This window comes from Desmodus rotundus, chromosome 1, assembly GCF_022682495.2.
Source record: "Desmodus rotundus isolate HL8 chromosome 1, HLdesRot8A.1, whole genome shotgun sequence".
Taxonomy (NCBI): domain Eukaryota; kingdom Metazoa; phylum Chordata; class Mammalia; order Chiroptera; family Phyllostomidae; genus Desmodus; species Desmodus rotundus.
Window position 1 is genome coordinate 80,443,704 of NC_071387.1, and position 144,179 is coordinate 80,587,882.

Sequence of the window (144,179 nt, forward strand, 5' to 3'; positions counted from 1 at the left end):
CTACATGTCTTTTGGAAATAAAAAGCATCCTTCAAACTTATATGAAAGAACCCTTCCTTGCTAATAGGTCCCAGGATTGCCATTACTTTATCTTGTCACCTATACCCCAGATAAGATAACTGCCAATATGTATTATATAAACCACAGGGGAATTGGATTCTGTACTAGATAGATGCAAAGAATCCTTTCCAGTCCTTGAATAAGATTCTATGGATCATTTCATAGTGGCTGCATTTCTCATCTCCCACCTGTTACTAGATGGTTGCTTCTTAGGATCTTTGAAGAAAGCAGCTCATCAAGAGAAAATAGGTCTGTGTCTCTGGGCTTCCCAGTTCTATTTACAGCTTGCTACTGCACCTTGACAGCCTTCAGAAGAGCATGCCAGAGAGCTATCCTCGAGGCTTGCCCAGTTACCTCAATCACGTGGGATGGGCAACTTTCCTTAAAGGTCCTGGGCCAGCTCTGATATCAGGGAGCTACAGCTCTTAAGAGATAGATAAACAGGCTTTCTGCAGGGAGAAAAGAAGGATTTGAAAAATTACCTGCCACAATGACAGACAGAAGCCCCTTCGAAACGGACGTGGTCACCCTGACCCGCTATGTTATGGAAAAGGGGCGTCAGGCAAAAGGGACTGGAGAGCTCACGCAGCTGCTAAACTCCATGCTGACGGCCATCAAAGCCATTTCCTCAGCTGTGCGCAAGGCGGGCCTGGCCAACCTGTGAGTCCGGGGAGCAGGTGCGAGTGCACAGAGCCGCCCTGACATGCGGGGATAGGGCCCAGGTGGGGTGTGGGCAAAACTAGGCACTTGTCAGAAAATCTGGTCAAAGCTCTTTGCCTAGGTGCCCCGGACAGAAGTTGCCTTTTAAGTTTCTGTCACGTGTGCTTTGATAAAGGGGACTTTGACTTGTTTTAAGAAAGGAACAAAATACTTGGAGACATGTTATAGAGAAAAAAATATAATTTTTTCAGTTGCCAAGTATTATAATGATAATAAGCTCAGTGGTTTGTTACATTAACACATATTGAATGATGGCGACTTTTGTATTTGCATTCTCACTGGCACAAAGAAACAGCCGGGAGGCTGGAGAGGTCTCTTTATGCCTTTTGTAGGAAGGAGCATTTTATTGTCCTGACGTTTGCCAATACATTAGGAGCTAGGAACCATTTACAAATGTAGGCCCCAACCTACGAAACAACTCTTTAATTTCTCCTCTGTGACTCTTTTTTTTATCTTCTCCACTTGGTGGGCAGGAAGCTAGGAAAACAAAATGCACAGCGTTCTGCACTTTGTTCCTTTGGTGCTTCATACAAGCACAGGAAGCCAAGTTCGGGCTATGGCTACTGATCAACAAGGCAAGTGTCCAGTTTAAGTTTGTAATTAAAAAAAGGCAGTCTTCTTTGGGCTTCCTTTTTCATTGCAGTAATTCCAGTGGAGTTCCTTTCAGAAGTTTAAAGGACTTATTATTATTATTACTCCAAAATGAAGAAATAACAAAGTTCAATGTTTAAAATTTTTATTATTAACAAATTAGTGCTTTTAACACAAAAATGTGATAGCATTATATGACAAGATATAATTATCACAAGATAATTACAGAATTATTTGTGCAAGGTTTTGTGACCCAGTAATGGGATCCAGGTTAAGATGCCTTATGTTTAGCTTCTTCCCACTCTGTGTATTGCTATCATTTGGAGATAATGGCCAAGCTCTACACTTAAGGATGCTCATGAATGTGAGGTGCAGCCATTTGCCTCTGCCCTGCTTCTGCCAGATGATGAGGCTTGCTGAGTGACACTAAATAGTGACTTTGTCTCTGCCTGTAGGTGGGCCCTGCTTGGCTCAGTGTCCTTTCCTGCTGACACCTCAGTATTATTGGCCTGTCCTTTGGGCTCCTGCTCTGGGCAGGACGCTTGGCTGGGCAGCAGTTGCTGTGGTAGGGTTGTATCAATCAGCTGCAGAATGGACCCAGTGGCCACTCATTATCCAGATGAAGTGGACTCAGTCAGGAATTGGATAAGTAAGGTGCTCATCTGACTTGGCTTTTCTGTCCATGTGATCATGGGCAATGACCTATTCTCACTAAGACCTCAGTTTGTAAAATGGAGAGGATCCTAAGAGCCCCTAACTTGCAGGGTTGTTGTAAGTGTTAGCAAGTCCATGTGATGATGATTTCGACAGTGGCAACCTAAATGTTCAGTACATGTTCTTTATTACCACAGTTTAAAGCCCCATTCCAGGGAAATTTGCCAGTTGGCTGATTGATGCTGCAGACTGACCATTAGGTGGCAGGTGCAGCCTGTGGAAACAAGACGTCAGGATTCCACATTTTCTAGGGCCTGAATCTTCCTCGGTCTGGCAGGGGATCCACATACTGCCCACTTAGACAGCCTTCTTTCCCCATCTCTTCTCTAAAAGACACCCTGAGTAGCAGCAGGAGAAGCCCATGGGTTGGAAATCCTTTCTACCAAGATGCTGAGATTGTTTTAAGAGGCCCTTGGTATTGCTTCTCAGAGATCTAAACGGTAGCACTCTGTCCCAGAGGAATTCTGCTGAGGAGAATGGGACTTTCACAAGTACCTGCCACTTCCCAGTTAGGGAGCCTCAAGTCCCTCACTCTACCTCTTCTTTTTGCAAAGACATTTCTAGGCACACACTCTATTAATGTAACTTAAAAGTGATGAGAAATTTTCATGTTTTCCTTCTTTTTTTCTCTACTCCTTGCTGAAAGGAATGCTAGAATGCCTCCCCCGAAAACCTCTCCATGACTTTTATTGTCAAAATGTCTGAACATCCAGCTTGAAAATGGTCAGGAAAGCTTCATTGTAGTTAAAATGCTAGAAGGTATTGTCCTGTGGGTAAAATGCCCCTCACCCATGCTCTAACTTGGAGTGGTAGGCAATCAGGCCTCCTTGGGAACGTGCCTCCATTCTTTCTGGAAGTTGGAGTGTGGCTGTGGGTTTTTCACAGCAGGATGCCCAGTACCGGGAGGGAGGGTGAGGGGGCCTGTTGAGGGGGAGGTAAGGATGTAGTTTGTGGGGTCCTGGGGGCGGTTTGCAAGCACAGGATAGACCTATTTCTCAACTCTGCCCACCACAGGGCTTGGGAACTCCAGCTCTTCATTCTCCAGCAGCATCCACTTCTAGAATCCACATTAAACAAGAGGTTGGGTTTGTGGTGCCTTTAAACTCCAATGCACAATAACCCAGCTTTGTTGTTGCTGTTGTTTGTTTATTTGCTTTCGTTTTGAACCAGAAACTACATTCTTTGGGGCCAGGCTACCAGTATTGTTTTACAGGGCAGCTGGCTCAGTACATCACATCACAACAGACATCAAGTGATGGGGCAGGGCTGTGGGGGAGGGAAGAGGCTGTCAGTCAGGGAAGAGAGTGGGAAATGACTTGTCCCCACTGAGCGTAAATCTGAGGTTCTCAACCCGGGCCACCAGTTAGACCACCTGAGGATTCCTTCAACAAATAAATGGTGTTAAAAAGGGAAAAGATTACTGTTCTGCTCTCCTTTTTTGTCATTCAATGAACATATATTAAGCACCTCCCATGTCTCTAGATACTATGGAAATAAATATGGTAGCTCCACTGCTTGCCTCAGTGAGTAGATAATCTAGCAGGAAAAACATTCCCATGAACAGATTGTGAGCCAATGTGGATGGGATAGCAGGGGTGTGCCTGGTGTGTGGTGGGAACATGAAGGGGGACAAGGGAAGCTTCCAGAGTGGGTTAGGGGGCCCAATAAGGAAAAGCTGATGGTGTGCAGGCAGTACGTCTGTGGGGAGAGGGCCATGTGTGAAGGTGAAAAGGACAGGAGCAGCTTGCTGGGTATCAGTGGCCACAGGACCTTTGCAGCTGTTGGACTGCAGAAGGCTTAAGTGGTGGTGGGGGGGTGGTCAAGTGGTTCTTGGAGAGAAGAGCATGGGGGTGGGGCAGTAAACCCAGGGGATGATCCTAAGGCAAGTGTGTGCCCTGTGGGTGGGTAAGTACAGAAGCTGAGACTGGCTAAGTGAGGGTGAGAAGCACAAGAGAAAGTGCCAGTGTGGGAACAGGTATTGCCAGTGGGTCCTGTGTGGTTCCCCTCCCACTGTGGGGATGGGAGTGCTGGGTAGACAGTGATCTTCCATCAGGGTGGAAGATGTGAGACCTTTGCAAATTAATACTCTAAAACACAAAGACTCTAGATATAACTTTATAGTAATGCTCTTTCTGATATTGCTTGAAAAGACATAGTGAAAAACTATATTAAATTAGTTAAGTCTGTCTCCAAATATCCTTTTTATTCAAGTAACACCACCCTAAAGCAGGGCAATTTTTAATTTAGCCAAGCAGGCCACTATTTGAGGATAAATAACAAATATTGAAACTCTAGGGCTAGAAAGTCTTAGTTCTTTATGTTTTTGGAGTCATTAATTATAGCACTGTGTGCATCAGGCAGGTTTGTAATTTACAATAGTAAGACTGAATTCTGGTTAGCATGTTGGAGGAGAGCGGACTAGGATAATATCCTGGAGGTGTAAAGGAAGCAAGGATGAGAATCACTGCTGTGAGACAGGGCATACTTGGGCTGTTATTATAACTTAGAGACTCAGGAGCCATGAAGGGAAAGGAGATACACTGGTGTTGTGTTAGTGTCTGGACTTATTTGTTGGAGTTCAGGATCTTTTGGTGATGTCTAGTGATATCACTGAAATTTTTGGGTTTTTTTTTTTCTTTTGTCTTCTTAGGTATGGAATCGCGGGAAGCGTGAATGTGACAGGGGATGAGGTGAAGAAACTGGACGTGTTATCCAATTCCCTGGTAATCAACATGCTCCAGTCCTCCTACAGCACATGTGTACTGGTCTCAGAAGAGAATAAAGAGGCCGTTATCACCGCCAAGGACAAGAGGGTGCGTAAGGGAGGCGGGGTGCAGTTTTGCCCATCACCACTAGATGGCGACACTGAGTTGAGAAGATGGTTGCCTTGCATTTCTTTTGTTTCTGCCATTTTCCTCTACTGCTTAATTTCGTTTTCCGGAAACAACTGCATACTTCTTTACTTAGAAGTCTTACGCTGTCAGGTAAAAAAAGACTCCATATCTAGCAGGGCAGTGATTCACTCAGGAAATAAATCAGAGTGATTTACCAAAATGCCTCAGTGGGTAGGGTACATGGATTTTCGTTTAACCTGCAAGTCTGGAACAAGTGCTGGCATTTTGGGGAGACTTGAAAATCAGTAAGTTCAGTAAAGAGTTGAGTTCCTGGAAACAGTCGTACTATATAGCCTGTTACTTTCCCCTCCCCACTTCTATTCACAACATGCTCCCCCTGCAACACACACACACACACACACACACACACACACACACACACACACACTTCCTCTCAAGGAGATTATGGTTCCAGCAGAGGTTTCTTTATTCCAGACACATTGTCAGACTAATATAGAAAAGATAGTGGCTCTCTTGCATTAATACAATGGTCAACTTGGTTAGTGCAGGGCATGGCTGGCAGGGCATATTCACTCTGGTTTCATGAACAGTTTACTAAAGAAAGAGGTTTTTTGGTGGTCAAAACATTCGATCATGTTCTTCTGCTGATACAATAATACAAAATACATACTGGGACTATTGTCCCTTGATTTATATATCAGGTGTTGGAGACAAAGTGCCATTTCTTTATGATGAGTTGGTAGTGCAGAAAAGGTAAAGCCAAATTTATTAAGTGCCTACCATATGCCAGGGACTGTGCAAAGCACTTTACTCCTGTTGTCTCACATAATTGAAGCTAAATCACACCTATTCTTTTCAACTTTCAATTTCCACTGATATGATCCTCAAGTCTCTCTCCAATATGATCTATCATTTTCTTTCCCAGCTGGCCTGAGCTACACAGGTCTTCATGCTAGTTCTTGAATACTCCATGCCTACTCCCATGTAAGTTCCTTAAACACTTTCCAACTTATGCTAGATATCCAACAAGTCTGTTGAATGAATACATGAATTAAAGAACAGGCTAAGTTGGATTATCTGCAAGGAGAATGGGAAATATCCAAGTGTATTAATTACCCCACTCATTTGTGCACTTTCCTTCCATCCTTGCCTACCCCAGTTGAACAAGGTATTAAAAAAGGAAATAAAATTCAACTTAAGCTAGGAAAAAGTAATTTTAGTGACAATAGAAGTGACTCCCATTTTACTTCAAGGTTTTTTTTTTAACCATATTTAATTAGCTAGGATATTCCAATCCCCATCACTAAGGCTCTCACAGGGCCTTGCACAAAGGAGGCCTGTAAAAGTATCTGGTGATTTCTCCCCATGAAGTGTTGGCTGGAGTTGTCTGTGACAGCCAACCCACAGCAATGTGGGGGGATGTGAGGGACATGTTATCCCAAGACCCCACCTGCTCTGTCTTCTGGTCTTCATGTCAGACATGTGGGTTGGATACAGCAAAATGCAGAAGAGTATTTTTTGTTTTATCTATGCATACCAGATATTTATACATACCAGCTGTCTTAATAAGATGGACCCAAAGGCCCTGGGACATTGCTCTGAGATTTTCTTTTCTTTTCTTCTTCTTTTTTTTTTTTTTGTGCAAAAATGCCCCAAAATGAAAAAAAAAAAAAAAGCCTACCTGGGGAGAGGGTCAAAAAGAATTATCAATAAATCCATAACTGACATTACTAAGAATGTGGGTGGAATGAGTCCGAGTTTATCTTCAGTTTCCCCACCTCTTCCCTGAAAAATGCCCTTTTCAGACCTTGTTTCCTTTCACCCCCTCAGCAGCTCCAAGTCCCCATGGACCCAAATAGGAAGGGATGGTGAAGCCAGAGGAGGTAGGAAGAAAGCTATTTGAAGGTGGAAAGAAGTCCATTGCCCTGTATGGCCATAAATAATCTGTTGTCAGCAGATAGATAGGCGTTGACCTGCACAATTCATATATGCTGATACACTTCACCCACCTTAAGTAATTGCATTTTTTGATAAGAATATCTCTTTGTTCTCAGTCACTTTTTGGTGTTGTATTATCTATCCATCACAGTTACATAGACTGTGTTGATCTGAAGTGGTTCTTTCCTCTGTGCATTTAGGGGAAATATGTGGTCTGCTTTGACCCACTGGATGGATCTTCCAACATCGACTGTCTGGCCTCTATTGGAACCATATTTGCCATCTACAGAAAGGTGAGTAGACAGTCTGATCTTTAATGTTTTGTTTCTCTGATGGTTTCTGGAAGGTTTCTGGACTAGGAGCCACAAGTCTGGAGTTCTAATCTCTATCCTCCCACTAAGCAGGCAGGCCACTATAGGCAAATCGTGAACCTCACTTTGCCTCAGACTCCTTACTGGGGGAACTGAATTGATAATTTTACCTCTGCCTTCTTCCCTGCATTCGTGGGAAGGTAAAGTGACAGGACAGATGGGGCCTTGTACTGAAAACCATTGTATGAGATAAAATGTCAGACATGGTATTAGGTTCCAGGTGGCATCTGTTTCTTTTTTAAGGATCTTAAATCTGACTGCATTACTTTTCTATCACTGCTATAACAATTTACACACATTTAGAGCTTAAAATGACACCCACTGATGATCTCCTAGTTCTATAGGTCAGAAGTCTGGCAGGCGTGGCTAGGTTCTCTGCTCACAGTCTCCTAAGGCCAAAATCTGGGTGTCGGCCAGCCTTGCCTCCTATTGAGAGGTGGTGCTATGTGTGTAGAATTAACTTCTAGGCTTATTTAGGTTTTTGGCAGATTTCAGTTCTAGTCTATTGTAGGACGGAAGTTCTTGTTTCCTGGTTGGCTGATGCTGGGGGTCATTCTCAGTTTCTAGAGGCTTCCTGCATTCTCTGGCTTATGACTGCTATATTATTAAGTCCAACAAAGGCAAAATAAGTCTTTCTCACACATCCAGTCTCTTTGACACCCCCACTTTGCCTCATTGCTTTGCCTCCAGCCACATAAAGAGTTCTCTGCTTTCAAGGGTTCATTCATCTCATTAGATTTGGGCTCACTGAATAATCCAGGATAAGCTACCTATTTTAAATAGGTAACTCTAGTTATATCAGCCAAGTCCCTTTTGCCATGTAATGCAAGATAGTCACAGATTCTGGGAATTAGGACATCTTTGGGGCCATTCCATCTACCCCACATACCTAACAATATAGACAGGATCATGTGGGTTGGTTTGTGATTATTGGGAAACTTCACAACCAAACACATAATCCACACTCTTCCTCAACCTGAGGATCAGGCCTTGCTCCAGTCAGAAAGACTGGCCTTTGCCCTTGTGGCTTTAGGGTAGAAGGAGGCCAGGATTGTTCAGTTGGTTAACTTGCCCTCTGACTGGTTTTCGAGGCCCATCTCTCTGACTCCACAGTATGTGTTCTTTCCACTGAACTACTTATGCTCAAACAAATATGAGGGAGGATTGGGTATGCCTTGTGTTATCTAATGTGCTGTCTGTACGTGTTGATAATGCAACAGATATTTCTGCTTGTCTGATTGTTGTCCAAAAAAGGGGGGCAATAATTTGATCAGGATGTTCACAGAAATGGTTGAGTATGGTCGCAAAATATAGGAAAAAGTGAATACTGTGGAAATTGAAATATAGGAAAGTGTACAGGGAACCAACAGTGACAGGAAGGAAACCAGAACTCAAATGAATGGTTTGGAGCAGAAGGAAAAAATAAACATTCAACCAGAACAGAATAAAGAAACAAGGATTCAAAAAAATGAGGAGAGATTTAGGAACTTCTGGGACAACTTTAAACATTCCAACATCTGAATCATAGGGGTGCCAGAAGCAGAAAAGGAAGAGCAAGAAATGGAAAACTTATTTGAAAACATAATGAAGGAGAACTTTCCTAATCTAGCAGAAGAAACAAACTTTCAGGAAGTCCAGGAAGCTCAGAGAGTCGGAAAAAAGTTGGACCCAAGGAGCCCATACCAAGGCACATCATAATCACATTACCCAAGATTGAATATATGGAGAGAATCTTAAAACTAGCAAGAGAAAAGGAGAGAGTTACCTACAAAGGAGTTCCCACAAGACTGTCAGCTGATTTCTCAAAACAAACTTTGCAGGCAAGAAGGGGCTGCAAAGAAGTATTCCAAGTCATGAAAAGTAAGCACCTATATCCAAGATTACTGTATCCAGGAAAGCCATCCTTTAGATGGAAGGGCAGGTAAAGTGCTTCCCAGATAAGGTCAAGTTCAAGGAGTTCATCATCACTAAGTCCTTATTATATGAAGTGTTAAAGGGACTTATCTAAGAAAAAAAAGAAGATCAAAAATATGAATAGTAAAATGACAACAAACTCAGAACTATCAAAAACTAGACCTTAAAAAAACAAAAAACAAAAATGAACTAAGCAAACAACTAGAACAGGAACAGATTCACAGGAATAGAGATCATATGGAGAGTTACCAGCAGGGAAGTAGAAGGGGGAGAATGGGGAAAAAGATACAGGGAATAAGAAGCATAAATGGTAGGTACAAAATAGACAGGGGGAGGTTAAGAATAGTATGGAAATGTAGAAGCCAAAGAACTTATATGTATGACCCATGGACATGAACTAAGGTGGGGGAATGATGGTGGGAGGAGGGTACAGGGCAGAGGGGAATAAAAGGGGAAAAAATGGGACAACTGTAATAGCATAATTAATAAAATGTCTTATGAAAAATGAGAATGAAAAGGCAACCACAGACTTGTAGAAAATATTTGTAATACATATATCCAAAAAAGATGCAGACACATAGATGCAGAATAAATGAAGAACTTGTATAATTCAATAAAAAGTACTGTCAATTTAATTAAAGGAATGAGCTAAAGACTTTAACAGGCACTTCAAAAAAGAGATTTTCCACCCACCTAGTTAATAAGCACTTTTAATAAGCACTAGTTAATAATTCACTTTTGATGTTGAGAAATACTTATCATTGTTTGTCAGGGAAATGGACAGTAAAATGACAGTGAAACATCATTCATCCCTCCAGAATGGCCAAAAGACTAACAATGCCAAGTGTTGATGAAGGAACTAGAATTCTTATACATTGTTAGTGGGAGTAGAATATGATACAAACACTTTAAAAAACTTTTGATAGCACCTGTTAGTGCTAAACATATATTTATACACTATGGTCCAGCAAGTAGGCACCCAGGATAGATGCATGCTTGTGTCTGTCAAAAGATGCATGCAAGTTATTCATAATAGCCCCAAACCTAAAAATTCAAATACATATCAACATTAAAATGACTAAACAAATTGTGATATATTCATACAACAGAAAACCACATAGCAACGAAAAAGAACAAACTCCCAAGAAAGGCCTCTGACTTCCAGTCAACATGGAAGTATAGATAAATATGGCTTGCCTCCTCAAACAACCACATCAAAACTACAACTAAATTATAGAAAAAAACATCAACCAGAGCCATCTGAAATCAACTTGAATGGAAATCCAACAACTCTGGAATTAAAGATACCTCTTTAATCCAGACTGGTAGGAGGGATGGAGATGCTGAATGGGCTGGTCCCACACCCACAGGTGGTGGATAAAAATTCAGGAGAGATATCTTGGGAGTGAGGAGTCCCAGCCCCATACCAGGACCCCCAGCCAAGGGTTCCAGTGCCAAGATGATAAGTCCCCATAACTTCTGGCTGCAAAAACCAGTGGGGATTGAGTCTGTGGAAGAATCCTTGGGAGTCCTAAGCAGTTCCTCTTAAGGAACCTGTACACAAACATACTCAGGATACTCCCTCTGAGCTCCAGCAGTGCGGTAGAAGCATAAAGTGGCATACAGGGAGGAACTGAAGTGTATGGAATCAAGGCAAGAACTGGGGAACAGCTTTCTCCTGACAGAAAAATGAGCAGAGGCCGTTGTTCCTTTTCTGAACTCTCCTCATACAGATGCACAGAGCTGTCAGGTGGGTGCCATATCTGAGACTCCATCAACCTGACTAACGTTGTTTGCGCAGCCCTGGAGATCCCCTGAGGCTTTGCCTCACCCAACTTATGGGTCCACACAAGCTATGAACAGTGACTTTTACATATTAATGGCTGGACTTGGCTCATGCTTCATAATTCCAAAAATTTCTAAAACAAGCAACAGCCAGCGTCAGTTGAGTCCCCAACCCCAAACCTCTTCCTAAGTGGTCCTGGGCCTGGCTTCACCTGAGAACTTCCAAACCTAGCATAAGTAGCAGCCATCTTCAGATTACTTTGTAGCTCATGCAGGGTGGCTCTGGGCAGAACACAGGTTGGGGCTGACCTCAGCCTGCACACCCAGTGGACAGCTATAGACCACATCGGAACACCACCATACTGCCCCTGCACAGCTGATCCTCCATGGAAGGCAGAGGTTGGTAGTCAGTGGTCATAGGCAGTCCTTGTAGCTGACTGGCCTGGGTAAAACTCTTCCATTGGTCTGCCAACAGCAACCAAGGCTCAACTACAAGAGGAGAATGTACTCAACCCACACAGAGGGTGCACCTCGAGGACCCAGCTTGGGTGAAAGGGGAAGCAGTATTACTGGACCCTATAAGACATCCACTACATTAGGTCATGCTACTAAGACAGAGAGTCATAGACCTCTACCTAATACATAGAAACAAACACAAGGAGGCTGCCAAAATGACAAGACAAAGAAACATGGCCCAAATGAAAGATCAGGTCAAAATTCCGGAAAAAGAACTAAACAAAATGGACATAAGCAATCTATTAGATGTAGACTTCAAAACAATGATTATAAGGATGCTCAAAGAACTTAGTGAGGACTTCAACAACATAGAAAAGAACTAGTCAGAAATGAAGGATACATCAATTGAAATAAAGAACAATTTACAGGGAAACAACAGTGGAATGGATGAAGCTGAGAATCAAATCAATGATTTGGAACATAAGGAAGCAAAAAACACCTAATCAGAACAAGAAGAAGAAAAGAGAATCCAAAAAAAAAAAAAAAAAAGAGGATAGTGTAAGGAGCCTCAGGGACAACTTCAAGTGTTCCAAAATTCACATCATAGGGATGCCAGGAGGAGAAGAGAAAGTGCAAGAATGTGAAAACTTATTTGAAAAAATAATGAAAGAAAACTTCCCTAATTTGGTGAAAGAAGTAGACATGCAAGTCCAGGAAACACAGAGTCCAAAACAAGATGGATGCAAGGAGGCCCACTCCAAGACACATCATAATTAAAATGCCAAAGTTAAAATAAAGAGAGAATCTTAAAAGCAGCAAGAGAATAGCAGTTAATTAGCTACAGGGTAGTTTCCATAAGACTGTCAGGTGATTTATCAAAAGAAACTTTGCAGGCTAAAAGGGATTAACAAGAAATACTCAAAGTCATGGAAAGTGAGGTCCTACATTCCCTGGCTGGTGTAGCTCAGTAGATTGAGCGCGGGCCTGTGAACCAAAGGGTTGCCGGTTTGATTCCCAGTCAGAGTACATGCCTGGGGTGCGAGTCAGGTCCCCAGTAGGGGCGTACAAGAGGCAACCACACATTGATGTTTCTCTCCCACATTGATGTTTCTCTCCCTCTCTTTCTCATTCCCTTCCCTTTCACTAAAAATAACTAATATTACAGCCAAGATTGCTCTACCCAGGAAAGCTATCATTTAGAATCAAAGGGCAGATAAAGAGCTTCCTAGACAAGGAAAAACTAACGAGTTAATCACCACCAAATCATTATTATATGAAATGTTAAAGGTAATTACTTAAGAAAGTGAAGATCAAAACTGGGAGCAATAAAATGGCAATAAACTCATATCTGTCAACAACTGAATCTAAAAAACAAACTAAGAAAATAAGAACAGAGTCTGAATCACAAATACAGAGAGCATTTTGATGGTTGCCATATGGGAGGGGTGTGTAGCAGAATGAGTGAAGAGGTGAGGGGATTAAGAAGTACAAATAGGTAATTACAGAATAACCATGGTGATGTAAAGTACACTATAGGAAATGAAGTAGCCAAAGAACTTATATGCATGACCAATGGACATGAACAAAGGTGTGGGTGTTGCTGAGGGAATGGGCAACACTGGGTGGAAGGGGACGCTGGGTGAAGGGGGGCCAAGGGATAACATTGGGACAACTATAATAGCACAAACAATACAATATAATTTTAAAAAAGAACAAACTCGTGCTATGTGCAAAAATATAAATATAATCATGTAGCTATGTGCAAAAATATAAATATAATCATGTAATGTTGGAAAACATAGTCAGAGACAAAAGAACACTTGCTTTGTAATTTCATTTATATGATATTCCAAAACAGGCAAAACTAATTATCCTTTTGGTGTACAGTTGATAAAGGCCAGAATAGATGGAGGCTACCTTTGGGGGAGGGGATAGTGACTGAAAGAGGGCATGAGCAAATCTACTGGGTTGCTGGAAATGTTCTACAAATTGAGGTTGATAGTTACATGAATATATACTATATGTATGTAAAAATCCATTGAGCTCTACAATTAAGATTTGTGTGCTTTGCCAGATGTAAGTTACACATAAATGAAAGTAAAATAGTCTACTTTCCCATATCCTCTACCACCAAACTAATTAAGCCTTGGCAATTGTCACTAACTTTTTTGATAAGTGGATAGGAAGCACTTCTTCCTTTACATAGGACAGATTTAGATATTTTATTGGTGTAGGGAAAAAATAAAAAAGGCCTGAGAAAGATAACACTAAATTCTTTACTAACTACCCTGAGATTTTCTGAGCAGTGTTGTAGCAAAGGAGATTACTAATTTGAAGTGGAGTTTTGATATCCTAGGACCATACTGGAGGAAAAACATAGTTTAGCCTTCTTTTTATACACTGAAACAAATTACAGATGTATTAATGAGTTTGGTGGAGAGGTGGGAGATGAAATCAGAAAGAAATGGAAGACCACTTGTCTTGTCTTGATGTAGGAGAAATGCTGTCTAAACACAAAGACAACAGAATAGAATAATAAGGGTTGTAATGAATCATTTTAATTACCAAAAATCTGTACTGCAATTAAAAATGCTATAAATAAAATGAAAAGGCAGATGACAACCAAGGAACATATTTGTAACATATGTAAGACATTAATATCTTTTGTATGTAAAGAGCTATTCAATCAACAATAAGAAGGTAAATAACTTGATAGAAAAACAGGCAAAGACATGAAAGAAGCAAGTTAAAAAATAAGAAATAAAAATGGTCAATAAGCATTAAAAGTTTAGCTTGTTAGTTACAAGATAAAAATTAAAACAAAGGAGACATCATATTTTAACCTATCAAATTGGCCAAGTTGAAAAGACAATAGTAGCTTATGTTTATTTATTTGCACATTGAATTAAAATGAACACTCTTAGCTGTGGTATGTGTGCTGACAAGGCTCCCTAACACAGGTAAGTAGCAGTCAATCAAAACAACAGGGCAAGCCATGAATATGCACAGCAGAGAGCCCTGCCTGGAATAAGAGGAAGTGGCAGAGTGTTTCATCATGCATGTTCACAGGGTTCCCCAGCCCAGCCCAGGTTCCTGAAGCAGTTAATCAAACACAGACTTTCAGTTGCCCTCCCCATCTCTGGTGTGGCTATGAACAGCCAGAACTGGGCATGGGCAGCCAGAATAGGGAAGTACATACAAGTGTGCACACTAGGTCCTACTAGCTTAAACTAATTCCTTCTTGCCAGGTGGCACTTGAGGTACCACATGCAACTCCCCTGACTTCAGCCAGACTACCAAAACCACCTAGCTCACAGACTACACAGAGGCCACTTCTAAACAAGGCCACTTTTTCAAAATTGGGGTACAGAGCTATTTCATCTCACTCATAGGAAAAAACCCATAGATTCAAACAAAATGGGGAGACAGAAGAACATGCCTCAAATGAAGGAACCAAAGAAAACAACAACAACAAAAACAGAAAAAAAGCTCTAATAAAACAGACATAAGTAATTTCCCTGGTGAAGAATTCAAATAAATGGTCATAAGGATGCTCAACAGACTTGAAAGTAGAAATAGAGAAACTCAGAGAACTTCAGCAAAGATTTAGAAAATATAATAAAGAACCAATCAGAAATAAAGAATATAATAAATAAAATGAAAAGCACACTAGAAGAAATAAACTGCAAATTAGTTAATATGGAGGAACAAATTAGCAACCTGAAAGACAGAATAGTGGAAATCATTCAATCAGGGCAGTAAAAAGATAAGAGAATTTTAAAAAAGAGGATAATATAAGGGAACTATGGGACAACATTAAGCACATTAATATTCACAGTGCGGGAATATCAGAAGGAGAAGAGAGAGAAAGGGGTAGAAAGTATATTTGAAGAAATAATGGTTGAAAACTTTTTAAATCTGAGGAAGTAAAAAGGCAATCAGATACAGGAAGCCCAGAGAGTTCCAAAAAAGATGAACTCAAAGAGGCTACATCAAGATATCTTGTAATTAAAATGGCAAATATTAAGGATAAAGAGACAATCTCAAAGGCAGAAAGAGAGAAACAATGAGTTACAAACTAGGGAAATCCTATAAGGCCATCACTTGATTTTTCAGCAGCAACTCTACAGGCAAGAAAGGAATGGCAGGAAATGTTTAAAATGCTGAAAGAAAAGAACCTAAAACGTAGAATACTATACCTGGCAAGGTTATCATTTAGAATTGAAGGAGAGATAAAGAGTTTCCCAGACAACCAAAAACTAAAGGAGTTTAGCATCACTAAATCAGCTTTACAAGAAATGTTAAAGGATCTTCTTAATGAAGAAAAAGAAAAGCCATAATCAGAAATAAGAAAATACAGGAAAGAAAAAAATTCACTGATAAAGGCAAATATGTAATAAACACAGTGAATCAACCACTTAAAAGAAGGTTAAAAGACAAAGTAGCAAAATTAACTATAATGACCATAAATAAGGGATACACAAAACAAAAAGATATAAAATATATGGTGTCAAAAACATAAAGTGTGGAGGGAGTGGTGATTTTAGAATGCGTTATCAGCTTAAAATTAACTACTACAGATATGGATGGATATATATGAACCTCATGGTAACCACAAACCAAAAATCTACAAAAATACACAAAAAATAAAGAGAAAGGAACTCAAACAAAACACTGAAGAAGACCAGCAAGCCAAAAGAAAAGAGATCAAGAGAAGAAAGAAACAGAGAAGAACTAGCAACCCCCCCCAAAAGCCCCAAAACCAACTAACAAAAATGATAATATAAATATATTATCAATAATTACTTTAAATGTAAGTGGACTAAATATTCCAATCAAAAGACATGAGGTGGCTGAGTAGATTTTAAAAAAAAGACCCATTCATATGTTGCCTATTTCAAAATAAATTTTAGGTTTAAATACAAAACCTTAGAGCCTTTACAATAAAGCATAAGAGAAAAATCTCCAGGAGCTAGGGATTGGTGCAGAGTTCTTAGACATGACACCAAAAGCACAATACATAAAATCCGAATTGAACTTCATCAAAATTGAAAACCTTAGCTGTGTAAAGAACTGTTTTAAGAAGATGAGCTTACAAATACAAAATGAGAAAAATATTTTCAAGCCACAAGTCTGACAGAGGACATATATCAGGAATATAAAAAAACTCTCAGAAAGATGGCGGTGAGATAGGTGGGAGCAGAGTCCACTTCAGTAAAATACCTAGCTGATCTGAGGAGCAGAGTGCTTAAGGACAATAAGGTCCCTGGGACCAGCGCGGGGACCAGGACGGCTGAAGCCCCAGCCTGGGTGCAGGGTCTGCTGCAGGATTCGTGGGAGAGAGCCAGGCTGGGCAGTGTGAGCAGCCAGGAGTTTGTTTGGACCAGGGGGGCTTGAATAGGAAGAATTTCTCAAAAAGGAAAAGAAAATAGAGGCACATAGTAGCTAGTTAGAGAACTCTCTGCAGCAGCCGCAGCAGCCGTGGCCTCTGGCGCCCCGCCCCGCTCTGCCCCTGGACTCTGAACGCTGAAAAGCAGCCCTGGCACTCACTTAAAGCCCTGCTGGCCTGCGTCTAAGGGCCTAAACCTGAAACCCGGGGTGAGCAGGAGCCCTGATAAGCGGCCCAGCTGCCTGGGCGCCAGACCCAAAGTGCCCCAGTGGGCGCGTACCCCAATCAGTGGCCTGGGGCCCACACCTGAAACCCCTGGTGGGCGCGCGCCCTGATAAGCTGACTGGCTGCCTGGGCGCACAGACAAAAAGCGCCTGGGTGGGCGCGAAATCAGATCAGTGGCTGGTTGCCCCCATGCACGGACCCAAAGCAGGGAATCAGTAGCCAATCCAAGTCCCAAGAGGAGATCGGCCACACAACCTGATCAAGGGCCTGGCTGCCTGGAGGCGACCACACCCAAAAGCACTGGTTCTGAAAAACTCCTACCTAGCCCCTGCGCATAGAACTCTGCAGGGCCTACTGGCTCTCCAGGAGGAAGGCAGAACGCCCAGCAGAGAGGAGCTGCAGGGCTAGGGGAGACTGCATTCCCCGGACAGACTCGACCCAGTAGGGGGCTGAACTACCCCATAGCAGCACCGAAAGCCCCTAGCATCTAAGACAGCAAAGCGCAGGAAGGTGGAATGTGAGTTGCCCCTAATTGGTGCAACTCAAGGACAGCACAGCTGGTGAACTAAAGGCCTAGTGGGGAGGAGAAGGACCCTGAGGAACTGGACTGGAGGCTGAACAACAGCGAATAGTGTGGCTCAGGAAGGGAGAAAAGTGAAACCAATCCTTCCAAACCCCCCCCCACCCCCCCCATTCCACAGACAGGACAACCAGCAGAACTAACCTGACCAGTTTAAAGCCACCAGAAGACTCCTTTTTTTTTCTTTCCTCCTTTCCCCCTGAATTCCTTCTTCTTTTCTGTCCTTCTTTCTTTTTTTTATTCCTTCTTCCTTCCATCCTTTACCTTTTTAATCCTTCTTCCTGCCGTCTTTTATTTACTCTGTTGTTTTAATTTTTTAAAAAATTCCTCTTATCTTGCCTCCAAACTCTCTCTATTCTTCCTTCCTTCCTTTCCTTTTCTATTCCCTTTTTCCCTTCTTCCCTTCGTTTTTTTTTTTTTTTTTGCCCCATTCCTCTTTTTCCCACAGGTGAGACAAGAAAACCTGGAGTGCTGAAAAGACCAGAGTTAGACTGTGTTACACCCATAAATGTCAGCTCAAGACCAGTGAGCACAGGAGATTAAGGAGACAGCACCACTGAATCCCATTGGCATTCTACCATAGAAGTTCATACCATAAACCCAGGGAGTCAGAATAGATCAATTTAAGAAGCAGAGGCTAACAAGAAGAGTCTCACAAACAATGGGAAGACAAAGAAACAATTCCCAAATGAAAGGAAAGGAGGAAGCCTCAGAAGCAATGCTAACTGAAAAAGAGGCAAGTCAATTACCAGATACTGAGTTCAAAGCAATGGTCATCAGGAAGCTCACTGAGCTCTCTGAGCTATAAGAGAACTACCAGAAACTACAGGGAAACTACAATGAACTCACTGCAAACTATATCAACATGAAAAAGGAAATAGAAACTATCAACAAGGGCCAAGAGGAAATGAAGAATACAATTTCTGAATTGAAGAACACAGTAGAAGGAATGAAAAGCAGACTTGATGAAGCAGAGGATCGGATCAGCGAGCTGGAGGACAAAGTAGAAAAAAACACCCAGAAAGAGCAAGAAAAGGAAAAGAGGCTCAGAAAGAATGAAGAGGTAATAAGGGAAATGCAGGACAACATGAAACGTAACAATATCCGTATAATAGGAATACTAGAAGGAGAAGAAGAAGAGCAAGGGATAGAAAACCTCTTTGAAAAAGTAATGATGGAAAATTTCCCTAATATGAGGAGAGAAAAAGTCACCCAAATCCAGGAAACACAGAGAGTCCCAAGCAAGAGGAACCCAAAGAGGCCCACTGCAAGACACATCATAATTAAAATGGCAAATTTCCAAGACAAAGACAGGATCTTAAAGGCAGCAAGGGAGAAACAGGAAATAACATACAAGGGAGCCCCAATAAGGTGAGCAACTGACTTTTCAATGGAAATGCTCCAAGACAGAAGAGAATGGCAAAAAATATTCCAAGTAATAAGAACCAGAGGCCTGCAACCAAGACTACTTTGCCCAGCAAGGCTCTCAATCAAGATAGAAGGCCAAATAAAGAGTTTCCCAGACAAAAGAAGTCCAAAGGAACACACTTCCACCAAACCAGCTCTGCAAGAGATGCTAAAGGGACTGCTTTAAGGAAAGGAAGGCAAAGAGAAAGACAGAGGAACACAGGTAGGAAAAAATGGCAATGAATAACTACCTATTGATAATAACCTTAAATGTAAATGGATTAAATGCTCCAATCAAAAGACATAGAATGGCTGAATGGAGAAGAAAACATGACCCACACATATGCTGCCTAGAAGAGACTCATCTCAGGACAAAAGACTTACAGAGACTGAAAGTGAAGGGGTGGACACAAATTTTCCAAGCAAACAGACAGGAAAAAAAGCAGGTGTAGCAATACTCATATCAGACAAAATAGACTTCCAAAGAAGGGCCATAAAGAGGGACCCAGAAGGTCACTTCATAATACTCAAAGGAAGAATCCACCAAGAAGACATAAACATTGTAAATATATATGTACCCAACATAGGAGCACCCAAATACATAAAGAAAATCTTGGAGGATTTCAAGAAAGATATTGACAGCAACACAATTATAGCAGGGGACTTTAACACCCCACTATCAAAAATGGACAGGTCTTCCAAACAAAATATCAACAAAGATACTGTGTCACTTAACAACACCCTAGAGGAAATGGACTTAACTGATATATACAGAGCTTTTCATCCCAAAGAAGCAAAATACACATTCTTTTCAAGTGTCCAGGGAACTTTTTCACAGATAGACCACATGATAGGACACAAAGCAAGCCTCAACAAATTCAAGAAAATTGAAATCATATCAAGCATTTTCTCTGACCACAAGGGTCTGAAACTAGAAACCAGCCCCAAAGGAAAAAGCCCAAAACACTCAAAATCATGGAGACTGAATAGCATGCTATTAAACAATGAATGGGTCAAGAACAAGATTAGGGAAGAAATCAAAAACTTTCTGGAAACAAATGAAAATGAACTCACAACAACCCAAAACCTATGGGATGCAGCAAAGGTAGTCCTGAGAGGGAAGTACATAGCAATACAGGCCTACCTTAAAAAGATAGAAACATTTCAAACAAACAACCTAACCCTATGCCTACAAGAACTGGAGGAACAACAGCAAAGACAGCCCAGAGCAAGCAGAAGGAAGGAAATAACCAAGATCAGAGCAGAACTAAATGACATAGAGACTAAAAGCACAATTGTAAGGATCAATGAATCCAAGAGCTGGTTCTTTGAAAAGGTAAACAAAATCGACAAGCCTTTAAGTAGGCTCATCAAGAAGAAAAGAGAGAGGATCCAAATAAACACAATTAAAAATGAAAGAGGAGAGATTACAACTGATACCACAGAAATACAAAAGATTGTAAGAAATTACTACAAAGAACTGTATGCTAAGAAATTTGAAAACCAAGATGAAATGGACACATTTCTAGAAAAATATAATCTTCCAAAACTGAATGAAGAAGAAGCAGAAAACCTGAACAGACCAATAACAGCAGACGAAATTGAAGCAGTCATCAAAAAACTCCCAACACACAAAAGCCCCAGACCAGACGGTTTCACAGGAGAATTCTACAAAGCATTTAAGGAAGAGCTAACCCCTATCCTTCACAGACAAATCGAGAATATCCAAACTGATGGAAGACTCCCAAACTCTTTTTATGAAGCCAACATCATCCTAATCCCAAAACCAGATAAAGACACAACAAAGAAAGAAAACTTCAGGCCAATATCGCTGATGAACATAGATGCAAAAATTCTCAACAAAATATTGGCAAACCGCATCCAGCAATACATTAAAAAGATCATCCACCATGACCAAGTGGGATTCATCCCAGGGATGCAAGGATGGTACAATATTCACAAATCAATAAACATAATACATCACATCAATAACTGCAAAAACAAAAATCACACGATCATATCAATAGATACGGAAAAAGCATTTGATAAGATACAGCACCCATTTCTGATAAAAACACTCAGCAAAGTGGGTTAAAGGGAGCATTCCTCAACATCATAAAGGCCATATGAGAGACCTACAGCCAACATAATACTTAATGGACAAAAACTTAGAGCTTTCCACTAAGATCAGGAACAAGACAAGGATGCCCTATCTCACCACTCCTATTCAACATAGTATTGGAAGTCCGAGCCACAGCAATCAGACAAGAAAAAGCAATAAAAGGCATCCAAATTGGAAAGGAGGAAATGAAACTGTCAATGTTTGCAGATGACATGATAGTGTACATAGAAAATACTATAGACTCCACCAAAAAACTACTTGACCTAATGAATGAATTTGGCAAAACAGCTGGATACAAAGTCAATACTCAGAAATCAAAGGCATTCCTGTACGCCAACAATGAAACTGCAGAAACAGAAATCAGGAAAAAAAATCCCATTTTCTAGCAACAAGAAAAATGAAGTACCTAGGAATAAAGCTAACCAAGGAGGCAAAAGACCTGTACTCTGAAAACTACACAACACTGAAGAAAGAAATTAAGGAAGACACAAACAAATGGAAGCATGTACCATGCTCATGGATTGGAAGTATTAACATCATCAAAATGGCCATACTACCCAAAACAATTTATAGATTCAATGCAATCCCTATTAGAGTACCCATGACATATTTCACAGATATAGAACAAACATTGCAGAAATTCATATGGAACCATAAACGACCAAAAATAGCTGCAGAAATTTTGAGAAAGAAGAACAAAGCAGGAGGGATCACAATACCTGCTATCAAACTGTATTACAAGTCCACTGTAATAAAAACAGCCTGGTACTGGAATAAAAACAGGCACATCGACCAATGGAACAGAACAGAGAGCCCAGAAATAAACTCAAGTCTTTACAGTCAATTAATATTTGACAAAGGAGGCAGGAGCATAAAATGGAGCAAAAACAGCCTCTTCAACAGATGGTGTTGGGAGATCTGGACAGCTACGTGCAAAAAAAAAGAAACTCGACCAACAACTTATGCCATACATGAAAATAAACTCAAGATGGATAAAAGACTTAATATAAGTTGTAACACCATAAAAGTCCTTGAGGAAAACATTGGCAGGAAAATCTCAGACATTCCACGCTGCAACATCCTCACAGACATGTCCCCTATGGCAAGGGACATAAAGGAAAGAATAAACAAGTGGGACCTGCTCAAAATAAAAAGCTTCTGCATAGCTAAAGAAAACAGCACCAAATTACAAAGAGAACCAACAGTATGGGAAAACATATTTGCTAATGATACCTCAGACAAGGGCCTGATCTCCAAAATATAGAAAGAACTCACACGACTCCACTCCAGGAAGACAAACAACCCAATTAAAAAATGGGCAAAGGACTTGAACAGACACTTCTCCAAGGAAGACATACAGAGGGCCCAGAGACATATGAAAAGATGCTCAGCATCACTAGCCATCAGAGAGATGGAAATTAAAACCACAATGAGGTATCATCTCACACCAGTCAGAATGGCCAACATAAACAAATCCACAAACAAATGTTGGAGAGGATGAGGAGAAAAGGGAACCCTAGTGCACTGTTGTTGGGAATGCAGACTGGTGAGGCCACTGTGGAAAACAATATGGAATTTCCTCAGAAAACTAAAAATGGAAGTGCCCTTTGACCCAGCAATTCTGCTGCTGGGATTATGCCCTACGAACCCTGAAACACCACTCCAAAAGAACCTGTGCACCCCAATGTTCATAGCAGCACAATTTACAATAGCGAAGTACTGGAAGCAACCTAAGTGCCCATCAGCAAACGAGTGGATCCAAAAACCATGGTATATTTACACAATGGAATTCTATGCAGCAGAGAGAAAGAAGGAGCTCATACCCTTTGCAACAGCATGGATGGAACTGGAGAGCATTATGCTAAGTGAAATAAGCCAGGCAGTGAGGGACAAATACCATATGATCTCACCTTTAACAGGAACATAACCAATAGAAGAAAAAAGCAAACAAAATATAACCAGAGACATTGAAGTTAAGAACAATCTAACAATAGCCTGGGGAGGGGGGCAGTGGGAAGAGGGGATTACAGGAACTACTATAAAGGAAACATGGACAAAACCAAGGGGGAGGGTGGAGGTGGGGGAGGGAGGTGGGTTCAGCTGGGGTGGGGTGGAGGGATGGGAAGAAAAGGCATACAACTGTAATTGAATAACAATAAAAATTAAAAAAAACTCTAAAATTTTAACAGTAAAAAACTCCAAGCACTCCAATTAGAACATGAGACATAAAGATACTTGTAATTGAACATGCAAAAATAAGTTTATTGGAAAATAAGCACATGAAAAAATGTTCAATATCTTTACCTATTAGAGAAAGGCAAAATAACACCACAATGAGATATTAGTATACACCAGCATGAACACCAAAAAATGAAAAGTAGTGACAATACCAAATGCTGGTAAGGATGCAGAGAAACTATATCTTTCTTTATTTTTTAAAAATTTTTATTGTTTTTCAATTACAGTTGTATGCCTTTTCTCCCCATCCCTCCACCCTACCCCTTGGTTTTGTCCATGTGTCCTTTATAGTAGTTCCTGTCATCCCCTCTTCCCACTGTCCCCCACCCCCCCGGCTATTGTTAGATTGTTCTTAACTTCAATATCTCTGGTTATATTTTGTTTGCTTTTTTCTTCTATTGGTTATGTTCCTGTTAAAGGTGAGATCATATGGTATTTGTCCCTCACTGCCTGGCTTATTTCACTTAGCATAATGCTCTCCAGTTCCATCCATGCTGTTGCAAAGGGTATGAGCTCCTTCTTTCTCTCTGCTGCATAGAATTCCATTGTGTAAATATACCATGGTTTTTGGATCCACTCGTTTGCTGATGGGCACTTAGGTTGCTTCCAGTACTTGGTTATTGTAAATTGTGCTGCTATGAACATTGGGGTGCACAGGTTCTTTTGGAGTGGTGTTTCAGGGTTCGTAGGGCATAATCCCAGCAGCGGAATTGCTGGGTCAAAGGGCAGTTCCATTTTTAGTTTTCTGAGGAAATTCCATATTGTTTTCCACAGTGGCCTCACCAGTCTGCATTCCCAACAACAGTGCACTAGGGTTCCCTTTTCTCCTCATCCTCTCCAACATTTGTTTGTGGATTTGTTTATGTTGGCCATTCTGACTGGTGTGAGATGATACCTCATTGTGGTTTTGATTTGCATCTCTCTGATGGCAAGTGATGCTGAGCATCTTTTCATATGTCTCTGGGCCCTCTGTATGTCTTCCTTGGAGAAGTGTCTGTTCAAGTCCTTTGCCCATTTTTTAATTGGGTTGTTTGTCTTCCTGGAGTGGAGTCGTGTGAGTTCTTTCTATATTTTGGAGATCAGGCCCTTGTCTGAGGTATCATTAGCAAATATGTTTTCCCATACTGTTGGTTCTCTTTGTAATTTGGTGCTGTTTTCTTTAGCTATGCAGAAGCTTTTTATTTTGATGAGGTCCCATTTGTTTATTCTTTCCTTTATGTCCCTTGCTTTAGGGGACATGTCTGTGAGGATGTTGCTGTGTGGAATGTCTGAGATTTTCCTGCCAATGTTTTCCTCAAGGACTTTTATGGTGTTACGGCTTATATTTAAGTCTTTTATCCATCTTGAGTTTATTTTCGTATATGGCGTAAGTTGGTGATCGAGTTTCATTTTTTTGCACGTAGCTGTCCAGATCTCCCAACACCATCTGTTGAAGAGGCTGTTTTTGCTCCATTTCATGCTCCTGCCTCCTTTGTCAAATATTAATTGACCGTATAGACTTGAGTTTATTTCTGGGCTCTCTGTTCTGTTCCATTGGTCGATGTGCCTGTTTTTATGCCAGTACCAGGCTGTTTTGATGACAGTGGCCTTGTAATACAGTTTGATAGCAGGTATTGTGATCCCTCCTGCTTTGTTCTTCTTTCTCAAAATTTCTGCAGCTATTAGGGGTCGTTTATGTTTCCATATGAATTTCTGCAATGTTTGTTCTATATCTGTGAAATATGTCATGGGTACTCTAATAGGGATTGCATTGAATCTATAAATTGTTTTGGGTAGTATGGCCATTTTGATGATGTGAATTCTTCCAATCCATGAACATGGTACATGCTTCCATTTGTTTGTATCTTCCTTAATTTCTTTCTTCAGTGTTGTGTAGTTTTCAGAGTACAGGTCTTTTGCTTCCTTGGTTAGGTTTATTCCAAGGTACTTTATTTTTTTGTTGCTATATCGAATGGGATTTTTTTTCCTGATTTCTGTTTCTGCAGTTTCATTGCTGGTGTACAGGAATGCCTTTGTTTTCTGGGTATTGACTCTGTATCCAGCTGTTTTGCCAAATTCATTTATTAGGTCGAGTAGTTTTTGAGTGGAGTCTATAGGGTTTTCCATGTACACTATCATGTCGTCTGCAAACAGTGACAGTTTCATTTCCTCCTTTCCAATTTGGATGCCTTTTATTGCTTTTTCTTGTCTGATTGTTGTGGCTAGGACTTCCAATACTATGTTGAATAGGAGTGGTGAGAGAGGGCATCCTTGTCTTGTTCCTGATCTTAGTGGGAAAGCTCTAAGTTTTTGTCCATTGAGTGTGATGTTGGCTGTAGGTCTCTCATATATGTCCTTAATTATGTTGAGGACTGCTCCCTTTATTCCCACTTGGCTGAGTGTTTTTATCAGAAATGGGTGCTGTATCTTATCAAATGCTTTTTCCGCATCTATTGATATGATCATGTGATTTTTGTTTTTGCAGTTGTTGATGTGATGTATTATGTTTATTGATTTGCTAATATTGTACCATCCTTGCATCCCTGGGATAAATCCCATTTGGTCATGGTGGATGATCTTTTTAATATATTGCTGGAGGCGGTTTGCTAATATTTTGTTGAGAATTTTAGCGTCTATGTTCATCAGCGATATTGGCCTGAAGTTTTCTTTCTTCATTGTGTCTTTATCTGGTTTTGGGATTAGGATGATGTTGGCTTCATAAAAAGAGTTTGGGAGTCTTCCATCAGTTTGGATTTTTTCGAATAGTCTGTGAAGGATAAGGGTTAGCTCTTCCTTAAATGCTTTGTAGAAATCTCCTGTGAAACCATCTGGTCCAGGGCTTTTGTGTGATGGGAGTTTTTTGATGACTGCTTCAATTTCCTTTGCTGATATTGGTCTGTTCAGGTTTTCTGCTTCTTCTTCATTCAGTTTTGGAAGATTATATTTTTCTAGAAATGTGTCCATTTCATCTTGGTTTTCAAATTTCTTAGCATAGTTCCTTCGTAGTAATTTCTTACAATCCTTTGTATCTGTGGTATCGGTTGTAATCTCTCCTCTTTCATTTCTAATTCTGTTTATTTGGATCCTCTCTCTTTTCTTTTTGATGAGCCTACTTAAAGGCTTGTCGATTTTGTTTATCTTTTCAAAGAACCAGCTCCTGGATTCATTGATCCTTACAATTGTGCTTTTAGTCTCTATGTCATTTAGTTCTGCTCTGATCTTGGTTATTTCCTTCCTTCTGCTTGCTCTGGGCTGTCTTTGTTCTTGTTCCTCCAGTTCTTGTAGGCATAGGGTTAGGTTGTTTGTTTGAACTGCTTCTAACTTATTAAGGTAGGCCTGTATTGCTATGTACTTCCCTCTCAGGACTGCCTTTGCTGCGTCCCATAGGTTTTGGGTTGTTGTGAGTTCGTTTTCATTTGTTTCCAGGAAGCTTTTGATTTCTTCCCTAATCTCATTCTTGACCCATTCATTGTTTAATAGCATGCTATTCAGTCTCCATGATTTTGAGTGTTTTGGGTTTTTTCCCTTGGGGTTGGTTTCTAGTTTCAGACCCTTGTGGTCAGAGAAAATGCTTGGTATGATTTCAATTTTCTTGAATTTGTTGAGGCTTGCTTTGTGTCCTATCATGTGGTCTATCTGTGAAAAAGTTCCCTGGACACTTGAAAAGAATGTGTATTTTGCTTCTTTGGGATGAAAAGCTCTGTATATATCAGTTAAGTCCATTTCCTCTAGGGTGTTGTTAAGTGACACAGTATCTTTGTTGATATTTTGTTTGGAAGACCTGTCCATTTTTGATAGTGGGGTGTTAAAGTCCCCTGCTATAATTGTGTTGCTGTCAATATCTTTCTTGAAATCCTCCAAGATTTTCTTTATGTATTTGGGTGCTCCTATGTTGGGTACATATATATTTACAATGTTTATGTCTTCTTGGTGGATTCTTCCTTTGAGTATTATGAAGTGACCTTCTGGGTCCCTCTTTATGGCCCTTCTTTGGAAGTCTATTTTGTCTGATATGAGTATTGCTACCCCTGCTTTTTTTTCCTGTCCATGTGCTTGGAATATTTGTTTCCAGCCCTTCACTTTCAGTCTCTGTAAGTCTTTTGTCCTGAGATGAGTCTCTTCTAGGCAGCATATGTGTGGGTCATGTTTTCTTCTCCATTCAGCCATTCTATGTCTTTTGATTGGAGCATTTAATCCATTTACATTTAAGGTTATTATCGATAGGTAGTTATTCATTGCCATTTTTTCCTACCTGTGTTCCTCTGTCTTTCTCTTTGCCTTCCTTTCCTTAAAGCAGTCCCTTTAGCATCTCTTGCAGAGCTGGTTTGGTGGTAGTGTGTTCCTTTAGACTTCTTTTGTCTGGGAAACTCTTTATTTGGCTTTCTATCTTGATTGAGAGCCTTGCTGGGTAAAGTAGTCTTGGTTGCAGGCCTCTGTTTCTCATTACTTGGAATATTTTTTGCAATTCTCTTCTGGCTTGGAATGGAGAAACTATATATCTCATGCATTGTTGGTGGAAATGTAAAATGACACAGCCACTCTGCAAAAGTTTGGCAGTTTCTTAAACAAAACATAATATTAAAATTATATATTCACCCTAGGGCTTACCCATTGAATTCCTGGGCATCTACGCAGAAAAATGAAGATTTATGTCCACATAGAATCCTGTTCATGATGTTCATAGCAGCTTTATATGTGATAGCCCACAACTGGAAACAACCAATGTCCTACAATAGATGAATGGCTAAACAGTGACACATTCATACCGTGGAAAAATACTGAGCAATAAATTTGAACAAACTATTGATACACACAACAACTTTGATGGATCTGAAGGTCATTATGCTGAGTGAAAAAAAAGGAAACAACTTCAAAATATTAGTAATGGTATGATTTTGTTTGTGTAACATTCTCAGAATGACATATTTATAGAAATGGAGAAGATATCAGTGATTGCCACGGGTCAGGGGTAGTGGGAAAAAGGGTGAGTGTGGCTAGAAAGAAGTAGCACTAGGGAGATATATATGGTGATGGAGTAGTTTTGTATCTTGATGTGTTGGTGGGTAAATAAATCTACACCTGATAAAATGGCATACAGCTATACACACACTTAATACAATGTCACTTTCCTGGTTTTGATATTGTACTATATCATATATATACATAAAGGTATAGAAGATGTAACTATCAGGGGAAACTGTGTGAAGGGTGCGTGGGCTGTCTCTGTATTACCTGCACAATTTCCTTTGAATCTATATATACAAGGTAGGGCCAAAGTAAGTTTACAGTTGTTCATATGGAAAATAATACAATAATTAATAAATAATAATATAAAAATAAACTCCGTGTTTCATGTACTTACAACTATAAACCTCCTTTTGTCCCACCCTATATATTTAAAATAAAATGTTTTAAAAAGTAGGAAAAAAACTAAACTTTAACAACAGAGATTGATTAAAATTGGGGGTGCCCATGCAATTGACTATCCAGCACGCTCATGAAAAAGTATGTATGCATGCATATGTATGTGTGTGTATAAATTTACAAGTATGTGTATGTGTGTGCATATCAGTTGAATGCAACAACCATGAGTCAGATTGTAGCAGGTGGTAGGAAAGAAGACATGAGCAAGACAGTCAGTGCTTGCCATCATGGAGCTGACAGTCTATTTAGGAAGTCAGACATTAAACACACTAATGAATGTGTTGAGAGCTTCAGAGGAGAAGCACTGAGTACCTGGGAAGTCAGAGAATGCCACAGGGAAACTGATGTTTCATTTGAGACTTGGAAAGATAACTATGAGTTCCTTAGGCAAATGGTGAGAGGAGAAAGGAGAAAGCCTTCTGGTTAGAAATAAGGGCCTAGGCAGAGTTCTAGAGCTCAGATGCAAGGTAAATATTCAAGAAAAGATAAAGAAGCTCAATGAAGCTGCAACACAAGGCACATAAGGGTTAGGAGTGGGGCAAAGATGTTGAACAAGGCTTGTTTAGCCAGCAGGGGGTCAGATCATGGAACACCTGGTAAAATGAGTTAATAATATTGGCCATCAAGGCTGTGGGAAATCAATGAAGTGTTTTACAGAGAGCATTGACATGGACCTGAGTGGGGCAAGGGCAGAGTGGGGGGACCAGGCAGGAGGTGATGGTGCCTCAGACCAAGGGGTAGTGGTGAAGATAGACAGGAGGGCTTGGACCTGTGAAGAGTGGGTTGTAGAAGTGACTGGCTTAGTGATTGAGTGGAGGCTGTGGTTAGGGAAATGAAGGGAAGGGTGATTCCTAGGTTTCTACTGGTCAGATGATGATGCTGTTTGCTCATATGGGGAGTAATGTGAGAAGAGCAGAAAATTTGGGAGGTAAGATGAATTCCAGATGAAATTCATGGCAGATGAATTCCATCTTTGACATGTTTAGCTTAAGGGATTGGTGGGATACCTGAGTAAGGATGTCTGGTGATCAGGTGGCTCCCAAAGTTGGAGCATCAGAAGATATGAAGTTGGAGGTGTGGGAGGCATTGACACCTGAGTAGAGCTTTAAACTTTGGCTATGGGTGAGATTGCTGAGGAATGTGTAGAATGAGAAGAGAAGAGAGCTTTTTTGGTCAGGACTCTGGTATAAATGGCAGGGATGAATCAGGAAGCCCCAAGACAGATATATGGCCAGCCTCAGAGTGGGCTTGAGGCAGGGGTAGGTCAAGCTGGGAGAGCTTTTTTTCCTCCAAGTCTCTCATCTTGACTTCCTGCAGCTACTGTACTCCTTCCCCTCTCTGAAGACTAGTTTGGTTTTTTCTCTGATTCTTTGGCCAATGACAGAAGAAAGATGGTCACCCTACAGCTCCCAAGTTTCCATCAACCAGAATGTTCTAGCCCCAAATATAGATTTCTTGAGCAGAGACTGACGGGGCCAATTTGGGTCAGGAATGCATTCCAGGTCCCATTAAACTGTTGGAAGGATTTGGGACTCATAACACAAACATAGCAGCTGAGAGTCCCTGCTGTGGGTAGGGTGGTGATGAAGAAGGTCCATTTTGCACTGGGTAGACAGTCAAAGGCTGGGGAGGAACCAGGAGGAGCACCAACATTTAAGAAGAGGAACTAAAAAAAGCAAATGAGAAGGCACATGTAGAGAGTTAGAAATCCAGACTAGAGGGAAATGGAGAGAAGCTCTGGAGAGATGCATCTTGAGAAAGAAGCAACATCCAATGAAGGGATCCAACACTGCCTAGAGGGCAGCTAGGAGGAAGACTGGCAAAAGTGAACCAGGTTTAGTAGTAGCGTCACATCTGGCAGCCTGCAGTGGAGAAAGGAAAAGTAAGATAGTGTAGACAGGCATCCAAGACTCCAGGGATCCCCTGGCCTGTTAGGAACCGGGCCTTAAGAGAAGCTCACCTGAGCTCTGCCTCTAGTCCCAAGGCCCCCACCCCCACCCCTAGGTGATGAGTGAGCTCAGCTGCCTTGAACCTGGTGCCAGAATGATTGGAGACCGCTGGTGCTGTAGGATATTGATAAAGACAGAGATAGAGCAGTAGCTCGAGGGAAGTCGTGGGATCTAGAAAGTATTTCTTGTTATTTTTTAAGGCCAGGGATTCTATGAGTAATTAAAGGCCAGTGGAAGGAGATGGGCAGAAGGGATTCTCTTCAAACCACAGTGCAAGTTCCAAAAAACCAAGGACAGGGTGCTACACTCAGCACAGGCTTCAGGATCACAGCTCAGAGAAAGGAAAATCTCTGATGTGGGAGAATTCTGGTTTCCTATACAGAAAATGCCATCCTTTTGATGGCTGAACGAAGTGTTTTAATGGTTTTTTAAAAAAGATTTTATTTATTTATCATTAGACGGAGGGGAAGAGAGAGAGAAAGAGAGGGAGCGAAACATCAATGTGTGGTTGCCTCTCATGTACCCCCTACTGGGGACCTGGTCCCCAACCCAGGCGTGTGCCCTGATGGAGAATCTAACCGATGACTCTTTGGTATGCAGGCCAGTACTCAATCCACTGAGCCACCCCAGCCAGGGCTGAACAAAGGTGTTTTAAAAGCTTCAATGGGGATGACTACAGATTTTAATTAAGAAACTTAATACTACCCTTGCCTTCTACTTCCCTGAAGGTTCTTAAGAGACCATGTTTTAGAGCAGTGGTTCTAAAATTTTTGTGTGTATCAGAATTACCAAGAGGGCTGATTCTGAAGGCCCAGCATTTCTGGAGGTCTGGGGCATGGCCCAAGAATATGCATATCCAACTATAATCACTGCTCTGGGGCCTGCTTCTCAGAATCTGTATGTGGTCTTGGAATCTGGAAATAAAGCCAATTATTGAGTTCATCTTCACAAATCAAGTGAAAATATAACCTAGTTGTAAAAAAAAGTATTAGAAAGAGTGCAAGAATGTAAAAGTAAGGAAAAATACTAAAAGGTATGCACCTCTTTAAATTTTATTGTTCTTCAAATACATTTGTCTGCACTTCCCCCCGCCCCAGCCATCCCCTTCTCTCCCTTGATTCCATGACCACCGTGGTTTTTTCCCTGTGTCCTTTATAGTTGTTTCTGAAAACCCTTTCCCACTTTCCCCCCATTATCCCCACCCCCCTCCCCTCTGGTTACTGTCAGATTGTTCTTAATTTCAATGTCTCTGGTTATATTTTGCTTGCTTGTTTGTTTTGTTGACTAGGCTCCTGTTAATGGTGAGATCATATGGTATTTGTCTTTCACCACCTGGCTTATTTCACTTAGCACAATGCTCTCCAGTTCCATCCATGCTGTTGCAAAGCGTATGAGCTCCTTCTTTCTCTCTCTGTGTTGTATTCCATTGTGTAAATGTACCACAGTTTTTTGATCCATTCATTTACATGGGCACTTAGGTTGCTTCCAGCACTTGGCTTTTGTAAATTGAGCTGCTATGAATGAACATTGGGGTACATAGGTTCTTATGGAGTGGTGTTTCAGGATTCTTAGGGTATAATCCCAGCAGTAGAATTGATGGGTCAGAAGGCAGTTCCATTTTCAGCTTTCTGAGGAAATTCCATACTGTTTTCCACAGTAGCTGCACCAGTCTGCATTCCCACCAACAGTACACTAGGGTTCCCTTTTCTCCACATCCTCTCCATCACTTGTTGTTTGTTGCTTTGTTTATGATGGCCATTCTGACCACTGTGAAGTGGTATCTCATTGTGGTTTCAATTTGCATCTCTCTGATGGCTAGTGATACTGAGCATCTTTTCATATGTCTCTGGGCTCTCTTGGAGAAGTGTCTGTTCAGGTCATTTGCCCATTTTTTTAATTGGGAATGTGCCATTTTTAATTGAATTAACTTGTAACCCTAGAAAAATACTAAAATAATAAAAGTATTAAAGGTAAAATGATGCTTCAAAGAAATCCTTAAAGAAGGATAAGATCTGGTTTTAAGACAAAGTTTTTAGGATGTTACTAGCAGATGACAAACTGGCCCCATGTTCTATTAGTTGTTGAGAATGATGCTGGCTTTGCTGCAGAAAACGTGGACCCAGCCTCAGCTTCATCACTCACTGGTTTCATGATGTTGTATGAGTACCTCTCTGACCTCCATTCCTTCTCTTTTAAATGAGGGGCATTGAGCCTCTCTGTTGTTTCACATATATAATGTGAAAGCATTCTGAAAGACATAGAGTCCCATAACAATACAAATTATTATTTTACCCTTAAAAGTGATTCTTTAGGGGAGTTAAGAAGCTAATCCTTGGCAAGGGTTCTGTCCAGAGACAATAATGCACCATGTTTCTCTCCTCTTCCTCAGACTACAGAGGACGAGCCTTCTGAAAAGGATGCCCTGCAGCCAGGCCGCGATATCGTGGCTGCGGGCTATGCACTCTATGGCAGTGCAACCCTCGTGGCTCTCTCCACTGGGCAAGGAGTGGACCTCTTCATGCTTGACCCAGTAAGTATCCAGCATGGTATTATCAGCACTTGGGACTCCATGGAGCTCTGTACTTCAGTTCTAGTCCCCTGGGATAATTTCCAGGCCATTCTTAATACTTGCTTTTGGGGCCAGAGAGTCTAGTTTGGGAACCAAAACATCATCAAAAAACATTAAGAACCTTTGTCCAAGTGAGGGAATTTGAGGGGTCCTACAGGTTCAGTCATATCAACTCAGGCCCTGTTCTTAAAAAGTTTATTCCTTTTTGGTTTATGGGAACACAATGATTTAAAAATCTCAGTGCTGCTAGTTTCCAGACAGAAACATGAATTCTTTAGAGCAGTACCTTCCAATAGAACTCTCTATGGTGATAGATATGTTTTATGATCTATGCTGTCTAATATAGTAGTCAGTAGCCTCATGTGACTATTGAACATTTGTAATGAGGCTAGTGTGACTGAGGAGTCAGGTTTTATAATTTTATTTCATTTTAATTAACTTAAAAAGCTACATGTGACTGGTGGCTATCCTATTGGACAGCATAGGTTTGGAGGACCTCCCCTAATCTACATGTTCTTCCCAGTAGGAGGTACTGGTAGAAACCTCTTCATCAAGTTCTGTGTTATGCTCCTTATTTCTCACGATGAGAAAGTGCTCAGCAGTATTTCTCTTCCCCTTCAGAAAATGCTCAAGGGGAAGAGGGACATCCTCAGGGCCGATGAAAAATCAGACAGTATGACACAGAGTAAGGGAAGAAATAATTGGATAAAGGCACAAGAGTTCAAATAAGGCTGAATTTTCATGGCAAGTGTACATTCAAAATGTTCAGCAGAAAATTTGTAAAATATTTGTAACTTACAGAATTTCTCTTTAAAATGCTGGATGCTTTGCCTATCACTTGTGAACTACTTTGCCAAATATAGTCAGGTCTTGTGAAAATTCAAATAATTTTGACCAAGACCGTTTCAAAGTTTCTAGTATTCAGTAACTCAAAAGCACTTGTTCAGTATTTCAATTTAATTTGAATTTATAAATGTTTATCGAGCATCTAGTGTGTCCCAAAAGTCCCAGAAGTCCCAAAGCACCATTCTGGGTGGAGTTACAGCACTGATGAAGCAGGCAAACATTCCATCTGTGGTGGAGTTTACATGTTGGTGCATGTGTGTGGAGGGAGGAGGGTAACAACATTTCAAAACAGAGTTAAACTAAACTTTATACTATGGAAACCGAGTATCTTTTCAAATATAAATTTTCGTATATAAACTAATCAGATCAAAACCCACTGATGTTTCAGTGTGCTTATCCCCTAAATTCTCCTTATTTTCAGAGAAACAGTCAAAACTGGAGAAATTCTGTAGTTCACAAATATTACTCTCAGATAATAAAACAACTGTTCTAAAACTGTTCTGGACTAATAGCTGACAATTACTTATTAAGCACTTATTAAGTGATGGGTTAGCTATCTGTTTCAAGCACTTTACATGTATAAATGTGCTTAAACCTTACAGCATTTCCCTAAATTAGGTCCTATTATTATTCCCATTTTCAGGTAAGGAAAGTGAGGCACAGAGAAGGTAAGTGATTTACCCAAGGTTATGCTAGTAGCCCTGGAGCCATGAGTCACACTCAGGCTGCGATATTGTGATTTGTAAGAAATGTATATATGTGTTCATTCAGATGACCAAAATGTATTTCTCATATATATTTATCTTTGTCCATGGTTCCTGGCTCACAGCTCCTCAAACCCTTGAAATTTCCTAACTGTTGGGAGTGATAAAGGTATCTTTTGTTGTATTATTGAGATGGCTTTCAGAAAGCACCTCAGGATAGGGGCTTGTTATCAATGGAGTCAGCCATATGATTAAAGGGTTGGAATTTTCAATCCTACTCTCTGACCGCCGGGGAAGGGAGAAGGCCTGGAGGTTGACCAAACCACCAATGGCCAGTAGATTTAATCAGTTCTGCCTATGTAATGAAGCCTCCATAAAACCCCCAAAAGATGGTGTCCAGAGACCTTTCTGGGTAGTGAACACATGGAGACTGGGGAGAGTAGAGTGCCTAGAGAGGGCATGGAAGGTCTGTGTCATTTGTTTATACCCTGCCCTACGCATATCTTCAATCTGGCTGTTCCTGCATTATATCATTTTATAATAAATTGGTAATCTAGTAAGTAAAATATTTGTCTGAGTTCTAAGCCACACTATCAAATTAATAAAACCTGAGGAGGAGGTACTGGGTCTTCTAAAAACCTCTGATTTGTAGCCAGTCAATCAGAAGCACAGGTAACAACCTGGGCTTGGGATTAGCATCTGAAGTGGAGAGTGGAGGCAGTCTTATAGGATTGAAACCTTAAACCCTGGAATCTGATGCTGTCTCTGGGTAGATGATGTCAGAGTTGAGTTGAATCAATTTGAATTCTCAGACACCCTGCTGGTGTGTCTGAGACACACACACATTGGAATTGGTCCCAGAACACCTATTTACAGCCAGTCTTGTGCTTATATATTTACCAATTTTGAGTAAACTTCTTTTTATTGCAAGCAAAATATCTCCAAGAATATTCTGAAGTGGTTCTAAAGGGAATAGGTAACTACATTTGGCTTAGAAGTGCAGCTAAGGATTCTAAACATAGGCCTAACAGCTTGACTGCTTCAGAAAGAAGAGACAACCCCCTGTATAATCTCTGCCGATCCTTCTTTATTAGCATGACATTCCTTTGGATCACATCACCCTACTAAAAAGTACATTTGAGCAAATACCCAGTGTAAGAAGCTTAAGACTTATTTGGGAGGTTGACTTCAAGTTGAAGTAGCTTATGACAGTTGTCACAGATAGAAAAATCATGGAGAGTGGCCAACAGGTTACTCTGGCAGGGCCTAATGGGACCAAGTTCCTTGGTGGGTTGGCCAGAGCCTGTCTGATCTGTGAGTTTGCAGAGCTGATAATTTGATTTTGTCAAAGAACACATTGTGTTCAGACACAGAGTGACCATCTCATGTTAGCCAAATTCTCAATTGTGGTATAAACCACAATGTCAAGGCATTCATTTACAAATGGCAGATACTGTTTCTGGGTGACAATGATATGGCGCCTGATAATAAGGTACCTTGTCCTCAAAGCTGTGGGAAGCTTTTTAATAGTCAGTGGTTGTGACTGATCACAGAGTCAAAACAAAGGAATATATTCTCCAAGTTAGGGCAAGACTCCACAGCCATTTCCTTCCACAGGAGGGAATAACTCTCTAGGGACCTGAGTATACCCGCCCCCAGGTTCAGAGAGGGATACATAAGAGAATGACATTATTTAGACAATAGTTTTGTATATGTTTTGCTCTTTACTAATAAGTGAGAGAGAAAAGGATTCTGGCTTAATGAAGTAAAGGATGGTACTGCATTTGTGGGAAAGCTAAAGCCCCAGACTAAAAATGGGCAGGTCGAGAGGACCAGGAAACAGCAATCACATGAATGGTCTGGCAGCACAGCAAGTCTGGTCTGAACACCACCCCTGGTCTGTCTCTCATTCAAACGCCAGGGAGGAGTATCTAATTTACCACACTAAATCAAGTGCCTGACCTTGAACCAGAGACAATCAAGAATATACCTATAATGAAGTAAGTTAGGTTTACTGAGCATGGAGAATGCACTATAGAGGAACTGTGGGTTGTTGTGCTAAAAGAGAGTTGGAATGGGCTTATAATAGCACATATTTTGTTTGATGATTCTAAGGAGGATTTGAGAAAGAGTTAGTCCTAGATTGGGTGTTGTTTAGAAGTGGGTACAATTAATGATTATATATATCAATAATTTTTATCTAGGAGGTGGGAAGATTAAAGTGAGAGTGGGGATTCACTGGTAAAGAAGCAGTCATCACTCAAATTCCACAGAAGAAAGGGATCTTTAGTTATTTTTGCAGTCACTGAGTATCCTTGTCACTGGTCACTGTCTTATTTCACACATGGTCAGCATGGGCTTGTCTCTTTATATTGTGGGAATGTGATCTATGTTCATTAGGAACCTTCTAGTCTAGCTGCCAGCTGTGAGTTGTCATCTTGGGGGATTTTCACTTTCTTAGTCTTCAAAATTTATCAAAATTGATTATACTTCCAGGACCTGGTTTCCTCTCTAGTGACCAAAGGAGATAGCCAGTCTTTCAGATTGATGTATGCAGCTAGCTAATCACATCCACAGGGACTGCCCGACAGATAGTGACCATGGTGACTATACAGGGACTGGGCATGATTTTATTTATACTTCTGAGATTTCTTCATTTTTTATCAATTATTCCTTATGCCAAGTGCATATAGTTTCTGTCTGAAGGGATTTCTTCTTTACCTCATGTAAGAGTCATTGGGGATTCTGGCCAAGATGGAGGCATAGGTAGACACACTGTGCCTCCTCAAACAACCAAAAGGACAACAACAAATTTAAAAACAAAAAACAACCAGAACTGACAGAAAATCTAACTGTATGGAAGTCCAACAACCAAGAAGTTACAGAAGAAACATTCATCCAGACCAGTAGTAGGGGCAGATATGGGAAGCCAGGGTGGAGAGGACTCATGGCAAGGTGGTGGCTGGTGGAGTGGATGGTCCCACATTTACTTGCTGATAAACTGGGAGGAACAACTGGGGAGTGAGACAGACTACATAATCCAGGGTCACAGCATGGGAAAATAAAGCCTCAAAACCTCTGACTGAAAAAACCTGTGAGTGTTGTGGTGTTGGGAGAAACTCCCAGACTCATAGGAGAGTTCACTGGACAGATCCACAGGGTCCTAGCATGTACGCAAACCCACCCACCCAGGAATCAGTACCAGAAAGGCCCAATTTGCTTGTGAGTAGCCCCAGAAGTGACTGAAAGCCAGCAGAGAGTGGAGCAAGGGGCCCTGTTTCCTCTTAGAACCCTCCCCCACATACAGAGCCACAACACAGTAACTTGGGTTGCCCTGCCCTGGTGAACGAACACCTAAGGCTCCGCCCCTTACTACATAACAGGCGCAACAAGACAAAAAAAAAAAAAATTGCCCAAATGAGAGAACAGGTCAAAGCTCCAGAAAAATATACAACTAAGCAATGAAGAGGTAGACAACCTATCAGATGCACAGTTCAAAACACTGATAATCAGGAAGTTCACAGAATTTGTTGAGTATGGTCGCAAAATATAGGAAAAAATGAAGGCTATGAAAAGTGAAATAAAGGAAAATGTACAGGGAACCAACAGTGACAGGAAGGAAACCAGGACTCAAATTAATGGTTTGGAGAAGAAGAAATAAACATTCAACCAGAACCGAATGAAGAAACAAGAATTCAAAAAAATGAGGAGAGACTGAGGAACCTCCAGGACAACTTTAAATGTTCCAACATCAGAACCATAGGGGTGCCAGAAGGAGAAGAGGGAAAGCAAGAAATGGAAAGCCTATTTAAAAAATAATGAAGGATAACTTCCCCAATCTGGCAAAGGAAATAGACTTCCAGGAACTCCAGGAAGCTCAGAGAGTCCCAAAGAAATTGGACCCAAGGAAACACACACCAAGGCACATCATAATTACATTAGCCAAGATTCAAGATAAGGAGAGAATCTTAAAAGCAGCAAGAGAAAAGGACACAGTTACCTACAAAGGAATTCCCATTATACCATCAGCAGATTTCTCAAAAGAAATCTTAGAGGCAAGAAAGGGCTGGAAAGAAGTATTCCAAGTCATGAAAGGCAAGGACCTACATCTAAGATTACTCTATCCAGCAAAGCTATTATTTAGAATGGAAGGGCAGAAAACGTGCTTCCCAGACAACGTCAAGTTAAAGGAGTTCATCATCACCAAGTCCTTATTATATGAAATGGTAAAGGGACTTATCTAAGAAAAAGAAGATAAAAAATATGAACAGTAAAATGACAACAAGCTCACAACTATTAACAGCCGAACGTAAAAGACAAAAACAAACAAAAAAACCCCCGAACTAAGCAAAAAACTAGAACAGGAATGGAACCACAGAAATGGAGGTCACATGGAGGGTTATCAGCAGGGAAGTGAGAGAGGGATAGAGGGGGAAAAGGTACAGGGAATAAGGAACATAAATGGTAGGCAGAAAACAGACAGGGGGAGGGTAAGAATAGTATAGAAAATATAGAAGCAAAGGAACTTATATGTATGACCCACGGACATGAACTAAAGGGGGAGAATGTGGGTAGAGGGTGGTTTGCAGGACAGAGGAGAATAAAGGGGGGAAAATGGGATAACTGTAATAGCATAATCTATAAAATATATTTAAAAAAAAAAGTCACTGGTAAACCAGGAACTTCTAATGGCTTCCAAATTAAATCATTATGATATAATAACTGGACTACAAAATAGTGGTTGAACTGTATCCCCACCTTTATGACTAATCTTACCTGTATAACTTTTTCCTCTCACTGCTGATGGCCCAAGTCTTTCTGAAAATATTAGGATTAACTGAGGGTGATAACTTGGGGGATCAATACAGCTAGGTTCCTTATAAATTAGTAGTCTAGGTGACTCAATATTGTCACTGCTTTTTCTACAACTCATAAAATATCACTGGCAGACTTCTGGAGGACCTGGAAACCCCCTGGGTCCTTCCAGAATGCCCACATATTTTAATGTTTTCTAAGTGTTGGGGAGTGTGCTGTTGGCTTCTGGCATCTCTCTTCTTACTGGTATTTTTGTTCAACTTCCTAGGCTCTTGGTGAATTCATTCTGGTGGAAAAAGAGGTCAAAATTAAAAAGAAAGGAAAGATTTACAGCCTCAATGAAGGCTATGCCAAGTATTTTGATGCTGCCACCACGGAATATGTGCAGAAAAAGAAATTTCCTGAGGTGAGTGAAGGAAATCTATGGCAGAATGCTATCTCAGTGGGTTCCTGTTTCCATGGTGGCTCCGAGGGCCTGGACAAGAGGTTGGTGCTACTGTTTGTGGCTCTGATCAGTATGGGTGTGGCAGACTCTGCCTTTATAAGCAATCAATACCTTTTATAGCTAAAGTTTATCTATTAAAGATAATACTCCCCAGTTGAGTTTTTCAGGAGGAATTGTTTATAATGAGCCCATATTTTCAAAATACAGAGGTTCAGGCCAGAACCTTTCTCAAGTCATTTGTTTTCTGGGCTACTACCTGTATAGATTATGGTCACTCAGTTATATTTGCTTTTTAGAGGGAATAATTATATTGGAAAGTCTCATTCATATGCTCTAATGTTGAGGCCTTGTGTTTACCCCAAGCTTTAGGAAGCTTTTTGATTCTCAATGTAATCACCAAGTTCTGGACTTCATGTGGCTATTAATTCAGCCCAAACAATCCTTTAAGCATATCCACCATACAGAGAGAGCTTTTAAGGCAGGAATGGGAACACAGTTGAAGAATTTCCAGATCAGATGTGAAATCTGGCCTAAGCTGGCAGTAGAACAACAGGTTGTTTCCAAGTGGGACTCCCTCTCACTAAATGGGGGATGTGATAAGAGAGGCTCCTTTTCACAGAGTAGAATAGGATGCCGACCTGGCTGCCCTTGGATGCCCCTCCTGGGATTGCATGGGACCAGGTGGCACTCATTCAACAGGATGCTGGGACCTGACTTTGCTGCCTCAAACTGAGCTTTGAAGAGTTTACTTCTCTTTTTCTTTTTTTCCCCTTTATTTTTTTATTGTTGTTCAAGTACAGTTGTCTCCTTTTCCCACCACCACTTTCCCTCACCCCACCCTCAATCCTACCCCCCTTTGGCTTTGTCCATGGGTCTTTTATACACGTTCCTTGATGACCGTTCCTCTTCTTTCTGCCATTATCCCCCTCTCCCTTCCTCTCTGGTTACTGTCAGTTTGTTGTTTATTTCAATGTCTCTGGTTCTATTTTGCTTGCTTGTTTGTTTTGTTGATTAGCTTCCACTTATAGGTGAGATCATATGGTATTTGTCTTTCACTGCCTGGCTTATTTCACTTAGCATACAGGTGGCAAACACAAGGCCTGCTGGCTGAATCTGGACTTCCACCTTGCTTTATCTGGCCTGGCACCTTGTTTCTACCCAGTGGCTGCCCTGAGCTCTTGCTTAAAGGGTAGTTATATTTATACAGTACTAAAATTACATTTGACCCTTTGAAGGCAACCACCAGGCTGACGTGGCCCCCAGTGAAAATGAGTTTGACACCCCTGCCATATAATGCTCTCCAATTCCATCTATGTTGTCACGAAGGGTAGAAGCTCCTTCTTTCTTTCTGCTGCATAGTGTTCCATTGTGTAAATGTACCACAGTTTTTTGATCCACTCATTTACTGATGGGCACATAGGTTGCTTCCAGCACTTGGCTATCGTAAATTGTGCTGCTATGAACATTGGGGTGCATAGGTTCTTTTGGATTGGTGTTTCAGGGTTCTTGGGGCATAATCCCAGCAGTGGGATTCCCAGGTCAGAAGGCAGTTCTATTTTTAGTTTGCAGAGGAAATTCCATACTGTTTTCCACAGTGGCTGCACCAGTCTGCATTCCCACCAACAATGTACTGGGGTTCCCTTTTCTCCACAACCTCTCCAGCACTTGTTGTTTGTTGCTTTTTTTATGATGGCCATTCTGACTGATGTGAGGTGGTATCTCATTGTGGTTTTAATTTGCATCTCTCTGTTGGCTAGTGATGCTGAGCGTCCTTTCATATGTCTATGGTTGCTTTTTAAGCAAAAATCTCAGAAATGCAATTTCCTGTGTTTCTCCATTGTGAGGTAGTATTTGCCATAACACACAAACCCATCAGATGTCTTGAGGGCAAAAGTAAAGGATATAAATTGTGGGGTTGGTAAACTGATTTGCAAGTTTCCAGTCTTAGAGATTGTTTCATAGTGGTTCCAATTCTAAGCTAAAAAGTCCCTTCTTTAGAACCTGAGGGAAAATGTATAGTTTACCTCTAAAAAATAAGCTCTTAAGCCAAAAAAACACTCCATAAATCTCATTGAAGGAAAAGTTGCAAACTGAAGAAAAAAGTAATCACCACATATATTACTAACAACAGGTGAATAGTGTGACTACCTGAGGACCCTTATAAGTCATAACACAAGGACACGAGGATAAGCAAGCCCCAGATAGAAAATCATGCAAGTCACAGAAGACATGTAGATGTGGTGACAGCATGTGGGAAGGTATTAATTAAAATACAGTTTAAAAAGGGCAAGATCATTTTTATATATGGGATATTGGTAAAGACTTAAAAAGATGAATAGTGTTCAGTGATGTGAGAAAATAAACACTCTCATAAACTGTTAAGGAAAACAAACATCACAGCCTTTTTGGAGAGCAATCTGGTAATATGACTTTTAATATTAAATATCCATACTTTTTGACTCAGTTTACCCTAAATTATTCCAAGAATTTGTCCTAGAAAACTAATAGGTCAAATGAAAAGAGATAAATGCACAAGAATATTTCATTGCAACATTGTTTATAACAACAAAGGGAATAACTGAAGTATCAGTTTCTCAGGGTGAATTAATATATTGTGGGCATTCACAATGTCCCAGTGACTATTGTGCTACATGCCTGTTCATCCTTTAGAAAGCTAAGTCCTTCTTCATATATTGATAGTGAAAATGTTCACAAAATATTTAGTGAAAGAAGTGGAGAATTTCCTGTAATAACCATACATCTATATATATGTATGTATGCACACAAATATATGTATATAGTATCTATATATGCATAAAATGTTTCCAAAGAATGTGCCATTGTGTCAATAGTGGTTTCTGGAAGTTGAGGTTATAGGGTTCCTCATTTTCTCTGTATTGTGTGAATATGTGCAATGATCATGTGTTTCTGAATGGAAATTCTTTTTATAGAAATTATTACAAAACCATATTTTGAAGAGGCCAAAGAGTCTGAGACCAAAAAAAGGTTAAGGGAAAAAGTTTAGCAGGTAGTTAATTAATAAAAATAACATGTTCTTTTTGGAGATTTTATATTGTTTACCATAATTTAATATGGTATACCTTTAAAATTTTTGTAATATGTTGTGATTTCTTTTTCTATTTTAAAATAAACCCCCACTTTTGTACCCAAGAAAGAAAAGAAATCTTTCCATTTTGACAAAGAAGTCTCCTTTCTCTCCAAAATCTTTGCCTTCTGGAAGCTCTGCTCTGGTATGAGCAGGCAGAGTGTTCCTCTCACTCCTGATTGCTTCTGAGGCCATTGCTTCCCCTCGGGATCTTGTGTTGTGGCTGCCATTCTCTCACACACCACACACACCCCAGTATGTGGGAATGGTGTGGCTGATCCCTTTCCTCTCCGCCACATCAGAGAGAGCATCCTCCTTTGCTATCTCTGTCCCTGACAATAGCAGCTTTTGCTAACATTGATCGCACACTTTTACTTCACATTGATAATAGTAGCTACTGTGTATTGTGTCAGATGCTGTTCCAAGTGAACAGTCAAGTAACTTATCTAAGGTGATCTTACTAATAATTTAAAGAACCAGGATTAAAATCTAGATGGCCTGGATCCAGAGCTCATGGATGCTATGCAACCCATTACTGGGCATGAAAGTGTAGGGAGTTGTAACTAGCATTTATTTTTAGATGAAATAGAACAGAGCTGAACTGAATGAAACAGAATGGAATGACTAGAATACAATAGAATAAAAATTAGTAAGTAAAATAATTATTTTGGGAAAACACTTGTTTTATTTCAGCCGTGTATGCGTGTTTGGTTGCACAATGTATTTTGTCATAAAATGTTTTTTTTTAAGTTTGAAAGCGTTGTTATGCAATGTGGCCTCTTCATGACTTTCATCAAAACTATGACATGTAACTCAGTATCTTTCTGTACTCTGACTTCTGCCAACATCTGGAGTGATTTCAGAGTCCATGGGTCCATTCAGCAGCTGGTTCATATAGTGCCTTAACTCCAGATATATTCATTTCCATTCAATTATTCTAGCTGTTTCTATAGCTAAATCCTAGGGATTATCAGTTCTTAGGAATTGCTGTATTATGAAACTGTAGATTTTCATGTTTACTCTTCAAACAACCCCCTAACTTTTCATATTTCTTACACTCTATTTTTACCATTTGGGCTGTAATAATGGAATACCCATAGACTGGGCAGCTTATAAACAGTAGAAATTTATTTCTCACAGTTCTGGAGGCTAGAAGCCCAAGATAAAGGTGTTGGAAGATTTGGTGTCTGGTGAGAACTCTCTTCCTGATTCATGGACGGCCATCTTCACACTGCATTCTCATGTGGTGGAAAGGGTGAAGGAGCTCTTGGGTTTCTTTTAGAAGACACTGACACCATTCAAGAGCTAATGGTGCCACTCATGACCTAATCATCTCCCAAAGCCTTCACTTTCTATAATCATAGCAATGGGGTTAGGATTTTAACACATGAATTTTGGAGGGACAAAAATGTTTGGTTCATAGTACACTGCCATGTCCCCAGCCGTGATGTGGAGTTTATCATGCCCCTTGATTCTTCTTCTTTGTCCCTATGTATTGTCAGTGTTCTTTTGTCCCTGTCCTTTGTTCCTCTTCTGACCTCAGTGACACCCCAATAGCCTAACTTATGATTAATCATATCAATCTACCTGCCTCTTCTACTCCCTTACCTCCTTATCCTTCAACATTCTTCTGACGCTGAATCAATCTCCAGTTGACCCTTCACTCAATGCATGCACTGAAGAGTACATCCAAGCAGATGGTGGCACTACTATTGCAGTCACCATGTTTACTGGTCTGTTGGTGCTCCTCAGCATCTTGTATTTGACCTTGGTTCTATCTGACAGAGAAAACATATCCCATCAGCTCTCCATCTCACTCCTGCAAACAGATGACAAGATGCTGATCTTCCTTTTTAAATGACCTCAGGTCCAAGGTTCATCTTCCTGCCTGTGCTCTTCGTCCCATCTCTTCATCCTCACTCCATCTTCCTTCTCCTGTATTTTCATCCTTTTGCTCTCTACTAGTTTACTTCCCCTCAGCCTATGAATATGCATCTCTTTCATCCTAAAATTCTGCCTTCCACCTACTTTTGCAGCTCTAGCCAATGTCAAAACCCTCTCCATTATATTGCAATGAACACATTCACACTCACAGATACACACACTCACACACTCACACACACATAAATGATTCATTGTTTCCAATTCCTTTTCTACTATTTAGTCCTCTAAAATTAGGCCTTTGCCCCTACAACTCCATGGGAACTGTTCTTATCAAGGTTAATAATGACTTCCTTGTGGTCAAGTCCACTAAAACTTTTCTGTCTATATATTATTCATTCTCTCTGAGCATTTGGAATTATTGATCACTGCCATTGTGTTGGATTTTTCTTCTCCTCTGACTTCCATGACTCTTCTCTTCCCATTTTACTGCCTCTAATCTTGAGGATCTTTCTTCATCATTAATTTCCTACTGTTAACAGAACTTTAAAAGTAAAGTTTGAGGTGTCATTTAGTTTGAGAATGGGAGAGAGTAACCCATGTGAATTGAATATATTAATTAAAAGTTAATATTTCTCAATAAAAATATCATGAAGATTCTTTTGGACTAGGCAAACTAATTCTCAAGTTTACACTAAAAATGAACAAACAAAAATAGGTAATGTGAGAAAATATTAAGGGGGTAAAGATAATGAGGTGGGAGTAGTGGTACTACCAGAAAATATAAAGCCTCAATAACTACAACAATGTGGCACTGGCACATGAACAGTCAGAGAATCAGAGCAGTGATCAGAATAGGAAGTCTGAAAGCAAATGTGACATACATGGGAACGCTGCTTATGAGAAGGAGAGAGCCAACCCAATGAGTAAGGATGGACTACTCTCAAATTTTTAACATCCCTTTCCTCTATTTTCTCTCTCATTCTGCCTTTCTGTCTCCTTTCCTTGGTCTATAAATACACGTAAGTGTCTCTCATTAAAAATAAGAAAACAACATTCCTTTCCTTCCTGTGTCACCTTAGTTAACCACGATTTGTTCTATACATAGCAGCCAAATTCTCTTGAAAAGATAGTTTTTATACACTGTTTCTATCTCTTACCTTTGAAAAAATATTTTTTCACTACAGGGTCCAGCAGAAGTAATGCCCCCTTTTTTTTATTACAAAAATCTTTTTAATCAAAAGCATGCAATTCTATAACAACAATATCACATTCAAGCACACCATATGACATTTTAGGTGAAATGTTCAAATTAAAACTATAAATTGTTACACCCATTTTATTACCCTACCAACCACACTCAAGCAGGCCTTACTTCTGTCAGACCCTGTATATTGGTTTACTTTTAGTTATAAAAAGACAATATAGAATACTCTGCATTTTAACAACTTTGAAATGTGAGAAGAAAAAGGTTATAATTAAATCTTCACTGAAAGCACAACAGCCACTAACCATATGTGGCTATTGAGCACTTGAACTGTGACCTTTCTGAACTCAGCTGTGCTGTAAGAGACACATTGGATTTTGAAAGTTTAGTGGAAGAAGGTAATACAAAATAACTCAGATCATCTTTTCTTTGGATTACACATTAAAATGATAACATTTTGATACATTATTTTAAATGAAAACTGATTCCTAAAGCTGTTTAACATTTGGCCAGTGGTAAACACTGCTTGGAGTAAGTGCAAAAGTGGTCATTGTTCATGAAGTTCTGGCTCTCAGAAAGCTAAAATGTGCTCTGAAGCATGGTACACCAAGAAGTTTCAAGGAGCTGCTGAGAATTTTTTGAACTGTAGGGGAGGAAAACTTTTCTCTTCTTCCCTCCTAGGTTCTTTGGCTAGTCAAACAATTAGATTGACATAATACAGGTTAAGAAGAGAAAACCAATTTAATTTTGTACTCAATAAAACTATGACACTCACAGAAGTGACCCAAGCAGACAGGTTTCATAGCTTCTAGGCAAAGAAACAATAAATGTGTGAAGAACTGACAATACAAAGAAGTTAGATCTAAGGGTGGTCAACTAGTGAGGAAGTAGCAAATTTCATGTACACAGCCTTCTCAGCCCTAAATCCCCTATTTCTGGTGGTAAGGAATCTTTTTCTCTCCTGGTACAGAGAGGGCACCTTTCACATTGGAGATTTATTTCCTGATTTCAGAGGAACAAAGGAGGGTCAGAGTGTCCTTATTGCACCAGCTGTTTCTCAAATAACTTTAATTTAAAATAATCAATATGAGTTCTGGCCAAGATGGAGGTATAGGAAGAAATGCTTTGCTTCCTCACACAACCAAAAGAAGGATAAAAACCAATGTAAAAACAATAAACAACCAGAAGTGCCAGAAAATCAAACTATATGGATCTCCGACAACCAAGGAGTAAAATAAACATTCATCCAGACTGGTGCACCAAGACAAAGAAATATGGCCCAAATGAAAGAACAGATCAAAACTCCAGAAAAAGAACTGAAGAGCGAGGAGATAGACAACCTATTTGATGCAGAGTTCAAACACTGGTAATCAGGATGCTCACAGAATTGATTGAGCTTGGTTGCCAAATGAAGGAAGAAGTGAAGGCTACCCAAAATGAAATAAAACAAAATATACAGGAATCAACAGCAAAGGGAAGGAAACCAGGACTCAAATCAATGATTTGGAACAAAAGGAAGAAATAAACATCCAAACAGAACAGAATGAAGACACAAGAATTCAAACAAATGAGGAGAGGCTTAGGAACCTCTGGGACAATTTAAATGTTCCAACATCCAAATCATAGGGGTGCCAGAAGGAGAACAAGAGCAAGAAATTGAAAACTTATTTGAACAAATAATGAAGGAAAACTTCCCTTATCTGGTGAAGGGAATAGACTTCCAGGAAGTCCAGGAAGCTCAGAGAGTCCCAAAGAAATTGGACCCAAGGGAACACACACCAAAGCATATCATAATTACATTAGCCAAGATTAAAGATAAGGAGAGAATCTTAAAAGCAGCAAGAGAAAAGTAGACAGTTACCTACAAGGAGTTCTCATAAGACTATCAGCTGATTTCTCAAAAGAAATCTTGCAGGCAAGAAGGGGCTGGAAAGAAGTATTCGAGGTCATGAAAGGCAAGGGCCTACATGCAAGATTACTCTATCCAGCAAAGCTATCATTTAGAATGGAAGGGAAGATAAAGTGCTTCTCAGATAAGGTCAAATTAAAGGAGTTCATCATCACCAAGCCATTATTATATGAAATGTTAAAGGAACTTATCTAAGAAAAAGAAGAAGATCAAAAAGTATAAACAGTAAAATGATAACAAACTCATAAGTATCAACAACTGAACCTAAAATGCAAAAACAAAAACTAAGCAAACAACTAGAACAGAAACAGAACCAGAGAAATGGAGGTCACATGGAGGGTTATCAGTGGGAAGGGGGAAGGGAAGAATTGGGAGGGAAAGGTACAGGAAACAAGAAGCATAATTAGTAGGCATAAAATAGATGGGGGGAGGTTAAGAATAGTATAGGAAACAGAAAAGGCAAAGAACTTATATGTACAACCCATGGACATGAACGAAGGGGGTGGTGGGAATGCTGGAGGGTGGATGGTGCAGAGTGGCGGGGGAATAAAGGTATGGGAGACCATTCTGCATGGCATGGGCCCAGCTCTCACTTGGAAAGGCTGGTGGGGAGCAAGGTAAGGCACCTGGGACCCATGCCCACGGATAGGTTCTCCTGTGGGGAATCAGGCCTGCATTGTACCTAGGCTGCTTTGAGACTTGCTTTTTGCTAAAACTCCATCACCCTGAATCAAGGCAGCAAATGTTTACTGCATATCTTTTAAGTAATTTCCTAAAATCTATGCTAAACCTTCCAAGGCTGAGTGTAACCAGTTCAACCACTTTTCCCTTTACATTTGCAAATATCCTTCTTTTTTGATATAATTAGCAACATCCTCTCCTTTGTTTTCTGGAAAAGGTAATCACCTAAAGTGAACCTATGCATATTAAATGAGGACCATCCTTAATGTAATGTGCCCAGAAAAGCAACAAAAGCCTGTCAAGGCAAGGGTTGTGGCGCTCTCCCCTTGAGAGAGTGGCCAGGCTGTCCCTTTCCCTCCACAGGACTCAGTAGTCCATGTGAATTTGTATCGTCTCAGCCACAACATTGTGGACACTGTGGGCCGGTGTCCACATCATAAAGGGGAGAAAAAAATTGGGAAAACTGTAATAGCATAATCAATAAAGTATACTTAAAAAGAAAAGAAAATAATCAATATTCCAAATTAGCATATTTTGAGGTGGCATATTCTGCTTCAGTATATACTTCCACCCCCCCTCTTTTTTTGACAGTTGCTCTCAGAGATTGTTTCAGGATATAATGTCTTACTCTAAGTAGTCCTATATTTAATGAGTTCAATCACTGGTCATGGTATGGGAGCTCCTAATGAATGAAATGCTTAATTATATGATGTTTTTCAATTCCTAAGCCCCTGGAACTCAGAGGCCACAAAACTGGACATGTAACCCTGAGCTGGTGCTGGCTAATTGCAGAACTCACTACATCTCCTCTCTTTCTTCTTTGCTTCCTAGGATGGTGGTACTCCCTATGGGGCCAGGTATGTGGGCTCCATGGTGGCTGATGTGCACCGCACCCTGGTCTATGGAGGGATTTTCCTATACCCAGCGAACCAGAGAAGTCCTAAGGGCAAGGTAATCCTCCTTTGTCCACTGGCTGTATTCAGTCAGGGAGCCAGTTGGAATTTCCTTTCTCTTCACACCTGCTTTCAGCTACTGCCTTGTCCTTGGTATGTCTGTCTGTGATTGGGCAGGTAGAAAAGAAATATATTTCCCATTAGTAAATTCTGAGGCTGTTGTAGGTTTGGAGGGGAAGGCTGAAGCTGTCGTTGGTGATTTCTTGGCTCTCCCTTCCTCTGGCCTCATGCCCATCATTCTCCATGAGTCAGCTATGTTTATCTCCCACTTTCTACATGCTATGTCTGACTTTTAGTTTCATCACCAACTGATTGTGTCATAGACCCCTTTAAGAATCTAATGAAATGTATGGACCCACTTCCTAGAAAAATGTGTGTAAACATATATATCACATATGTGTTCAGGAGATTCACAGATGTCCTGAAGTCCATCCACAATCCCCTAGAAGGTTTCAAAAAGAAAGAAAGAAAATACTCTAAATATCCAATAGAAAAATGGATAATTAAAAAGTCTAACAAAGCAATAGAATATAGTGGAACCATATAAACATAGATTATGTTTATAATAAATGTTTCCTAGTATAGATAAAGGCTTAAAGGAGAATTTAAAAAGCATGATATCAAATTATATAGACTTTTGGTATTTGCATTACAGTAAACAAGATATTAAGGGACTCCCTTCTATTGCAAAAAACAAAATCCTGTATAACATATACTTTAAAAAGCATTTCAGGACTCACAGTAAATAGGAAAAATTTCTGACTCTATTCTCTGACTCCCCAAAAAGGGGAAAGAAATCATGAACTAGCTGCAGATTAAACAAGGTGAGGACCAGAGTTCCTTGTGGGCCAATTCCCCAAACATTTTAATTGTGTGGTCAGAATGGCAAGCCTTTGATGGCCAGAAAGATGAGGGAGCTAAACCGGAACCTCTCACATTAATCTGAGACCCTCAAAGTAAGCTCAAGAGAGTAAGGGTTAGTGGTTCTCTTCAACTTTTGGCAGAAGCAGAGCAAATCTTTTTAAAGAAAAATATCCCCAACTTCAGCTGACAGGATTCTTGAAATTAAAGAGCAAGCAATAATTAGTTTCTATCAAAAATCACAAATACATATGGAAGCAAGATAGTATGAGTGACAGAGAAAACAATAAATAATACACTTAAATTGCAAGAATTTCAGATATTAAGAATGTCAGATGTAGAATTCATATGAGCTTTGTATGAAGTGTTTTGAATAAAGGATAAAAATCTCAAAGTAAACAAGTAGCAGAGATTATTAGAGAGATCCAGGGATGGTGAAAATAAAACATATATGAATACAAAATAAAAGAGCTTCAGCTCTGACTCATTTAGTATTTCTGGAAAGGTAGATTCTGGAAGATCTTAAGCAATTTTATGACACAAAACTGAAAATACTGGTATTATCAAGTAGGAATCTTATGATCCAAATGTATCACTCTTGAATACACCCTTCCATGGAAAGGTGTCTGATTTTTAGCCAATCACAGAAATCATAGGTAAGTAGGCAAGTCAAAATAAACAATTGCCGTGTTTTCTAATACACCAACCACTAGTCCCCCCTCCCCCCGTGTGTGTGTGTGTGCACGTGTATTGGGATGGGAGATTTGAATTATTGGAATGGCTGATTCAAAGCCATGATGAGAACTCTAACAGCACATGAGAACAGAGAGAAGATTTTTAATATGCAGATTGGTGTATCAGTCATTTCTCTTCATATGAGTGTTGAGCTCATGTATATGAACCTATTGTACAGAAAAGTATGCATAAAAAGATGAGGAAACTCTTAAATAGAACCATTCTTACAACCTATTCAGTTCCAACAGAAAGAACACTAAGACTAATTATTTCTAATTATTATTTTTTATTTTTTTATTTTTAATTTTTATTGTTATTCAATTACAGTTGTATGCCTTTTCTCCCCATCCCTCCACCCCACCCCAGCTGAACCCACCTCCCTCCCCCACCTCCACCCTCCCCCTTGGTTTTGTCCATGTGTCCTTTATAGTAGTTCCTGTAATCCCCTCTTCCCACTGTTCCCCCCACCCCGGCTATTGTTAGATTGTTCTTAACTTCAATGTTTCTGGTTATATTTTGTTTGCTTTTTTCTTCTATTGGTTATGTTCCAGTTAAAGGTGAGATCATATGGTATTTGTCCCTCACCGCCTGGCTTATTTCACTTACCATAATGCTCTCCAGTTTCATCCATGCTGTTGCAAAGGGTATAACCTCCTTCTTCCTCTCTGCTGCCTACAATTCCATTGTGTAAATATACCATGGTTTTTGGATCCACTCGTTTGCTGATGGGCACTTAGGTTGCTTCCAGTACTTCGCTATTGTAAATTGTGCTGCTATGAACATTGGGGTGCACAGGTTCTTTTGGATTGTTGTTTCAGAGTTCTTAGGGTATAATCCCAGCAGTGGAATAGCTGGGTCAAAGGGCACTTCCATTTTTAGTTTTCTGAGGAAATTCCATATTGTTTTCCACAGTGGCCTCACCAGTCTGCATTCCCACCAACAGTGCACTAGGGTTCCCTTTTCTCCACATCCTCTCCAACATTTGTTTGTGGATTTGTTTATGTTGGCCCCTCTGGCTGGTGTGAGATGGTACCTCATTGTGGTTTTAATTTCAATCTGTCTGATGGCTAGTGATGCTGAGCATCTTTTCATATGACTCTGGACCCTCTGTATGTCTTCCTTGGAGAAGTGTCTGTTCAAGTCCTTTGCCCATTTTTTAATTGGGTTGTTTGTCTTCCTGGAGTGGAGTCGTGTGAGTTCTTTATATATTTTGGAGATCAGGCCCTTGTCTGAGGTATCATTGACAAATATGTTTTCCCATACTGTTGGTTCTCTTTGTAATTTGGTGATGTTTTCTTTAGACATGCAGAAGGTTTTTACTTTGATGAGGTCCCATTTGTTTATTCTTTCCTTTATGTCCCTTGCTTTAGGGGATGTGTCTGCGAGGATGTTGCTGTGTGGAATGTCTGAGATTTTCCTGCCAATGTTTTCCTCAAGGACTTTTATGGTGTTACAACTTATATTTAAGTCTTTTATCCATCTTGAGTTTATTTTCATGTATGGCATAAGTTGGTGATTGAGTTTCATCTTTTTGCACGTAGCTGTCCAGATCTCCCAACACCATCTGTTGAAGAGGCTGTTTTTGCTCCATTTTATGCTCCTTCCTCCTTTGTCAAATATTAATTGACCGTAGAGACTTGGGTTTATTTCTGGGCTCTCTGTTCTGTTCCATTGGTCTATGTGCCTGTTTTTATGCCAGTACCAGGCTGTTTTGATTACAGTGGCCTTGTAATACAGTTTGATAGCAGGTATTGTGATCCCTCCTGCTTTGTTCTTCTTTCTCAAAATTGTTGCAGCTATTAGGGGTTGTTTATGGTTCCATATGAATTTCTGAAATGTTTGTCCTATATCTGTGAAATACGTCCTGGGTAGTTTAATAGGGATTGCATTGAATCTATAAATCATTTTGGGTAGTATGGCCATTGTGATGATGTTAATTCTTCCAATCCATCAGCATGATACATGCTTCCATTTGTTTGTGTCTTCCTTAATTTCCTCCTTCAATGTTGTGTAGTTTTCTGAGTACAGGTCATCTACCTCCTTGGTTAGGTTTATTCCTAGGTACTTCATTTTTCTTGTTGCTCTATCAAATGGGATTTTTTCCCTGATTTCGTTTTCTGCAGTTTCGTTGTTGGCATACAGGAATGCCTTTGATTTCTGAGTATTGACTTTGTATCCAGCTGTTTTGCCAAATTCATTCATTAGGTCAAGTAATTTTTGGGCGGAGTCTATAGGATTTTCCATGCACGCTTTCATGTCATCTGAAAACAGTGACAGTTTCATTTCCTCCTTTCCAATTTGGATGCCTTTTATTGCTTTTTCTTGTCTGATTGCTGTGGCTCGGACTTCCAATACTGTGTTGAATAGGAGTGGTGAGAGAGGGCATCCCTGTCTTGTTCCTGATCTTAGTGGGAAAGCTCTAAGTTTTTGTCCATTGAGTATGATGTTGGCTGTAGGTCTCTCATATATGGCCTTTATGATGTTGAGGAATGCTCCCTTTATTCCCACTTTGCTGAGTGTTTTTATCAGAAATGGGTGCTGTATCTTATCAAATGCTTTTTCTGCATCTATTGATATGATCATGTGATTTTTGTCTTTGCTGTTGTTGATGTGATGTATTATGTTTATTGATTTGCTAATATTGTCCCATCCCTGCATCCCTGGGATGAATCCCACTTGGTCATGGTGGATGATCTTTTTAATGTATTGCTGGATGCGGTTTGCCAATATTTTGTTGAGAATTTTAGCGTCTATGTTCATCAGAGATATTGGCCTGAAGTTTTCTTTCTTCGTTGTGTCTTTATCTGGTTTTGGGATTAGGATGATGTTGGCTTCATAAAAAGAGTTTGGGAGTCTTCCATCAGTTTGGATTTTTTTGGATAGTCTGTGAAGGATAGGGGTTAGCTCTTCCTTAAATGCTTTGTAGAATTCTCCTGTGAAACCATCTGGTCTGGGGCTTTTGTGTGTTCGGAGTTTTTTGATGACTGCTTCAATTTTGTCTGCTGTTATTGGTCTGTTCAGGTTTTCTGCTTCTTCTTCATTCAGTTTTGGAAGATTATATTTTTCTAGCAATGTGTCCATTTCATCTTGGTTTTCAAATTTCTTAGCATACAGTTCTTTGTAGTAATTTCTTACAATCCTTTGTATTTCTGTGGTATCAGTTGTATTCTCTCCTCTTTCATTTTTAATTGTGTTTATTTGGATCCTCTCTCTTTTCTTCTTGATGAGCCTACTTAAAGGCTTGTCGATTTTGTTTATCTTTTCAAAGAACCAGCTCCTGGATCATTGATCCTTACAATTGTGCTTTTAGTCTCTATGTCATTTAACTCTCCTCTGATCTTGGTTATTTCCTTCCTTCTGCTTGCTCTGGGCTGTCTTTGTTGTTGTTCTTCCAGTTCTTGTAGGCGTAGGGTTAGGTTGTTTGTTTGAAATGTTTCTATCTTCTTAAGGTAGGACTGTATTGCTATGAACTTCCCTCGCAGGACTGCCTTTGCTGTGTCCCATAGGTTTTGGTTTGTTGTGAGTTCATTTTCATTTGTCTCCAGAAAGTTTTTGATTTCTTCCCTAATCTCATTCTTGACCCATTCATTGTTTAACAGCATGCTATTCAGTCTCCATGATTTTGAGTGTTTGGGGCTTTTTCCTTTGGGGTTGGTTTCTAGTTTCAGTCCCTTGTGGTCAGAGAAAATGCTTGATATGATTTCAATTTTCTTGAATTTGTTGAGGCTTGCTTTGTGTCCTATCATGTGGTGTATCTTTGAAAAAGTTCCATGTAAGCTTGAAAAGAATGTGTATTTTGTTTCTTTGGGATGAAAAGCTCTATATATGTCAGTTAAGTCCATTACCTCTAGGGTATTGTTAAGTGACTCAATATCCTTGTTGATATTTTGTTTGGAAGACCTGTCCATTTTTGATAGTGGGGTGTTAAAATCCCCTACTATAATTGTGTTGCTGTCAATATGTTTCTTGAAATCCTCCAAGATTTTCTTTATGTATTTGGGTGCTCCTATGTTGGGTGCATATATATTTACAATGTTTATGTCTTCTTGGTGGATTCTTCCTTTGAGTATTATGAAATGACCTTCTGGGTCTCTCTTTATGGACCTTCTTTGGAAGTCTATTTTGTCTGATATGAGTATTGCTACCCCTGCTTTTTTTTCCTGTCTGTTTGCTTGGAAAATTTGTTTCCAGTCCTTCACTTTCAGTCTGTGTAAGTCTTTTGTCCTGAGATGGGTCTCTTGTAGGCAGCATATGTGTGGGTCATGTTTTCTTATCCCTTCAGCCATTCTATGTCTTTTGATTGGAGCATTTAATCCATTTACATTTAAGGTTATTATCGATAGGTAGTTATTCATTGCCATTTTTTCCTACCTGTGTTCCTCTGTCTTTCTCTTTGCCTTCCTTTCCTTAAAGCAGTCCCTTTAGCATCTCTTGCAGAGCTGGTTTGGTGGAAGTGTGTTCCTTTGGACTTCTTTTGTCTGGGAAACTCTTTATTTGGCCTTCTATCTTGATTGAGAGCCTTGCTGGGCAAAGTAGTCTTGGTTGCAGGCCTCTGGTTCTTATTACTTGGAATATTTTTTGCCATTCTCTTCTGTCTTGGAGCATTTCCATTGAAAAGTCAGTTGCTCACCTTATTGGGGCTCCCTTGTATGTTATTTCCTGTTTCTCCCTTGCTGCCTTTAAGATCCTGTCTTTGTCTTGGAAATTTGCCATTTTAATTATGATGTGTCTTGCAGTGGGCCTCTTTGGGTTCCTCTTGCTTGGGACTCTCTGTGTTTCCTGGATTTGGGTGACTTTTTCTCTCCTCATATTAGGGAAATTTTCCATCATTACTTTTTCAAAGAGGTTTTCTATCCCTTGCTCTTCTTCTTCTCCTTCTAGTATTCCTATTATACGGATATTGTTACGTTTCATGTTGTCCTGCATTTCCCTTATTACATCTTCATTCTTTCTGAGCCTCTTTTCCTTTTCTTGCTCTTTCTGGGTGTTTTTTTCTACTTTGTCCTCCAGCTCGCTGATCCGATCCTCTGCTTCATCAAGTCTGCTTTTCATTCCTTCTACTGTGTTCTTCAATTCAGAAATTGTATTCTTCATTTCCTCTTGGCCCTTGTTGATAGTTTCTATTTCCTTTTTCATGTTGATATAGTTTGCAGTGAGTTCATTGTAGTTTCCCTGTAGTTTCTGGTAGTTCTCTTATAGCTCAGAGAGCTCAGTGAGCTTCCTGATGACCATTGCTTTGAACTCAGTATCTGGTAATTGACTTGCCTCTTTTTCAGTTAGCATTGCTTCTGAGGCTTCCTCCTTTCCTTTCATTTGGGAATTGTTTCTTTGTCTTCCCATTGTTTGTGAGACTCTTCTTGTTAGCCTCTGCTTCTTAAATTGATCTATTCTGACTCCCTGGGTTTATGGTATGAACTTCTATGGTAGAATGCCAATGGGATTCAGTGGTGCTGTCTCCTTAATCTCCTGTGCTCACTGGTCTTGAGCTGACATTTATGGGTGTAACACAGTCTAACTCTGGTCTTTTCAGCACTCCAGGTTTTCTTGTCTCACCTGTGGGAAAAAGAGGAATGGGGCAAAAAAAAAAAAAAAAAAAAAAAAAAAAAAAAAAAAAAACCTGAAGGGAAGGAGGGAAAAAGGGAATAGAAAAGGAAAGGAAGGAAGGAAGAAGGAATAGAGAGAGATTGGAGGCAAGATAAGAAGGAATTTTTTAAAAAATTAAAACAACAGAATAAATAAAAGAAGGCAGGAAGAAGGATTAAAAAGGTAAAGGATGGAAGGAAGAAGGAATAAAAAAAAGAAAGAAGGACAGAAAAGAAGAAGGAATTCAGGGGGAAAGGGGGAAAGAAAAAAAAAAGAGTCTTCTGGTGGCTTTAAACTGGTCAGGTTAGTTCTGCTGGTTGTCCTGTCTGTGGAACGGGAGGGGGTGGTTGGAAGGATTGGTTTCACTTTTCTCCCTTCCTGAGCCACACTATTCGCTGTTGTTCAGCCTCCAGTCCAGTTCCTCAGGGTCCTTCTCCTCCCCACTAGGCCTTTAGTTCACCAGCTGTGCTGTCCTTGAGTTGCACCAATTAGGGGCAACTCACATTCCACCTTCCTGCGCTTTGCTGTCTTAGATGCTAGGGGCTCTCGGTGCTGCTATGGGGTAGTTCAGCCCCCTACTGGGTCGAGTCTGTCCGGGGAATGCAGTCTCTCCTAGACCTGCAGCTCCTCTCTGCTGGGCGTTCTGCCTTTCTCCTGGAGAGCCAGTAGGCCCTGCAGAGTTCTATGCGCAGGGGCTAGGTAGGAGTTTTTCAGAACCAGTGCTTTTGGGTGTGGTCGCCTCCAGGCAGCCAGGCTGTTGATGGGGTTGTGTGGCCAATCTCCGCTTTGGACTTCAATTGGTTGCTGATCCCCTGCTTTGGGTCTGTGGGCAGGGGCAGCCAGCCACTGATCAGGTTGCGTGCTCACCCAGGAGCTTTTTGTCTGTGCTCCCAGGCAGTCGGAGCTTATCAGGGTGCCCGCCCATCCGGGGTTTCAGGTGTGGGTCCCAGGCCACTGATTGGGGTACGCGCCCACTGGGGTACTTTGGGTCTGGCGCCCAGGCAGGTGGGCCGCTTATCAGGGCTCGAGCTCACCCAGGGTTTCAGGTGTGGGCCCCTAGTCCGCTAATTTGAGTGCGTGCTATCCGGGCTTCAGGTGCTTTTCTGCGTTCACAGTCCAGGGGCTGAGGGGCGAGGCGCGCCAGAGGCAATGGCTGCTGCGGAGAGTTCTCTATCTAACTACAACGTGCCTCTATTTTCTTTTCCTTTTTGAGAAATTCTTCCTATTCAAGCCCCCCTGGTCCAAACAAGCACCTGGCTGCTCACACAGCCCAGCCTGGCTCTCTCCCAAGAATCCTGCAGCAGACCCTCCTCCTGGGCCGAGGCTTCAGTTGCCCTAGTCCAGGCGCGGGTCCTGGGGATCTTATTGTCCTTAAGCACTGTTCTTACCGTCTGATCTTTGGATGTCCTCTATCTTTGGTTTCTGATCTTCATATATGCTGGAACACTGTTGGCTGTTCGTTCTGCTCCTCAGATCAGCTAGGTATTTCACTGGCGTTGAGGGGAAGTGGACTCTGCTCCCACCTATCTCACCGCCATCTTCCACTTACCTAATGAGCTAGATAAAGGTCTTTAAACACCCCTTTTCCATCTCTCTCCAGTGCTTTTGTGGAATAGAAGCGGCATAAGTCCTAAGCGAGTCATACTTTGAACCCATGGCAATATTTCAATATTAGAAATTTCAAGAAAATGAAGAGACCAGTAAGTGAGAGATTGTGGAACAGATGAGCTTGGTTTATGCTCCAAAGCACGTACTCTTACTAATTATTAAAATGAGTTAAAATTTGTCAGAAAATACCCACAAATAATTATATAAACATTTCCATAAGGACGTATAATTCCGTATATAGACCTACATCCACTGCACCATAACCACTACAAATATTTAAAGTACCATTGGTTCCTGACCTCCATGTTTTAACTCTCATGGTTTCTGTGACTGTATGTGTATGGGAGAGAAGGGGGAAGGGGAGGGGTTGTTTGACTGTTTTCCTGTGTGTGCTTGTCTCTGGAGAGCCATGTAGATTTTAACCTCAGGGAAAAATGTAGATCACACAGCCTACAAGCCAAGGCACCACAAACACCTTGGCATTGTGTTTTAAGATGAGTTTACTGCAACAATGGGATTCTAAGGTCAGAGCAAACCTTGGCTTCAAGACAAGCTATGTGAGAATGCTGTTTGTTTTTTAAATTATTTTTTGAAGTGTCTGAATGAACATGGTACAAACAAAGGTCAGTTGGTTACAACCTGAGACTTTATTGCTTGAGACCACAAAACCCCTTCCCTCACACCTTCAGGATCAGGGAAAGGGCAAGAAAGAGCCAAGCTCTACAAGTTGCCAGGTCAGAGTCTTTCTGGTGGCCAGTCCAGGACAGTATGGCCTCCAGTGTCCCTCCTGCGGATGATCAGGGACCAAACTAGCTGACTCAAGTGTGTTGACATGCATTGGGCTTCTCTGTGCCCCTGCCAGGCTGCTGACAATTCTAGGGTTAGGGCATCATACACTGTTTTACCAGAATGGCAAGTAAATGCCCCAGAGTCTTAACTTACTTTCTCCTGAGTGCGTGGCTGTCCAACTTAGACCAGAGATACTTTATTCTTCTCCATGCAATAGCAAAAGGTTAAAAATCAGCACCAGATATGACTGCTTCTCCAAGTAGTTTCAACATGTCTTCAAAATGGATCTGAAGAAAAGAAAGGAAAAGGTAGACCCAAGTCAACCACTTTCTGAGCTGATTAGAGAATTTAAAAAATATGGGTTTTGCACCTATGGGGGAAGGAACGAGAAGATAGTGTGATAACTTAGTCAGAGAATGCAGCTATGATGTAACCTTGAATCTGATGTGATGTGATGTAATATGATGTGTGTGGTGGGGGGCATTCTGGGGAGGAAGTCACAATATAATCACAGAAATAGACCCAAAAAGGACATTTATTCCAGCCGATTTCATAGTTCTCATAGTGCTTATTACAGAAGGTAACGAATACTATGCTCAGAAGAAGCTCAGCCCTAGGTCCATGTGCACAGTTTGGCAAGCAGGGCATGGGCTGATTTTACCCCCTATTTCTGCCCTCCATTGGGAGCCTTTGAGCAAGGTATGTGGTAGCTTTGTTTGGACAGTTTTTTTGTGTCAGGGAATGGAGATGCCACAGTGACCAACCAAGATAGATGCCCACAAGGGAGGACATCTAAGGAGGAAGTCATATGTCAAATGAACCTCACTGCCACAACTCTTATGAAAGTGAAAGTGCAGGATGCTATGGACTATAAGCAATGGGAGTTAACATAGTCTAAAGGGCTAAAAAATAGGTAATGTCAATACTGGCAAACTATGTAGCCAACTTGACACTTGAGATGTGGAGTTCCTTTCCACTATCCAGGACACTGTTATCCTGAGAGATAACCTAGATCTGAGGTGATCTTCCAACCTGTCCAAGCTTGACTTCTCACATACAGCATCTCCCAACCAGGCCTACAGAGTCATTTAACTCATTATGAAACCATCAAGAAAAGGGTACCAAAATTTCATCCTCCCAAGTGAAGAGGCAGGTCTATCATAAAGGTCATAAGTCAAGCAGTTTACTGACTAGAGGGACTCAGCAGCTGATATACCCAGCCTTCTGGAAGGTCTAGATCCAGGTCATCCCTCTCTGCTGAGGTGCACATGCCTATTTGCACTAACAAGACAGAAGTTCAGCAGGAATTCCTTGTTGAGCTTCAGGGGCATGGCTTGAGATTTTTGGCAACTTACTAAATTTGTCTGTCCGACTCTTTCTCTGCAGCTCCGGCTCCTGTATGAGTGCAATCCTGTGGCCTATATCATTGAGCAAGCAGGAGGCTTGGCAACCACAGGCACCCAGCCTGTGCTGGATGTGAAGCCCGAGGCCATTCACCAACGAGTGCCCCTAATTCTGGGATCCCCGGATGATGTGCAGGAATATCTCACCTGTGTACAAAAAAACCAGGGAGGCAGGTAGTGAATCAGACCCAGCAAGCCCTATTCTTTTTGTCTTGTACCTTGTGTGTTAAGGACCCTAAATGAGTGGTAAGCAGAAACAGTGGTGATGAGTGACAAAAGGCGCATCCATCCAATTGCAAACAGAAAAGCAGCAGTAAACCACTCATGACAGGTCTAAAGGCCAGAGGCAACTCTTTCGTCAGTGTAAATGGCTAAAAATAAAAATCCACATGTGAAAAGAACAATTTTGATTTGTCCTTTGTCATGAACAGTGGCAAAAAGAGTTGTAATTCTAAGTCTTTTGAATGCTCAAGTAGTCAGTAGCTATCTACTTGGGTCAAAAAGTATAGAGATCAGTTATGAATTTGTCTTGCTTGGCTTAAAATTTGAACTTAGTGTCTTATCCTGTAGTGATTCATTTTCTTTCTTAAAATGAGTATGTATACTGAATATATGCATACTTTATGTATATATTTAAATGGCCTCCTTAATTTCTTAGCAGAGTTCTTGTCTTATTTTGATTAAGTTAAAGTTAGAAATCTCATGGCTTTTAAATTCTAAAATTTCAGATTGATCTTTTTTTGGGAGCAATAAATTGGATGACTGGTAAAAGTTGGAATGGAAAAATGAGGTCACCTATTGAGAAAGCAATGTACTAAATGAAGTTAATATTTAAAAATTAATACATACTATTCTCAACCCGTTGACTTTGTATTTTTGTTTTGGGGAGAAATATTTTAATCAATCCTAGGGCTTAACCAGAGTGCACTGGTTGGACTCTTCATTTGTCCATATTATGTCAAAATTGGGATGATGTGGTATATGCATCAGAAACCTCAGCTTGTTTTAACAAGAGTTGCTATATATATATATATGCACACACACATATATATATATGAACTTTGCAGTAAAAAATTAGTAATGAAATACTGGTGAATCAAACCCAGAAGTATTTAAAACAGAGATGCATCAGGATAAAGTCAAGCTTAATTCAGAAAATCAAGAATGATTCACATTAGAGAATTTTTCACAAGATGGCGGCATAGGTAAATACAGCTCACCTCCTCGCATGAGCACATCAAAATTACAACTAAGCTACAAAACAATTATTCAGAACTGCCACAAATTGAGCTGGATGGAAGTACCACAACTGTGGAATTAAAGAAGAAACCACATCAAGACTGGTAGAACGGGCAGAGATACAGAACAAGCTGGTCCCACAACCACAAATAAAAAATGGGAGGAATATTTCTGGGGTGAGGAGTCCCAGCCCCATACCAGGCCCCCCAGCCAAGGGTTCCAGTGCCAAGAAGATAAGTCCCTATGATGTCTAGCTGTAAAAACCAGTGAGGATTGAGGGCTGTGAAAGACAGAAACTTCTGGAGTCTCAGGCAGTTCCTCTTACAGGGCCCATGTATGGACTTACTCAGACTCATTCCCTCTGAGCTTTAGCACTGGGGCAGCAGCTTGAAAGGCACTGGAGGCATACAGGGAGGAGCTGAAGTGTCTGGTATCAAGGCGAGACCTTGGGGACAGCTTTCTCCAAGACATAAGTGCTGTCAGAGGCCATTGCTCCTTTTCTGAGTCCTCCCCCCACAGAGCCACAGAGCCAGCAGGCAGGCACCATAGCTGAGACTCCATCAACCTGGATGACACAGTTTGCTCCACCCTGGTGATTCCCTGAGGATCTGCCCCACCCATCTTTCAGGGCCAACCAACCTGTTTTCAGCGGCTTTTCCATATGAAATTTTTATTTTGCGTCATGCTTCAGATTTTCTTCAAACAAGCAAAATCTGGTCTCATTGAGACCAATAAGTCTATCTAAGTGGCCAAAAGCCCAGCACTAGCAGCAGTTAGCCTTGGTTCACAGTGTTGCTTCACTTAAGCACTTCCAGGTCCAGCACAAGTAGCAGTCAATTGCAGATCACTTTGTAGCTTATGCCAGGGGCTCACAGGTATTGGCTGACCTTGGCCTGCACCTCCCTGGAAGACCCAGAGCCTGCCCACCCCATGGACAGCTACAGACCATGTCAGAGCACCACCATCCAATTACCTTTACAAGCAACACACACAAAGGACAGACTCAGTGGGCACCAAAGTCCTGCTGAAGTAAATCCTGCTCTGTGGAGTGGCCCCTGTGCAGCTGATCTTCCACGGTGGTCAGAGGTTGGTGGGCAGTGGTCACAGATAGTCCTTGAAGCTGACTGGCCTGGGTAAATCCCTCCCATTGACCTGTCAACAGCAATCAAAGGTCAACTACAAGAGGGGTATGTATACAGCCCACACAATGAGCACACCTCAAGTACCCAGCTTGGATGATAGGGGAGGCTGTGCCACTGGATCCTACAGGACACCTACTATATTAGGCCATTCTACCATGCTAGGGAGTTGTAGCAGCTCTATCAAATACATAGAAACAAACATAGGGAGGCTGCCAAAATGAGGAGACAAAGAAACATGGCTCAAATGAAAGAACAGAAGAAAACTCCAGGAAAAAGAACTAAACAAAATGGAGACAAGCAATCTACTAGATGCAGAGTTCAAAACACTGGTTATAAAGATACTCAATGAACCTAGGAGAAGAGTAGATGGACTCAGAGAGAACTTCAACAGCATGAAAAGGGACATGGAAACCATAAAAAAATTAGTCAAAAATGAAAGATACACTAACTGAAATGAAGAACAATTTACAGGGAATCAACAGTAGAGCAGATGAAGCCCAGAATCAAATCAATGATTTGGAATATAAGAAAGCAAAAAACGAGGAGGAAAGATGGAGGCGAGATAGGTGGGAGCAGAGTCCACTTCTGTTGGGAACTGCCCTGCCTGGTTTCAGAAGCTGTAACCCCCCATGGTTAAGGCTGAGTCAGAGTTGGGACCATAAGCCATTAAAAAGACAAAGCTTATCTCCCTGGCAGGGGTGCCATCTCTGCCCACTTTACCCTGCTTTGCCCTGAGCTTGACCAGTTAGCCAATGATGGGTAAGAATCCTCAAGGGAGGATCAACCTAAGACAGGCATGGTCATGGAAGAGGCCCGCAGGGAAGGACTCAGGGGGCTATAGAAAAAGAAAAAGTGGGTAATGGACCCTCGTCCCTCAGCTTTGAAATAGCCTGAGGCCTCATTCTGTCTGCAAGAAGTCTCCTAATCTCTTGGCTGCCTTACTTCCCCTGCCTGACTTAAGCCTGAAGCAGTAACAGAGGGCAGTGCAGTCCTGTGCTGGGAGGGGCAGATTCCCTGGGGAATCAGGCCTAAGAAAGAATGCATACAATCCTGTGAAACCTGCTTTATTTATATCCTCAGCTTAAAAGATAAGGGTCCAGGCCTGAAATAAGTCTGTCTCCCAAAGTTTTATAGCCCTTTAACTAACTAACTCAGAATAAGCCCTCAAAGTTCTCTATAAGTTAGGTATTGTTTGACCCTTACTGCCTGACAATGATTGATGAGCTTTATCTGTATTCCTGTGCAAAATGAACCTAATAAAAGCCCATGGAGGAAAAGACTCTTGGCCCTTCTCCTTTGAGAGATTGGCCACCTTTCCTCCCCAAGCAGATCATGTCTTGGTAGACTTATTCTCATCTGTGCCAATCGGGAGTGGGGGGGGCTCTGCAGGCGGAGCCCCCCATACACACTTCCCCTGCACATGGGTGAAACACCTACTCAATCTACTAAGGAACAAAGTGAACAGCCAACAGTACCCCAGAATTTTTGAAGATAGGAGACGGAAAAGTATACAGGAGACTGAAAAAACAGACGGTAAGGGGATTGCTTCAGGACAAAAAGGTCCCTGGGACCAGTGCGGGGAAGAGGGTGACTGCAGCCCAAGGCTAGCACCCAAAGGGGCTGCAGGACTCTTGGGAGAGAGCCCAGTTAACAGCTCCCTCCCTGCCAAACAAGGGTTGAACAGCACCAAGAGACCTGGTTGCCTGAAGTCGCACGGAGGGGAATAAGGACGAAGTGGTAAACCCACAGAGATCATGTATGCCAGCTGGGGATAGTTGAGAGTTGGGCCGGGTGGGGCCCTGACCCGGACAGTACCAGGTCTAGCTAGAGAGGTGGGCTGTGTGAGAGGACAGGCCCTTCCTTGTATGGAGTGGCAGGATTGAGCAGGAGGATTTTTCTCAAAAAGAAAAAGACCCTCAGGGGCAGTTTGGGGAATTCCCCTGCAGTGACAGCTCCAGTCTTCCCTCCACCTGGACGCCTGGTGCTCCCGCAGGACGGTGGGGGGGAGGTATCCAGCCCAAATCCAAAGCACCAGGGGGAGAGTGCACACCACACAGAGACCACAGGAACCAACCAGGGAGAGTGCAACTCAGAGAGACGTGAGACCAAAGGCTCCGGGGAGAGTGCAAATCAAGGAAGGCTCCCTTCCTGTGCACACAGACCCATAGCCCGGAGGAGGGTGAGTGCCTGAACCTGTGGGTCCAGGGGCTGCTGGAGAGCTGGGCCAGAGGCTACCCCAGTGCTGGTTGGGACAGAGAAGAGCTGGAATAGGCCACCTGAGTTAGTTGCAGCCAAAAACACCAGCAAAACTGGCTTGGCCACTTTGAAGTCAGAAGGCTTGCTTTTTTTAAAATTTTTTAATTTTTATTTTTTAAGTAATTCTTTATTATTATTTTTTATTATTTTTCTTTCTTTTAACACCTTCTTCCCCTGTTTCCTTCTTTCCTGTTCTACTCCTTCTTTCTCTCCCTTTATATCTCTTCTTCTTTCCATCTTTTTTTTTTTAAATCCCCACAAGTGAGACAATAAAACCTGGAACTGTGAAAAGACCAGAGTTGGACCCAAAGAGGGGGCATCCCAACAGCTGAGACAGTGAAACAAATTTCACTTTGCTACTCCAGAGAACTTGCAAGTTATTGTATATTTGTATTATTATTTTTTCATTATTCTTACATCATTCATATTAATATTTTTGTATCTCTCTTCTTTCTGTTTAGTCTTCTTCGCTTGACTGGTTAATTTGCATTGTTTGACTGGTTTCCACTTGTTCTCTCTTTCATAGTGTATTGTTAATTAACTGTCTTTCACTTCACTTGGGTTCCATTAGCACACTACTGTAGGACCTATACTCCCTATTCTAGTTATCCAGATCACATAGATTCTGTCATATGATTGTTGCTCCATTACTATTGTAAATAATAGCTGTTCCATACATACGTAAATACTACACAGAACCCTCCCAGATCTCAGCCCACTTCACCGTTTCTGAACTTTATTACTGGTGTGGTTAAATCCATTCTATCACACATTACACCTATTTTCTACCCTTTACTCTCACTTTACCTCATAATCTGACCTCCCACAAGCTCACAGTTTTCTAGATCCAACTCACAATCTTTCCCTCTGCAACAAGAGACTTATCTTCTTTCAACCTGTTCTAAAAAGTGGGTAGGTGGGTGAATTATCACAATTAACACTATATATATGCAAAGGATCTCCTATCTCTTCTCTAAGGGCTGGTACTTTAAATATCATATAATACACTCCTGCTGTCTTAAACCATTTTGCCTTCCCCCTACAACCTACTATAAAAAAGAGTAGGTAGAAGCCGTGAACACCAGGATATCTCCTGGAATAGGAAACCCATCAACAAAGGTAACACCAACAGCTAAGAACAGGAGAAGGTGAAGGAGGGAGTGGAAGTCACACTAACTCAACCTAGGACCTATCTGGAAATACAACGAAATTGTGAAGAAATTACTAGGAACAAACAACTGTACAAGAGCAAGAGAAAAGCCTCAAAACCTTGTACACATGGAAGAACCAGCTCCAACACAACCTGCCCACACCTGCACAACAGAAAACAAGAGGCGGGGGACAGATGGACCTTCAGATAACCAGCTGGTGGGAAAGACCCACCAAAGAAAGACCCAACAAGAACCAAAAACTGAAGACATACACAGAACCAACATAAACACAGTCCAAGATCAGTAAGCTCGGGTGATCAAGGACACGGTACCACTGAATCTCACAGGTATTCTACCACAGAAGTTTACACCATAAACCCAAGGGGTCAGAACAGAGCAACTTAAGAAGCAGAGGCTAACAACAAGAGTCTCACAAACAATGGGAAGACAAAGAAACAATCCCCAAATGAAAGGAAAGGAGGAATGTCGGGGAGCTTTAACGCAGCCCCCTGTCCACCATGGATGAAGAATTAGTCTACCAAGACATGATATGCTTGGGGAGGAGAGGTGGCTGATGTCTCAAAAGAGAAGGGCCCAGAGCCTTTTCCTCCATGGGCTTTTATTAGGTTCATTGGAACAGGAATACAGATAAAGCTCATCAATCATTGTCAGCCACTAAGGGTTAAACAATACATGATTTACAGAGAACTTTGAGGGCTTATTCTGAGTTATAGCCAATTAGTTAGAGGGCCATAAAACTTCATGCACCAGACTCATCTCAGGTCTGTACCCTTATCTTTTAAGCTGAGGGTAAAAATTAAGTAGGTTTCACAGGAATGTATGTATTTTTTCTTAGGCCTGATTCCCCAGGGAATCCGCCCCTCCCAGCACAGGACTGCACTGCCCTCTGTTATTGCTTCAGGCTTAAGTCAGGCAAGGGAAGTAAGGCAGCCAAGAGATTAGGAGACTTCTTGCAGACAGAATGAGGTCTCAGGCTATTTCAAAGCTGAGGGGCAAGGGTTCATCACCCCCTTTTTCTATAGCCCCCTGAGTCCTTCCCTGAGGGCCCCTTTATGACCGTGTCTGTCTTAGGTTGATCCTCCCTTGAGGATTCTTACCCGTCATTGGCTAACTGGTCAAGCTCAGGGCCAAGCAGGGTGAAGTGGTCAGAGGTGGCACACCTGCCAGGGAGATAAGTTTTGTCGCCTTAGTGGATTATGGTCCCAATTCTGACACAGCCTTAACCATGGTGGGTTACAGCTTCTGAAACCAGGCAGGGCAGTTCCCAACAGAGGAAGCCTCAGAAAGAATGCTAAATGAAATAGAGGCAAGTCAACTATCAGATATTGAGTTCAAAGCAATGGTTAAAAAGAAGCTTAATGAGCTCACAGAGAATTACCAAACACTACAGGGAGACTACAATGAACTCACTGCAAACTATATCAGCATGAAAAAGGAAATAGAAACTATCAACAAGGGCCAAGAGGAAATGAAGAATACAATTTCTGAACTGAAGAACACAGAGGAAGGAATCAAAAGCAGGCTCGAAGAAGCAGAGGATCAGATCAGTGAGCTGGAGTACAAAGTAGAAGAAAACACCAAGAAAGAGCAAGAAAAGGAAATGAGGCTCAGAAAGAATGAAGAGGGGTTAAGGGAAATGCAGGACAACATGAAATGTAATAATATCCGTATAATAGGGATACCAGAAGGAGAAGAAGACCAAGGGATAGAAAACCTGTTGGAAAAAGTAATGATGAAAAATGTCCTTAAATTGGTGAGAGAAAAAGTCATACGAATCCAGGAATCACAGAGAGTCTCAATCAAGAGAAACCCAAAGAAGTCCACTTCAAGACACATCATAATTAAAACGGCAAAATTCCAAGACAAAGAGAGAATCTTAAGGCAGCAAGGGAAGAACAGGAAGTAACATGCATGGGAGCCCTGATAAGGTTAGCGGCTGACTTCTCAATGGAAATGCTCCAAGCCAGAGGAGAATGGCAAAAAATATTCCAAGTAAGGAGAACCAGAGGCCTGCAAGAGAACCAGTAGCAACCAAAGCTACTTTACCCAGAAAGGCTGTCAATCAAAAGAGAAGGCCAAATAAGGAGTTTCCCAGATAAAAGAAGTCTAAAAGAATACACCTCCACCAAACCAGCTCTGCAAGAGATGCTAAAGGGACTGCTTTAATGAAAGGAAGGAAGAGAGAGAGAGAGAGAGAGAGAGAGAGAGAGAGAGGAACACAGGTACAAAAATTGGCAATCAATAAGTACCTTTCAATAATAACCTTAAATGTAAATTGATTAAATGCTCCAACCAAAAGACATAGAATAGCTGAATGGATAAGAAAGTATGACCCACACATATGCTGCCTACAAGAGACCCACCTTAGGACACAAGACCTACAAAGACTGAAAGTGAAGGGCTGGAAACAAATTTTCCATGCAAACGGACAGGAAAAAAAGCAGGGGTAGCAATACTCATATCAGACAAAATAGACTTCCAAAGAAGGGCCATAATGAGAGACCCAGAAGGTCACTTCATAATACTCAAAGGAAGAATCCACCAAGAAGACATAAACATTGTAAATATATATACTTCCAACATAGGAGCATCCAAATACATAAAGAAAATCTAGGAGGACTGCAAGAAAGATATTTACAGCAACAAAATTATAGTAGGGGATTTTCACATCCCACTGTCAAAATTAGACAGATCTTCCAAACAAAACATCAACAAAGGTATTGTTGCATTGAATAATGCCCTAGATGAAATGGACTTAACTGATATATATAGAGCCTTTCATCCCAAAGAAGCAAAATACATATTCTTCTCAAATGCACATGGAATATTTTCAAAGATAGACCACATGATAGGACACAAAGCAAGCCTCAACAAATTCAAGAAAATTGAAATCATATCAAGCATTTTCTCTGACCACAAGGGACTGAAACTAGAAACCAACCCCAAAGGAAAAAACCCAAAACACTCAAAATCATGGAGACTGAATAGCATGCTATTAAACAATGAATAGGTCAAGAATGAGATTAGGGAAGAAATCAAAAACTTTCTGGAAAGAAATGAAAATGAACTCACAACAACCCAAAACCTATGGGACACAGCAAAGGCAGTCCTGAGAAGGAAGTTCATAGCAATACAGGCCTACGTTAAAAAGATAGAAATATTTCAAACAAACAACCTAACCTATGCCTACAAGAACTGGAGGACCAACAACAAAGACAGCCCAGAACAAGTAGAAGGAAGGAAATAACCAAGATTAGAGCAGAGTTAAATGACATAGAGACTAAAAGCACAATTGTAAGGATCAATGAATCCAGGAGCTGGTTCTTTCAAAGAATAAACAAAATCGACAAGCCTTAAGCAGGCTCATCAAGAAAAAAAGAGAGAGGATCCAAATAAACACAATTAGAAATGAAAAAGGAGAGATTACAACTAATACTACAGAAATACAAAGGATTGTAAGAAATTACTATGAAGAACTGCATGCCAAGAAATTTGAAAACCAAGATGAAATGGACACATTTCTAGAAAAATATAATCTTCCAAAACTGAATGAAGAAGAATCAGAAAGCCTGAACAGACCAATAACAGCAGACGAAATTGAAGCAGTAATAAAAAAAACTCCGAACACACAAAAGCTCCAGACCAGATGGTTTCACAGGAGAATTCTACACAGCATTTAAGGAAGACCTAACCACTATCCTTCTCAGACTATCCAAAAAAATCCAAACTGATGGAAGACTCCCAAACTCTTTATGAAGCCAGCATCATCCTAATCCCAAAACCAGATAAAGACACAATGAAGAAAGAAAACTTCAGGCCAATATCAGTGATGAATATAGATGCTAAAATTCTCAACAAAATATTGGCAAACTGCATCCAGCAATACCTTAAAAAGATCATCCACCATGACCAAGTGGGATTCATCCCAGGGATTCAAGGATGGTACAATATTGCAAATCAATAAACATAACACACCACATAAACAACAGAAAGGACAAAAATCACATGATCATATCAATAGATGCGGAAAAAGCATTTGATAAGGTACAACACCGATTTATGATAAAAGACATTCAGCAAAGTGGGAATAGAGAGAGCATTCCTCAACATAATAAAGGCCATTATGAGAGACCTACAGCCAACAGCATACTCAATGGACAAAAACTTAGAGCTTTCCCACTAAGATAAGGATCAAGACAAGGATGCCCTCTCTCACCACTCCTGTTCAACATAGTATTGGAAGTCCTAGCCACAGCAATCAGACAAGAAAAAGCAATAAAAGGCATCCATATTGGAAAGGAAGAAACAAAACTGTCATTGTTTGCAGATGACATGATAGTGTACATAGAAAATACTATAGACTCCACCAAAAAACTACTTGACCTAATGAATGAATTTGGCAAAACAGCTGGATACAAAGTCAATACTCAGAAATCAAAAGCATTCCGGTATACCAACAATGAAACTGCAGAAACAGAAATCAGAAAAAAAAATCCCATTTGATCTAGCAACAAGAAAAATAAAGTACCTAGGAATAAACCTAACCAAGGAAGTAAATGACCTGTACTCAGAAAACTACACAACACTGAAGAAATTAAGGAAGACACAAAAAAATTTAAGCATGTACCATGCTCATGGATTGGAAGAATTAACATCATCACAATGGCCATACTACCCAAAGCAATTTATAGATTCAATGCAATCTCTATTAGAGCACCCATAACATATTTCACTGACAGAGAACAAACATTTCAGAAATTTATATAGAACCATAAACGACCCTGAATAGCTGCAGCAATTTTGAGAAAGAAGAACAAAGCAGGAGGGATCACAATACCTGCTATCAAACTGTATTACAAGGCCACTGTCATCAAAACAGCCTGGTACTGGCATAAAAACAGGCACATAGACCAATGGAACAGAACAGAGAGCCCAGAAATAAACCCGAGTCTCTACAGTCAATGAATATTTGACAAAGGAGGCAGGAGCATAAAATGGAGTAAAAATAGCCTCTTCAACAAATGGTGTTGGGAGATCTGGACAGCTATGTGCAAAAAAATGAAACTCGATCACCATCTTACACCATACACAAAAATAAATTCAAGTTGGATAAAAGATTTAAATATAAGTTGTAACACCATAAAAGTCCTAGAGGAAAACATTGGCAGGAAGACCTCAGACATTCCACGCAGCAACATCCTCACAGACATGTCCCCTAAAGCAAGGGACATAAAGGAAAGAATAAACAAATGGGACCTCATCAAAGTAAAAACCTTCTGCATGTCTAAAGAAAACAGCATTAAAATGAAAAGAGAACCAGCATTATGGGAAAACATATTTGCCAATGATACCTCAGACAAGGGCCTTATCTCCAAAATATATAAAGAACTCACACGACTCCACTCCAGGAAGACAAACCACCCAATTAAAAAAATGGGCAAAGGACTTAAGCAGACACTTCTCCAAGGAAGACATGCGGAGGGCCCAGAGACAATGAAAAGATGCTCAGCTTCACTAGCCATCAGAGAGATGTAAATTAAAACCACAATGAGGTACCATCTCACACCAGTCAGAGTGGCCAACATAAACAAATCAACAAACAAATGTTAGAGAGGATGCGTAGAGAAGGGAACCCTAGTACATTGTTGGTAGGAATGCAGACTGGTGCGGCCACTGTGGAAAACAGTGTGGAATTTCCTCAGAAAACTAAAAGTGGAACTACCCTTTGACCTAGCAATTTTGCTCCTGGGATTATACCCGAAGAATCCTGAAACAGCAATCCAAAAGGACCTATGCACCCCAATGTTCATAGCAGCACAATTTACAATAGCCAAGTACTGGAAGCAACCTAAGTGCCCATCAGCAAACGAGTGGATCAAAAAACTATGGTACATGTACACAATGGAATTCTATGCAGCAGAGAGATAGAAGGAGCTCCTACCCTTTGCAACAGCATGGATGGAACTGGAGAGCATTATGCTAAGTGAAATAAGCCAGGTGGTGAGGGACAAATACCATATGATCTCACCTTTAACTGGAACATAATCAACAAAAGAAAAAAGCAAACAAAATATAACCAAAAACATTGAAATTAAGAACAATGTAACAATAGCCAGAGGGGAGTGTGGAGGGCATAGTGAGGACAGGGGTCTACAGGAGCTACTATAAAGGACACAAGGACAAAATAGGGGGAGGGTAGAGGTGGGGGAGGCAGGTGGGGCGGGAGTGGGGTGGAGGGGTGCGGAGAAAATGCAGACAATTGTAACTGAATAACAATAAAAAATTAATTAAAAAAATATTTTATTCACTCCTCACTGCCTGGCTTATTTCACTTAGCACAATGCTCTCCAGTTCCATCCATGCTTTTGCAAAGTGTATAAGCTCCTTCTTTCTCTCTGCTGCATAGAATTCCGTTGTGTAAATGTACCATCGTTTTTTGATCCACTCATTTACTGATGGGCATGTAGGTTGCTTCCAGTACTTGGCTATTGTAAATTGTGCTGCTATGAACATTGGGGTGCATAGGTTCTTTTGGATTGGTGTTTCAGGGCTCTTAGGGTATAATCCCAGCAATGGAATTGCTGAGTCAAAGGGCAGTGCCATTTTTAGTTTTCTGAGGAAATTCCATAGTGTTTTCTACAATGGCCTCACCTTTAACTGGGACATAATCAACAAAAGAAAAAAAGCAACAAAATATAACCAGAGACATTGAAATTAAGAACAGTCTAACAATAGCCAGAGAGGAGTGGGGAGGGGACAGTGGGGAGAGGGGTTTAGAGGAACTACTATAAAGGACACATGGACAAAATCAAGTGGGAGGGAGGAGGTGGGGGAGGGAGGTGGATTTGGCTGGAGTGGGTGGAGGGATGGGGAGAAAATGCAGACAACTGTAACTGAATAACAATTAAAATTTTAAAAAATATTTTATTTATTTCTTTTTTAGACAGAGAAGAAGGTGGGAGAACTAGAGGGAGAGGAACATCAATGTGTCGTTGCCTCTCATGCGCCCCCTTTCGGGGACATGGCCCACAACCCAGGCATATTCCCTGACTGGGAATCAAACCAGCGACCCTTTGGTTCACAGACCTGTGCTCAATGCACTGAGCCACACCAGCCAGGGAAGAATTCTTATTCTAATCAATGGGCTATTGCTACCTTATTACACACTCCATTTGAAATGTATATCTCGAAGTTTCAAACTGAAATCTTCACTTCAAAATCTCTTATGAATACCTTGATTTGCTGAGTTTACGGCACATAGTCTAAAGACTACAGAGCCAGGAGAAGGTTTTCTTCGAGCTGAGAGACAGAACTTTCAATCATGGTGTATGTTGCTTTGAAGAATGGTAGTGGGTGCTCAGGAAAGATCTATTCACCATTTATATGCATTCTTCTTCAAGCTGAGACTCTGGGCTTCTTCACATCAAATTCAAGAACAGGGACCTAGGGAAGAGTATGGGACTCTCATTCCATTCTCAGAGGCTACATATATAAGATGTCAGGAAGATGGGGGGCAATGGTCCCTGAGGGATCGGCACTTCCATAGGCAGGGTCCAGAAAGACCAGTGATTGTGCTCTCTGGCCAAAGTGAGCTGAGAATCCTTTTTCTCTAGGTTTCTCATTTCCTCTTGAATGGCTTCCCATGTAGAAAGAACCCATTGTTCTTTCCATTTTCAATCATTTCTCAAATGTACACTGTACAGGTGTACATTCCCACTTGGGGGAGGTGGGACTATTCACTGGTTTCCATTATACTTTGGGCAGATGGGCTTTAGCAGCTGGAAGGCAGACTCATTAACACTTTAAAAAAGAAAAACCATATGATCATTTTAATAGACGCTTTTTAAAAATAAGAAGGAAACACGCTCTTTCAAATTAGTGGGGAAAGAATGTCTGGTGTTTGAATAATTAGCTAGTCATTTGAGAAAAAATAAGATTAGATTCCCCCAAAATACTGCAAATGAACTCCAGAATTGAATATACATCATAAAAATATAAAGGTATTACAAAAATATAATGGGGGCTATATTTATGACCTTAAATTGGACCAAAAGACACAAAGCAAAAGGTATAAAGGAAAGATGGATGTGGTTACACCAAAATAAAAACAACACTCCACAAAGTTAAAAGACAACTGATAGCTTAGAAATAAATATTGTAACATATGTAACAAAAAATGAATATCAGCAATCATACATATTAAGAGGGAAAAGATAAACTATCTGTAGAGAAATAAACTAAAGATATAAAACTGGAATTTGCAGAAGAAAAAATGCAAAGAGTCAATAAACATCTGAAAAGATGGTAGCCTCCTTGATGATTCATTTCAGTTAATTTTCATGTGTGGTGTAAAATAGTAGTGAAGTTTCATTCTTTTTCATTTGGCTATCTAGTTTCCTTCTTTACTTAAAGTCAACTGATTATAAATGTTAATAATTTCTACATAGTAACTTCACAGCAACCTCTAGAATAGTGTCTGACCAAAGGGCACTATAGCCTACTCTGAAGGGATAATGACCAAACTATCATGATGGGTGAAAGGGGCATTTTGCAAATAGATATGATGGAATGACATTTTTGTAATTTTTTTTAAAAAGCACACAACAAAACTACATGTGTTTTTTGGGTAAAGACAAATTAAAGAGGACTATTAACATTCTGAATTAATAGTTATGGTTACTCCCCTGAGGAAGGGGGATGTTTTGGGGAGGTAGAGTACCAAAAGGGGTCTTTGCTTTACCTCTAGTGCTTGACTCAAAACTATGACAATGTATTCATACATAACTCAGGTGTGTCATTTCACTTGGACAGCAGATTTTATTGTGTGCCTGTTTGCCAGGTCCTTAGTGCTGTTCTTAGTGCTGAGGATGGGGAGGTGAACAAAACAAAACTCTTTGATCTCTGTATAGATTCAATGCCGATGTGTGCAGAGACATAATAAACAAAACCAACAAATAAAATGAAATAGTATGTCAAATGGTATGAATACTGTGGGAAAAATAAATCAGGGAATGGGAGAACAGTGCCAGGGGAAGTTATTCTAATTTTAGTTCATGGAGAGGGTGACATTTCAGCCACTTTCAAATGGAGGGGATGAGCCTTGTACACACCTGGGGGAAAGCTTATAGGGAAGGGGACAGAAAACACATACAAAGACAATTTAAGTAAAATAGTATTACAAACATTAAAAAATTACTGTATTCAAGTGTTTAGGCATCCTTCCTCCATGATGTCACTCTCACCACCTCTCCGGAATGGCCTGGTCTGTATCTGATAGCTCAGAAAGTGAACGGGAAGAAGATAAAGGAAGGTTCCTAGCAGGGAAATATTGAACTCTACCAGAGACTCTGTTTTCTGGTCTGTTCCTTAACAAAGGAGATTCTCAGGCACAAGAGGTTTCTGTGGGGAAATGAAGCTCATCGCCAGGAAGCTATCTTTTGGAAGTTAGACTGACACCCAGGACAGTAGGATAACTGTGTGAGAAAGGCTCTCAAGACTTCCAGAGAGAGTGATGGTGATAAGGAAGGAAGTGTGGACTGGAATTACTACCTTCATGCAGCTGAGCTCCAAAAAGCCCAAAAGAAGCCCAGGGGAGTGAGCACAAAACCTCAGAGGCAGTTATCTCAGCGGAGGACTTATTGTCAGAGATCAGAACTTCAGTGTCCAAAAGAGCAGCAATATTCCCTGTTGCGAGGTAGACCATCTTGAGTCACAACTACTTTTTGAGGAGCATATATAATATTCAGTCTTATTTCCATTATTTCCTATGTTTCCTTCATATCTTTCTTATGATCTTTTCTCCTTCACAAAGAAAAACAGAAAACATTTGATGTCATCCTGTGAAAGTGGCACCAGAGAGGAAATAACACATTAATTATCACCAAATTAAAACAGAAGGAAGCAATGCATGTTTTAAGTGCATTTTGATGTGTGAGAATGCCTTTCTATTAGGTATTATTTATGGTACTGACACCAGCCATGCTAGACTTAGATGAGAGAGGACATGTGAAGAGGTAAAAGATTCCCAAACCTTCTTGTGATTTTTTTCTGTTTGGCACATTTCTAAACTCACTGCTGCCAGTGATAACCAGGCTAAGCCATACTGAGTGTCTTAGATTTCTCCTATCATAGTTGATTCCCTTGTGGACTATAGCATTTTGTTGAGCTCAATGAATCCTAAGAAACTAAAAGAAAACTTGCGACAATAAAAGTCAGTCTTGATGCATGTAATGAGTGGCTTAAAACCATTTACAGATGACAGACTTCTTGTCCTGCATGGATGTTCACCAAGTCTGACTTGTCCAGCTGGTCTTGACCAGATGAGTCCAGTTGTGCCTTCTGGGTTGGTGAGTAGAACATGAGGCTAGTTGTATAGAAATAGGTACATACTATCCCAGGGCTGACATTCCACATTACCACAAACTTGTATGCTTAATTATGATAGTCTAGACGCTAGAATTCCAAACCAGAGTGCCTGCTGGGCAATATTTTCTCTGAGGGCTGCTGGGCCTGAATCTTTTGTTGCCTCTTCCAGCTTCTGATATTAAGTTTATGTTTCAGACAAGACTTTCGTGTAATTGAACTGTTTTCAGCTTTATTCAATTTATGCTCATTGTCTTATTTTAAAAATATGATAGGTATAGCTTGGAACTTTTCACAAGTTTAAGTTAATACCATGTGTTTGAAAGTTACCGAAACTCCTAATATGTGCTTAATTGTTTAGACATCATTTAGTTTGAAACTATTTCCAAGTTTAAGCATGTCTTTAAAAATTACAAAAACTTATTATGTGTTTAATCATTTAGACATCTGAGAGGCCTTCACACTTTCTTTTGTTCATATCAGCACCTAGGCAATTTCTCAGTCTGAGTCTGGATTCCAGGATTCCATGGACAGCACCTGAGCTGGCCTGTTATGGTGAAGCAGGATGACAGTCACAAAGAAATCCTTTCTAGTGGATTTTCAAAGACAAAATGTAAAAGTTTATATTTTCCAAAGATGGTCACAACCATATCTTCCATGTCACATGCTCTTCTTCTAAGTGTCCTCACCTCTTCCAATCAGGTTGTAGCCCCTCAGTCCCCTTCCCTAGAACCTGGGCCCTCCAGTGCCATCCTCCAAATAGGACACAGCAGCAGAGACTTCACTTGGGATTGAGACAAAGTCATAAGATGTGTTGTAAGTCCTCACTGGGCACACTGTCTCAAGGTGCATTCCTCTCAGAATGGATCTTCATGCTGTGGGATCCCAAGCCAGGGAAAGGCCCATGTAAGTGCTCTGGTCAGCAGCCCAGGCTTAATGCCCAGCCCACACCAACATCTAGGAGAGTCATGTGAACGAGTTTGCTTGCATATGAGCCCAGTCAAACCTGCAGATTGCAGCACACATTAGAGACTTCCAGTGGAAAACCACATAGGTAAGCCCAGTTAGGAAATGGGAAAGACTGTTTTTTCAAGCTGGTACATTTATATTTCTTACCAGGTGTTTGTTTTACAGTAAGAGATAAGCAGAACAGTTTTTACCTTGCACTCTCCAGGGGTTCCTGTGTCCTAAAATCCCACATGTGGTCTCAGCCTCATCTTCAACACCTTGGCTCACTCACTTCCCACCTTCTCTAAATTCGGGTTCTCTTTTCTCAAGGATTCTGACCATATGTCTCCACTCAGAGACTCACCTTTTTATCCCACCTGATTGACTGGCTCCTCTGGATTCACATCAGATTTCTCTTCCTTCTGGTGTTTCCAGGGCCTCCCTCACCGTAATTACACCTGCACCTATTTGAGGTTGGGAATGTCTCTTCCACAAGGCAATGACTGGGACACAGTTGGGGGTTACATCAATCCAGATGTTTCAATATAGGTCCCAATGAGCAAAAGGGATTCAGTTCGAAAGCCCTCAAATCTTTTTGTGATAACACTTGTTAGTACTATCACAGAACCTATAGACTTTCACTTTAAACACATTTGCCATTTTAGGTAAAAAAGTTATAAATTGAAGGACCTAGGAGGGAAGCCCACAGCGAGGGCCCAGCTGGGCACATAGTCCAGTACTGATACACTTGAGCAGAGGCAGCTGAAGGTCTTGGGGGCTAAGATCCCAGCTGTCCTCCACTTCATGTCCTCATAAGGAATTACGGGATCCATTAAATAAATACTTCCACCTATTTATATTTCTTTCAGTGGCAACATGAGAACTGTAAACACAAAGACAACAAACGGAACTATATACTTCTTTAGACTGTAGAAAATAGGAAAATTTTCTTTTTTTAAAGCAAATCCTGGCCCTAACTGGTGTGGCTCAGTGGGTTGGGTGTCATTCCAAAAACCAAGGGGTTGCCAGTTTGATTCCTGGTCAAGGCAAGTGCCAGGTTGTGGGTGTGTGGGAGGCAAGCAATCAATGTTTTGTTCCCTCTCTTTTTACCTCCCTTCCCCTCTCTCTGAAAAGAATGAAATAAAAATAAAAAATAAAATAAAATAATTCAGGAATGAGGTAGCTAGATGGAAATCAGGCCTCAAACTCTCACTTCTGATGCCCTCACTGGTCCTCCACCTCTGAGGTCACAGCACTATATTCAATTTCAGCCCTAAATCCAGGAGCTTATTCTTCATCACTTTCAGCCCCAAAGACACACATTTTTGGCACTCCACCGTTTGGTGTTTCCTCCACTGCAAAGTAGCCACATGATTTTTACAAGCAGTTGCAGAAGATACTTCAGAAACTGACACTGTGAAATTCGTCCTGTAATTCACCTGGACTGTAACCACCTTGAGTCAAATGACCATGACCTCTTAGGTCCCTTTCTAGTCTGGAAATCCTATGTATGTATAACCACTTATTTAATATGTGAATTTTTCCTTATTAAAATAATTTACCTTTGTCTTATGGATCACTTGTCAAATTTTTGTTCCATTTAAGGGTTGGGTCAGGCACAGCCAATGGGCAGCTGACCTAAGATCTGCATATTTATCACTAGAAGAGCTAGAAGGCCCGTGTCATCCTTCCAATGCACCACTGGCACCTTTAGTTATGTCTCTAGAGCCCAATTATACTTTTTACCATACAAAAAGTTAGTGTCTTAAAAACACAAAGAAGCCACCTCTACTTTGAAATTGAGTTTTATTTTAAAAGATAAAAATTTATACATCATTTTAAAACATAAAAGTGCAAAAGTTATTAGTCAAGTCAACCATACCAAACTCTTTATACAATAATTAAAGAAGTGGTAACATTTTAGTGGTGTAAAATGTCACACAATTCAAATCACAGCTTAGATCTTCAAGACTCAAGTGTTTTATCCCACACAATATGGTCTGGTCAGTTTTCAGATAAAATTCCTCCTTTGGACATTCTGTCTCAATTAAGTCTTTCTTTACCACCAGCATCTCACACCGTGGGATAGCTGGCCTCAGTGGCGATTCCACAGTGGTTGTCCCGGTCTCTGGCCATCCTTATGTAGCCATTCATACCCCAAACTGTACCCCAGCTGAAAGTAGAGAGGGTTTTCCATCTTATACAAAGAATCAAACACCTTTACCTTTGTTAACAATAATGCCTGACACTTAAACAGTGCACCTGAAGCCCAGACAGACTGAGAAAGAAGCAGGAGAGTCAGCCATTCTTTTTCATGGCTGAGTTCAAAACCTGCACATGACTTCTATCCAAAAACTTTTCACAGAAGTACAAAATTAGAAATTGAGAAAGAAATTCTTGGGGCCAGATGTGTTTCAGAATTTTAAAAAATTTCAAATTTAGAAATGCAATGGTAACAAAACTTTACCAATGCCCTGGCAAGCTTGAGGACTTTTGGTCAAGATGGAGACATAGGTAGATACACTGTGCCTCATCACACAACCAAAAGAAGGCCAACAACAAATTTAAAAACAAAAAACAACCAGAACTGCCTGCAAATCGAACTGTATGGAAGTCCGTTAACCAAAGAGTTAAAGAAGAAACATTCATCCAGACTGGTAGGAGGGGCAGAGATGGGCAGCTGAGGTGTTGAGGACTAGCAGCAAGGTGGCAGCTGGCAGACTGGGGAGTCCCACATTTGCATATGGATAAACTGGGAGGAACAACTGGGGAATGAGACAGACCCCACAACCCAGGGTTCCAGCGTGGGGAAAGAAAGCCTCAAAACCTCTGACTGAAAAAACCTGTGGAAGTTGCAACAGTAGGAGAAACTCCCAGCCTCACAGGAACATTCATTGAAAAGATCTACAGGGTCCTAGAACATACACAAACCCACCCACCTGGGAATCAGCACCAGAAGGGCCCAATTTGTTTGTGGATAGCAGAGGAAGCTACTGAAAGCTGGCTGAGAGCCCAGAAAGTATCATTATTCCCTCTTGGACCCCTCCCCAACATACAGAGCCACAACACAGCAATGTGGGTGGCCCCACCCTGGTGAATACCTAAAGCTCTTCCCCTTACTACATAGCAGGTGTACTGAGACAAAAAAAAAAAAAGGCCCAAATGAAAGGACAGATCAAAGCTCCAGAAAAAATACAACTAAGTGATGAAGAGATAGCCAACCTATCAGATACACAGTTCAAAACACTGGTAATCAGGATGTTCATAAAAATGGTTGAGTATGGTCATAAAATAGAGGAAAGAGTGAAGGCTATAAAAGTGAAATAAAGGAAAATGTACAGGGAACCAACAATGATGGGAAGGAAACCAGGACTCAAATCAACAGTTTGGAGCAGAAGGAAGAAATAAACATTCAACCAGAACCAAATGAAGAAACAAGAATTCAAAAACATGAGGGCAAGCTTAGGAACCTCTGGGATGACTTTAAACATTCCAACATCAGAATCATAGGGGTGCCAGAAGGAGAAGAACAAGAGCAAGAAATGGAAAACTTATTTGAACAAATAATGGAGGAAAACTGCCCCAATCTGGCAAAGGAAATAGACTTCCAGGAAGTCCAGGAAGCCCACAGAGTCCCAAAGAAGTTGGACCCAAGGAAGCACATGATAATTACATTACCCAAGATTAAAGAGAAAGAGAGAATCTTAAAAGCAGGAAGAGAAAAGGTGACAGTTACCTACAAAGGAGTTCCCATTATACCATCAGCTGATTTCTCAAAGGAAACCTTACAGGCAAGAAGGGGCTAAAAAGAAGTATTCCAAGTCATGAAAGGCAAGGACCTACATCCAAGATTACTCTATCCAGCAAAGTTATCATTTAGAATGGAAGGGCAGATAAAGTGCTCCCAGATAAGGTCAAGTTAAAGGAGTTCATCATCACCAAGCCCTTATATGAAATGTTAAAGGGACTTATCTAAGGAAAAGAAGATAAGAAATATGAACAGTTGATGTGGACCCTGGCCTGTGGGGTCCATGTGTTGTGGCTGTGATGAACAAATTCACACAGACTACAGAAGTCCTGTGGAGAAAAAGGGATGGCATAGCCATTCTGTAAGTGAGAGAGAAGTCCCTGACCCCTACCTGGACAGGCTTTTATTGTTTTTCTGGGTACATTACTTGAGGATGGCCCTCATTTACTGTGCACAGGTTGGCTGTAGGTGATTACCTTTTACAGATAACAAAGGAAAGAATGTTGCTAATTACTTCAAAGACAAGGAGGTTGCACATCAAGGGGAAAAGTAGTTGAACTGGTTACACTCCATAGTTGGGAGGTTTAGCACAGATTTTAGGAAGTTACTTTAGAGATATGCAGAAAACATTTGCTGCCTCAATTCAGAATGAGGGAGTTTTAGCAAAAACAAGCCTCATAGCAGCCTAGGTACAATGCAGGCCTGATTCCCATGGGAGAACCTATCTATGGGCATCAGTCCTGTGTGCCAACCTCACTCCCCATCAGTTTTCCGAATCAGGGGCTGGGCTACATTCTCCACACCACATGGAACGGTCCCCTATAAACAGTAAAATGACAACAAAGTCACAACTATCAACAACCAAACCTAAAAAAACCCCACAAACAACTAGAACAGGAACAGAACCACAGAAATGGAGATCACATGGAGGGTTATCAGCATGTAGAGGGACAAGGGAAGATGGGGGGAAAGGTACAGGGAACAAGAAGCATAAAAGGTAGGCACAAAATACACAAGGGGAGGTTAAGAATAGCATAGGAAATGTAGAAGCCAAATAACTTCTATGTAGGACTTATGGACATGAGCTAAGGGTGGGGTGGGGTGGGGGAATGCAGGTGGGAGAGAGGGTTCAGGGTGGAGGAGAATAAAAGGGGAAAAAATGGGACAACTGTAATAGCATAATCCATAAAATATATTTTAAAAATGCTCTGGCAAGCTTGAGATAATATCCTAATGTTATATGCAAATATTCATGTCTGTGTTCACCCTAAGTGGGATTAAGACTTCTGGGATTTCAGAAGTGTGTTCAGAGGTTTGAGTACCTATATCCAAATACTGATTCCAAAAAGGATTCCCTTTCCAATATCAAAAATAATTATTTGTGGCATTTTTTACCTGTTCTTGACAATCCAATATTTATTGTTATCTGGTAGCACTCCTTCAAAGCCATAGCCCACCACCAGAACGCCATGATTCAGGTCCTTGGGGCTGCATTTTGGGTCATAATAAATACCTGAGAAAGTAAGAGGCATCCTGAAATTCAGTCAAATAACATAAATCTAGGTAAGATTTAAAAACAAGATTTGTTTTTGCCCTTGCCAGGTGGTTCAGTTAATTGGAGCATTGTTCCACACACCAAAAGGTTGCAGGTTCAATTCTCAGTCAGGACACAAACCTAGATTGTGGGTTTGATCCCTGGTCAGGGAGTGTATGGGAGGCAACTGATCAATGTTTCTCTGTTTCTCTCTCACATTGATGTTTCTCTCTCCCCCTACCCCTGACCTTCCTCTCTCTCTAAAACCAATACACATCTTCAGGTGAGTATTAAAAGAAAAAAAAAGATTAAAAAATCTAGGCTAGGGTGTTATGCCCTCCTGTAATACTAACAGAAATACAAATTGCCACTAGATATTGTATGTGCCCTGACCAGGGATCAAACCCACAACCTTTTGATATATGGGACAATGCTCCAACCAACTGAGCCACCCAGCCAAGGCAACCACTATCACTTTTAAAAACAACCTGTCAAGAGGCATAAAAGACCACTCATTGAAACCTTATTCTACTTTTAGGATGTCAGTCTAAGAAAACAGCACAGAACACAAAATTAGTTGAACCAAGGGTTTTTCCAGTTTTAATTTCAGTAGTAAAATTCTTTGAAAAAAAACTTTTTATTCTCACCCGAGGTCATTTTTTTGTTGCCTTTAGAGAGGAAGGGAGAGAAAGAGAGAGAGAGAGAGAGAGAAACATCAATGTGAGAGAAAAACATCGATTGGTTGCCTTCTCATACGTGCCCTAACTGGGGATTGAACGCACAACCTGGATATGTACCCTAACCAGGGATTGAACCTGTCACCATGTGATTTGTGGAATAATACTCCCATCAACTGAGCCACAATGGCCAGAGCAAATTCTTTAAACATTTTAAAGGTCTACCAATTTTTAAAAAGTAAAGTAAATAAAGCTGTATTGATCAAATTATGTAGCCACTTGATATATTTACAAAGCACTTAAAATCATGGGGATATGGTTTAAATATTGTCAAATGGACAACATCTGGCACTATTACATATATAGGATTCCCACCTGTATTAAATTCACACACCCAGAAATTCTACATTGACTTCTATATAAAGAAGAGAGTCTCCCTGTATGTCAGGGTGGTTTTATCACTTTTCTGCCTAAATTTATATAAAGACAAATGCTTACCTCTTTTATAGAACTGGAAGGATATAAGGTTTGCATCTATACCAACAGAAATGGGCCCCACACTTGCCACTGCTTTCATAAGAGATGTCTCCTGTTTATGGATGTTCACATAACCAGTGTCATTGGCAGCAGAAAACTCAGGCTTGTATTTGCAAGATTCATCCTTTTAAAGGTAAAAGGGGAAGGACCTGATTACAACCTACTTCCTGGAGAATGAGTTCAAGACAGTTTGCAGTTTAATGATCTCCAAATCAAGATTGTGGTAAAGCCTCCCAGGAAGTGAAGTGCTATTGGTTGCTTTGAAATTGAAGAACTAGCTGATGTGTCTATTCAATGAGATACTCTTGGTCTACCTGTCCATGAGAAATGTTTTCCTCTGGAGAAATCTGTACTATATACAAAATGGTGTGTAATTCTCCATGTAGTACAGAAGTAGGAACAGCTATATGGTAACCATTAAATGGAGAATTGGGTAGTTCCGACAGTTTGCAGATGCAGATTCTACAGCCTAAAATGTGAATTCTAAATATGGCATTTGCTTTATCTGTGGGGTTCAACTCTCAAAAACAGAGATAAAATAGTAAGATAAGAAGTGTGGAGTTTGGAAGATGAGGCCAAGTAGATGGAAGCTGAGCCCACTTGCTCATGTCCCCAGTGTGGATTTTCAACTGATCTTCCAAAAAGTGACCTGAACAATCAATGAAATCTTAGCAGATATGAATTTTTGAAGCCAAGGAGTGCAGAGGAGGCTTTGTCCTATCCAGGAAAAGATTTTACAAGTTGAAGGGGAAATACCCTCCATGAAGTGACTGAAGCAAAAGAGAGAGCAGAGGAGAGACAGTGCAGCTTGGGGGCTCCCACCTCTCTCAGAGTTGGGGGCTTGGTCCTGCACAGGGAACCCCCAACACTAATTGGGAGATACTTAGGAGGATATATGGAGTCTGGGAGACTTGGGCTGCACGCACACAGCAAGCAGAAGATCCATGACTGCAGCACCAACTGGGAGAGTCCAGGAGACAAATTCTGGCTGTCAGAGGTACTGACAGGCTGTGGTCAGTCCTGACCAAGAAAGATCTTTTGCCTTTGAAGTAGTGAAGAGTGTGGAGATCCTCACAGTGGCTCAGAGCTTCAGTGTGGGTGCCACATAGGGACTTTTTAAAAAAGGGGGGTGGAGATATGGCTGAGCAGGAAACCTGCACACCTGCACAGCTGTCCTGCCAGCAAAGAGGCCAGATTCAAAGTGCAGTTCATGCCCACTGAACCCAGCTGGCCAGGAACAGTAGAAGGCTGCACAGCAAAGGGATTGCAGGGCCCCACCCAATGCAACTGATGTGCAAGGGGCTGCATGCAGAACAGAGGGTTTGCGTCTGAGTCTCCTAAAAGAGCAATGAGCCAGGAACTGGATGGGCTAGAGCTGAGTACCTGAGATTCTTTGTAGTCAGGCAGGGCCACCCAAACCTCGGAATACAACCCTCTGCAACCTAAGTGCCCATGAGTAAATGAGTGGATCAAAAAACTATGGTACATTTACACAATGGAATTTTACGCAGCAGAGAGAAAGAAGGAGTTTATACCCTTTGCAACAGCATGGATGGAACTGGAGAGCATTATGCTAAGTGAAATAAGCCAGGCAGTGAGGGACAAATATCATATGATCTCACCTTTAACTGGAACATAATCAACAGATGAAAAAAGCAAACAAATTATAAGTAGAGACATTGAAGTTAAGAACAATCTAACAATAGCCAGAGGGGAGGGGGAGAGGGGAAAATGGGGAGAGAGGTTTTCAGGAACTACTGTACAGGACACATAGACAACACCAAGGGGGAGGGTAGAGGCAGGGGAGGGAGGTGGGTTTGGCTGGGGTGGGGTGGAGGGGTGGGAAGAAAATGCAGACAACAGTAATTGAACAACAATAAAAAATTAAAATAAAGAATCTCTGGGAAGGGGAACGGATGCCCATCCCCCACCTGCAGGATTGAAAACTGTAAGGCTAGGCTCAAGAGTCCCCTGCCAGGTGAGTATCCTTAGGGTTAAGAAAGAGAATTTCCAAAGGTGCCCTTTATGAACTTTTATCAGACACTGTGCTGGCTCCTCCTCAGGCCCTATTCCATTGAACAGCAGAGCAGAGAGATTAGAAATTGCTGCAGCAAGAGTTACTCAGGGCCCCACCCAGCCTTGGCTCTCACACAGAGCTGCCATCAGCACCAAGCAAGAAAGAGCTGACCCTTTTACACAGATTGGTCCCCACATGAAACAGACATCTAATTCATCAGAAGCTATAGATTAGTGAAAATAATCTGGGACAGACCAAGATGTGTGGCACAGGGGAGAAAAACACACCCACCATCTTCCCTGAAGGCTGAACAGTACCTCCTGGGGGATGATCCAAGGATCCCACCTTCCTGATTGTACCAGAGGCACCCACAGGAGGCAGGTGGAGGTGGTACATGTGGTACTGTTGTATATTAGATGGTGCCCTTGGCCTTGTGCTGATAAAAAGCCAGCAGGGCAGAACAGTGGGGACCAGCCAAGCCTGAAGGAAAGAGCCACAGACTATGGATTGCTTGTAGCTTTGAACAGGCTGTCTAAAGCTAGACTGGGATTGCAGCTGACATCAGGGACAGATCCTGAAGGAGAAGACAATGAACAAATTCTAGACTCTGCTGAAACAAATTTCACCTTATTATTTTTCATTATTGGTGATATTTTTTTCTTCAGCATAGCTTTTTGACATTGTTTCCTTGTCTTCAATTTGTTCTTATTATCTCACTATTTTTTATTTTATTTTATTTTTACATATTTCTTAATTTTATTATTTTAGTTTCAATTCCAAACTCATATTATACTCTTCTTTTTTCTTACACCATTTTGCCTTCATCCTTCTCTTTCTTATTTTTGTATTGAATATTTTTTCCCTTTCTACTCCTTGCTTCTATTCCTCACTCTTACTATTTCTCCTCCCTCCATCCTCTCAAAACCATCTTTGCTTTCATTAGTCATCTCACATCCTTTTTACCTTTCTTACAAAATCCTTATTGTCATTCCACATTTATTAATATTTGTTCAGTTGTCATTGATGTTGGGGTTGTTGTTACATTTCTTCAATTCTATCTCTAGGTGTTCACTATTTTTTTATTTTAAATATCATATTTTACTGTTTTCCATCCTACTTTATTTCACCTTCTTCCTGCCCTGTCTTATTTACATTTTTAAACTTTATTTTCTCTCATTCTTAGCCTTGTTTCTAATGCTTGCGCTTATTACTTCTCCCCCATCTATCCTCTCAAAATCAGTTTACTTTAGACATCTCACAATCATTTTTTCCTTTTCTTTCTTTTTTCTTTCTTATAATATTATTCTTTTTCCACCTTCATCAATCTTTGCTTCTTTGTGGTGGATATCACTGCTGTGGTTGTTTTTCTTCCATTTGGTTCTTATTTTTTCATTATTTTTTTCTCCAAATCCTCATATTGTACTTTTTCCTTGTCTTATTCCACTTTACCCTATTCCCTTCCTATTTTATTTATGTGGTAAATTGTATTTTCTCCTTTTCTTCACCTTATTTCTATTCCTTACTCTTATTATTTCTCCTCCCCCTACCCTCTCAAAATCATTTTTCTTTCCATTGGTTACCTTATATTCTTTTCTCCTTTAATATAATATTCTTATTCTCTTTCCACCTTCATAAATTTTAGCTCTTTTGTTGTTGATATCATGGTAGTGGTTGAGGGGTATTTTTACTACTATTGGTTTTGTTTGCTGGGTTGTTTTGTTTTGTTCTGGCAGCTCCTGTACAACAGCATACAAGATGTGGTGGGGGTTTTCACTCTCAGTCAGGCAGCCAGAGAGGAGAGCCCAACAATGAATAAGCCAACCAAAACCCAATTACAATGAAAGAGCTCACATAAACTGCATAAAGGACATCACTAGAGTATCCAGCTCAGGAGTTTGGGAGATTACACCACTGAGTACCATAGGACTACTACCACAGAAGTTTAAGGGAACAGCAGGACAATATGAAACATAACTATTCACATCATAGGGATTCCAGAAGGAGAAGAAAAGGAGAAAGGGATAGAAAACATATTTGAAAACATAATGACAGAAAACTTCCTTAACTTGGTGAGGGAAAAAGTCATGCAGGTTCAGGAAGCACAGAGGGCCCCAATCAAGTTGAATTTGAAGAGGCCTACACCAAGACACATCATAATTAAAGTGGCAAAATTCAAAGACAGAGAGAATCTTAAAGTCAAGAATAGAGAAACACCTAGTAACATACATGGGAGCTCTGATAAGGCTATCAGCAGATTTCTCAACAGAAACATTATAAGCCAGAAGAATGGAATGAAATATTCCAAGTAATGAAAAGCAAAGGCCTACAACCAAGACTACTCTACCCAGCAAGTTTCACATTTAAAATGGAAAGTGAAATAAGGAGCTTCCCAGACCAAAAAAAAAAAAGGATAAAAGAATACATCTCTACCAAACCAGCATTGCAAGAGATGCTAAAAGGATTGCTTTAAGAAGATGAAGGACTGCTTTAATATATATATATATATATATATATATATATATATATATATATATATATGCAGGAACATAGGCACAATGGGAAAACATGGCAATGAATAAGTACCTATCAATAATAACCTTAAATGTAAATGGATTAAATACTCCAATGAAAAGACATAGGATAGCTGAATGGATAAGAAAACATGCCCCACATATATGCTGTCTACAAGAGACCCACCTCAGAGCAAAAGACTTACACAGACGGAAAGTGAAAGAATGGAAAAAATATTCCAAGCAAATGGACATGAAAGAAAAGTTGGGGTAGCAATACTTATATCAGGCAAAATAGACTTAAAAAGCAAAGGCCATAACAAGAGACAAAGAAGGTCTCTACACAATACTTAAGGGAGTTTTCCAATAAGAGGATATAACCCTTGTAAACACATATGCACCCAACATAGGAGCACCTAAATACACCAGAAAATCTTGGAGCAGATCAACAGCAATGCAGTCCTTGTAGAGGATTTTAACACTGAACTGTCAAGAATGGACACATCATCCAAATAAAAAATCAACAAGGATTTGTGGCATTGAATGACACCTTAGATGATATGCACTTAATTGACATTTATAGAGCTTTCACACCAAAGAAGCAAAATATACATTCTTTTCAAATGCACATGGATCATTTTCAAAGAAAGACCACATGATAGGACACAAAACAAGCCTTAACAAATTCAAGAAAATTGAAATTATATCCAGCATTTTATTGGATCACATTGGCTTGAAACTAAAAACCAGCCTCAAGTAAAAAACTCAAAAACATTCAAATACAAGGTGACTGTATAACATGTTATTAAATAATGAATGGGTTAACAATGAGATCAAGGAAGAAATAAAAAATTACATGAAAACAAATGAAAATGAACACACAACAACCCAAAACCTATGGGTCACAGCAAAGGCAGTCCTGAGAGAGAAATTCATAGCAATACAGACCTACTAAAGAGATAGAAAAATCTCAAATAAACAACCTAACCCTACATCTAAAAGATCTAGAGGAACAACAACAAACAAAGCCAAGAGGGTGTAGAAGGAAGAAAAGAATCAAGATCAGAGCAGAATAAGTAACATGGAGACTAAAAGGACAATGAAAAGGATCAATGAATCCAGGAGCTGGTTCTTCAAAAAGATAAACAAAATTGACAAACCTTTAACCAGAATCATCAAGAAAAAAAGAGAGAGGACCCAAATAAATAAAATCAGAAATGAAAGAGAAGTAATAACTGATACCACAGAAAAACAAAGGATTGTAAGAAATTACTATGAACAACTAAATGCCCCCAAATCGGAAAACCTGGGCAAATGAATACATTTCTAGAAACATACGATCATCCAAGACTGTATGAAAAAGAAGCTGAAACCCTGAGTAGAATGATAACAACTAGCAAAATCGAAGCAGTAACCAAAAACTTCTCAGCATACAAAAGCCCTGGCTGGATGACTTCACAGGTGAATTTTACCAAACATTCAAAGGAGAACTAACTCCTATTCGTCTCAAACTATTTCAAAAAATTCAAGAAGAGGAAACACTCCCAAACTCTTTTTATGAGGCCAGCGTCATCCTAATCCTCAAACCAGATAAACACACATCAAAGAAAGAAAACTACAGGCCAATATTGCTGATGAACATAGATGCTAAAATCCTCAAGAAAATATTGGCAAACCTTATCCAACCATATATTAAAAGGATCATACAACATGATCATGTGGGATTCATCCCAGGGATACAAGGATGCTACAATATTAGCAAATCAATAAACATAATACATCACATAAACAAAAGCAAAGACAAAAGTCACATGATCATATCAATAAATGCTGAAAAAGCATTTGATAAAGTACTGCACCTATTTATGATAAAAAACACTCAGCAAAGTGTGAGTCTGGGAAGCATATCTCAACATAATAAAGGCCACATATGAGAAATCTACTGCCAACATTATACTCAAAGGGCAAAAACTAAAAGCTTTTCCCTTGCAATCAGGAAAATGACAAAGGTGTCCACTCTCACCATTTTTATTCAACATAGTACTAGCAATACTAGCCACAGTGATCAGACAAGAAAAAGAAATAAAAAGCATCCAAATTGGGAAGGAGGAAGTACAAGTGTCATTATTTGCAAATGACATGATAGTGTACATAGAATTTATATGGAATCAAAAAAGACCCCAAATAGCCTCAGCAACCTTGAGAGGGAAGAATAAAGTTGGAGGGGTCACAATATCTCATAAAACTAACAGATCAAAATAGCCTGGTCCTGGTATAAGAATAGACACATAGATCAATGGAACAAAATAGAGAGCCCGGAAATAATCCCATGTCTCTATGATCAATTAATATTTGTTAAAAAAGGCATGAGTATACAATGGAGTAAAAATAGTCTTTTCAATAAATGGTGTTGGGAGAACTGGACAGGTACATGCAAAACAATGAAACTCGACCACCAACTTACACCATACACCAGAATAAACTCAAAATGGATAAAAGACTCAAATATAAGTTGTGGTACCATAAAAGTCTTAGTGGAAAACATAAGTAGTAAAATTTCAGATATCCCATGTAGCAATATTTTTGCCACTATATCTCCTAAGGCAAGGGAAATAAAGAAAAAATAAACAAATGAGACTACATAAAATTAAAAAGCTTCTGCATGGCCAAAGAAACCATCATCAAAATGAAAAAAGACCTGATTGTATGGAAAAATATATCTGCTAATGATATATTGGACGAGGGCTGATCTGCAAAATACATAAAGAACTCATATGCCAGGCTGTGAAAGACAAATACCATATGATCTCATCTAGATGATCTCATCTAGTGGAATCTAATCAACAAAACAAACAAGCATGCAAAAATAAAACCAGAGACATTGAAATAAAGAACAAGCTGACAGTAACCAGAGGGGAGTAGGGAGAGGGATAATGGGGGAAAAGAAGGCAAGGGTCATCAAGGAACATGTATAAAGAACACATGGACAAAGCCAAAGGGTATAGGTCCAAGTGTGGGAGGCAGGGATGGGTGGGGTAGGGGGGCATGGTGGGGTGCAAATGGAGACAACTGTACTTGAACAACAATTAAAAAAATAAAAACCTCAAAACCTCATATGACTCCCACCAGGAAGACAATCCAATTAAAAAATAGGCAAAGGACCTGAATAGACACTTCTCCAGGGAAGACATACAGATGGCCCATAAACATATGAAAAGATGTTCAACATCACTAACCATCAGAGAGATGCAAATTAAAGCCACAATGAGATATCACCTCACATCTGTTAGAATGGCTATCATTAATAAATCAACAAACAAGTGCTGGTGAGGATTTAGAGAAAGGGGAACTTTAGTGCACTATTGGTGGGAATGCAGATTGGTACAGCCACTGTGGAAAACAGTATGGAGCTTCCTCAAAAAATTAAAAATGGAATACCAATTAAAAAGAACTTATGCACCTCTATGTTCATAGCAGCACTATTTACAATAACCAAGTACTGGAAACAGCCTAAATGCCCATCAGTAGATGAGTGGATCAAAACACTGGTACATTTACACGATGGAATACTACACAGCAGAAGGAAAGAAGGAACTCCTACCTTTCACGACAGCATGGATGGGACTGGAGAATATTCTAACTGAAATAAGCCAGGTGGTGAAAGACAAATACCATATGATCTCACTTATAAGACGAACATAATGAACAAAATAAACCAACAAGCAAAACAGAACCAGAGATATAGAAACATGGAATGAATGGACAGTGGCCAGAGGCAAGGAGGATAATGGTGGAAATAAGAGGACAGGAATAGTCAAAGAACATGTATGGATGACCCATATACATGGACAATAGTGTAGGGATTGACTGAGGGAGCAGGGGATGGGCTGGGCAGAGGGAAACAAAGGGGAAAAAATCAGGAAAACTGTAATAGAATAACAATAAAAGTTTTTTTAAATATAAGAAGTATATTTTACCCTTGCATGATATGGATAAGATGCCTCTGAGTCCAGGCCTTTGTTTTCCTTGACATACTGGAAGGCGTTATGTACTAGGCCCCCATTACAGCCATAATTGCCTTGAGGCTGAGAGCAGTCCACCAGGTTCTGCTCACTCAGGGAAATAAGTTTGCCAGTTTTCCGGAACATCTGTCCTTCAAGGGTACCAGTTGCACTGAAAGCCCAACAAGAACCACACTGACCCTGAAAACAAAATTCAAAAGTGCTTAGTCTACAAAACAAATAGCAAGACTTTAACAACGGCTGGTCTATTTAAAAGTAGAAACTGCACACTGTCCCATGGTCTACCATTTCATGGAAAGCAACTCCTTTATCACTTTACTGTTGGAGAGACACCTGGTGAATGCTGTCATACCTGATCCTTCACAGGAGTGACATAGCCTTTCTCTCTCCAGTCCACAGATGGAGGGATCTCAGCAGAGGGAGATTCTTGAAACACTTTCCCCTTCCTGTATTTCTGGTATTGAAAACCATTCATCACCTGCCTAAATTCTTCATTGGTCTTCAAGGGAAAGGAAATAGAATGTTATAAAGGAAGAGATTATTTTGGAAAAGTACTAGGACAGGGAGCACAAAAACTGAAGCCTCCAGTGCCACACTCACCATATCACCAAAGGCATTCATGGCCATGGTGAAGCCATGTTTCCCTTGGCTGTGTTCCCGATTGTGCAGTTCAATCACTTTCATATTCTTCTCCCACACTGCTCTCCTCCACCCTTCTTCATTCTAGAGACAAAGAAATAGGCTGTGGCATTTACTTTTATTTAAACCAACTCACCTTCACTAGTGGTTCCTGTTTATTCACCAAATGGATTTACAGCAGCGAGGAAGATAAACCACGGTCAGGGAAGGTTTTAGACTTCTGGGAGCTGTTCTCCAGCACCCATGCAACAGGGATCTATGCCTGTGTTGTGTCAGTGATGGGGTTCCATGAAATTATGGCCTTGGTAAGAGCTGGTCTCAAGAAGCTACTTTCTGCTTTAAACTCTCCATAGCAAGGGCCATTTTCTGCGGGTTCCCTCTGAACAGTTTCAGATGTTATCAACCTCGTCATATAGTTTCTTGTGTGTTGCCTTCCACTGGTTCCACCGTACAGCTAATCTGTGATCAAGTTTGGGAGCAGCTGAGGCTATTCCCAAGCAAAGGGCAGCAAGGAAGAGTGAAGGATTCATGTTTCAGAAACCTAAGAAGGGAAAAGAAATGAGTCTCTGATTAGACCAATCTTCTAAAAAGCTACCCTACTTTCTTCTGAGATGTTACAGCCTCTACAATGGAGTGAAAACATTGAATTTATCCTCGCAAGTATTTACACAAAGTCTGTGGAGGAAGGCTAAGGGCATGGGCGGAGAAAAACAGCCCGGAGACTCCCATTCCCACGACCAGAGAGGGTAAGGCTCACCAGGGGTCTGAAAAACAGCTCAGCATCAGGCAACCCAGTTTCCAGAGGGCCAAACCCGTAAAGTGGTGTGCCGCCCCGCTCCCAGCCCTTCGCATTCGCCAGCCTCTTCCAAGAGGATGTTGAGGCGGTGCACAGAGTGGCGACTCCCAGTGCCCAGCGGTCTGCTGGGTCAGACCTGGGGACATCGACTTCTGGAATCCCGAACCCTCGACCCCAAAGGCCGCCCCAATTCCCGGGGTGGCCCTGCCACGCTAGGCCCAAGCCAGGGGGTGCTCACCTGCGGAGGCAGGGGCTCCCAAAACTCAGTCAGCAGGTGCTGGTCCAGGGATCTTGCTGGCTGGGTTGTGGCCCTCAGGCAGTCCATTTAAGGCCTGGGATTTGGTCGGGGCCCCGGCCCCACCCCCACCGCCAGCCCGGGCCGATATTGGCTGAGCCAGCATGTGGGCGGAGCCTTCAGGTACAGGGACTCAGGACGCGCATCGAGGCTTGGTCCCAACCTGTTCCAGGGCAGATGGTACCTACCTCAGTGGACAGCTCGGGTAAACAAGCTGAGGGCCACCGGACAGCGCTAAGGAGGGTCTCGCTCCTCCCTGGGGACCTGGATCAACCCAACACTCCGAATTTATGCGCTCAGCGAGCGGTTTACGGAAAACAGTTTACGGAACGCTCCAAGTGGATTTTCACTGTAACCCTGCGTCCTTCAGTCTAGCGTTCTGGTTAAAATCTCCCAAGCATGGAGAACAGTAAAATCTAGTCTAGTGGTTCCTGTTTATTACGCGGCAAACTGTGGGGCAGGCAGCAAGATTACTGTGGTAAGTTTAAATATTAAGTGGAAAAGCTGAGACTAAGAAACTGTTAGAAAAAGGACATGTAGATTGTTTTTTAAAAAAATGCTGAAAGAACATCGTGCAGGGGATAATGAGCACAATACCAGAGCTTAATGAATTCTTGTTGATTGATTTACCTAATTAATGCGTTGACTGTTTACAGGAAAAGCACTGTTTTATTTCTGTAAATAAAAAAGGACAAACGTACAATGTTTCTGGTTTTTGTTTCTTAAATTCTTAATTATGTACTTTAATATTTAATATATAAATATATTTTCCTCCATTTAAAATATTTTCACAAACTGTCATTTAAATCCTGACATTAAGTGTAAATTAAAGTAAAAATCATTGAAGCAAAAGTCACTAAGGCAAATTTCTTACATTAAATCTCAAGAAAAGCTCATTGAGGAAGATGATAAATCCAAAACACAGACAGTGGGGAGGTAAACACAGTTTCTACTTTCCTTCTTTTATTAAACCACATGTTTCTGTAAATAACTCAGAAATATCCGTTATTTTATAAGTGCCTTCATATAAATATCAAAACTCTTTTCCATGAAACTGTAACTGGTAGTAACCACTTTACAAATTAATTCTTGGTTCATTGAATTTAAACAAATTGGAGAGGGTTATTATATTGGGAAAAGGTGTTAAGTGGCCTTGGACTCTCAAATACCATCACACTAGATTTGTTCATTCCCCTACAGTTTAAAACTTCCAGAGTTAGGGTAAAGAATTATGTCTCATTTTCCTAGTGAGCCAAAGAAATCTAGATAAATGCATGCAAGAATATGCTTTCACAGATGCTGCATTTTAAATAGGAATCAGGACAACCTATCAACTGCATTTTATCAAAGGCAGAGCTAAGGATTGGTCATGTGACTAAAATGTGACCATTTTAATAATAGTACTCATTTAAGTTTTCTAACAAAGAAATGGAGATAGAAGAGTAGGAATAAGAACAAAATGGTGAGCATGATGTTTCTTTCTGTAATACATTATTTAACAGGTTTTGTATAATTAGATGATACAATTTCTTGCTTAAATAACATTCTCCTATGTTTCTCTGGCATTTATATATTTCTTGGTTTCCTTCTAGATTTGGGACACATTTGGCATAAAAAGAATCCATGCTTTCTCCAGTGTATTGTATCACATTCCAGAACTAAAGGGATGCTATTCTTTGGAGGAGTACCTGCCACACAGCCTGCTGTGAGGCTAAGGTGCAGGTGAGATTTTCCTAGCTACTCCAGCAATCTTCTCCAGCTGTGACACAAGGGGCACTGTAGAATATATATTAGAATATGTACTTATGTTTCTTGAATGATTGATTGTGTTGAACTCCATGGTATAATAAAAAAATTTGTAAGCTTCAGTCATTTACAGTACAACATAATTTTGTAATCATGTAAGAGCTTCAGCCTACTGTTATGTTTGAGCTTCTATTTCCTCAAAGACCTTAAAATAAAAATTTTAATGAATTGAATTTTAAAATTGCATGGGATTGCCAGGACCATTCAAAAGGAAAGGATGGTCATTTCAACAAATAACGCTGGGAAAATGGGATATCCACATGAAAAAGAATGAAGTTGGACCCTTACCTTATATCATATGCAAATGTTAACACAAAACTGGATCAACGACTCAAACATAAGAACTAAAACTATAAAACTGTAGGTGAAAACGCAAAACAATAGTATCATAATATTGAGCTTAGTAACAATTTTTTGGTTATGACACCAAAAGAACAGGCAACCAAAGAAAAAATAGATAAATAATAGATAAATTAAACTTCATCAAAATTGAAAACTTTAGTTCATCAAAGGACACTCTCAACTGAATGAAAAATAACTCACAGAATTCCAGAAAATGTTTGCAAATCATATCAGATTGGAATCCTCCCTGTACAGTCATGGTAGAAATGTAAAATGGTACAGCTACTGTAGAAAACATAGAAAAAATTAAACAGAATTACCATATCCAGCAAATCCACTTCTGGTTTTATAGCAGTGGGCACAGAACATTATAGATTTATGCCATGAAAATTATGGCAAGCATCTTGGAGCAGGGTTATTAAGGAGATGACCTGTGGCACTTTTCCCCACACTCCTCATCCCCCCCCCACCTCTGTAATCTGTAAACTCTCCTTTGGAGGCCAGAGCACGTCTTCTGCAAATCTGACCTGTGTGCTCTGCCATCCAATGATGTCTCCTCCCAGAGTTGGAGACCACCAGCTGGGCACAGGATGTTGTTACTAAAGAAATCATTTAAGAGAAGTGTTTGCTGCTTCCTTTGATCAGAACTGTGTTCTATGCTGAGCTCTCACGTGCAATTTCATCTGGCTATGTTATCAGGGATCCCAAAGAAAGATCAGATTCCTTATTCAGAGGGTGGGTTAGTTCTCAAAGCGGGAAGCTGGGTTCCTCAGCGGATCCTATGGATTTGAGAGTAAAGTTTAGATGTGCTTGACTCATAGCTACAGGTCTGCTTTGAGGACAATGAAACCAGGATAGGGAAGCAGTAACCACTGGGGTTGTTGGGACACAGAGGACATGAGAAAAACAAGCAAATAAACATAAACCACCAGAGTCAGTAAAATTCTAAAGTTTGTATCGAGAGGATTTCCTTGTTTTAGTTTTTGAGGTGATCATGTAGCGAATAGAGATGCTTGATGATATAGTTCTATTTTCTTTTTTTGTGGTCTCATTTTTTTTTAAAGAGTGTTTTATCTGTGTCTTTAGAATTGGTGAATAAATGAACCTCATTTTTAAATACCTGACATTGTCATTGAGGCAAAATCATTGGTGTTATGTTAGGCTTACAAAAGAGACATTTAATTATCACAGGTAAGGTGTAAAGACATTACCTGTGAAAAATGATCAAGGAAGAAAACACCCAGGAGGCACAGGGCAAACAGCCCTCCTGGAAGCTGGCAGGCGGAGAGGTAGAGGCTCAATCCCTGTGTCCAGCAGTTTGCCTTCTGTGTGGCTCATCTGTCTTTTCTTCCTTTCAGCGTGCCACCAGGTAAGCCAGTACTGAAGTCGAGAGCCTGGCTCTGGGGAGTTTTGGTGCTGTATCTCACGGCGGCACCAGTGCCCACATTGCATTCTTCTTGGTGCCCCTGGCACCCAGAGTCCAGTTTGCCAATTAAGCCCTGCTGGCCTAAAGCACATTTCAGTTACTTTTTCACTGGAGAGGGGAACCTGGCACCACCCTTGATATTTTTATGCCCCACAGCTGGGACCATCCTCATCTAAAATCGGTATACAATAGTATTCATCCCCTAGGGCTGTGGTTCTCAAAGTGGGTCCCCCAGTGTGGGGAACCGTTCCAAGTGTGGGAAATGTGGCTCAGCCCCTACTTGGAAAAGCCAGTGGGAAGCGAGGTTGGCGGACAGGACCCATGTACATGGATAGGTTCTCCAGTGGGAAATCAGGCCTGTATTGTACCTTGACTGCTATGAGAATTGCTCTTGCTAAAACTCCCTCACCCTGAATTGAGGCAGCAAATGTTTACTGAGTACCTTCATCTTCCTAAAGTCTGTGCTAAACCACCCAAGTATGGAGGGTGAGCAGCTTCCCCCTTGAGCTATAACATCCTTCTCTTTGAAGTAATTAGCAGTATTCTGTCCTTTGTCGTCCTTAAAAGGTAATCACCTGTGGTGAACCGGTGCATGGTAAATGAGGATGGCCCTGGATGTAATGTGCCCAGAAAAACAATAAAAGCCTGTCCAGGCGGGGGTCAGGGGCCCTCTCTCGAACTTGGAGAGTGTCCACGCAGCCCCTTTCCCTCCACAGGATTTCTGTAGTCCATGTGTATGTGTATATTGCAGCCACAACAACAGATCCTGCTGGCCAGGATCTGCGTCACCCAGTAGCATTAGCAACGCTTGGGAACTTGTTAGAAAAGCCAGTTCAGGAACTCTATCCCAGACGCACTGAACCAGACACTCTGAAGGCAGAGGTCAGCAATCTCTTTTCACAAGCCCTCCAGGTGACTCTGATATGTGCTCAAGTCTGAGAACTGTGGTCATAGAATTGTTATGAAGAGTGAATGAAGAGCATGTGTACCCTGCTCAGAACAGTGTCGGGCACCTAAGGCACCCAAGTGTTATTTAGCTGTTAACATCATCATCTTCACATCATCACAGAATTCCTTCTAATAAAGCTGTAATTTCCACTAGCACCAGATACCCACAGATGGAGATGCCTTTCCTATAGAACAAGTTTCTGGCACATCCATGTGCAAACTGACTCTCTGAATCAATGCAAAGGGCTTCTCTGTCCTGACCACCTACCATCATGGTACAGAGACTGATTTTACTTATACGATGTTTCTTACATATTTGTAGATATGGAATTATTTTTATAGGTGTATGCTTTAAATAACATGAAATTCATCACTTTAAACAAATATTTCAGTGGCATTTCTTTTTCAGTATTTTATGCAACCATCATCAGCTCTATCTAATTCCAGAACATGTTCATAAGTAAGGTTCAGAGCTTTTGTCTTCAAAAGAAAACTTCTATCCTTTAGTCCCCATTAGTCTCAATTTTATCCTGCCCCCATTTCTATAATCTACTTTCTGTCTCTATGGATTTGTCTATTCTGATACTTCATATAAATGAAATAATAAAATATATGTGACCTTTTCTGTCTGGCTTCTCACTTTGCATCATCTCCTCAAGGGTTATTCTTATTATAGCATATACTAGTATTTTATTCCTCTTTATTTCTGAATAATATTTCAATGCATGAATCACCATTTTTTATTCATTAATGAATAGACATTTGTGTTGCTTTCATTTTTTTGTTATTATGAATAATGTTGCTATGAACATCTGTGTACAATTTTTTTCATGAAAGAATGCTTTTATTTCCGTAGGTACAGACATAGGAATTGGTATGTAACACTTTTTGAGGAAGTACCAGACCATTTTCCAAAATGGCTACAGTATTTTACATTCCCATCAGCACACTATAAGGATTCTGATTTCCACACATCCTCTCTAATGCATCTTATTGTTCATTTTTAAATTGTCTCCATACCAGCAGGCAGAAGTAACATCTCATGGTGGATTTGATTTGGGTTTTCCTAATGAGTGGTGATTTTTGACTACATTTTAATGGGTTTATTGGCTATGTGTGCATATTCTTTGGAGAAATAACTTCAAATCATTTGCCAATATTTGTCAATTGGGTTATTTGTCCTTTTATTTTTGAGTTGTAAGAGTTCTTTATATATTCTGGGTATCTTACATTTATGAGATATATGATTTGCATTTTTTCCCACTGTGTTGGTTGAATTTTTTACTCTCTTGGTAGTGTTATTTTATAAATCATGTTGAAATAAACATAATATAAAATTTATCATTTTAACTATTTTAAGTGTACTGTTCAGTGTCATCAATTACACTAACATTTGTGCACCCATCACCACCATCCATCTCCAGAATTCTTCTCATCTTGCCAAATTCAAACTCTGTACCCCTTCAATAATACCTTCATTCCTTATAGGGAACCTATCTGCTTAGAATGGCAAATGTAGCCCAGCCCTATTGGAAAGCCCATAGGCGTGTGTCAGCACACAGGACGCCAAACCCAGGGATCGGTTCTCCCATGGGAGATAAGGCCTGCATTATACCTAGGCTGCCTTGAGGCTCGTTCTTGCTGAAACCTCCTCACCCTGAGTTGAAGCAGCAAATGCTTACTGCATATCTTTAAAGTAACTTCCTGAAGTCTGTGCTAATTCTCCCAAGGACGGAGTGTAACCAGACCAATTATTCTTATTGTTCCATTGCATTTGGAACATTTTTTCCTTGTTAATCTGTAAGAAGTAATCAGTAACATCCGTTCCTTTGTTATCTGTAAAAGTAATCACCGAAAGCAAACCTGAGCATAATGAATGAGAACCTTCTTTGATGTGTGCTATTAGAAAGCCAATAAAAGCCTGTCAAGGCAAGGGTCAAGGCACTCTCCCCTTGAGAGAGTGGCCAAGGAGCTCTCTCTTAGACAGCTACTGTGCTGTCCCTTTTTCTCCACAGGACATTGGTAGTCCATGTGAATTTGTTCGTTGCATCCACAATATACAGGCTCCGCAGGTTGGAGTCCCTGCCTTCAGCCACTGGCAATTCCCCCTTGCCCCCAGCCACTGGCAAGCATTATTCTACTTTCTGTGAATATAATAACAACCACTGAATTGTACATTTTAATATGGTGAAATTTCTGATATGTGAATTATATCTCAATAAAGAAAAGAAAGGGGGGTTGCAACAGAAAAATGAATGTCTTATCTACATAGGGATGTGCCAAAAATTAAAATACCATATATCTGCAAAATATTTTAGGAGCCTATGAATTATTTGAGTGATAACATGGGACATGAAGCATTTGTAGTTGAAATGTTCTTGGAAGATAAAAGAAAAGAAAGGACTAAAAAGACACAAGGCCTGGGTACTTGGATGCAGCTTGACTGCAAGCTGTGTGATTTCAAGTAAGTCACATAATCTCTCTCTGGGCCCTTTTTCTTCATTTAAAAAAAGCAAATATAAAAGGGAAAAGTTGGATCAGATGCGACTCAATCTTTTCAGGGTTAAGCCATTTACAATTATTAGTTTGTTTAAAGTCACAATGAGGCTTTAAAATCTTTTTAATTGTCAGCTTTATTGAAGTATTATTTAGATAAAATAAAATTTACTAAGTGTACAGATCAATAGTTCTGTGCCACCACCTCCAGCACACTAAAGGTATAAAACATTTCCATCACTTCACACAGTTCTCTCCTGCCCCTTTGTAGTCGATCTCCTCCCCCAATGTCTCCTTACTTCTAAATTACTCTCTTGTTTTATTATGAGCCATGATCTTGTTTAAAGAACACAGACCATTACTTTTTTCAGAACTTTTAATTTACTTTTATTAAAATAAATATTTTAAATAATTGTAGAAAATAATGTAGCAGCTATTCTCATATCCAAGATATTCATTCAAAGGTTAAGAGGAAGGAGGGTGTCTTGTTTCTGATGTTTTTTACAGAGGAAATCTATCTTTAATATCAAATAACCATACTGAGATTGTAATATTTTTGTGGCCTAAATTGTTTAAGCTGTACTGTAAGCTTTTACATTGCAAAAAAAAAAAAATTGGGGTCTATGTTGGTGTGTGTGTGACTTCATAAAGTTTATCAGAGATAATCATGAAACAATGTAGCAATCATTTAACCCAAAGATCAATATCCTCTAAATGTAATATATCTTTGTCAGGGACCCCTGCAGGAGAGTAGTGTCAGATGCTGTGCCTGTGGATCAAAGCCGAGTGCTAGGAGCTGAGCTTTGCAGCAGTGTTCCAGGAGGAGGGGCAGCTGTGGTAACTGTTAGAGTTGGCGGTGCAACCCAGGAGGATGCGAAGAACTGGCTATAGCTGGTATAAAATGGGAGGCAGGCACTGGCACCCAGAAAGCCCACTGATAGGGAGGGGGCCAGAGAGCTGAAGTGGCTGTGGCAGCAGGTGAGCACAGTGTCTGTCAGAGAGGCCCCAGAAGATGACAGTGGCACCTGGAGCCACAGAGACAGGAATCACTGGAGTCTCAGAAACAGTGGCCCAGTGACCCTACGGGACACAGTGGTGGTGCCAGCAACTGGCACCCACCTGGGCGGCATGCGCTAGTGCTGCACAAGTGCAGCTCCTGGTGCTCGCACACTGGCATCTGGTGCAGGCCTAAATTATCTGTCCAGACCTTGGGGAGTGTGACCCAAAAAGGCCTGTCTTGTGCATCTAAAGAGTCATTTGGCTGTGCCAACCTCCCAAGAAGAGGGAGGAAATATTCTGCTAGGCCCTGTGACCTAGATGTGCAAGTGACACAGGAATGCTTTGGATGGAGTTTGAGACAGTGACTGGAGTGGCTTCATCAACCCTTGGGTCTCTGGTCTCAACTATGGAAGGGAGCAGAGATACGGTATTCCCTGATAGAAAAGCAGTTGGCTGCTATATATGCTGCCCTGTTGGCCACAGAGGCTGTACCAGGAAAAGCCCCCTTGACAGGACTGCATATCCCATTACAGCGTGGGTCCAGGACTTGATGGCCAAGCCTTGTAGTGGGATGGCTCAGACGCCCACATTAGCTAAGTGGGTGGCCTATCTGCAACAAAGGAGTACTCTGTCCACTAACCCTTTGCAGGCTGAGCTATAGGAAGTGTTAAGTCCAGTTATTTATGTAGTTGAGAAATCTAATGTTCCTGGCCCTACAGAAGAGACAGAAGCTAGCCCCTTCCAGGAGGGGCAGGCACCTATTCCCTCAGATTCATGGTACACTGATGGGTCCAGCAGGGGCCAGCCTGCTGTGTGGATGGCTGTGTCAATCCAACCAGAGACAGACACAATCTGGTTTGACACTGGCATGGAACAGAGCAGCTAATGGGCAGAACCCTGAGCCATGTGGCTCGTGGCAGTCAATGAAGGCCCACCCTTGACTATTTGCACAGGTATTTGAGCAGTGTACCGGGGGGGCTAACATTATGGATCTCTACATAGCATACAAAAAAAGAGATAGTTATACATAGATCATTGTGAGGACAGGCTTTGTGATAAGACTTATGGGAGTTAGGCCACCAGAAACAAATCACTGGATATCATGTTACTGAACACACACCTCTTGCGTCCCCTGGGAATGATGAGGCTGATACTCCAGCCAAGGTGCAGTAACTAGAAACGGTACTTGCCACTCTGTCAGGAAGGGAAGTAGCTTGGTGGCTACACTGTCACCTCTTACAAGCTAGGCAGAAGACCATGTGGTCCACTATCAAATCTTGGAGGTCACCTGTTACATTGGTGGAAGCACAAGAAGCCTGTGAGGCCTGTGTTGTCGGCTCGTGAGAACATCCCCGAAGGCCTGTGGGAACTTCTGGACAGGTAATGCAGGGATGGGTACCGCTGACCTGATGGCAGGTGGATGTAATCGGGCTCCTACCTAGTTTAGAGGGATATAAGTATGCTATTACAAGTGTGGACACAACCACAGGGCTCTTAGCTGCTTATCCCGAATGGCACCCAGATCACAAAGCAGTCATTGCTGTGCTGGAGCAGTTATGTGCTGCTTATAGGCGATCCTTAATCATTGAAAGTGCTCAGGGGATGCGTTTTACTGGGGCCTTGTACAACAGTGGGCTCAGGACTTGCAAATTGACTGGAAACTTCATGTAGCTTATCATCCTCAAGCTGCTGGAATGATTGAAAGGTACAATGGTCTCCTAAAGCAGGGCCTGTGAGCTGCAGCTGCCACCCCTGTGCTCAGGGGTTGGACAAAATGCTTATGGGCTGTCCTCCAGACTCTAAATGAGAGGAGTCGGAGCGGGGGCCCAGCCCTGGTGGAAGTGTTACTCCACTGGACTGCAGCTCCAATTCAGCTGCAGGTACAGACTAAGGATTTTGTGCTGAAACCAGGCATGGGAAAACAGGGGAATATTCTCTTGCCTGCTCCAGAGGGCCTAGAGCAAGGGCAAACAACCACTTGGATGTGGCCTTAGGAAATCGAAGCCCACCACATGCATTGGGTGGCCCTGGTTGCTTCTTGGGGCCAATGGATGGAGAGAAACTTACAAATAGTGCCCTGGGTGATTGGGACATGGGCCGTCTTAAAGGTGACATATCCAGGGCCAGAAGACCATGAAATGTTTCTTCGTGGCACCTTTGTGGTTTCCCTATGGCCCATTATGAGTTCTCCCTTGTTATTGCAAATAGAGGCTGAGGCCCCAGTTGAAGCATGAAAGGTCTGGTATTCACACCCAGGAAGACCCCCTCTGCCAGCCACTGTCTTATCAGCTGACCAGAAGCTTGTTGTTTATTGCCAGAGGGTCCTAACTTGCATTTACTGGTGCCTATAACTGCTCTGCCTTTTCACCCTCAGAGTGCAAGGTAACACCTTTGTGAACTGGGTTCATACCTATGCCTTAATGGCTGACCAATCAGCATGCTGGGTCTGCACTGAACTCCCCCTGAGCATGTTGGCCGACCTCCCATGGTGCATCTCTCCTGCTCCTGTCTCAGATTGGACTTGGCTTCAGAACCAGTGGAACAGTGAACATCCCTTGTAGAATGTGACCTGGACTGACATCTATGCTGGGGCAAAGCTGTGGTATGAAGGGACCCGGCTGTTAAGCAGCTACTCCATATGGAATGGCTTGGTGTGGCTCACAGCTGAGGCTGTGGAACTGGCTGGACCAGTGCCCTTTTGCATTGAGAACTCCAAAGCACAAGCCCAGGTGGGCTGGACTCTGACCAGTCAGTGTCAGACCCACATTCTTGGACATGCTGGGAGGCACAGAATAGTGCATGGGCTACTGTTCCCACTAGGACACTCGGGGTGGGTGGCCCACATGAGTGGCCTTCCTTGTATGGGAATTGGACTGGCCGTTGTACCTAGGGGTGGCCTGATCGCCTGTGTTTTGGCTGTGTGCTGTTGAAGCTTGTACTGCTGCCGCGGCAGTCCTTGTGTTTTGCTTGCTCGTTGCTGTAGCCTGTACTGCTGTTGTGGGTTATGGGTGCGGGGCTCTGCCCTCCTCGCCAATGGAATTTCAAGGAAGACATGCTTGTGTAGATTGTAAGGTGAGGAACCCAGAAGGGGTGGACTGTAGAGTATTTGGAGGCAGTCTGGCTTCCTTATCCAGGACACAGGGTATCTAAGGGAAGCAGTGTTCCCATAGCCTTGGAGGGGTCTGATAAGCAGTGTTCTCATAGCCTTGAGAGTGGGTCCGATAAACTGTTTCCATAACATGAGGTGGGCTTCCATGTGCAGAATTATGTTATGCCATGTAGTGTTCCGGCAGTTTTCCGGCTTTGTTCCCCTCTGGTACTTAAACAGGTAAGAACTCCCTGCTGGGGGCAATGATGGGTGACATATGCAAGCGGACAGGTGCCACGATGAGTGCCATGCTGGGGAGCAAGGACCATTTCATATGCTACGCAGAGACATGCAGATAGACATGCAGCTTGCAGCGTGAGTGGCTCACCCACCCGTGAATAAAGGCATGTCAGACATCCCAACGGCTCCTTGGATATTTTCCCATCTGCATGAATACCATGAACATGTCAGTCCTTGAACAGATGCAACACAGTCCTGAATTCTTTCTTAGCCAAAATTCAAGTACCAAGGTTGCTGAACTGATGTCTGGTCTGACTCCACTGGTCTAACATCTGGTGCCATTATTGCCACCAACAATTCCACTTATATAAAATATCTAGAATGGATAAATCATAGAGACAGAATATAGTAGGGCAGAGATTACCAGGGACTGTGGGGGAGATAGATGGGGAGTTATTGCCTAGTGGGTACAGAGTTTCTATTTGGGATGATGAAAAAGGTTTTGGAGATAGTGATTATGGTTGCCCAACATTATGAATGTAGTTAATGCCAGTGAATTGTATATACTTATAAATGGTTTATGTAGGAAATTTTATGTTATATATATTTTACCACAGTTCTAAAAAAAAGGTAAAATACTACACAGTGTAGAGTGAAATTCTCAACTTTCCACAGCCTAGTCTCCAACTTCTTAAGGAACACTTGCCTAAAAGAGTGAATTCTCTCAAAAATTGCTGGTACAGGATAAATTGGTAAAACGTTTCTATAGGGCAAAACAAAACAAAATAAAACAAACAAATAAACAAAACACAGCCTTGGTGTTGCCTTTGTTTTTATTCTCCCCTCCAGGTGGGAGGAGGAAGGGCCCAAACATTTCCAAAGGGGGGCTCTGAGTGGGCGAAAAGTGTTAACAGTTTAGAGACTGTGGTCCCACTCAGGGATGTCCTGAATCTGCAATGATGCTGTCTGGTCATCTGGACCAGCTGGGTCACAAACAAATGTCTGCAAGAAAGGGCTTATTCTCTAATGAGACCATCTCAAATTGGGCTGCTGTGATGCAGATCCCGGCCAGCAGGATCCTGTGTTGTGGCGGCAATAGACAAGTTCACACAGACTACAGAAATCCTGTGGAGAAAAAGGGACGGCATAGCCACTATCTAAGTGAGAGAGGGTGAGAGGGCTAGAGAGAGACCAAGAGAGAAAGACCCCTGCCTGGACAGGCTTTTATTGCTTTCCTAGGCACATTATATCGAAGATGGTCCTCATTTACTGTGCACAGGTTCACTGTAAGTGATCACTTTTTACAGACAACAAAGGACAGAATGCTGCTTATTACTTCAAAGAGAAGGATGTTACACCTCAAGGGGAAAGTGGTTGAACTGGTTACACTCCATACTTGGATGGTTTAGCACAGACTTTAGGAAGTCAAAGATACTCAGTAAGCATTTGCTGCTTCAATCCAGGGTGAGGGAGTTTTAGCAAAAGCAAGTCTCATAGCATCCTAGGTACAATGCAGGCCTGATTTCCCATGGGGGAGCCTATCCGTGGGCGTGGGTCCTGCCTGCCAAAACTCGCACCCACTGGCTTTTCCAAGTGGGAGCTGGGCTACATTTCCCACATGTGGAACAGTTTCCTATACTGATCAGCTCCATGTGTATTTTTGACACAAAAACTGATGGCATTCCTAACTTGTGATTTCTGCCCTAACCTATAAGTTCCCAGAGAGCGCATAACAGGGACTGTGAACTCTGTGTCCACTTCTGGCCCAGTGGACTCATGGCCTTCCCCCTTTGGGGCAGTCTCACTGCTGTTGGTGATTACACAGTTTTTGACTTTCCAGATTAGTTGCAGTTTGCAACAGTAGACTGATTGATAGACCTAATTTTCCTTCCATTTTTCCTGATACCTATACTTTAGTAAAGCAATTTGATCATTAAGTGCAGCTAGTCCCAACAAAGAATGTTTTTAGGTGCTCACTGGATACATCTTCAGGATGGAAGCCCGTTGGTTATAAAAATCCATTTTGAAATTTTTCAAAATTCAAGATTTTCTCCAGATGGAATCACAAACATGATGTGTCTTTCTAGTTAAGTTACATAAAAATGTTTTTCTGCGAAAATGCTTTTATTCCTTTTGCATACAACCCTTCCTAGTGAAAGTCTAGATGAAAGCAGAGGATAGTTTTTTAAAAGTTATCATTGCTGAGAAGGATGTGCAAATTTTGCAACAACAGAAGAAAAAACAAAACCCCAGTATCTGAAATGCATGGAGTGGGGCCTTAATGATCTTTGTTTTGCAAAACTGTTCCTGAATGTTTCCCCCTTGTTCAGAAAAGAAAACTTCCTGATCTGCCTTTTCTACCTGTTGAGAATGTTCTGATTTAGACTGACTGCTGAAGCTTGATCACAGCCCACAGTTCTGGGAAAGCATGGGTACCTCCCACCCCCAGTTCCTGCACTTCTCATGCAAAATGCACACTCCTTAAGTGGGTGAACTGCTGTCACAGCCAAACAAAACTGGAGCTGACTGACTTCTTGCAGTCCCTCTAAAATTAAGTGTTGGCAGTGAAAATGACACCAGGTGTTAGACCAGTAGAGTCAGACGAAGCTTGGTACTTGAGTTCTGCCTAAGAAAGAATTCAGTTCCAAGACTGTCAATGTAAGAAAGAGCCCAAACTTGTAAGAATTTTTTATGAGTTTATTTGAGCCAAATTGACAACAATTGCTGGGAAGTGAAACCTCAATGGATTGAGAAAATGATCCAGAGAATGGCAGTTCTGTACCCTGCTTTATACATTACAATCAAAAGAGAGGATGTTAGTGGGTTACATAAAATCCACTGGTGATAATTTAGGAAGGTAGAAGAAAGCAAAGTGGGGAAACTTCTGGTACTGTATAAAAAGTGAAATGATAGACATGTATTTTTTTTTAAAGAGTCTTTTTTAAAAGAAAGATGTTATTTATTTCCTTCCAGAGAGAGGGGAAGGGAGGGAGAAAGAGAGGGAGAGAAACATCAAGATCCACCCTGGGATGTAAACCCAGGCGTGGCAGCCACACAGAGCGAACCACTTGGTTTTAAGGTGGGACCACACGGTTTTGGGGAAACCACACAATTTTGGGGCTCCCTTTGCTACACAGCTTAGGAAGCAGGAGAGACAATGCAGGACTAGGGATGGGGACAATGCAAGACCTTGTAGGGAAGGAAAGGGATGAAAGCTCTCTCAGTCATGGGCCATAAGAAGGTGCCACGTGGTTTTTGAATTAGGAACTGGAGATCGCTGGTGACACAGCTGATGGTGCCGGGAACTGCAGGAGTCCTGCCAGCTGAGCACGGATTACTGGGAAGAACTGGGGGCTAGCTGAGCCAGAGACTTCTATTTTCTTCCTGATATATGGTACTCCTAACTGGGCAGAGGAGAGAAGGGAAGGACTGTGTGTTTTTGTGGGTGTTTTGAGGGACTTTGGGATTTTAACAAAGACATTAAGTAATTACTCTAAGTCTATATAACTTTTGAATAGATAGTTCCTTTCCTTTTCCCCAAACTCTGGCATTAAGAGCCATAATTCCAATAACCTGGCAGTGGGTAAGGTGAACCTTGTACAGGCAGGCTCCGGGAGAGGGGGGATCCATTCAGTAACAGGATCTTGCCCCTCCTCCCTGGGTCTGTTTGGTAATACTTCAGTCCTAAGGGCTTTTAAGGGTGGAGATATTAGGGGAGGTCCCAGTCGAGGATCTCAATAGAATATTTATCAGTTTTCCAGGTGTGTCTTTTCCAGGTCATGGTCTCTACTGATTGGTGCCAGGTCAGGGGGTCATTAGTCAATGCAGCTAGTTCTGAGGTTAGCCTTGCATCTTTTGTCTGGTTTTGCTGCTTTTCTAGGCCTTGAGCTGAAAAACAACTAGATGTATTTGATGTGGGTCAGAACCTCATTTTCCTGGGGGCTTAGTGCTTGATGGCTATTCCCTTGTTTCTTCCCCCTCTAAGGGGGTCTAATGCACATCACTAGGAACATGCCAGTAGAGGAAAGGTCAAGGGAGGGTCTGAATTGCTTGATCAATGATGTGAAAGGTCAGGGAGCATGACCAGGGTTATGCTAGTGGAGGAAAGGTTACCTTGGGGGTGAGGTCCTTGTTTTCTCAGTTTTGCCCATTGCTAGGCACCTGGAGCTTTCTGCCCTGCTGACCTTGTGTACATAGTCCTTGCTCTGCTCATGTCTGTCTAACCGCCTATTACAAAACAACTAACTAGACTAAGTTTTTCCAACTCACCTGGAAATCCTAGGACAGGAAGCCCCACAGGGGAGTCCTACTGGGGGCTCTGCTAACCCAAGGCCTATTTTGTGTCCTGCTTGGGGTATACTAACAGTTGATATGTATCCTGGGGACTACACTTCTTTTGTATGTCCTCTGACCATAATGACATTGCCTCAGCTGAAAGGTGTTCAGGTGAGCTTCAACTTACTGCTAGGGTTTTTCTGTGCCTAAACTGATGTCTCAGGCCACATAAAAAGGATTCATACAGAAACTTGGGGAGGAAGCCACCTGACTTTCTAAGATAGAGCTTTATAATTAATGAGATTTGTTTTAAATCTCAAAGGGCATAACTGACATCACTAACTCAGGTTGGTCTTATCCCGCTGCATGGGGCATTACTGGTAATTATTTTGCTGTGAAGATAGTTGTGGGGGAGCTCCACCTGCAGAGCTCCCCCGATGAGAATAAGTCTACCAAGACATGATCTGCTTGGGGAGGAAAGGCTGACCAGTCTCTCAGAGGAGAAAGATCTCGAGTCTCTCTCTCAATGGGCTTTTATTGAGTTTAGCTTGCATAAGGATGCATATCAAAGAAAGGAGGTATAGTTTACAGACAACATTTCTGGGATCACTGGGGGTCCTTCTGAGTCAGGGTCTGGTGGACAGGGTGATGCCAGTTGGCTTTAAAACCTTGAGAAACAAACTTATTTTGTGCTTGGACCTTTAATGTTTAAATTGAGGGCATTCTTAGCAAAGCAGGCTTCACAGGACTTTATGCATTCTTTCTTAGGTCTGATCATGCCCCACTGGGAACCACCCATTCTGACACAGAGCTGCACCCTCCTTAGGCATTGTTCCAGGCCTGAATCAGGCGGGGAAGGCTAGGCAGCCAAGAGATTAGGAGACTTTTTACAGATAGAATGAAGACTCAGGCTGTGATAAAGCCGAGGTGTGAGGGTCTTTTTTCCCTCTTCCACAATCCCCTAAGTCCTTCCCTGATGGTCCCTTTACAATTGTGTTTGTCTTAGGTTCCTTCCTTGGGGAATCTTAGCCATCATTGACTATCCAGCCATCCTCCAGGGGCCAAGCAGGGTGAAGTAAAGGGGGCAGAGGCACAGCCTCTGCTAGGAGGATAAGTTTTGTCTCCATAGTGGCTTATGGTCCCAAGGTCCCCTAGCCTTGGGGCCTTTTGGCCTGTTGGAGGGGTTACAGCTCCTGAAACCAGACAGGACAGTTACCAACAGATAGTTTGTCCAAGGATCAACATGATGGACTATTTTAAAAAGAGCTAACATATCAGGCCTGAGACATCATCTTTAGAAAGGTGTTCTTGCAAGGTTGGCATCTGAGAACTTAGATTTTGCACCAGTTCTCACAAGCCCTAACTGGTGGTTCATTGTGCCTAAACTGTAAAAACAATGCGGTTTATGCTGAACACCTGCTTTCCCACTGGGAGTCTGGAGTTTTGGTACATGGCAGGCAGAGGGTGCCTATGTGACCAACACTCAGCCTTGGGCACTCAGTTACTAATGAGTTACCCTGGTTGGCAACATTTTGCGCACATTGTCACATATCAGTGCAGGAGGAATTGAGCATGTCCTGTGTAACTCCACTTGTAGAGAAGTCTTGGAAGCTTGCACTTAGGTTCTCACAGGCTTCACCCCATGTACCTTTTCCTTTTGCTAATTTACCTCTCTAGCCTTTCACCGTAATAAACAGTAATTGTAGAGTATAATAACTTCTGGGTCCTGTGAGCTCTCCAAGTGAATCATTGGGCCTGAGGGTGATCTGGGGAACTCTGACACAGAGGCCTTGCTCTAAATCTGTTCTTCTTGGAGAAATATATGGAATTTGTGATGTTCACAGAGCATTTAAAAAATCTTTCACTAATATTCACTTTACACCCTGGCTGAGTGGCTCAGTTGGTTGGAATGTTGTTCCACATACCAAAAGGTCAGGGCACATACCTAGGTTGCAGGTTCAATCTCTAATCAAGAGTGCATATGGGAGACAATTGATCAATGTTTCTCTCTCACATCAATGTTTCTTTCCACCTTCCTCTGTCTCTAAAAATATAATAATAATAATAATAAAAAGAAGAAGAAGAAACAGAAGAAGAAGAAGAAGAAGAAGAAGAAGAAGAAGAAGAAGAAGAAGCAGCTTTAGTAATCTCATAAATACCAGAAGAGAATATCCCTATCTCTCCCAAATTCAGGTGTCAGCAGGGCTGTGTTTCCTCTGAGGGCCCTTGGGAAGAATCCTTTCTTGAGTGTAGCTTCCGGCATTTGTGGGCAATCCTTGGCATTCCTTGGCTTACAGATGTATCACTCTAGTCATATGGCCATCTCTCCCTTTGTGTCTTCCTATTGTCTCCCTCTGTGTATCTGTCTCTGGGTCCAACCTTTTACCTCCCTATAAGGATACCAGTTGTATTGAATTAGGATTCACCCCAATAACCTCATTTTAACTTGATTGCCTCTGTAAAGACCCTATTTCCAAATATGGTCACATTTTGAGGTACTCGTGGTTAGAACTTCAACATAATATTTTTTCAGCAGGACACAAAAAACTCATAGGAAGTTCCTGAATGCATTTCTATTAGAAGCTCATAGATAAAATTCTCAGTCATCTGTCTTTCTAATATGGCTGCTGTAATTTCTAGGAACACTCCAAAAACAATGTTCTTTTTTGAAATTAAACATATTTTAGGTAGTCGGACAGTGTGTAAGATAGGGCTGAAAAAGTATGTTGGGCCAACCAAGGACAGTGACAAAGTATATACATAAGGAACTATAAGAGAATTGTATGAACTGTGTAGCTAAGATGGTGAAACTTATGTTTGAATATGTTACTATCTTAACAAAGTAAACATTGATTTTAAGAAACAACACACTCAAGATTAATTAGGAGGCAACTGCAACAACAAGGACCCTGACTAGGCATAGTAGTCAAAATAGATAAGAAGAAAAGGGTAAGAGATTGACATAGTGATAAAATTGGAACCATATTGGATGTAGATAATTAGGAAGAGTCAAAGACCACTGTGATGTTTTAAGCTCAATAGTGCTGCCATTAATAAACACTTATAATACCTTCCCCTCTCCCCCACAAACCCAAACCAAAATAACTCAAAAGAGCAGGTTTTGGAACTGGAGTTCTAAAAGGAGCTGAAAAATCACCATCTAATTCCTGGCCCTGACATGACATGATGGTGACTTTCATCACAGCGAGGGCCATAGGCTGAGCCCAGGGACCATGACCACAGGCAAAACTAAAAACTGAAATGTGGATATGTCTCATGAATGAAGACATATTGTGCGCATTTAATGAAGCTAATTGTTTTGAGGCTTCACTTGTGTGCTGTGGCCCAGAAGATGAGTGGACATTCCCTGTGTCCATCTCCCAGGGAAGCAGAAGACCTTGAGGAAAGGAAGCTGGAGTTCATCAGGTGGGTCCACAGGCAAGTCAATGCAGCTTCCTCTCTAGGACATTTCTCTCTGGGCCTGGATCTCTGGGGTTGGCTCTTAGGAAGAGGAGCTATCTAGCCGTGGCCTCCGGTGGCAAATGCTAAATTGGTCTGCACTGCATAGAGACTGAATGGGGGCTCAAATGAATTAGCCTGAAGGAGCTGGAGAGCCCCCCGTGTCCTGACACTGAGTTCCTCTTTATGTTTTCTGTGCATATTGATTTTGATATATCCTTCAATTGTTAAAATTGTACTTATATATTTCAGCATTTTACCAGACACTTTACAATAAGGATCTATAGAAGGGCACTTCTCTTACAAGTCTACTAGAATATACATGTGGGTTTTCTTTTTCCACAGATCAGCTGAGAAGTTTTGGTTCATTTTAATTCAGAAATTGATAGTATAATGTCTAGTCCTATCCAGTGTTGTTCTCCTTTGGAACAGAGTAGCAAATCTCACCAGTTGTATACACAAGTATGTAACTTACTATAAAATACAAGTTCTTTTAAGAAGTTATACCTTCAGGATACTGAAGGGTCCTTGAGGAAAGGCATTTTGGCTTTTCTGTGGTCTTATAGGCAGAAGAGAAGGCTGATACATAGTTGGCCCTCCCATAAAGCCTTCTCCATCTAAAAATAGATTGGGAGAAGGGATTGGTGTGGTCCTCAGAATTGAGGCCTGTCTATATAAAGTGGTATGCTCTATCTCTCCCAATATATTGTTTGAGACAAATCTTCATCACTGATAATGAGACTTCTTTATACACACTCAGAATTTTTACTTCCCAAGAGACAGGAGGATACTAATGTGACTGGGGAGAGAGATGTGCTAACTAGCAGAAGTGGTTGGGCCACCCCATAAACAGGCAATCTACAATACGCAGTAGCTTTGCCTTCATAGCATAAACACTACTGAATACAATTTCTTTATGTTGCTGACTGTTGATCAAGAAACTGCCTGTGAAATGTGCCCATAAGACAGAATACGAGAATATATTTGAATATCCAAAACCCAGAGGCCAATAACACAAGATTATAGATTTTAAAATTAATTACATTGTAGTCAGCAGTCTCTAAAATTTTAATCTTTAGAAAAATTTCAGATTTCTTATGGCCTAACATATGGACTGTCTTTGTAAATGTTCTACATGCATTTGAAAAGAATGTTTAGGTCAACTTACCCGAAAGTATTTTTTTAATTGTTAATATCCTTGTGGATTTTAAAAACAGTTGTTCTATTAATTACTAAGAGAAGGGTATTGTATTAGTCAGGGTTAACAAGAGAAACAGGATGTGTACACATTTATTTTAAGGAACTGGCACATGGGATTATAGGGGTTGGCTGGAAGACTAGAAATTCTGTCAGGAGTGAATGTTCAGTCTTAAGTCTGAAGACAGCCTGGATTGAATGAAGCCCACACACATCATGGAGAGTAATTTGCCTTACTCTAAGTCTACTGGTGTAAATGTCAATGACATCTTTAAAAAACACCTTCACAGCAACATCTAGGCTGGTGTTTGAACAAGCTACTGGGTGCCACAGCCCAGACAAATTGACATAAAATTAATCATCATTGTCCACCCCTTATCAACTCAGCACCCATATACACCTCCTTAAACTCTACTTAATCTCCAAATAAAACAATAACAAGGTCATACTTCTGTTAACATAATAAAACTGCCCTACATCCAACCAAAAATGCACTAACCCTTTCCTTTCCCCAAAAGATAATTCAAAGTCCTTGGGTGATGTTCACTCTTCCCTTTGATATCCTGTTAACTAAAATACTATTATGTAAAATTAATGCATATTATTTGATCTGGGATGAGAGAAGTAAGAAAAAAGTACACACACATATTCATGACAAAATAAGGAAAAAAATACTCATTACAATATAGTCCTCATTTCTGTAGCTGGTATTTATAAACTACCCTATTCCACTACTTATTCTGTATTCCCTCTGCCCACAGCAAGCACCTCCATTGGTCAAGGTTATTTGCTTTGCAGGGTGACCCAAATCTTAATTTCAGAAGGATCTGGGCAATTAGTCGTCCTGCCTGAATTGGGTTGCTGCAGTTTTCCATTGACTTTAACCACAAGACATAGTAGCACTCAAAAACAACCTTAAAGGGATCTCTTCTATTCCATATATACACTGATTCAGAACATATACAGCATCCTGGAGAGCCTTGTTCCAGCCATGCAAGGTATTGCCAGCTAGCAGGTGCTATAACTGATTCTTTAAAAAGCTGTTCCACTGTTCTATGAAGCTAGTTGATTCAGAGTGGTAGGAAACATGGTAAGAACATGAATTCCCTGAGCATGGGACCATTACCATACATCATTTGGTATAAAGTGAATTTCTTGATCCATAAAAGCAATCTCATGATGGTAGATGTGGCATTCTATAAGAAATGTTGCATGCAGGCAAATCAGTATCCAGAGTAAGTGTCTATTTTAATATAATTGTCTCTTTCATAATGGAAGTAGTCCAATGTAATCTACTGGCCTCCAGGTAGTTGGCTGATCACCCCAGGAAATGGTATCGTACCAGGGACTCAGTGTTGGTCTCTGCCAGGGGCTGAATGAACACTCAGCACCGGCCAGGTGAGACTTGGTGATTGGAAGTCCACACTTCTGAGCAAGTGCATAACCACCTTTCCTGCCATCATAGATGTTTGTTCATAAGCCCATTGGGCAATACAGGAGTGGGTACAGCAAGAAGCTGGTTAGTATCCATTTTGATTATCAAATTTTCCTCTGCTGAAGTTATTGTTTGGTGAGCATTCACATGGAGCTTAAATGTCTCTATGGTTTTGCTCCAATCAGAGCGATCTATTCACATACCATTCTCCAGACATCCTTGTCACCAATTTTCCAATCATGTTCCCTCCAAGTCTCCATTACCAGATGATATCCAGTTCCTGATGGGCAGCTCAGGTCTCCTCTCTTTTGATTAATTGTTCAGTCTCTACTAAAGCCCAATAGCAAACCATCTCAAAAAGAAAGTAAAGAGAATGGCAGGGCTTTACTTGAAAACCCTAAGTGTCTGCGCTGTGATCCACCTATAAGGGCTACCAAAAACTCCAAATAGAATCTCCATTTGCCACTGCTATTTCAAGCACCATTGGATCTACTAGATCATGTGGCCCCAGTGATAAAGCAGCTAGCACAATAGCCTGGACCTGTTGCAGAGCTTTCTCTTGTTCTGGACCCCACTCAAAACACAGTTTTCTTTTTTACAGCACTTGATAAGTGGGCTAGAGTAGAAAAGAGGGACATTATCTCCAAAATTTAAAAACACCCAAATGGTGTTGTGGTTTGTCTTTCCTTGTAGGAAAGGCCAGATGTGACAACTTATCCTTTACCTAAAAAGGGTTATCATGACATATCCAACATTACTGGACCACTAACAATTTTGGAGTAGGATGTTCCTGAATTTTTATCAGATTTATTTTCTACCCTTTGACAAGCAAATGTCTTACAATTAGTCTAGAGTAGTTTCTACTTCTTGCTCACTAGGTTCAATAAGCATAATGTCATCAGTATAACGAACCCAGTGTCATGCCTTAAGGAAGACAAATATGATCAAGATCCCTGAGAACTAAATTATGATGTAGGGCTGGAGAGTTGATATTCCTCTGAGGTAAGACAGAGATATATTACTGGCCTTGCCAGCTGAAAGCAAACTGCCCTGTGGTCTTTAAAACCAGTATGGAGAAGAAAATGTGCCCAATCAATAGCTACATACTAGGTACCAGGGGATGTGTTGATTTGTTCAAGCAATAAAAGCACATCTGGTCCAGCAGCTTTGGAGTCCCCACCTGGTTAGGTTTAACATAATCCACTGTCATTTTCCAAGATCATCTGTTTATTTCACAGGTCAAATAGGCAAGTGGGATGGGAATGTGGTGAAAATCACCACCCCTGCATCTTTCACGTCCTTGATGGTGGCACGAATCTCTGCAATGCCTCTAGTAATGCCATATTGCTTTGGTTTACTATTTTTCTAGATACAGGCAGTTTTTCTACTTGGTGTTTTCAACCATAATAACCTACACTCCATGGTTCAGGGCCCAGTGTGGGGATTCTGCCAGTGGTTATTGCCATGATTCTTTCCAGAATGGAGAAATAACCACAGGGCAGGTTTGGGTATCCACTGTGAGATGGGTCTGAATTAAAACCCTATTGGTTATCTAACTTCCATATGCCACTACTCTTACTGATCAAGTATAGAGATGTTGTCACTCTGGTAAAAGGCTGCAGGTTCCTTTATGGAAGCCTGGGAAAAGAGTAACAGTACACTCTTTTGTCAATGTAGCAGGGTCCTTTTCCAAGGAGACCTTGCCACCCCTGCATTCAAGAGGTTATGAATCTATTACATTGTTCTTAATTTCAATGTCTCTGGTTATATTTTGTTTGCTTTTTTCTTCTGTTGATTATGTTCCAGTTAAAGGTGAGATCATATGGTATTTGTCCCTCACCGCCTGGCTTATTTCACTTAGCATAATGCTCTCCAGTTCCATCCATGCTGTTGCAAAGGGTATAGGCTCCTTAAAAAAATAAATTAAAAATAAATTTAAAAAGAAAAAAAAAGAAAAGAAAATATTCACAGAAAAAAAATAACATGGAATAGACTTATCTATTCTATCAGTAAGAGTCTTCTAGTTGATAAACTATTTTTACCAAAAATACACTATTAACACTGAATCAATTCCAAAAAAAAGAGGTTATGAATCTATAAACTGGCTTAACTTTGGGAACTGATTTAGGGACTGTGAGTTTTTCTTTTTAAATTCAAGTTAGACTTTTGTTCAATTGATCTAGAATACTTTAACATACGTATTAACTTAAAAGAATAGATTGCCTATCTATTTTACTTCAAGGAACACCATTGTCTTAGTTTATTGTGCTGCTATAACAAAATATCACAGACTGGATGGCCTATAAACAACAGAAATTTATTTCTCACAGTTTTTAGGGCTGGAAGTCCTATATCAGGGTGCCAGTATGTAAGTTCTGGTAAAGACTCTTTCCCAGGTCTCAGAGTGTGGGAAGAGACAAGGAGCTCTCAGAAGCCTCTTATATGAAGGCAGTAATTCCATTCATGAGCGCTTTGTCCTCATTTCATAAGGACATGTCACCCTTCAAAGGATCCATCTTCAATACCATAAATTTTGGGGTTAAATTTCAACATATAAATTTGGAGGGAACACATTTACATCTTCGTAATCATGCTCAATCAGCCAATGCCATAGGTCTCTGCAAGTCAATCTGACTGCTGCTTTCATTCCTTTGTTCATTAGAATAATCATGTTCACCTCATCTTTGCTGATTGGGGGCCACCATTTTTTCCTGCCATTCTAGGATTCAATGATCCCTCATTGCATGTTGTTTTCCAATTCAGCTGCAGAAGTTTCCACTGTAATTTTTTTTTACCTACAGAGAAAGCCATGATGGTACTCTTCAAGGATTTGGGGGGTCTTCTTGCAAATTTATTTCATGCAGTTGTCATAAAAGCTGTGTCCTTTGGACCCTTCTGAGATGAATAGGAAGGTCTAACATGATAAAGCCACTCTAACATTCCAATCTCTGCAAGCCTTGGGATCCCTTTTTCTGTGGTATACTAAGACACTTCTGACGTTTCACTTTCATCTAGTGTAGGCCATCTTTCGGCCCTTGTTTTGAGACAAGATAGTAAGAAGCTAGGAAAATTCCCAGGCAAGTGGAATGGGGAAACTGAGACAAGAAAATTAAACAAGACCAAATAGTTTGAACAACTTACAGCTGGTTGGTGAATCACAAGACCTTACTTTCCCTAAGCAAGGACACTTGAGAACAAATGGTTTATACATCTCCTCCCTCACCACAGAATACATATAATTTTGCTGGCCATAAACCACAGGTGTCTGGGAGAGAGAGAAATGGCTTGAGCTTGGGAAGAGGCTGTGGGACTTCCCTTTTCAGCTCCCCTCTTACTCCCAAAGGCAAAAACAGGTCTGGGTTCCCCTTAGGAATTTCCCCCTCCCAAATTCCCATGTTTCCCCTATATAAACTTGCTTCTGAAAGCTCAAGGGAAGGTGAATGTTAGGGTTTTTACCCACCACCTTCTCACATTGCTGGCATCTGATATTATAAAAGTACAATTATAATCCAATCCCTGTCTCTGATTTTCGGCTGAGCAGTGATAGGCAGCATGAGCCCTGGGCTCGATTGCCCTCTGGTTTCAGTTTCAGCCAACAAATCAAATTGCTAGAGCCCTTTCTATTTCCTCAAAGCTAGAACATTCAATCCAGATTATCTGTTTAGTAGGCCCATATCAATAATTTAGCCTGATTCAAATTTATGTTCCTCCTATCATTATCTTACATCTTTCATATCTATTTTCACACAGACTTCCCAGATTTCTGTCTATATAAATTGGGAAAATCATACACTTCTCTTGGAATGTAGTACACTTCCTCAGTGGCCATACTTTGAATCTCACTTAATCAGGGCCTTCTGGAACTTGAATCTATATAGGTGTAAAAACAAAAAAGGGTGGTGGGGATGGGTCCAGAAAATAATTAGCAGTATGTGGGTCATCTCAAATATTTCTTATTGGCACTTTTCTTTTTGATCTTGGATCACATTAGCCAGCTTGACATTTCTAGTGATTAATAGCCATTGTGAATGATATGCTGTATAGTTTCTGAATTATTTCTTCCTTTCTAAAAACTAAGGTTTGTTCATGAGGCAGTTGAATTACTTGTGGACCCCTTTTGCTGTGTCAGGATTTGTTTGATAAGGTGTGTTTACCATAGTACTAGACTTAATCCTAGAGCATGGTCCTTTGCTAGGGTGCAGTCCTTACTCTTAAAGTTTCACTAAAACACCAAGATACTTATTAGAGTTTCTCCTCTCTGGTTCTCCAGAAGTGCTTACTTCTCTCAGAAGTGCATGACATCTGGTATCAGGATTTAGCTCTCAGTCCCACAGCAGACAAATTCTGCTTGAGTTTATGGAGTTTTGGCCTACATAATTAGCCCTGCTCTTGACCAGGGTTCCATGTTCAACTCTGCAGTATTCTACAAAAATATATTTGGTTCTTGTTCCTGGTTTCTGGCACTGAGCTCCTAAAACTCCTGAAATTTTCTGAGTGATAGGAGTGTCTTTTGTCATTTAAAATAAGCCCCTTTCTTTGATACCTTTTATGAATTTATGCTAATGAGGTGATTTAGTCTGGAGTCCCTAAATACTCTCAAGATGAGGCTGGTCACCAGAAAGACCAAGTAGATAGAGTGTTAGATAGAACATTTAGCCCAACCTACAAACTTCCAGGAGAGGGAAGGGAGGGCTATGGATTGAACTCAATAAATAATCTTGAACAATGAGATTTAGAGCTTCCAGGTTGGTGAATACGTCAACTTGCTGGGAGCGGGGATGCTACTAATAACCCTGGCTGCCAAGACTTAGAATAGCAAATGTCCATAGAGATGTGGAGCAACTAAAACTCTCATACATTTTTTTTTTTTTAATTTATTTATTGTTATTTAATTACAGTTGTATGCCTTTTCCCCCATCCCTTCACCCCACCCCAGGTGAACCCACTTCCCTCCCCCCTCTCCACCCTCCCCCTTGGATTTGTTCATGTGTCCTTTATAGTAGTTCCTGTAATCCCCTCTCCTCACTGTTCCCTCCCCCACCCCCCACCCCCGCCCTTGCTATTGTTACATTGTTCTTAACTTCAATGTCTCTGGTTATATTTTGTTTGCTTTTTCCTTCTATTGCTTATGTTCCAGTTAAAGGTGAGATCATATGGTATTTGTCCCTCACTTCCTGGCTTATTTCACTTAGCATAATGCTCTCCAGTTTCATCCATGCTGTTGCAAAGGGTATAAGCTCCTTCTTTCTCTCTGCTGCGTAGAATTCCATTGTGTAAATATACCATAGTTTTTGGATCCACTCGTTTGCTGATGGGCACTTCGGTTGCTTCCAGTATTTGGCTATTGTAAATTGTGCTGCTATGAACATTGGGGTGCACAGATTCTTTTGGATTGGTGTTTCAGTGTTCTTAGGGTATAATCCCAGCAGCGGAATTGCTGGGTCAAAGGGCAGTTCCATTTTTAGTTTTCTGAGGAAATTCCATATTGTTTTCCACAGTGGCCTCACCAGTCTGCATTCCCACCAACAGTGCACTAGGGTTCCCTTTTCTCCGCATCCTCTCCAACATTTGTTTGTGGATTTGTTTATGTTGGCCATTCTGACTGGTGTGAGATGATACCTCATTGTGGTTTTAATTTGCATCTCTCTGATGGCTAGTGATGCTGAGCATCTTTTCATATGTCTCTGGGCCTTCTGTATGTCTTCCTTGGAGAAGTGTCTGTTCAAGTCCTTTGCCCATTTTTTAATTGGGTTGTTTGTCTTCCTGGAGTGGAGTCGTGTGAGTTCTTTATATATTTTGGAGATCAGGCCCTTGTCTGAGGTATCATTGGCAAATATGCTTTCCCATATTGTTGGTTCTCTTTGTAATTTGGTGCTGTTTTCTTTAGCCATGCAGAAGCTTTTTATTTTGATGAGGTCCCATTTGTTTATTCTTTCCTTTATGTCCCTTGCTTTAGGGGATGTGTCTGTGAGGATGTTGCTGCGTGGAATGTCTGAGATTTTCCTGCCAATGTTTTCTTCAAGGACTTTTATGGTGTTACGGCTTATATTTAAGTCTTTTATCCATCTTGAGTTTATTTTCGTGTATGGCGTAAGTTGGTGATCGAGTTTCATTTTTTTGCACGTAGCTGTCCAGATCTCCCAACACCATCTGTTGAAGAGACTGTTTTTGCTCCATTTTATGCTCCTGCCTCCTTTGTCAAATATTAATTGATCATATAGATTTGAGTTTATTTCTGGGCTCTCTATTCTGTTCCATTGGTCTATGAGCCTGTTTTTATGCCAGTACCAGGCTGTTTTGATTACCGTTGCCTTGTAATACAGTTTGATATCAGGTATTGTGATACCTCCTGCTTTGTCCTTCTTTCTCAAAATTGCTGCTGCTATTCGAGGTCGTTTATGGTTCCATATGAATTTCTGTAATGTTTGTTCTATATCTGTGAAATATGTCATGGGTACTCTAATAGGGATTGCATTGAATCTATAAATTGCTTTGGGTAGTATGGCCATTTTGATGATGTTAATTCTTCCAATCCATGAACATGGTACATGCTTCCATTTGTTTGTATCTTCCTTAATTTCTTTCTTCAGTGTTGTGTAGTTTTCTGAGTACAGGTCTTTTACCTCCTTGGTTAGGTTTATTCCTAGGTACTTTATTTTTCTTGTTGCTATATCGAATGGGATTTTTTTCCTGATTTGTGTTTCTGCAGTTTCGTTGTTGGTGTACAGGAATGCCTTTGATTTCTGGGTATTGACTCTGTATCCAGCTATTTTGCCAAATTCATTTATTAGGTCGAGTAGTTTTTGAGTGGAGTCTATAGGGTTTTCCATGTACACTATCATGTCGTCTGCAAACAGTGACAGTTTCATTTCCTCCTTTCCAATTTGGATGCCTTTTATTGCTTTTTCTTGTCTGATTGCTGTGGCTAGGACTTCCAATACTATGTTGAATAGGAGTGGTGAGAGAGGGCATCCTTGTCTTGTTCCTGATCTTAGTGGGAAAGCTCTAAGTTTTTGTCCATTGAATGTGATGCTGGCTGTAGGTCTCTCATATATGGCCTTAATTATGTTGAGGACTGCTCCCTTTATTCCCACTTGGCTGAGTGTTTTTATCAGAAATGGGTGCTGTATCTTATCGAATGCTTTTTCCGCATCTATTGATATGATCATGTGATTTTTGTCTTTGCTGTTGTTGATGTGATGTATTATGTTTATTGATTTGCGAATATTGTACCATCCTTGCATCCCTGGGATGAATCCCACTTGGTCATGGTGGATGATCTTTTTAATATATTGCTGGATGCGGTTTGCTAATATTTTGTTGAGAATTTTAGCGTCTATGTTCATCAGCGATATTGGCCTGAAGTTTTCTTTCTTCGTTGTGTCTTTATCTGGTTTTGGGATTAGGATGATGTTGGCTTCATAAAAAGAGTTTGGGAGTCTTCCATCAGTTTGGATTTTTTCGAATAGTCTGTGAAGGATAGGGGTTAGTTCTTCCTTAAATGCTTTGTAGAAATCTCCTGTGAAACCATCTGGTCCAGGGCTTTTGTGTGATGGGAGTTTCTTGATGACTGCTTCAATTTCCTTTGCTGATATTGGTCTGTTCAGGTTTTCTGCTTCTTCTTCAGTCAGTTTTGGAAGATTATATTTTTCTAGAAATGTGTCCATTTCATCTAGGTTTTCAAATTTCTTAGCATATAGGTCTTCATAGTAATTTCTTACGATCCTTTGTATTTCTGTGGTATCAGTTGTAATCTCTCCACTTTCATTTCTAATTCTGTTTATTTGGATCCTCTCTCTTTTCTTCTTGATAAGCCTACTTAAAGGCTTGTCGATTTTGTTTATCTTTTCAAAGAACCAGCTTCTGGATTCATTGATCCTTACAATTGTGCTTTTAGTCTCTATGTCATTTAGTTCTGCTCTGATCTTGGTTATTTCCTTCCTTCTGCTTGCTCTGGGCTGTCTTTGTTGTTGTTCCTCCAGTTCTTGTAGGCGTAGGGTTAGGTTGTTTGTGTGAACTGTTTCTAACTTCTTAAGGTAGGCCTGTATTGCTATGAACTTCCCTCTCAGGACTGCCTTAGCTGTGTCCCATAGGTTTTGGGTTGTTGTGAGTTCGTTTTCATTTGTTTCCAGGAAGTTTTTGATTTCTTCCCTAATCTCGTTCTTGACCCATTCATTGTTTAATAGCATGCTATTCAGTCTCCATGATTTTGAGTGTTTTGGGTTTTTACCCTTGGGGTTGGTTTCTAGTTTCAGACCCTTGTGGTCAGAGAAGATGCTTGATATGATTTCAATTTTCTTGAATTTGTTGAGGGTTGCTTTGTGTCCTATCATGTGGTCTATCTTTGAAAAAGATCCATGGACACTTGAAAAGAATGTGTATTTTGCTTCTTTGGGATGAAAAGCTCTGTATATATCAGTTAAGTCCATTTCCTCTAGGGTATTGTTAAGTGACACAATATCTTTGTTAATCTTTTGTTTGGAAGACCTGTCCATTTTTGATAGTGGGGTGTTAAAATCCCCTACTATAATTGTGTTGCTGTCAATATCTTTCTTGAAATCCTCCAAGATTTTCTTTATGTATTTGGGTGCTCCTATGTTGGGTGCATATATATTTATAATGTTTATGTCTTCTTGGTGGATTCTTCCTTTGAGTATTATGAAGTGACCTTCTGGGTCTCTCTTTATGGCCCTTCTTTGGAAGTCTATTTTGTCTGATATGAGTATTGCTACCCCTGCTTTTTTTTCCTGTCCGTTTGCTTGGAAAATTTGTTTCCAGCCCTTCACTTTCAGTCTGTGTGAGTCTTTTGTCCTGAGATGGGTTTCTTGTAGGCAGCATATGTGTGGGTCATGTTTTCTTATCCATTCAGCTGTTCTATGTCTTTTGATTGGAGCATTTAATCCATTTACATTTAAGGTTATTATCGATAGGTAGTTATTCATTGCCATTATTTCCTACCTGTGTTCCTCTGTCTTTCTCTTTTCCTTCCTTTCCTTAAAGCAGTCCCTTTAGCATCTCTTGCAGAGCTGGTTTGGTGGAGCTGTATTCTTTTAGACTTCTTTTGTCTGGGAAGCTCTTTATTTGGTCTTCTATCTTGATTGAGAGCCTTGCTGGGTAAAGTAGTCTTGGTTGGAGGCCTCTGGTTCTCATTACTTGGAATATTTTTTGCCATTCTCTTCTGGCTTGGAGCGTTTCCATTGAGAAGTCAGTTGCTAACCTTATTGGGGCTCCCTTGTATGTTACTTCCTTTTTCTCCCTTGCTGCCTTTAAGATCCTCTCTTTGTCTTGGAAATTTGCCATTTTAATTATGATGTGTCTTGCAGTGGGTCTCTTTGGGTTCCTCTTGTTTGGGACTCTCTGTGATTCCTGGATTTGGGTGACTTTTTCTCTCCTCAGATTAGGGAAATTTTCCATCATTACTTTTTCAAACAGGTTTTCTATCCCTTGCTCTTCTTCTTCTCCTTCTGGTATTCCTATTATACGGATGTTGTTACGTTTCATGTTGTCCTGCATTTCCCTTATTGCCTCTTCATTCTTTCTGAGCCTCTTTTCCTTTTCTTGTTCCTTCTGGGTGTTTTTTTCTACTTTATCCTCCAGCTCGCTGATCCGATCCTCTGCTTCATCAAGTCTGCTTTTAATTCCTTCTACTGTGTTCTTCAATTCAGAAATTGTATTCTTCATTTCCTCTTGGCTCTTGTTGATATTTTCTATTTCCTTTTTCATGTTGATATAGTTTGCAGTGAGTTCATTGTAGTTTCCTTGTAGTTTCTGGTAGTTCTCTTTGAGCTCAGAGAGCTCAGTGAGCTTCCTGATGACCATTGCTTTGAACTCAGTATCTGATAGTTGACTTGCCTCTTTTTCGGTTAGTATTCTTTCTGAGACTTCCTCCTTTCCTTTCATTTGGGAATTGTTTCTTTGTCTTCCCATTGTTTGTGAGGCTCTTCTTGTTGGCCTCTGCTTCTTAAATTGCTTTGTTCTGAATCCCTGGGTTTATGATATGAACTTCTATGGTAGAATGCCAATGGGATTCGGTGGTGCTGTCTCCTTACTCTCCTGTGCTCACTGGTCTTGAGCTGACGTTTATGTGTTTAACACGGTCTAACTCTAGTCTTTTCAGCACTCCAGGTTTTGTTGTCGCACCTGTGGGAAAAATAGAAAGGGGGGGAGAAAGAAAAGGAAAAAACAAACAAACAAACAAACAAACAAAAAAAACCAAAGATGGGAAGGAGGGAAAAAGGAAATAGGAAAGGAGGAAAGGGAGGAAGGAGGGAAGAAGGATTAAAGAAAGATCGGAGGCAAGATAAGAAGGAATTTTAACAAAAATTAAAACATAGAAATAGATAAAAGAAGGGAGGAAGAAGACATAAAAATGGTAAAGGATGGGAGGAAGAAGGAATGAAAGAAAAAAAAGAGAGAGAGAGGAAGAAGGAGTTCAGGGGGAAAGGAAAAGGGAAAAAAAAAAAAAAAAAAAAAAAAAAAGGGGGGAAAAAAAAAAAATCTTCTGTTGGCTTTAAACCGTTCAGGTTATTTCTGCTGTTGTCCTGTCTGTGCAACGGGAGGCGGTGGTTGGAAGGATTGGTTTCACTTTTCTTCCTTCCTGGGTCACACTCTTCACTGTTTTGTAGGTGTGGTCCCTGGCAGGCAATCAGGCCGTTGATCAGCCAATCCAGCAGCTTTGTTCTTGGGACTCTCGAGTGGCCGCTCCAGCCGCTTTGGCTCCAGACGCGTGCGCGCGCAGCAGGGGAATCCAGCCGCTTCGGGTTTGTGACGTTATTTGGGCTCTGAGCGCGCAGCCGGCCGACCGATCGAGCCGCCCAGGCTAGGGAGGCTGGCGCGCCGCAAACTGCTGGTTCAGCCGCCTTGGTGTTACGTCTCTCGCCAGCCCCTTTGTGCTTGGGAAGTGCGCATCCAGCCGGCCCTACGCTTGGTGAGCGCGCAGCCCGCCGCAGAGCCAGAGGCTCTACGCTTGGGGGCCCGATCCAGCCGCCCGGGGCTTGAGACTCTCGGGTGGGCGGGGCCGCCCTGGGACCGAATCACGCGGTCCTCGGTTCCGAGGTTTTGGGTCTGTGGGTGGAGCAGCTAGTCTCTGCTCCAAAAGATCTCGGAGGTTTCAGGTGTGGGCGCCCCTCCGGGGTTTCATGTACGGGCCCCGTTCGCTAATCTGCGCGCGCGCTACCGCGCGCAACCGGACCTCAGGTGAGCGCCGGTGCTGCTTATCCCGCGTTCCCCGTTCGCAGTCGAGGGGCGGAGGGGGGAGGGGCGCCAGGGGCCTCGGCCACCACCGAGAGTTCTCTAACTAGCCCCTGAGTGTCTCTATTTTCTTTTTCTTTTTGAGAAATTCCTCCTTTTCAAGCCCCCCTGGTCCAATCAAGCACCTGGCTGCTCACAGCGCAGCCTGGCCCTCTCTCAGGACTCCTGCAGCAGCCCCTGCGCCAGGGCTGGCGCCTCTGCAGCCCTTGTACCGCGCGGTCCCGGGTCCCGGGGACCTTATTGTCCTTGAGCACTCTTCTTACCGTCAGATCTTTCAGTGTCCTCTATCTTTGGTCTCTAATCTTCGTATATGCTGGAGTACTGTTGGCTGTTCGCTCTGCTCCTCAGATCAGCTAGGTATTTCCCTGGCACTGAGGGGAAGTGAATTCTGCTCCCACCTATGTTGCCGCCATCTTCCAATCCCCTCTCATACATTTTTAATAGGTGTGAGAAGTGGCCTAGCCTCTTGGAAACATTTGGCAGTGTTTTGTAAAGTTACATATACACTATTCATAAGATTTAGCTACTCAACTCCTTGGTATTTACACATGAGAAATGACAAATGTTTACAGAGACATTAGTACTCAAGCATTCATAGGAGTTTAACTTATAATAACTCCAAATTGGGAACAGCTCAGATGTCTGTCAATTGGTAAGTGGCTAACAAATTGTGGTGTATGAATGCAAAAGAATACCATTCAGGAATAAAAAGAATAAACTACTGATGTACAAAACAACATGTATGACTCTCAGAAGTGTTATGCTAAGTGAAAGAAGCCAGATAAAGGAGAGCTTGTACTGTATGGTTTAATTTATGTGTAATTATTTTTAAAAGGCAATTTATTATGATAGGAAAGTTGCACAGTGGTGCTAGGACCGCTGGGAAGTGAAAGGACAGGAATAACTACAAAGGGTTACAAGGGATCTTTTTGGTGTGATAGAAATATTTTATAGCATGATTTTGGTAATAGAAATCAATAGTATGTATTTTTCAAAAGTTAATAAATGTACAATGGAAATTGTTCAGTTTCACTTTCTGTTAAATACACCTCTACAAAAGTGGTTAACATTCAAAAAGGAAAAACAGATTACATTCTGGAGAGAGTCACACAGAGATGAGGGGGGCTGTCATTCTCCAGTATCACATTTCTGTACAGGCTCTCCGCAGAGCAGAGTCCAAGCCACTCCTGCTGGGTGAACTCCTCAGCAATGTCCCACAATGACACTGATGCATGTAATAGTACATTTCTTTTCAATATGAAGAGAAATATTCACTGGGTATTCAGAAATATTCAGTACTCAATATTGAAGTACCCAGTGAGCTCCTTGAGCATCCTTATAACCAGTGTTTTGAACTGCATCTGAGAGATTGCTTATCTCCAGTTTTTTTTAGTTCTTTTTCTGGAGTTTTGTTTTGTTCTTTCATTTGGGCCATATTTCTTTGTCTCCTCATTTTGGCAGCATCCCTGTGTTTGTCTCTATGTATTAGGTAGAGCTGCTTTGACTCCCTGTCTTAGTAGTATGGCCTAATGTAGAAAAGTGCACTTATAAATTGGATGGAATGAAGCCTTAGGTAATTATTGCCAGGGTGGGGTAACCCATGTGAACCAGGTTGATGGATTCTTTGATATGGTGTCACTGCTCTGTGGCTCTGTGTGTGGGAGGGTTCAGAAAGGGAACAATGCCACTGCCTGGCCTCTGGAGTTTTGTCCAGGGGGAAGCTGTTCCCTAGTACTTGCCCTGATGCTAGACACTTCAGTTTCTTCCTGTATGCCACTGGTGTACTTCCAGCTGCTGCCCTGGTGCTGAAGCCCAGAGGGAGTGAATCTGTGTAAGTCCTAAGTTATTTGCAAGCCCTTTAAAAGGAGACTCCTGAGAATCCTGCAATTTCTTCCAATGCCCCAACCCCCATTCCCTCACTGGTTTTTACAGCCAGAAATTATGGGGACTTATCTTCCTGACACTGGAACCCTAGGCTGGGTGGTCTGGTGTGGGGCTGGGATCCCTTGCATCTGAGGTATCCCTCCCAATTTTTATCCACCACGCATGGGTATGGGACTGCATGTTCCACATCTCCCTGTCTCTGTGTCTCCAGGCCTCTTCACATCTCCACATCTCCACCCCCCAAACCCATCTGGATGAATGTGACTTCTTTAATACCTTGGTTGTTGGACTTCTACACAGCATGAGTTTCTGACAATTCTGGGTGATATTTGTTTTGTAGTCCAGTTGTAATTTTTGCTGTGGTTGTGTGAGAAAGTGAGCAGTGTTTACCTATGCCTCCATCTTGACCAGAAATTCGGAAAAATGCCCTAACTTTGTCTTATACTTTGGGGTACTCATGCAATTAGTATAAATATTATTCTTATGCCTGAATAAATTTGTATTTATTTATATTATGCACATATATTGTCAGTTAATATAATACTGATTGTGATAGGTAGAATAATGGTACCCTAAAGATGTTCATGGCCTAACCTGTGAATACATTGCTTTCCACACAAAGGGACTTTACAGATGTGATTAAAATTAAGTACTTTGAAATGAGGCTATTATCATGAATTCTCTGGGTAGGCCCACCCTAATCACATGGATCTTTAGGAGCAGAGAACCCTTCCCAACTGGTCAGAGAGACTGAGAACAAAAAATAGGTCGGGGGGCTGTGTAACATTGCTGGTTTTGAAGGTGGATGAAGATGGCCATAAGCCACGGAATGTGTAGTGGCCTCTAGAAACAATCAAAAGGCAAGGAAACAGATTCTCCCCTATAGTCTCCAGAGAGGAATGCAGCCCAGGGAGATCTGTATCAAACTTCTGACCCTCAGAGTTGTAAGATAATTAGTTTGTGTAGATTTAAGCCACTAAATTTATAGTCATATTATGGCCCAGTGGAAAACTAATACCTTGATTGAGTTTAGTGCTTTATTTTTTAAGATAAATTATAAATAAGCTTCCTGTAATCTTCTCCTGTGCCCCAGTAGACTGTCCTGAGCACTCTCTAGGGTACATGTACCACACTCAGAATCCTCTCCTGGGCTACAAAGAGATACATGGAAGCACAGGAGGTATTACATATGAACAGACTTGTCTTTCAGATGTAATACTCTAGAAGAGGTGTGGAGAACATCTTAAAGGGAGAAGAAACCAATTTAAGAGATGACCAATAATCTTAAGGCAAAGAAATGGGGATGAAGCACAGAAAACTAAACCTGTAAGAGAAGGAAACAAAATCTGGTCATTACTTTCTTGTGCAGCTACAGAGAGAAGGTGCACATGAGCAGTTGGGTGGATGCTTATGCTGTCAAATGAACTCTAAAAGAGTCTGGAGGCTTTGGCTAGAAATAAATAATAAATATTTATTCAAGGGTCTGGAACTTTCAAACTGAGAACACAGCTAGGCAAAAACCCAGAAGTGTTCCAAAGAAGAATGAAAAGTTAAGACTTCTTATAGTAAAAAGTACAATACATTGTTGAGAATGATCAGTTCTGCTACTTGCTCAGCTGTAGGGTTGGTTCAGAGTGGTTATCAGTCAGATATCAGATGGTCTGGAGATCAGCAGTATACCCAGCCATTTATAAAGGACTGAAAAATTCCAAAAAATGTAAGTACCCAGGCTACTTAACACAAGAATAGAATCGTCTCCTCATGCCTCGATCTACTCAATTTTAATAATTTAGCAGCTTAACTATAGTGACTTACTTTCATTTCTTCATTCTATTCTTTAATGCCATAAATTGAGCAAAATAACAGGAGAATGGGGCTGGGCAGAAGTGAGCCCAATAGTGCTATTTCTATACTCAAAATGTTTGTGAACAAAGACATAAGTGACCGACTTCCACAATTGATTATAGAATATTGGAGCACACAAGAGAAGTCTAGGATGCAGATAAAAATTTAGGAGACATTAGCCATTAAAGTGATAACTGAAGTTACCAGAGAAAGAGAGCTGACTCAAAAAAGACATATAAACCCAGGGGAGAAAAAGCTCAAATACATATTTCAAAAGAACATCAATATTTCAGTAGTAATAAAAAAAAAAACAGGCCATGGAAGCTGGGAAGTAATTTTCTAAATGGTAGTAAGATAACAGGATAGAACGGTGTCTTGGAAAATGAAAGAAGAGATAATTTAAAGCACAAATGATTCTTCCAATTGAGGATAGTAGATTGAGCACACACATTTACATCTTCTACCTCCCCAAACAAATTCTGGTAAAATACAAAACCTACTATAAATTTATGACACAGAGAAATACACTAAAGTTTACCAGCAGAAGGCCAGAAAATTACAGAGTAATTTACCCTGTAAGTTACAGAGTAGATATAGTATCATATTTTAAAAAAGAGGAATACTGTTTATATCTAATATAAATATAGAAATGGTCAAAAGAAACAAGGTTCTAATGAGTGTCCAGAAAGGTGTCCAGCTCATACTGAACAAGACTTAGGACACAATGTAGCAGAGAGGGTTGCCTCATCATGGCAAATACCTAAGGCTCTGACCCTTATAATGTAACACGTGCGCTGAGACAAAAAATATGACCCAAATAAAAAAATAGATCAAAACTCCAGAAAAAGAGCTAAGCAAAGAGGAGATAGCCAACCTATCAGTTGCAGAGTTCAAAACACTGGTAATTGGGATGCTCACAGAAATGATTGAGCTCAGTCGCAAAATGAAGGAAGAAATGAAGACTACACGAAGTGAAATGAAGAAAAATATATAGGGAACCAATAGTGAAAGGAAGAAACCTGGGACTCAAATCAATAATTTGGAACAGAAGGAAGAAATAAACATTCAGCCGGAAAAGAATGAAGAAACAACAATTCAAAAAAATGAAGAGAGGCTTAGGAACCTCTGAAACAACTTTAAACATTCCAACATCTGAATCATAGGGCTGCCAGAAGGAGAAGAGGAAGAGCAAGAAATTGATAACTTATTTGAAAAAATAATGAAGAAGAACTTCCACGATTTGGCAAAGGAAATAGACTTCCAGGAAGTCCGGGAAGCTCAGAGAGTCCCAAAGAAGTTGGACCCAAGGAAGCACATGATAATTACATTACCCAAGATTAAAGACAAAGAGAGAATCTTAAAAGCAGGAAGAGAAAAGGTGACAGTTACCTACAAAGGGGTTCCCATTAGACTCTCAGCTGATTTCTCAAAAGAAACCTTACAGACAAGAAGGGGCTGAAAAGAAGTATTCAAAGTGATGAAAGGCAAGGACTTACATCCAGGATTACTCTATCCAGCATTCTAATTACTCTCATTAGAATGGTAGGACAGATAAAGTGCTTCTCAGATAAGGTCAAGTTAAAGGAGTTCATCATCACCAAACCCTTATTATATGAAATGTTAAAGGAACTTATCTAAGAATTAGAAGAAGATCAAAAACGATGAACAATAAAATGACAACAAACTACAACTATCAACAAATGAACCTAAAAACAAAAATAAAAACGAGCAAACAACTAGACCAGGAACAGAATCACAGAAATGGAGATCACATGGACGGTTATCAGTGGGGAGGGGTAGGGGAAGAATGGGGTGGAGGTACAGGGAAAAAGAAGCATAATTAGTAGGCACAAAATAGATGGGGAGGTTAAGAATAGTATAGGAAATAGAGAAGCCAAAGAAGTTACATGTACGACCCATGGACATGAACTAAGGGAGGTGGGTACAGGAGGGTGGGGGGTGCAGAACAGAGGAGGATAAAAGGGAGAAAAAAATTTGGACAAGTATAATAGCATAATCAATAAAATATACTTTAAACAAATAAATAAAACAATCATTCATTAAAGCGTTGAATTGTTTCCCATGGTTGGGGGGCAGAGAAAAGACCTATAATATATAACTTGCAGAAGAAAACAGGATTTTATTTATTTATTTATTCATTCATTCATTAATTTATTTAATCCTCATCCGAGGATACTTTTTCATTGCTTTTAGAGAGGAAGGGAGAGAGAGAAGCAACAATGTGAGACAGAAGCATCAACTGTGTGCCTCCTGTACACACCCTGACCAAGGATCATGCACACTAAAACACGGGACAGAACCCACAACCTAGGTGCACCTTGCCTGGGAATTGAACCTACACTTTTCAGTTATAGAATGACACTCCAGCCAACTGAGCCCCACCATCCAGGGCAGGACATAATTTTATTGAGATTTCTTTGAAAGGACAAATAAAAAGCATAACTCAAAAAAGAAAAATGGTTATTTAAAAAAAAACTGATAGGTTAAAAACTTCTACTCTTTGTAAGACACTGTAAAGAACAGGAAAAAATCAAACTCAAAAGTGAAAATATCTTCAAAATATAGAAAAAAAACTAAAAAGAGTGAATTTTACTGTATATAAATTATACTTTAATAAACAAAAAAGCTCCTCAATCAGGCATCTATATCAGACTCATTTAGGTGTCCCATGTCATGCCTAACTCCCCATTCTGGCAGCACTCTCCTCAAGTGTCTGCAGAGTAGCACTGTACATTCTGGCCAGTCCATCTCTCACGCCATTTGGGGAGCTGACCAGCTCAAGGGAACTACTATTGAGTAATGCAACAGCAAGTGCATGTGCCCAGCGACAGCCTTCAACTAAGGACAGAAACAATAGGATAAATACTCTACCTCCTGTCCCAGGTGGATCCGTCTGAGGGGCATTCTCCTGCACTTTCTTGGAGTGTTGTCACAGAGAGTGAGCCCACAACCCACTGTGGTCATGGGCTCCATAAATTGCTCTGAGTCTATCTTTTCCCTCTTTCTTGTTTCAATCTTCCCTACACCCTCATGCCTCTTTTCTGGGTATTTGTTCCAACATAAACCACTTATACATTAAGTTATGGTCTCAGGGTCTGAGAGAATCCATGCCATGTCACCTTCCACAATGACTGGTCCATGATTTTGCTTCAGCAGAAGCCAGGCTCTTTGCAATGACCTTCAAGGCCCTACACGATCCATCTTTATTTATCTTTTTTTTTTTTTCTCTCCCCTTACTAATTATGCTCTAATCCTGCTTGCTGTCCCGGAAACCCTTTAGCTCTACCTTCAGGACATTTGCATTGGTTACTTCCTTAGCCTAAAATATTCTCTAGATATCTAAGCAGCTTACTTCTTCATTTTCTAAAGTTTGTCTCAAATATAGTCTCATGGAAGGCTTTCTGACTACTTTACTTAAAATTAAAAGCTGTCCTTCCAAACCCTCAACATACAATTATGCAGCTTTATTTTTTTTACAGCAGTTATTCAACTTCTGACATAAAATGATGTGTTTAAAAGTTAATATAGTTCGTTTTTCCCCACCTCAATGTATGCTACATGAATACTGATTTTTTCTATTGTATTCACTACTACCTCATCAGTGACTTAAAGAATTGCTGATGTTCAAGTTAATAAATAATGAATGAGCAAATCCTTTGTATACAGAAATGCAAAATTTTACAACCACTATAGAGGACAATTGTGCAATATTTATCAAAATTAAAAGTGCATTTAACCTCTGAATAGGTAACCCCATTTCTAACATTTAACCTATAATTCCCTGTCCCCTTTCCATGGACACACACACATAGTTATTTACATAAAAATTACTCATTATAAATAACTTAAGTGCCTTTCCTAAGAAATTGGTTGATTAAGAAGCACAAATTTTCAGTTATAAAAATAGTCATGGGGATGTAAAGTACAGCATTGGGAATATATTCAGTAATCTTGTAATAACTATGTATGTTGTCAGATGGGTATTAACCTTATTGAAATGATCACTTCCTAAGTTGTATAAATTTCTAATCACTGTGTACAACTGAAACTAATATAATATTGTTATATAGAACAAAGGTCTCAAGGTCTAAGCTATTCTTGATAAATGCTAAAATGGAGGACAGTATTTTGCAGATAAGCTATAAATAGGATAAGCTTGACAAGAACCCAACCTGTAAGTGTACCCAACTGCATAAAAGAAATAAACATATTTGACCAAATAATGTACATAAGCAATAGCTAAGCCCCCCTTCAGGGAGGCAGGGCTTTGGATATGAATTCTTTATCTCCTTTACTTGCTGCAATTTAATAAAACTACCTTGCAATAACCACATCTCCTTTTTGAATAGAGCACCCCAAACAGCAAACCCCTTGGATTTGGTAACAAAATTGTATGTCATTTGTAAGTGAAAAAAGAATTTCTTAAAGATTGATTGAAAAAAATCAATGGAAGAGGCACAGGTGGCAGAGGAGTGAATGGAAGACACACTGACCTCCTCCCAGGACCAATCTGGAATTTACAATTGTGGAGAAATTGCCCAGAACAAACAACTGAACAATAGCAAGAGAGAAGACTTATAACCTCAGACAGACAGGAGAATCAGCTTCAGCACAACCTGTTTGGTAAGGAGTGCAATAGAGACTCGAGAGGGCTGACTGGGTGCTCACAGGCTGCAGTGCTGGAAGAATAATTTAAAGGTTGGTTGTATCCCCCTGAGAAGTGTGGGGTCTAAACCCTAAGCTGGAATCCCCAGTCTAGAGCACCAGAGCCCCAAAAGTACACAGATAACAACTAGCGGTGAAAAGCAGCAGGGTGGCTGTCTGCCAGAGATGGACAGTGGAAATGTAAAGAGCTGTTTAAAGGGTCAACACACAAATTTTCATTTGCAGACACTTACCCTGGGCTCCAGCAAAGGTGGGGACAGAGTGGGCTAGAGATGCCTGAGAAGAAACTGGAGACAGAAGCTTTGGGGAGAGAACTGAGAAAGCAGGTGCTGAGTCATCCCCCATATGGCAGCAGCTATTGTGCTCAGGAAGACCACTCCCCTCTGCGCAGCAGCAGCCTGAGGGGAAACAATGGCCCCAACCCCAGGGGGGATTCTGCCCAGTCTTATGGTGCTTAAGCCTGACTGCTGAGTGCAGAGTAACTTGATTAACAACTGAAGGAGACAGCCACAGACAGTAGATCCCTTGTAGTCTCAAACAGGTTGCCTAAGGCCAGACAGGGTCAACATCTGGCATCACTAGAGGTGAATCCAGAAAGAAATAACAGTGGTAAACACTAGAGGCTACTGAGATGAAATCCACTGTGGTCTTCTCCATGATTTGTGATATTTTCTTTCCTGCATAGCTTTATGATATTCATTTCTTATCCATCATTTGTGCATATTAAGTCACTAGATTTTATACCATGGTTTATTTTTCTCCTCTCTCCTAATATCTTAATCTTCTTATACCCTTATTAATACTGGTTCATTTGCTGTTGATAGTGGGATTGGGGGTGGAGGGAGTTATTTTTGCACATGTAGGATTGTTTCCTGGGTTTTGTGGTTTTCTTCTGGCAGCACCTGTCCAACAGCACACAAGACGTGGTGGGCAGAGTGACCCTCAGTCAACCAACTGGAGGGATGGACACACCAAAGAAAGAACCGAAAGAAATCAAAACCCAATTATATCCAGAGAGCCAACACAAATGCCATAAAGGGCATCACAAACACATAAGTTCAGGAGATCAAAGAGACTGCACCACTGAACGTCACAGGTCTCCCACCATAGAAGTTCACACCACAAACTCAGTGAGTCAAAACAGATCAACTTAAGAAGCAGAAGCAAACAAGAAGAGTCTCACAAATAATGGGCAGACAAAGAAACAACCCCCAATTGAAAGGAAAGGAGGAATCCTCAGAAAAGGTGCTAAATGAAATAGAGACAAGTCAACTATCAGATACTGAGTTCAAAACAATAGTTGTAAGGAAGCTCAATGAGCTCACTGAGAATTACCAAAAACTACAGAGAAACTACGAGGAAGTTATTGCAAACTATATCAGCATAAGAAAGGACATAGAAACAACCAAAAAGAGTCAAGAGAAGATGAAGAATACAATTTCTGAATTGAAGAACACAGTAAAAGGAATCAAAAGCAGGCTAGATGAAGCAGAGGATCAAACCAGTGAGCTGGAGGATACAGTAGAAAAAAACTCCCAGAAAGACTAAGAAAAGGAAAAAAGACTCAAAAATAACAAAGAGGGATTGAGGGAACTGCAGGACAACATGAAGCATGATCCTTTCCATATAATAGGGATACCAAAAGGAGAAGAAGAGGAGCAATGGATAGAAAACCTGTTTGAAAAAGTAATGATGGAAAACTTCCCTAATTTGATTAGAGCAAAAGTCATAGAAGCCCAGGAAGCACAGAGGGCCCCAATCAAGAGGAACCCAAAGAAGACCACTCCAAGACACATCATAATTAAATGGCAAAATTAAAACACAAAGAGAGAATCTTTTTTTAAAAAATATATTTATTGATTATGCTATTACAGTTGTCCCATTCCCCCCTGGTCATTCCACTCCAAACTGCCCTCCCCCTCCCTCCCACATTCCCCCCCTATAGTTCATGTCCATGGGTTATACATATAAGTTCTTTGGCTTCTACATTTCCTACACTATTCTTACCTTCCCCCTGTCTATTTTACACCTATAATTTATGCTACTTATTCTCTGTACCTTTCCCCCCCTCTCCCCCTCCCACTACCCTGTTGATAACCCTCCATGTGATCTCCATTTCTGTGGTTCTGTTCCTGTTCTAGTTGTTGGCTTAGTTTGCTTTTGTTTTTATTTTAGGTGCAGTTGTTAATAACTGAGTTTTCTGTCATTCTTACTGTTCATATTTTTTATCTTCTTTTTCTTAGATAAGTCTCTTTAACATTTCATATAAAAGGGCTTGGTGATGATGAACTCCTTTAACTTGACCTAAAGTGCTGAGAAGCACTTTATCTTCCCTTCCATTCTAAATGAAAGCTTTGCTGGATAGAGCAATCTTGGATGTAGGTCCTTGCCTTTCATGACTTGGAATACTTCTTTCCAGCCCCTTCTTGCCTGTAAGGTCCCTTTGAAGAAATCAGCTGACAGTCTTATGGGAACTCCTTTGTAGGTAACTGTGTTCTTTTCTCTTGCTGCTTCTAAGATTCTCTCCTTCTGTTTCATCTTGGGTAATGTAATTATGATGTGCCTTGGTGTATTCCTCCTTGGGTCCAGCTTCTTTGGGACTCTCTGAGCTTCCTGGACTTCCTGGAAGTCTATTTCCTTTGCCAGATTAGGGAAGTTCTCCTTCATTATTTGTTCAAATAGGTTTTCAATTTTTTGCTCTTCCTCTTCTCCTTCTGGCATCCCTATAATTCAGATATTGGGACATTTAAAGATGTCCTGGAGGTTCCTAAGCCTCTCCTCATTTTTTCCAAATTCTTGTTTCTTCATTCTTTTCTGGTTGGATGTTTCTTTCTTCCTTCTGGTTCACACCGTTGGTTTGAGTCCCAGTTTCCTTCCCATCACTATTGGTTCCCTGTACATTTTCCTTTGTTTCTCTTAGCATAGCCTTCATTTTTTCATCTAGTTTTCAACCAAATTCAACCAATTCTGTGAGCTTCTTTATTACCAGTGTTTTGAACGGTGCATCTGATAGGTTGGCTATCTGTTCGCTGCTTAATTGAATTATTTCTGGAGCTTTGAAGTGTTCTGTCATTTGGGCCATTTTTTTTTTTTTGTCTTGGTGCTTCTGTTACTTAAAGGGGCGGAGCCTTAGGTGTTCACCGTGGCAGAGTAACGCTGGTAGCTGTGCTGTGATGCTGTGGGGGAGGGGCCGAGAGGGAGTAATGATGCCTGCTCCACTCTCCACCGGATTACAGTCTTTCACTCTGCTACCCACAATCAAATTGGGCCCCTCTGGTGCTGGTTCCCAAGTGGGTGGGCTTATGCATGCCCTAGGCCCCTGTGGGTCTCTCCAACGACCTCTCCTGTGAGGCTGGGAGTTTCTCCTGCTGCCGCCCAACCCCACGGGTGTTTTCAATCAGAGGTTTGAGGCTTTTATTTTCCCATGCTGGAGCCCTAGGCTGCGCAGTCTGCTTCGCTCCCCGCTGTTCATCCTGCTTTATCTGTGCGCGAATGTGGGGCCACGGGGTGCTACCCGCTGCTCTGCCTGCCCCGTTCTCCGTCACTCTGAGTCCGGCCCTCTCAGTTTATCTGTGTGCGAATGTAGGGCCACAGGTTCTGCTAGTGGTCAGACTGCCTGCCCCGTTTGTCCCACACTCCGCCAGTCTTGGTCCCACCACGGCAACATGAGTCCTCTCCACCCCAGCTGCCCATCTCCGCCCCTCCTACTGGTCTGGATGAATGTTTATTTTTTATCTCCTTGGCATCGGACTTCCTTTCCGTTCGATTTTCCATCAGTTCTGGTTGTGTGAGGAGGCGCAGTGTGTCTACCTACGCCACCATCTTGGTTCTCTCCACAAAGAGAGAATCTTAAAGGCAGCTGGAAGTAACTTACAAGGGAACCGTTATAAGAGTAGCAGCTGACTTCCCCATGGAAACACTACAAGCCAGAAGGGAATTGCAAGAAATATTCCAAGTAATGAAAAGCAAAGGTGTGTCCTGGCTGGTGTTGCTCAGTGGATTGAGTGCCACCCTGTGAACCAAAAGGTCACTGGTTTCATTCCCAGTCTAGGGCACATACCTATGTTGCAGGCCAGGTCCCCAGTAGGGGGCAAATGAGAGACAACCACATATTGATGTTTCTCTCTCTCTCTCTTTCCCTTTCCCTCTTTAAAAATTAATTAATTTAAAAAAAGAGAAGAAAAGGGCTGCAACCAAGGCTACTCTACCCAGCAAAGCTCTCAATTAAAATAGAAGGCAAAATAAAGAGTTTCCCAAACAAAACACGGATGAAAGAACACACCTCCACCAAACCCGCACTTCAAGATATGGTAAAGGGACTGCTTTAAGAAGAGGAAGAAAAAGAGTGAGAGAGAGAGGAACACAGGCGCAAAGGGGGTAAAATGGCAATGATTAAGTACCTAACAATAATAACCTTAAATGTAAATGGATTAAATGCTCCAGTCAAAATACACAGGGTAGCTGAATGGATAAGAAAACATGACCCACATATATGCCGCCTAAAAAAGACCCACCTCAAAACAAAAGACCTACACAGCCTGAAAATAAAGGGTTGGAAAATAATATTCCAAGCAAATGAACAGGGAACAAAAGCCAGGGTAGCAATACTTATATAAGACAAAGTAGACTTAAAAACAAAGGCCATAAAAAGAGAGAAAAACACTTCATAATACTCAAGGGAAGAATCCACTAAGAAGACATAAACATTAGAAACATATATACACCCAACATATGAACACCCAAATACGTAAGGAAAACCTTAGAGCACTTCAAAAAAGATAGAGAGAGCAACACACTTACACTAGGGGATTTTAATACCCCACTGTCAAAAATGGGTAGATCTTCCAAACAAAATGCCAAAAGGGATATTGCAGAATTGAACAATGCCCTAGGTCAAATGGGCTTAACTAATATATATATACATAACCTTTCATCACCAAGAAGCAAAATACACATTCTTTCAAATGCACATGGAACATTTTCAAAGATAGACCACATGATAGGACACAAGCCTCAACAAATTCAATAAAATTGAAACCATATCAAGCATTTTCTCTGGCCACAAAGGACTGAAACTAGAAACCAACCTCAATGAAAAAACTAAAAAACACTCAAATTTGCAGAGACTGAAGGCATGCTATTAAACAATGAATGGGTTAAAATGAGGTCAAGGAAGAAATCTAAAAGTTTCTGGAAGCAAATGAAAATGAATGCACAACTGAGGGGAACCCCATCCCGTGGAGTCCTCTTGGCTGTGGATGAAATGAGCTGGCCTGGACAAAATCTGCCTGGTAGGGGAAAGGGGGTGGTGATTCTCTCCAGTGGAGAATGCCCCAAGCCCTTCTCCTAAACAGCTTTTATTTGGGATCAGTGTGTGTAGGGGTATACAGCATGCATGCATAGCTCATCAATCAATGTTCAAAGGCTATAGTTATAGAAAACAGATATTACCTATAGATAACAATTGAAGAAATGCAGAGATCTTCCTCAGATCAGGGTCTGTTAGACATGCTGATGCCAGATGGTTGTTAAGGTGTACTTCATGAGATGAAGAATTCACTCCTTATGCTTTGAGCTTAAACATATGGTTTATGGCAACAGGGCTATACAAAGCAAAGCAAGCTTCAAAGGATACAATGTATTCTTCAGGACTGATTTCCCATGGGAACCTTCAGTGTTAGTATCAGGTCATGCTTGCCTCCTGCATTCCTGGCTTTCCAGTCAAGTCTTACAGGCCTCTTTCAAGGGCTTCCTTGCATGGGGCTACAGTCTCCAATACCACACAAAGTGGTCCCCAACACACAACAGTAGAAACTTATGGGACACAGCCAAGGCAGTACTGAGAGGGAAGTTCATAAGGCTACAGGCCTACCTAAAAAAGATAGAAACATTTCAAATAAACAACCTACCCAACATCTACAAAAACTAGGGGAACAACAACAAACAAAGCCCAGGTAGAATTAAGGAAATAGCCAAGATCAGAGAAGAATTAAATGACATAGAGACTTAAAAGAACAATTCAGGAGAACCAAGATGGTGGCGTAGGTAGACACACTGCGCCTCCTCGCACAACCAGAACTGACAGAGAATCGAACAGCAAGGGGGACCAACACCAAGGAAATAGAAAATAAACATTTATCCAGAGTGGTAGGAGGGGCGGAGACGGGCACCGGGGTGGAGAGGACTCGCGTGGCTGTGGCGGGACTGAGACTGGCAGAGTGTGGGACAAATGGTGCAGGCAGTCCGAGCACTAGCAGACCCTGTGGCCCCACATTTGCACAGATAAACTCAGAGGGCCGGACTCAGAGTGGCGGAGAATGGGGCAGGCAGAGCAGTGGGTAGCACCCCACGGCACCACATTCGCCCACAGATAAACTGGACAAACGGTGGGGAGCGAAGCAGACCGCATAACCCAAGGCTCCAGCACGGAGGAAATAAAGCCTCAAACCTCTGATTGAAAACGCCCGTGGGGGTTGGGGCAGCAGCAGGAGAGACTCCCAGCCTCACAGGAGAGGTTGTTGGAGAGACCCACAGGGGCCTAGAGTGTGCACAGGCCCGCCCACTCGGGAACCAGCACCAGAGTGGCCCAGTTTGATTGTGAGTATCGGAATGAAAGATTGAAAGCTGGAGTAGAGTGAGGCGGGCGCCATTGCTCCCACTAAGCCCCTCCCCCACGTACAGCGTCACAGCGTAGCGACCAGCGCAGCCCCACCCCGGTGAACACCTAAGGCTCCGCCCCTTAAAGTAACAGACACACCAAGACCAAAAAAAAAAAAAAAAGGCCCAAATGACAGAACACTTCAAAGCTCCAGAAAAAAATACAACTAAGTGAGGAAGAGATAGCCAACCTATCGGATGCACAGTTCAAAACACTGGTTATCAAGATGCTCACAGAATTGGTTGAATCTGTTCGAAAACCAGATGAAAAAATGAAGCCTATGCTAAGAGAAACAAAGGAAAATGTACAGGGAACCAATAGTGATGAGAAGGAAACTGGGACTCAAATCAATAGTGTGGACCAGAAGGAAGAAAGAAACATCCAACCAGAAAAGAATGAAGAAACAAGAATTCGGAAAAATGAGGAGAGGCTTAGGAACCTCCCGGACGCCTTGAAACGTTCCAACATCCGAATTATAGGGGTGCCAGAAGGAGAAGAGGAAGAACAAAAAATTGAAAACTTATTTGAACAAATAATGAAGGAGAACTTCCCTAATCTGGCAAAGGAAATAGACTTCCAGGAAGTCCAGGAAGCTCAGAGAGTCCCAAAGAAGCTGGACCCAAGGAGGAACACACCAAGGCACATCATAATTACATTACCCAAGATTAAACGCAAGGACCTACATCCAAGATTACTGTATCCAGCAAAGCTATCACTTAGAATGGAAGGGAAGATAAAGTGCTTCCCAGATAAGGTCAAGTTAAAGAAGTTCATCATCACCAAGCCCTTATTATATGAAATGTTAAAGGGAGTTACCTAAGAAAAAGAAGATCAAAAATAGGAACAGTAAAAATGACAGCAAACTCACAGTTATTAACGGCCACACATAAAACAAAAATGAGAGCAAACTAGGCAAACAACTAGAACATGAGGGTTGTCAATAAGGGAGTGGGAGGGGGAGAGGGGGGTAAAGGTACAGAGAATAAGTAGCATAGATGATAGGTGGAAAATAGACAGGGGGAGGGTAAAAATAGTGTAGGAAATGTAGAAGCCAAAGAACTTTTAAGTATGACCCATGGACGTGAATTATGGGGGGGAATGTGGGAGGGAGGGGGGTGGGCAGGATGGAGTGGGGTGGGGGGGAAATGGGACAACTGTAATAGCATAATCAATAAATATATTAAAAAAAAGAACAATTCAAAGTATCGATAAATACAGGAGCTGGTTCTTTAAAAAGATAGACAAAATCAACCAGCCTTTAAGAACGCTCATCAAGAAAAAAAGAGAAAAGATCCAAAGAAACACAATCAGAAATGAAAGAGGAGAGATTACAATTGATACCACAAAAAAACCAAAGGATTGTAAGAAATTACTACAAACAGCCAACGCCAAGAAATTTCAAAACCTGGGTGAAATGGACAAATTTCTGGAAATATATA

The 144,179-nt window shown here is 41.0% G+C and overlaps 2 protein-coding genes across 2 annotated transcripts; one reads left to right on the plus strand and one right to left on the minus strand.

Annotated features, from left to right (window-relative positions):
- Positions 1 to 460: 460 nt before the first annotated feature.
- On the plus strand, positions 461 to 61,206 carry FBP2 (fructose-bisphosphatase 2). The gene is made up of 7 exons (XM_024558369.3): positions 461 to 720; positions 4,736 to 4,898; positions 7,079 to 7,171; positions 33,107 to 33,247; positions 39,920 to 40,057; positions 49,712 to 49,831; positions 60,796 to 61,206. Exons 1-7 carry the CDS (start codon positions 551 to 553, stop codon positions 60,988 to 60,990), a joined length of 1,020 nt encoding a protein of 339 aa, XP_024414137.2. The 5' UTR covers positions 461 to 550; the 3' UTR covers positions 60,991 to 61,206.
- An 18,716-nt stretch (positions 61,207 to 79,922) lies between these two features.
- LOC112302874 (procathepsin L-like) lies at positions 79,923 to 94,145 on the minus strand. The gene is made up of 7 exons (XM_024558385.3): positions 94,020 to 94,145; positions 93,577 to 93,699; positions 93,329 to 93,475; positions 92,932 to 93,156; positions 84,389 to 84,551; positions 83,075 to 83,192; positions 79,923 to 80,104 (listed from the first exon to the last, which is right to left on the minus strand). Exons 1-7 carry the CDS (start codon positions 94,143 to 94,145, stop codon positions 80,005 to 80,007), a joined length of 1,002 nt encoding a protein of 333 aa, XP_024414153.2. The 3' UTR covers positions 79,923 to 80,004.
- Between the last annotated feature and the right edge of the window lie 50,034 nt (positions 94,146 to 144,179).

Bases quoted from the DNA above. Each gene is read 5' to 3' on its own strand.
- FBP2 (XM_024558369.3), top strand. From the start codon at position 551: ATGACAGACAGAAGCCCCTTCGAAACGGACGTGGTCACCCTGACCCGC. The intron at 33,248-39,919 runs GTAAGTATCCAG...TCAACTTCCTAG, and splicing joins ACCTCTTCATGCTTGACCCA to GCTCTTGGTGAATTCATTCT. The intron at 49,832-60,795 runs GTAATCCTCCTT...CTTTCTCTGCAG, and splicing joins AGAGAAGTCCTAAGGGCAAG to CTCCGGCTCCTGTATGAGTG.
- LOC112302874 (XM_024558385.3), bottom strand. From the start codon at position 94,145: ATGAATCCTTCACTCTTCCTTGCTGCCCTTTGCTTGGGAATAGCCTCA. The intron at 93,476-93,576 runs GTGAGTGTGGCA...TTTCCCTTGAAG, and splicing joins TGAATGCCTTTGGTGATATG to ACCAATGAAGAATTTAGGCA. The intron at 83,193-84,388 runs GTAAGCATTTGT...TTACTTTCTCAG, and splicing joins CTTCCAGTTCTATAAAAGAG to GTATTTATTATGACCCAAAA.